The sequence below is a fragment of the Aquarana catesbeiana genome, linkage group LG04 (genome assembly GCF_042186555.1).
Source record: "Aquarana catesbeiana isolate 2022-GZ linkage group LG04, ASM4218655v1, whole genome shotgun sequence".
NCBI classification, from domain to species: domain Eukaryota; kingdom Metazoa; phylum Chordata; class Amphibia; order Anura; family Ranidae; genus Aquarana; species Aquarana catesbeiana.
In genome coordinates this window covers 40,261,251-40,402,970 of record NC_133327.1, presented here as the reverse complement: position 1 = coordinate 40,402,970, position 141,720 = coordinate 40,261,251, and the positions used below count along the sequence as shown (strand labels likewise).

Below are 141,720 nucleotides of genomic sequence, written 5' to 3'. Positions count from 1 at the left end.
TCCTGAAATCTGTATCTTACAGCCCATTCATTAAATGCAGGCCGAAGTTTGGAGCCAGTGGTGCACCAAAGATTTCTCTCTGCTTAACACAGCAGAGAGAGCTTTATGATTGAAGAAATGCCAGTCTTTGACAGTTTTTATCCATTCTGTCATTCTTTTTATTGCATTCCATAGGCTTTGCTCTTTCACTCTGCTTAATAAATGCAACTCACATGGAGTTAATGCAGCTCCCAAATATGGAGGATATTGTTTGCACATACTCTAATAACTTAACATTGCCAGCTGGACAGCAGCGTACAAGCTTCCGATATATGGCATTGTTAGCACATACTGTAGCTTGTTAAAGGTGTGTTTGGCAGCCACAGTGCAGCATTGTTACTCTCCATATATCCGAAGCCTCCAGACATAACGCCATACACCTCTTTATGATAAATATTAAAATAGTGTGGCGCTAAAGAAACGTGATGTCCGTTATTGGGCAAGACCCACCAGAATGTTCGTCTGGAAGTCAGGAGTGCACAATAAAGTTTTTATTAGAATAAAACTCTACTGAATGTGTGAATCAAACACAATAAGCACATATTAAAAAACATATATGTGTCTGTGAGTTACTCTAACCCGCCAAACTTTCAGTTAAGCGTAACAAAAACCTAATCATGCAAAAACTATAAGTAAATGTGTATAACCAAAATTATTGTACAAAAAATAATACCAAGAAAGAATATGTCCATATGTATGAATATGTGTGAATCAAACACAATAAGTACATATCAAACAACACCTGTGTGTCTGAGTTATTCCGACGTGCCAAACTTACAGTTAAGCGTAATAAAAACCTAACCGTACAAGGACTATAGATAAAAGTGTATAACACAAATTATTGAGCCAAAAAGAATTGTTACCAAAAGAAATACGTCCATATGGTATACACTCATGTGAATGATATAATAACTAAAGTGAATCTAGAAATATACATCTACACAGTGTGCAAAAAAAATAAAAATAAAAAGTTCAATAAGAGTTCTTTAGAACATATATCAAATGTGAGTGAAAAATGGTTTTTGAAGCCTTCAGTAGAATATATTCAATCACCCATGGCTGGGACGAACTTCAATGTGGTATGGCACCCGGATTCTTAGTTTGGATATAGACAGATTAAAATACTCTTACCAGAATAGATGGACTCTCTAGCCAGCGGCTGGGAGTCAAACAAGCTTTAGGAAGTAGATGGAGCTGGTTATCCTGGAGAGGATGGACATGACACTGTGTCCAGGCTTGATGAGAAGATGGCAGTAGAACTCACCAATCACTCTAACCGGATCTCACTGCTTTACAATCTCCATAATACCGGACTGTGTGGTAATCCAATTACAGGCCATCATGGAAGGGACATATCCCTCAAAATGGAGAAAATACTTCCACATAGTGTGAATCAGCTTCCAAAAAAACTTATTAAAAGTTTGAAATAAAACACTCTGGCTCCTAAAACAAACAGGGACCAGGTGCAAACTGGTGATAAAAAAGCGCTTACATCAATCGTGGCTAGACAGGCATATCGAACCCAACGTGTTTCGTCCGCATGGACTTCATCTGGGGTATATGCCTGTCTGCCACTAATATGCCTATAAATATGCATATATATATATATATATATAAAAAATTATAAAATATGATAAAAACCATAAACACCTGTTTGCGCCATGTGAAGCGCTGCTTCCGGGTTTATAAAGATGGCGTCAATGGTATAATCAATGGATCATATTGGACAAGTGGGGAAAAGACAACCAAGCCTCAGTTTGATTAGCCTATGAGGCGCCGTCACAACGCTCATTGTCACGCCCCTCTCACGTTGGCGTCAGGACAGCGGCCTCCCGACCAACCAAAACTGCCGGCTAGAGATAGTCACCCTCCCATGTGACTGTCTCGACATCGAGGTCAAATCACCACCGAGCTGTCATCTGAGGCCGTCAACATACCTAACCCCACGTACATTGCGCGTGACGTCAGTTTTAGTCTGTCAAACCAGCTGCCGCAAATAGGAAGTAGACAGAGGACGCTCGGAACGCAAATGCGGTTCAAGCCTCAAAGATGGGCTTCAGTATTAAAAGAAATTATACTAGGAAGAATCGGAACATTTATTGGACAATCAGGATATACTCCTCCAAGGTGGTAACCTTATTTATTTGTAAATTTCCAATATTAGACTTCACATAATGCCAACATTGTTGTAGGTCCCCTAATACAATATAACAAAAAATAAAATACAATACAATATTCCCATTAATTTCAATAATAATTCAATAATAATACCAAAAATTGTGATACAGGGATTCCCATTGAATTCGGATTGTAATACCCAAATTCCCATTCATATATAACGCCTTTATGGAAGGAATTCATTACTTAACCAAAATGAGGTAATAACTTCACTTATAGATGTTATGTAAATAGATGTTAATCCAAAGTTCTCAGGAATTAATACACTAAAAAAAAACTGCTAGGTCTAAAAGGGTGCCTGAGTGATCAATAGGGGGCCAAAAAATTACCCCTAGGAATCGAGAAGGGGAGGGAGCAGAAAATATATTTTAAGATTGATTAATAAATGCGTTTATGTCCCAATCAATATTGAGGCCATGTGGCAAACAACATTTTAATTGCTGTATCCAGAAGGTCTCTAACTTAGACACACCTCTTTTAAGGGATTCTCCCCTCCAGTGTGGGACGAACTTGTCTATAGCTTGAAACTTTGTCCCTGCTTGATTTTGGTTATGACACTGGAGATGTTTAGGGACACTGTGGTTTGTAAGTCCCTTTTTTATGTTGGTTATATGCTCACTTACCCTCACGGAGAACGTACATATAGTACAATCCACGTACTGCTTCCCGCATGGGCACGTGATCAAATAAACCACATACCTTGTTTGGCATGTCAAAAATTGTTTCACTTGGTATTCCTTCCCTGTAGACGTGGAGACAAACGTTTCAGTTCTCCTCCGCCCACAGACATTATGTAAGCATACAGTACATCTGTGGCAGGGAAAATAACCTTTCATATTATGGAAAAAGGATCGAGTAGTCGGAGGGTCAATAATGTAGGAGCAATCTGATTTCTTATAGAGGGAGCCCCCCTATATATGACCCCTCCACATTCTGGCAGTAGGGGACCTAGTATGTGGTCATTTTTTAGAACCTTCCAGTGTCTATATATGAGGTCTTTGATCTGCTTATGTTGTACCGAGAAATTTGTTAAAAAAGACCATTTATATTTATTATCTTGTATACACTTGGGCTGTTCAGATAATAGCGAATTCCTATCAAAGAGACTCTCTTAATTTCCTCCTCAACGTCTATTCAATCATAGCCTTTATCAACAAATCTGGATCTCAGAATCTGAGCTTGATGGAAGTAATCAGAGAGGTTACTACAATTACGCCTAATGCGGGTAAGTTGGCTGCGAGGGACAGACTTTAGCCAGGTAGCAAGATGGCAGCTGTCGACCGAAATGTACCCATTCCGGTCGGTGGGTTTAAAGAACGTTTTAGTTTCCAAATGGCATCAACCACAGTTATTTCTAAGTCCAAAAAATGGATAGTAGAAGGACTGACCTCATATGTTAAATCAATGCCAATATTATTGTCGTTCAACACAGTGAGGAAAGAGTGCAAAGATTCAACGCTTCCCCTCCATAGGAGGAGGATGTCGCCTATATACCTAGCCCAATTCCGGGGGGTATAAGTGATGTAAAAAGGCTTAAAGTGTTGTAATGAACTTTAGTTACGTGCAAACTAATTTTAAAGCTCCAACTTTCTTTTCACTAGAACTGAATGAAATGATCAGTCATAGCATAGATCATACCTCTGTGCCATGTTGCTCAGTTGTCTGCAGATCCCCTGATAATCTGGGTTTTGTTGTGGCTTTGTACCATGTGAAACTCTGTATATCCTGCTGATAGACTATCCGTTCCACAACCACTTCCTGCAGCAGCTAGAGTCTCTAACACTCCTCTTTGTAGTCCTTCAGACCCCGCAAAGCAAATGATGTAACTTCCTTCACATCTCTGATAGTGGGTAGGATTGGATGCATCTGAATTAGTGTTTAATCCCGCACAGTCACACCTACAGGCAAGGCCATTTTTATGGCCAGATCTCCAGAATAATGTTTAGAATTATTTTTTAGAGTCATTTTTTTTAATATTATTTTTATTTCATCAAGATCTCCTTTTTTTGGGATTATTGCAAAATTAGTTTATAGTGATCTCCCTAATTTTTTTTTTTTTTTTATGTGTCAAGTTACCACAATAACATTACTATCTTGTACTTTTTAACCTCAAGGAGGCTGGTTGGTGTCCCTTGTTAATTTGACATTGTCTTTTTGAAATGTACCTGCCTACTCACAAACTGTCCTTTTTGAAGAAAAACACATAAGCAAGTATTTTCCGAAAATAAAATATCCATTTATTTTGGGTAACCAAATAAAGATGAAGGCAACACTGGAGAAACTTTTGGTATTTGCGAAGCCTTTTTGGCCCCCAGGGCACGCATGAAGTCTGTAGAAAAGAAAATTGGGATCTTAAGAAGTCCATATAATAGTGATCACAATCTGGTCCAGGACTCCCAGAGATCAGGACCAGCAGCAGATGACATATGTCCCCAGGCTGTGGTACTACACCAGCCTGCGTCTTCTGTCTGACCAGACTGAACCCAGGCCATCACTTTCTTCTCTTCACTGCAATTTTCCTCCACGCTGCCCTGCACCCTTCCCTGCAGCCTTCCTTGGAGGCTGGGGCTCTGGTGGTGGACTTGTGGCAGGAGGAGGAGGAGGAGGACGGGTGAGATCATATATGTGGCTGTTCTCTGTCAGCTGGCCCCTCAACCCCTTCTGAAGGGCCTCAGCAAAAATTCCCTCACAGAGGAGGTGTTGGCCCTCCTCTAATTTCAACAATCTTGTGGCTAGATAGCAGCCATAGGCCTCTTCAGCGTCGGGGGGGCTTCGGAGGACATTACTTGCCTCCCTAATGAGGCCCAGTGCTGCCTCCTCCATAATCGTCCCCTTCCTGGGCCTTTTCGTTTGAAGGCGGATGGGCACCTGGGATTGGGTGAGGCTCCTGCTGGGGCCAGCAACCTCCTGGCTGACACTGGGCCTGCCCACCTCCTGGCTGTCACTAGTCACGGCCACCTCCTGGCTGTCACTGGTCAAGGCCTCCTCCTGCCTGCCACTTTCCAGACCCTCGTCCTGGCTGAGCTCATCCTATGTATAAAAAAAAGGGACATAGTTTTAGTTTTGCTTCATCAATCACACACAATTTTTAGCTCATGACTTGCAAATTGAATGTTAATAAATAGAAAAGACTATCCTACTGTCTAATGATTTAAAACAAGGTGATTTACATATCAATAATTAGTTATCAATTATAACATCTAGTTAACATCATTAATATTAGGACAATAAATATGTATACAAATCAGGGCTTTTTTTCTCAGAGAATAGGTGCAGGAACTCCCCCTTTCTGAGTCACCCCTTGTCACTGCCCCTACCCACCTCCAAGCCCTATTCCTTGGTTTCACCCCCTACCCACCTCCCAGTACCGCCCCTTTTAAAGAATACAGAACCACATATAATTTTGTGGTGCTCAGTAATTTGTATGGAATTTGGTAAGGATAGCAAGAAAAGCAGTAAAATAGTTCCCCTGCAGCCAGTAACAATAGGGCCCCATGCCAGCAACAATAGATCCCCCTAACAATGGATCCTACGCAACAACATTTCCCCTCTACTAACAATAGACTATTGGCAACAACAGATCTCCCGCAGCCAGCATCAATAGACTCTCTGTCAGCCAACACTAGATCCCTAATTGGGTGAAATGTGCAGCGCTTATGTGATCATATAAACCATAACAAATATGAGTACAAAAAACATGAATAATAAATGATGTGCTCAAAAATACTTCAAGCATTCCTCTATTATGACATGTGATGTCTATAAACAGAGGAACTTGGACGTGTGATGTCCAAAAAAGAAAAATGTCAGTGACAAGCTTCAATCATGTGTGATGATAATCCTCAACCACATGTGGATATAATATAGTGACAGTCTTTAACGTCAAATATGTATGATGTAATAACAGTTAATAGTAGGTCCACCACCAAAGACACCAGAAGCTGCTTACCAGAGGGATTGAACTCAAATAGGTGTACACCTAGTGAGTCAATCAAGCTTTGTGGTATAATATACCAAGGGGATCAGATGCTCTATCCAGATATGATCTCCAGATGGCCCTTCGAACAGGTGTAAGGTATGGATGGACTCAGTAGATATAGGAAGTCAGCCCCAAATTTTAATACATAAAAAGCAAAGGAAATGCGCACACATGTTTAGCAGTAAAATCAAAATCAATAAAAGAAGAAAGTGGTCTCAGCATATCCTCCCGACGCGTTTCGACTTAGAAGTCATCATCTGGGGTCTTGATGATGACTTCTAAGTCAAAACACGTCGGGAGGATATGCTGAGACCACTGTCTTCTTTTATACAAGCACTTTATTCTACTGCTAAACACGTGAGTGTATTTCCTTTGCTTTTTATGTATTAAAATTTCCATACGGAGTTACACTATATGCCTTCCTCTTTCTTTTAATGATGGGGCTGACTGCCTATATCTACTGAGTCCATCCATACCTTACACCTGTTCGGAGGTCCATCTGGAGGTCATAATTGGATAGAGCATCTGACCCCCTTGGTATATTATACCACAAAGCTTGATTGGCTAACTAAGTGTACACCTATTTGAGTTCAATCCCTCTGGTAAGCAGCTTCTGGTGTCTTTGGTGGTGGACCTACTATTAACTGTTATTACATCATACATATTTGAAGTTAAAGACTGTCACTATATTATATCCACATGTGGTTGAGGATTATCATCACACATGATTGAAGCTTGTCACTTACTTTTTTCTTTTTTGGACATCACACGTCCAAGTTCCTCTGTTTATTGACATCACATGTCATAATAGAGGACTGCTTGGAGTATTTTTGAGCACATCATTTATTATTCACGTTTTTTTGTACTCATATTATTTGTTATGGTTTATATGATCACATAAGCGCTGCAAATTTCACCCAATTTGTCATTTTTGCAACTTTATCCACTGCTGTGCTGGCTGCTTTAGTTTTTTTTTTTTTTGAGACAGCGCGGTATATATTTGTTTATAATTAACACTAGATCCCTCCCTCAACAGTAGATCTCTCTCAGAAACATCTGACCCCCCAACAATAAAAGACCCACCCTCAGCAACAATTGTCCCCCACCAGCAACATTAGACCTCCTCAGCAACAATAGACCCCCCTGCAAAAATAGACCCCCTCCAACTAGAATAGATCCCCCGATCAATACCCCAGCTTTTCTTGCCATTACATACAGTCAGTGCTGGAGGTGTCAGAACTGCGTTCCCGCTGAAAAAAACAATATACCTGGCTCCAGCTGGGCACATCCGCTTCTTCCAGGATGAAAGGCCCAGGTTGTTCCTCATCAGCCTCTGCTGGGGTTGAGGGAAGGGTGGAGGTAAGGCTGCAGGGAAGGGTAGAAAGTGACTCCCTGGCTTTAGTCTGGTCGTCCAGAAACCACAGTTTGTTGAAGTACCACAGCCTGGGTACATACACTTGCGCTGCTGAAGCTCCTGATCTGAGTGATTTCTGGATCTTATTATGCTCCTTCTTATACATGTTCCTCAAGATCCCAATTTTCCTGTTCAAGAACTCGATGGTTGCATTGGGGACCCGAGTCTTCACAAATTCCAGAAGTTTCTCCAGCGTTGACCTCCTAGCTTGTTTATTATAATATAATCTGTGTTTCACCTCCCACAAATTCCTCATCTCCCTGTACTTGTCTATGAAACTGGACATAAATTCTGGGTCCTTAAAGTGATTCATTTTTGCTGTAAGACAATACACAAGACAAAAACATTAATGTCAGCCTAAACTCTCATAATCTTATCCCAATATAGGTCTTGATCTTGAAGCAGTATAGGCCACTGATGGGCCAAGTTCAAATGTTACCTTTGTTTAGGATGCTCGCCACTTCCGTTCTTCCTTCCTCCGCACACAGAAAGTACGTACGACACACGTATGCTAGCTTGAGATACACTCCAAAGATGCTGCTAGCAGGACTTTTTTAATGTCCTGTCAGCGCACCGCTCCAGTGTGAAAGCCCTCGGGGAGAGAGACAGCAGCAGCTCTTTCAGGGCGCTTTGCAGGCGCTATTTTTAGCGCTGTAGCGCCTGCAAAGTGCCCCAGTGTGAAAGGGGTCTTAAGGTAGACTCAGATAAAATGTTAGCTCCCTTACTATTTTCAGTGTATTAGAGTTTTATTTTTTACAAAATGATTGTACTGGGGTTTATACATGTCTGTGAGACTCTTATTTGTGGCACAGCAATCTAAGCATATTTTATAGGCACAAGAATGCTTTTTTGTTTTATTTAACCATGGCCCTTTAAGCCACTCCCACTGTTAATGCAATTTGGCCACACCCACTGTCCGCCACGGCACTGCCATATTATTACTCTCCTTTGGGTACCTGAGGTGGTCAGGTATTTAACAATCCTCTAGTGTACACTACAAAAAGAAATGCCATGCTCCACTAAAGTGTTTGAGTTTTATTTAGAACAAAAGGTGGCAACCCTGGGGGGGTCAGATCAGAGTTGCCAACCATCCATCATAGGAACAGTTTGTAAAAAACGGGGTGCACAGTTTCAATGTGAATGTTTATGAAGTCTGCAAGGTGCAGTTCTGCTGTTTCCTCCTCTCTATTCCCTACAGGATGCTTTAGATTACATCTCTCCACTGCACTCAGTGGTAGGGTTGCATCCTGTCCAGGACTGACCCAGAAAGTGCAGGTTTTGAATCATTATTCAAACAGGGCTGTGGTTCCCTAAGTAACCATGATAGTCACACACAAATCTGTTGACTGCTGGGGGCTGCAGGTGGCAGGTTCGGCATTACTGGGGGCAAGGCGATGATGTCAGCAAGAGCTATTTGGTCACACCCACTATGCACATCACTACTCTCCTTGGGGCACCCAAAGCCACTAAAGTGTTCGGGTTTGGCCTGAAAAAAAAGGTGGCAAGCCTACTCAGTGGGGGTTATTTACTAACACTGGAAAGTACAAAATCTGGTGGAAGTCTGCATAGAAACCAATAATCTTCCTGGTTTTATTGCCAAAGCTTGATTGAACAAGCTGCAATTAGAAGCTGATTGGCTATCCAGCAAAGCTGCACTGGAATCTGAGTGCTCCAGTTTTAGCATAGTTGCCACCATTTGAAAAAAGTGTAGGGACACTTTTTTTTTCTGTGTAGCACGAGAGCCTCTGTAGGCAGGGCATAACTTTAATTAGGGACATCCAGATATTATGGGCGTGCTTATACAAAAAGCAAGATAAGTAACAATGTGGCATGTGAAGCTAAATGCTTAAAGGGGGTGTGGATAACCACTTGCCGATCAGCCACCGTCATTATACGGCGGCAGGTTGGCTCGTTTCCACAAATCGGCGTACTGGTACGCCTGCTCCTTTAAGAGCCATAGCAGGCACGCAAGTGTGCACGCTGCACGGCGGGGGACCCAATGCGCCCGTGGCCAGCAGCCATGATGTCCACCGGCCACCCGCGATTGCGGGAATGAGAGCCAGAACGGGGATCTGTGTATGTAAATACACAAATCCCTATCTGACAGGGGAAGAGAGACACAGAGCTGCTGTTCCTAGTAATTAGGAACAGCAATCTGTCTCCTCCCCCAGTCAGTCCCATCCCCCCACAGTTAGAAACACACATGAGGGAACACATTTAACCCCTTGAGCGCCCCCTAGTGTTAACCCCTTCCCTGCCAGTGACATTTACACAGTAATCAATGCATTTTTATAGCACCGATTGCTGTATAAATGTCAATGGTCCCAAAAAGGTGTTAAACGTGTCCGATCTGTCCACTGCAATGTCGCAGTCCTTCTAAAAATCACTGATCGCCGACATTACGCCGCCATTACTAGTAAAAAAAATAAAATTATAAAAATGCCATAAATCTATCCCCTATTTTGTAGACGCTATAACTTTTGTGCAAACCAATCAATATTTGCTTATTGACCAAAAATATGTAGAAGAATACATATTGGCCTATAATGAAGACATTTTTATTTATTTTTTTAAATTGTGTGGTGGGACTGATTTATACAGGGGAAGGGGAAAAAAAATTTTGCCACCAAGACGTGGAGTGTGTGTGAGTGACAAACCAAACAAAGTGACTGCAAACTGATTACAAAGATTATCTGGTGCTGGGTGGAGATGGAAAATGCCCGCTGGGGAAGCAGCGCCACAAAGACGCCGCACATCCGGCTCACAGTGCGTGACATCGATGATGGAGGGAGGGACACCCCGCAGTGTGCATCGCAGCTCCTGGACAAGATGAAATCGGGGCAGCACGGAGGCCAGGACACACGCCACCAGCAGCGCTGTGTGATACTGAACCTTACAAATGCATAGATAGTGCCATAATCAATGAAGATCAATATTGCTAAAAAATGTAAACTAGTAACATAAAAAAATATATATATTTATGTGTAACAAGCAAGCTCACAGTGAAAGAAACTTATTATTATTCCTTAATATCAAGTGTCCAAAAAAAAGATTTTTTCTCCCAATTTTCATCAATCCAGAGACAAAAAGTGCAAATAGGGGTATTATACGTATTACTGTCCAAAAAGTGACTCTAGTGATGATAATCCTGATCAGAAGAGGGTGACTTCACACACCGGGGAGAAATAAATAAATACAATACATATAATATATTCCCCATTCAACAACTAGTAATAACAATAAGAGCCTGTTTATAATTCCTCCAGAAACAAATATAAATTAAATTCAATGCATCAATAACCCCCATATTATAATCCCTCTAAAAAATGCACGTGGTGTCATGGGTGAGACTTGACCCCATGACTGCAAGGCAGAAGTGCTAAGCACTTAGCCACTATAGTTTACTTGTTCCCAAGTCCCCTGATAACAAATATAAAATTAAATTAAACGTATCAATAACCCCCATGTAATAATCCCTCTAAAATAATGGAAGTAGTGTCATGGGTGGAACTTGAACCCATGCTCTACTGGCTGCAAGGCAGAAGAGCTAACCACTTAGCCACTATAGTTTACTCATTCCCAATAATTAATGTGCGTGTTTGTTCTATTTCATACATAACTGGATATATTATTATTACTTTTTTTATTATATGAATATAAAATTACAAAACTATTAAAAAGCCTCCAATAGGTAGATAAAATCAATCATCAGACTATTGACCAGTGACATTCGATAACTATTACCCATAGTATTTAGTGAAGTTCTCCATATTATTTGTAATTAGCTTTGTTACTGGCGTTTTTTATTTATATGGCCGCGGATGTGTTTTATCTTTTGGGTAGAACCACAATAAAATGGTGCCTATGGTGACAACTTGCGGCTTCATTAATATGGCGGTTGTGATCATTGGAATACACCTACAACAAAATGGTGCATATCGCGGCTACACGTCAATGGCCGCCGACATAGTATATTTTCTAGTAATCTCCACCATCCAATCAGATCCCCCCCTAGGAAGACATGTGATTAGTCCTGTGTTGTCACATGTAGGGGAGGGGCCAGGATAGTGGAGGAGCTCGGATACATGCTTGTTTGTACAAGCTGCTGACACATACAAGTTTGGAAGTTGTTTGGAGAGGAATCATATGCTTAATGCTTTTATAGTTGTGTGCTGGAAGCACCTAAAACGTGTGAGTACCCTGATGTTATGTTTTCTAAAATACATTTTTAAACTAGCAATAATGCACTATCCAGCCTCTTTCTTGTTTTAAAATTGAGGACAACTTCTCTGGATTTTCACTGGGTGGCCCCGCCCTCAGTTATATAAGAAATGTCAGAAGAAGCGAAGCGTCACACAGTGGAAGACTCCCACTGAGGTGGGTTGTGCGGACGGAGTGGAGAAGAAGCCTGGAGGAAGATGCGGAACGAGAAGAAGAGCGGAGGAAGAAGAAGATGAAGAAGAAGATGGAGGAGGAAGAAGAACACCAAAAGAACACCAGAAGAAAGAAGATGGAAGAAGAAGCCTAAAGAAGAAGAAATTAATTAAGGACTTGTCAAATTACCGTCTCTTGTGTTTAACCTTTTTGACACTTTTTTTGTGAAACGGTAGGGCATTACCAATTCACATGGGGGGGCGGGATCTAGGGGTCCCCTTGTTAAAGGGGAATTCCAGATTCCGATAAGCCCCCCCGCCCACAGACCTCCACAACCATCGGGCAAGGGTTGTGGGGATGAGGCCCTTCTCCCCATCAACATGGGGACAAGGTGTTTTGGGGGGCTACCTCAAAGCACCCTCCCAATTTTGAGGGCATGTGGCCTGGTACAGTTCAGGAGGGGGGGCGCTCTGTCGCCCCCCCCCCCCCTCTTTTCCTGTGGCCTGCCAGGTTGCGTGCTCGGATAAGGGTCTGGTATGGATTTTTGGGGGACTCCGCGCCATTTTTTTTTTTTATTTAATTTCGGCACAGGGTTCCCCTAATATCCATACCAGACCTGAAGGGCCTGGTATGGATATTAAGGGGAACCCCGCTGTCAGACTGTTCTAAACACGGGAAACATGTGTTCCTTTACAGGCATACTATAGACACCCCCCAGATACGAAATTTAAAGGAATATTACACTTTTATTGTTTCACTTTAAGCATTATTAAAATCACTGCTCCCGAAAAAACGGCCATTTTTAAAACTTCTTTTTGCATTGATACATGTCCCCTTGGGCTCCATTCACACTAATGCGTTTTTTGATGCATTTTGCAGAAATGCATGGGAATTTTTTAACATGTTCACATCAATGCATTTTTGTGCCTCTGCGTTTTTGGAAAGGGTTGGGGACTTTTTTTCATGCAAAATGCAGCGCTTTGCATGTAATAGAATTCAATGGACCAGCATCAAAAACGCAAGTACAGCGTTTTTACCGCGTTTTGCGTTTTTTTCCCCCTTTTTTTACACTGTATACAGTATAAAAAAAAACCTGTAAAAAAAATAAATAAAACACGGCAAAAACGCTGTAAAAACGCATGTTCAAAAACGTGGCAAACACCGCAAAAAACACTACAGAAACGCTCAAAAGCAACATGCATAGATGCGAATCGACCCTGAGGCAGGACTCGGGTCCCCAAACACTTTTTATGACAATAACTTGCATATAAGCCTTTAAAATTAGCACTTTTGATTATTCATGTTCCTGTCCCATAGACTTTAACGGTGTTCGCACAAATTTTTTGCCTGTTCGCATGTTCTGATGCGGACCGAACCGGAGGTTGTAACCTCAGTTTACTTTATACCTGACGCTGATTGCAGTCTCAGATTGCTCTAGAGTAGCTCGCAAGATTTATATATTTTTATATACGTTAATTATTGAAGCCAAAGCAATATATATATATTTTTCATACCATTGTATGTTTAGCCAACTCCATTGGAATACACCTATAGCTTTCTAGGCACAAACTCAACCAGGAAATCAGAATCACCTTTTACCTACCTGTTACCTGTGATATTGCATAGACTTTTACACAGTTCAAAAGCAGGTATTTCACATGAGCTATTTATTGCTTGGCGGAATAATAGCTAAACACTTAAAGTATTTATGGTCATTATCTACACGGAGTTTAAATATTCCCCAGACAATAAATGCAGGTGATTCATTGTCAGAAATACAGTGCCTTGAAAAAGTATTCATACCCCTTGAAATTTTCCACATTTTGTCATGTTACAACAAAAAATGTAAATGGGTTTTTTTTTTGTTTTTTTTGGATTTTATGTGATAGACCAACACAAAGTGGCACATAATTGTGAAGTGGAAGGAAAATGATAAATGGTTTTCCAAATTTTTTACAAATATCCGAAAAGTGTGGCGTGCATTTGTATTCAGCCCCCCCCCCCCCCCCCCCCCGAGTCAATACTTTGTAGAACCACCTTTCGCTACAATTACAGCTGCAAGTCTTTTTGGGTATATCTCCACCAGCTTTGCCCATCTAGAGTGAACATTTTTGTCCATTCTTCTTTGCAAAATAGCTCAAGCTATTGGATTTAGGTCTGAAATTTGACTGGGCCATTCTAACACGTGAATATGCTTTGCTCTAAACCATTCTATTGTAGCTCTGGCTGTATGTTTAGGGTCGTTGTCCTGCTGGAAGGTGAACCTCCACCCCAGTCTCAAGTCTTTTGCAGACTCCAACAGGTTTTCTTCTAAGATTGCCCTGTATTTGGCTCCATCCATCTTCCCATCAACTCTGACCAGCTTCCCTGTCCCTGCTGAAGAAAAGCATCCCCACAACATGATGCTGCCACCACCATGTTTAACGGTGGGGATGATGTGTTCAGGGTGATGTGCAGTGTTAGTTTTCCACCACACATAGCATTTTGCTTTTAGGCCAAAAAGTTCAATTTTGGTCTCATCTGACCAGAGCACCTTCTTCCACATGTTTGCTGTGTGCCCCACATGGCTTTTTGCAAACTGCAAACAGGACTTCTTATGATCTAAACAAATAACTTGGCGCCAAGGCAGTGAAATGTGACAAGAAATTGTGTCAAAATAAAATGAACCACTTCAGCCCCGGAAGGATTTACCCCCTTACTGACCAGAGCGCTTTTTACAATTTGACACTGCGCTGCTTTAACTGGTAATTGCATGGTCATGCAATGCTGTACCCAAACTAAATTTGCGTCTGCGGTTTTTATTTTTTGCAACATAAATGAAAAAACACTGAAAATTTTGAAAAAAATAATTATATATTCTACTTTTTGCTATAAAAAAAATACAATAAACTCAATTTTAGTCATACATTTAGGCCAAAAAGCATTCAGCCACATGTCTTACAAAAAAAAAAAAAAAAAAAATCAATAAGCGTATATTTATTGATTTGCGCAAAAGTTATAGCGCCTACAAACTAGGGTACATTTTCTGGAATTTACGCAGCTTTTAGTTTATTAGTTTATGACTGCCTGATCTAATTTCTTGAGGTGCTAAAATGGCAGGGAAGTACAAGCCCCCCAAATGACCCCATTTTGGAAAGTAGACACCCCAAGGAATTACTGAGAGGCTAAATTTTACACAAAGTTGTCATTGAAATGATATATTGCTCAAACATGCCACGGGCATATGTGAAATTACACCCCAAAATACATTCTGTTGCTTCTCCTGAGTATGGAGATATGACATGTGTGAAACTTTTTGGCAGTCTAGTCTAGTACAGGACCCCAAAAACCAATCACCGCCTTCAGGCTTTCTAAGGGCCTAAAAACGGAAAATTGTATACTCACCTTTCCGTAATTTTCCTCTCCTGGTGCATCTTCATGGCAGCATACATATGGGTTGTGACTCCACGCCCACAACCTGATAGGACTGGTTAACTATAAATCAAAGACAGACCCGGCTCACAGCATTCTCTAACTCACACCATTTGGGTGGGCATCTGTATGCTGCCATGAAGATGCACCAGGAAAGGAAAATTACGGAAAGGAGAGTATACAATTTTCCGTTTTCCTGGTGCATCATGGCAGCATACATATGGGGACTAACTTGCCAGACGGGAGTGTGCAAGAAAAATTTTGCAATCATCAGTAGCGCAAGTATGCACCATGAATTTTCCAAATTTTACTGTCACAAGCCAGGTTCACCTATTAAAGTGTAATGAAGGTGTCCTGGAGGACCATATTGGGCTGACTTGCAAATAAACTCAGGAGACACTCAGCGCTGAGCTGTCCACAGAGCTGGCACTGCCCTAGTTAAATATGCTCTTAAGACCTCCAAAACAGGACAGCCTTGAAGAGTAGGCTCTTTTAATTGTCTTAACAATCTAGGAGGTGACTGAATGTGTTGATGCTGACTGACCCTGCCTTAAGCCACGCTGGAACCAAGTACATATTTCAGCTTTCCTGAATTAAAAGGTAGCTGCCAAGCAGGTCACCAGCATTAGCTCAACATCCAGGGGGATGTGGTTCTCTCACTCAACCAAAAAAAAGGCAAATTGACTTCCTGGTTAAATTGGAAGGAGAAAGACACCCCATGGATAAAAGCAGTCTGGCGTTTCAGGACTATTCTGTCCAGGTAGAACGTTAAGTGAGGCTCCCTGAGTACAAAGCCTGCAGTTCTGACATCTTTTTTCACAGAGGTTGTAGCAACCAGAAATACGGTCTTTAGGGTTTGCAGAGTGTAGTCAGTTCTATAGGATAGATATGAGGCCTTGATTGAAATGAGAACCATAAGCAAGTTCCACATAGGGAACAATGGTTTCCTGGGAGGTCTATAACTTCATTCAAGCCTTTTAAGAATTGCATCACTAAAGGGTTAAGGACTACTTAAACCCTTGCAAGTGCAGACAAGGCTGAACTTTGAGCTTTAAACATATTTGAACCCAGGCCCCTGTTCAGCCCCAGTTGTAAGAACTGTGGAACCTTGGCTGGTTTAGGTGATAAAGGACTCCAGGCTTTTGCTGTGTGAGATCTGCATCATTTTCCCATATTCTTAGGTAAATCTTATTTTTTATGAAGACCTCTCTGGTTTGACACAAGGTAGGCACTACCTGCACTGAGCATACTTGACTTGGTAGCCACTGCCTCTCAACTTCCATGCCATCAAAAGTAATCTCTTGGAGATGGATGGCAAAACTGTCCATGAGAGAGCGAATCCATCATCACTGGAAGTGGCAGTGGTGATTCAATGCTTAAGAGTAGGAGAGAGACACACTAGAGCCTCCCAAGCTAAAAATGGTACACTTGCAATTATTGATACAGGAAGCTCCACTGACAGCCTAAGAATTCTACCCTTCCACTGCTGCCTAGGCACAGTACAAATCTTGCTCCTTTTGCTAAAGGAGTGAATGACAGAAGTGCTTTGAACACTACTCAGTTCAAAGAAAATTCAATACTATTGCTCATAAGCTTAACATCCCATGACCTTAAGCAGCCTGGTCTTTGAAATGAGTCCCTCAACCTTTCTAGCTGGGGTCTGATGTGATAATGGTCCATCTGAGAACAATTGGTCAGTTACGAAGAGCCAAGGATACTCCAGCACTGTTCTGCTGGAAGAGACTTCATTCCCAAAGCACCTTTGGCTTTCTCAGAGGATGGAAATTCCCTTGTGTAAGTTCTACTGAATTTTTCCTGTCGATATTGCAGACAGTAAGACCTTTGTGAATGCCCTGGGAGAGATGTACAGACCGAAGGGGAGGAACTCAACTGGTAGAGAAATTGAGGATGAATTGGGACAAGTACTGTAGGTGTCTAATAAACCTACAGGAGAATCCAGTCTCCCAGATTTATGAATATAATTGATTGGAGGTTTTCCATCTTACACGACTCTAACTTCCTGTGCTGCTTGTCAATTTTTTTTTTTTTTTTTTTAAACTTTAGCACTGGGCACAGATTACCTGGTTTTTATTTTTTATTTTTGCTAGGAACAGGGGTGAACCGAACACTCATCTCCTCTGGGTAACTAGAACCTTCACGATTGCTCAGTTTTTTCTCTATCCAGCTACAAACTGGAACAGAATTTTTTACTTTCCCATCAACTCTGGTAGCCTGGCTGACTGGAAGAGATTGAAAGGTGGACTTCCCACCTGTCAATGTTATATGATCGGTATGCTCATTGAATTAGGCCCCTGCATGGGTGAGTTTGTCATGTTATACTTTTTCAATAAAAATTGTACCAGAAAGGCGGACCTCCCTTAAACTTCCGCCAATGTCACGCCAATATAGCTGATATGGCCCACTGATCCTAAAGGTTTTCCCTCCAGGTGTGTGCATAAAGCTTTGCACAGGCACCCCCTGGATTAGTGCACCCTTAAAAAGGGACCTCCGCTGTTCTCCTAAGACAGGAGCCTTAGAGCTTTAAGGCTTCAATAATGAAGATTGGGTACTTCTCCAATTCGTTTACTAATCTTTTCCCGGTCCATAGGATTTTGGCTCCTGGTGTCTACTTGGGAGTCGCCATTTGTATGCTGGACCTTTGAATTTTTCTTTTTTTTGTCAGATGATATTCGCCCTGACCTGCTAATGGTCACCCTTGAGATGGTTGTATCCTGTCTACTCCCAAATAGATTGGATCTGTGTTCTGGTGTCTTGCACCATTTTTTTTTTTTGCGAGATCCACCAACCATGGCTTCAGCCATAATGCACTCCTTGCCGTGACCGCGGGGAATACCGCTCTTGAAAAACATCATTTGATGTCTGACACATCCACCACAGAGTATGCCGCCAATTTCAGCTCATACAAAGCTGTTACCACCTTGTCTCTTCACTTCTTCCAGATGGGCTTATTTAAAGGGTTACTCCACTTTTTCTTTTTTTTTTTCAGGTCTGCAGTTTTCTGTAAAAATGCAATGAAACATGACTATCTGGAGGTGCTCTGCACACAGAATGTGTACAGAATACCCTCCTAAACATAATTTCCCAGAAGTCTGCACCAAGATAAAAGTCCGATTTTTTGGCATCCACTGCAATAAAAATTTCATTTTTGATAAGATACTCCCAAAAGGGAATCAAGTCTAAAGGGATGCAGACCCTGCCACTTTCCTCAGAGTCCTGCAGGTACAGCGGCTGGTTGACAATTATGAAGCCACTCCCATTAAGACTCATTCAGCACATGGGCTGGTTATTGCTGGTGTGCCAGCACCTGCAGATGCTACAGTATGAAGGAGCACTTCAGATCTAGATCTAATTTTCAGACTAGAGCCTCCTTGAATGTGCCATGTCTTGCCAGCTACATTCATGATGCATCCATCATCGGAGAAGACTGCAGCAGGTTGACCTCTAGCTTTTTCAAGGTATACAGTTTTGACAGCCTGTTTATAAGGGCATTTTTCTCTGACCCATTCAATTCTTCCTGGATTAACTCTTCCAGTTGTTCAGTGAAGGAAATTAGTACTTTCTAGCCTTGTGGAGAGTTTCCTCCACTTCAACCCAGGAAATTGGGTCCTTAGCTGCCCTTGCAAAAAAAGTCTCTATTGGGCAATCTTCAAAGCTTGTGCAAGCTTTCCTATTTGGACACCACCTACTGGTTCTGGTTGGAAGTGCTAGGCAATTTATGCACTGTAGCTTGTCAAGCATTAAATTTCCACCACAAATGCAGCAACCATTAGGGCTGGTAATCTGTGGTGTTCGTAAATGGGAAACAAACAAAATGAGAGGTGAGAAGATGACATTGATCAATGTTGCCTGTATGTGCTTTGAACGGTGACTGTTCTGGCTTTTAGCAGGCTCTCTTCACCTTGAGGTCCTTGCAGGGCTGTATAGTGCTTGTTCCAGGCAAATTTGACATACTAGCTTGGCAGGCAATGACCTTCCACAACAAATGCAGCGATTATTAGGGCTGGTAACTTGTGATGTTTGTAAACAGGGAGCAATGATAATGAGTGGTGAGATGATGAGTTTAATCAACATTGCCTCGATGTCTGTTCTTAGATGGTGACTTTGTCTTGACCGTTAGAAGGCTCCCACCATATTGTAGTCCTTACAGGACTATAGATATTGTCTCTTTTTCTCAATCTTCACTACTTACCTAATCCCTATACCTTAAAAGCAATGGGTGGTCTGGCTGGACAGCGTTTCCCATAGAAACAGAGCAAAGCAGCAGACTGAAATGAAAAACAGCATAATACTAAGTCTCCACTATTGCAACCTGAAAGTCACAAGATTTTGCTGCAATTTGATGCAACTTGAAGCAATTCCTGTGTATTCTTAAGGTCTATAAACACAGATATGAACGGTACTCATTGGAAATCATGGGGTACGGCTTGACGTGTGACTTGCAGTGACAAGTCGCACTAGTGGAAACTGAGCCCAGAGCAAGCATAGAAAAGAGGATAGGAAGAGCCCAGGTGAATGCCATAAAGAGCACAATGATCCTAGAGCAACACTGAGAAAGAGATAGGAAAAACACAGGTGAATGCCATAAAAAGGGAAAACATACCTGCAAACAATGACCACATAAGCATCCAGCATGCATGAGTAGAGAGCTCCACCATTTGTTGCCCATTTAGAACCCACATTTGCCATTAGTGATGATATCAGTGCCTGAGCATGTTCAGATCATCATCCTGGAAAAGCTCTAGCCAGGAAACACAGAGGCCGCATCACTTCCTGCCTCTCATTCTCAGAGTGTACTTGCACTGCTGCAGCCATCTTGGAAATGGCAAATGCCCATAACAGAGAAAAGAAGGAAAAAGCATATGGAAAGCAAAAGGAAACTCTGTCACTTACGTCAAAGCTTGTTTAAAGCTTTCTTTGCAAAGCCTGCACCACCAGAATGGGGCTCCAACCATATAGCTCATTTAGAGACTGTACAGGAAGGACTTCTGCCCAGGAGAGGCTGAAATGTGCCCCCCCCAGACCACCAGAATGGGGCTCCAACAATATAGGCTTGTTTAGAGGCTGTACAGGAGGGACTTCCACCCAGGAGAGGCTGAACCTGGCTGGGGCAACAAGCGGTAAGGGATACCTCGAGACTCCAGTCTTGATCAGGTGAGGAAAAAAAGGAGAATGCTGTGAGCCGGGTCTGTCTTTGATTTGTTTTTAACAAGTCCTATCAGGTTGTGGGGGTGGAGTCACAACCCCATATGTATGCTGTCATGCTGATGCACCAGGAAATTATGTTTTCACTTCCTATCACAGTTTCGGAGGCCATGAAATGCCAAGATAGCACAACCCCCAAAAAAATGACCCCATTTTAGAAAGTAGACACCCCAAGCTATTTGCTGAGAGTCATGTTCAGTATTTTGCAGATCTCGCTTTTTGTCACAAAGTTTTGAAAATTGAAAAAAGCAAAAGGAAATTTTCCTTTTCTTTCTTCATTTTCCAAAACAAATGAGAGCTGCAAAATACTCACTTTGCCTCTTAGAAAATACCTTGGGGTGTCTACTTGCAAAATGGGTTCATTAGGGGGGGTTGTAATATCTTGACATTTTAGGGTCTCCGAAACTGTGATGGGTAATGAGGCGTGAAATCACCATTTTACGTCATTAGAAAGCCTGAAGGCGGTGATTGATTTTCGGGGTCCTGTACACGGCTAAGCTCCCAAAAAGTCCTACACGTGGCATCCCTGTACTCACCATATATATTTTAGTGACAACTTTGTGAAAAAAATAAAATTATTGTCATTTTCCCGAAACTTGTTGCAAAATATAAAATAGGCATGTTGAGTCCATGGAATATCAGCAACCCCGCGTTCAGTTTCAGGGGGCCCGCAACTCCGTGCTGTGTCTTGTCATTGTACATGCTGCATTTTGCAATCACAAAATCCTAGAAACAGAATCCAGGTCGGATCCACCTTGTGTCACACAGGGTACGTGCCGAGCTCTGTATTCCACTCCAGAGCTTCTAGTTTGCCTTCAACCGAGACCAAACCTGTCCGCTCTCATTGGCTGGAGAAGAGGATCCAGGACAAGGACATGTGATGCTTGTTGCTGCCAGCCTGGAAGTGTGCTGACAAGGACAGGGGAACAGTCAGTGAGCTGCCACACAGACACAGAGCGAGGAAAGGAGGAGAGAGGCACCTGTAAGCCAGGACAGGACTTCACTAACTCAGGTAGGACATGCACATTGCTGTGTGAGGAGTGTTCTCTCATGTGAGGCACCTGGTCTACCAACATTCACACAGTCAAAAGTTATGTGAAAGATCTCTTAACCTCACCTCCTGAAGGGCCCCAGATTTGTTTGTGTTAATTTGAGCAGCATCAGGGCCGGGGGAACATGTCATCTCCAGGATGGTGGGGGAAGGAGGGGTCCTTGTCATTGCCATGAAGGACTTCTCTGTCACTACACAGTGCTCACTGACCTCTCTGTCACTACATAGCTCTCACTGACCTCTCTGTCACTACATAGCTTTCACTGACCTCTCTGTCACTACATAGCTCTCACTGACCTCTCTGTCACTACATAGTGCTCACTGACCTCTCTGTCACTACATAGCGCTCACTGACCTCTCTGTCACTACATAGCGCTCACTGACCTCTCTGTCACTACATAGCGCTCACTGGCCTCTCTGTCACTACATAGCTCTCACTGACCTCTCTGTCACTACATAGCGCTCACTGACCTCTCTGTCACTACATAGCGCTCACTGACCTCTCTGTCACTACATAGCGCTCACTGACCTCTCTGTCACTACATAGTGCTCACTGACCTCTCTGTCACTACATAGCGCTCACTGACCTCTCTGTCACTACATAGCGCTCACTGACCTCTCTGTCACTACATAGCTCTCACTGGCCTCTCTGTCACTACATAGCGCTCACTGACCTCTCTGTCACTACATAGCGCTTACTGACCTCTCTGTCACTACATAGCGCTTACTGACCTCTCTGTCACTACATAGCTCTCACTGACCTCTCTGTCACTACATAGCGCTCACTGACCTCTCTGTCACTACATAGCGCTCACTGACCTCTCTGTCACTACATAGCGCTCACTGACCTCTCTGTCACTACATAGCGCTCACTGACCTCTCTGTCACTACATAGCGCTCACTGACCTCTCTGTCACTACATAGCGCTCACTGGCCTCTCTGTCACTACATAGAGCTCACTGGCCTCTCTGTCACTACATAGCGCTCACTGGCCTCTCTGTCACTACATAGCGCTCACTGGCCTCTCTGTCACTACATAGCGCTCACTGGCCTCTCTGTCACTACATAGCGCTCACTGGCCTCTCTGTCACTACATAGCGCTCACTGGCCTCTCTGTCACTACATAGCGCTCACTGGCCTCTCTGTCACTACATAGCGCTCACTGACCTCTTGCCTAACTCCAGTGATCTTTGATCTCTTCCACATTGTTCAGGTAGATCTGCACCTCTCTAAGGTTGCATACCCCTTTACAGGGCATTCAAAAGATTGAACTGTCCACATTTTGACATATGTCCCCAATTCATTTGAATTACTCTCTCAATACGTAAATAAAGGTCTGAAATAACTCTTTAGCCACTTGGAATATCTTGGCACGGTGGAAGTATCTTGGCGCACAATGAAAGTTGCGAGTGGTAGTGGGGGGGGGGGGCCCAGTTCAACTTTTGCATCAGGGCCCACAGGCTTTAAGCTATGCCTCTGCCTATCAGTAAATAGCTTGGGGTGTCTACTTTCCAAAAAGGGGTCATTTGGTGGCAGGGGTTGACCTGTCCTGGTATTTTATGCACAACATTTAGAAGCTTATGCCACACATCATTCACTCTTCTAACCACTTGAAGACAAAGTCCTTTCTGACATTTTTTTTTTTTTTTTTGCTTACATGGAAAACATTTTTTTTTTTGCTAGAAAATTACTCCGGACCCCCTAACATATTATATATTTTTTTAAAGCAAAGGCCTTTCAGATTAAAATGGTCTGTGTTGCAAAAAAATTTTCAGAGTGTATCTGTATTTGTGCAGCGATTTTTCAAACGCAATTTTTTTGGAAAAAAACACTTTTTTTGAATTTTAATTCACTAAAACACACTATTATGCCCAAATGTTTGATAAAGTAAAAAGGATAATCTTATGCCAAGTACATAGATACCAAACACCAAACACGACATGCTTTAAAATTGCGCACAACTGTGCAGCGGTGACAAACTACATACATTTTTATTAGCTTTTAAAAGCCTTTACAGGTTACCGCTTTAGATTTAGACTTATGCCGCGTACACACGGTCGGACTTTTCATCTACAAAAGTCCAACGGACGCCGACGGACTAAAGCTGGCTGGTAATCCGATCGTGTGTGGGCTTCTCCGGACTTTCAGCAGACTTTTTCAGCCTCAAATCCGACGGACTTTAGATTTGAAACATGCTTCAAATCTTTACGTCGTAACTACGACGGACCCCGAAATCCGCTCGTCTGTGTGCTAGTCCGACGGACAAAAACCCATGCTAGGGCAGCTATTGGCTACTGGCTATGAACTTCCTTATTTTAGTCCGGTGTACGTCATCACGTACGAATCCGTCGGACTTTTGTGTGGTCGTGTGTAGGCAAGTCCGTTCGTTAGAAAGTCTGCTGCAAGTCCGCCGGAAGTCCGCCGGAAGTCTGTCGGACAGGCTGTCGGACTTTTGTAGACGAAAAGTCCGACCGTGTGTATGCGGCATTAGACTTTAGATTTAGACTTTAGATGTTCGCGGTGACACCTCACATGCATGTGGAAAATTACTGTTTACATATGACACGAGACCAATGCTTGCCTTTGCGCATGAGTACGGGGGGGACAGATTATTTATTTTGCTTTTTTTTATTTAGTTTTTACACTGTTCCTTTCATTTTTATTGTTATCACACAGAAATGTAAATATCCCCTATGACAGCAATAGGTAGTGACAGATACTTTTTTTAAAAAATTTGGTCTATTAGACTCTAGATCTCTCCTGCCCTCAAAGCATCTGACCATACCAACATTAGTGTGATGAGATGCTTTCCCAATAGCGCTGTTTATATCCGGCGAAACCAAAGTCATGAAATGCTTGTAGCTTCCGGTTTCTTAGGCCATAAAGGTCTTCGATCAGCTCTATGGTCAGCTGGCGGAGCCACCGGGTGCATTATCAGCTTATCAGTGGGACAGGAGAGCCCGAGAACACCAAGGAAGATGACGGGAGGACAGGGGGGAGGGTACGTTCCCTCCCACTGCTTGTAAAAGCCAACTACTGGCTGAAAAGAATACCAAGATGATGCCTAAACCTGTAGGCATTATTGTAATGTTCTATTTTTTTTCACGCGGGCTGAACAAAAAAAGATATTGATCGGTGGGTATGCGCACCATTAGAATACCGCCCTGCATCCACCCACTTCTAATGATGGGCTTACATGCACAGTTTTTTTTTTAACTGTGGTGGTGAAATCGCTTACTAAAGCACTGGAGTCGCTGATTTACGTATCATGAGAGCAAACACTGTTGCTCTCAAGATAAAAAAAAATCAGTGCTGCAGCTGAATGGCGTACCTGAAAAGAAAATAATGGTTAACAATAAAACACAGTAAAGTATAAAAGAATTACATACCTGGAAAGAAAACATGATAAAACATAGTAAACATAGTAAAAAGAGCAGAACAATAGAGAGAGAGCAATAAAAAGCCAACTATTTTTGGCTTTTTTAATTTTATATATTATTTATTTATTCACACTTTTATTTGTAACTGTAACAGTTCCAGGTCTCTCAAAATGCGATGACATCTTTGGAGACCCTGTGAAAGTGTACCCTAGACTGTGCCGTGCTGTACCCTACACAAATACTCCACTAGTGTGTGGTAGCGTTCGAAACATTCACCAATGCAAAGACCAGGATGGTCAGGACAGGAGGGACAATAATAGCGGGTGTGTGATCGTTGGGTAGGGGTACCAGGGAGGACATACGGAAAATGCCTCTCATGCAGCCGCCTCACTGCATTTGTGTTGGGAAGGTGGGGCACTGCACCATCTGGAAACAGAAGGGCTGTGACGATCTCTTCCTGGAATTTAAGGAAGCATCCAGTTCGTCCTAATGCTTTCTATAGCACATAAGCACTCAGCAGAGCCAATTGGAAAAAGTATACAGACACTGGCCTTGTGGGCAATTAAGTACGGCACCATCAACTGGTCATTGAGGTCCACCCCTCCTAAATTAAGGTCGAATTCAGTCGCCGTAGAAGTTTGGACTGTCGTATCTGTATGAAGGGAGGACAGAACGAAAACATTTTGTGAATCCCTCCACATCACTGCAAACAAATTATTACATTTCAAGCAGGCTCTCTCCCCAGCCTTAGATGGGAATCTACAAGCCGCTGGAGTAAGCCCCGGCGATTAGATCGCACGGTGCTACATGCGCCAGTTCCATGATCAAACAAGTGACTAAAAAGTGGCGCGCTTGTGTAATAATTGTTCATGTACAAGTGGTACCCCTAAGGGTGACACCAAGTCCCACACAATCTTACCAGCGCTCCCTATGTAGTTTGGGCAGGTCTCCGGCTCCACTTGACTTTTCCCTCGTAAACCATAAAACTAGTTCAGTCACAGAGCTTATACATCTTGACCCCATATCTGGCACGCTTGCCGGGAAGATACTGTTTGAATGACAAGCGACCCGAAAACCTAATCAGGGACTCATCAACGCAGACAACTTGATCGGGAGTAAACAAGGCTGCAAACTGTTGGTTGAAGTGGTTTACGAGGGGCCGAATTTTGTTGAGGCAATCTTATTCAGGGTCATCCTGAGGACAACAGAGTTTATTGTTGTTGAAGTGCATAAATCGCATGATCAGCTTGTATCTAGCCCTGGTCATGGAGGCAGAGAACACAAGCATATGCTGAATTGGGTCAGTGGACCAATATGACCGCAACTCACTTTTTTTAGTTATGCCCATGAGGAGGGATAGGCCCAGAAAGGCCTTAAATTCGGAGACCGTGATAGGTCTCCAATCTTTGGCAAGGGTCAACTGGGGATTAGTGGCGATAAATTGACCAGCATACAAATTGCTTTGGTCCACAATAAACCGATAGAGATCTGTGATAAACAGTGAATAAAAATCAAGTGACGTAAAATCAACTGTTTCCACCTGAATTCCGGGTTGGGCAGTGAATGGGGGAAGTACGGGTGCTGCAGAGGTGGTGGACTCCCAATTAGGATTGGCAAATGCAGCAGGAAGGGCGCTATGGGCTCAATGGGCCTGTGTTTGTCTTCTTGGTGGCTGCGGGACACTACTTGTGCTAGCCACCGCACCAGCTTGAACTGCACTTATGGAACTCGCCACATCACCACGTGATACTGCATTGCTGGTTGTACGACCAGGGTGTACTAGGCTGCTAGTGCTTTCCAGTTCACCAGAAGGATGAGCGGCACTAGTACTGGCTCTCTGCTCCATATGAGAGCTCTGCGGTTCTTGCACTTCAACAACAGCAGAACGGGGTTGGGTAAGCCTGACCTTAGCAGGGACAACTACTCTGTCATCAGAGCTATCAGTCAGGGTGCCGCTGCTGTCTACTGGATCGTATTCTGAATCTGACAGATGGGTGACTTCCTCTTCACTCTCATCTATCATGCTCAGAAACGTGTAGGCATCTTCACTAGTGTACCTTCGATTGGACATTGTGGCCTCTAAATTTACTGGTACAACTAGTGAAACTCGCAGGAAAAAAGAGCACCTGACTGTCAGTGACTGCTTCAGGTCAGCCACCAATTGTGCAAGTTCTCCAACTTAAAAAGATGAGAGAGGCCTGTAATTGTCATCATAGGTATACCTAAACTGGAAACAAATCCAGACATTCACATTGTCTGATTTTTGAAAGAATTTATTTGCAAATTATGGTGGAAAGTAAGTATTTGGTCAATATCAAAAGTTCATCTCAATACTTTGTTATATATCTTTTGTTGGCAATGACAGGGGTCAAACGTTTTCTGTAAGTCTTCACAAGGTTGTCACACACTGTTGCTGGTATGTTGGCCCATTCCTCCATGCAGATCTCCTCTAGAGCAGCGATGTTTTGGGGCTGTCACTGGGCAACACGGACTTTCAACTCCCTCCAAAGGTTTTCTATGGGGTTGAGATCTGGAGACTGGCTAGGCCACTCCAGGACCTTGAAATGCTTCTTACGAAGCCACTCCTTCGTTGCCCAGGCAGTGTGTTTGGGATCATTATCATGCTGAAAGACCCAGCCACGTGTTTCTACCAAACAGTTCTACTTTGGTTTCATCTGACCATCTGACATTCTCCCAATCCTCTTCTGGATCATCCAAATGCTCTCTAGCAAACCTCAGATGGCCCCGGATATGTACTGGCTTAAGCAGGGGGACACCTCTGGCACTGCAGGATCTGAGTCCCTGGTGGCGTAGTGTGTTACTGATGGTAGCCTTTGTTATGTTGGTCCCAGCTCTCTGCAGGTCATTCACTAGGTCCCCCCGTGTGGTTCTGGGATTTTTGCTCACTGTTCTTGTGATCATTTTTCTCACGGGGTGAGATCTTGCGTGGAGTCCCAGATCGAGGGAGATTATCAGTGGCCTTGTATGTCTTCCATTTTCTAATTATTGCTCCCACAGTTGATTTCTTCACACCAAGCCTGGTGCAGGTCTACAATTTTGTTTCTGGTGTCCCTCGACAGCTCTTTGGTCTTCACCATAGTGGAGTTTGGAGTGTGACTGTTTGAGGTTGTGGACAGGTGTCTTTTATACTGATAACAAGTTCAAACAGGTGCCATTAATACAGGTAATAAGTGGAGGACAGAGGAGCCTCTTAAAGAAGAAGATACAGGTCTGTGAGAGCCGGAAATCTTGCTTGTTTGTAGGTGACGAAATACTTATTTTCCACCATAATTAGCAAATAAATTCTTTCAAAAATGTGATTGTCTCAATTTGTTTCCACATTTTGTCTCTCATAGTTGAGATATACCCATGATGACAATTACAGGCCTCTCTCATCTTTTTAAGTTTACTGTACAAAATAAGGTGCGTTGGCATGGACCATAGGGTGAGTACATGGATTGAAAACTGGCTACAAGGGCGTGTTCAGAGGGTGGTGATAAATGGGGAGTACTCAGAATGGTCAGGGGTGGGTAGTGGGGTCCCCCAGGGTTCTGTGCTGGGACCAATCCTATTTAATTTGTTCATAAATGACCTGGAGGATGGGATAAACAGTTCCATCTCTGTATTTGCAGATGATACTAAGCTAAGCAGGGCAATAACTTCTCAGCAGGATGTGGAAATCTTGCAAAAAGACCTGAACAAATTAATGGGGTGGGCGACTACATGGCAAATGAGGTTCAATGTAGAAAAATGTAAAATAATGCATTTGGGTGTCAAAAATATGAATGCAATCTATACACTGGGGGGAGAACCTCTGGGGGAATCTAGGATGGAAAAGGACTTGGGGGTCCTAGTGGATGATAGGCTCAGCAACGGCATGCAATGCCAAGCTGCTGCTAATAAAGCAAACAGAATATTGGCATGCATTAAAAGGGGGATCAACTGCAGAGATAAAACGATAATTCTCCCGCTCTACAAGACTCTGGTCCGCCCGCACCTGGAGTATGCTGTCCAGTTCTGGGCACCAGTCCTCAGGAGGGACGTACTGGAAATGGAGCGAGTACAAAGAAGGGCAACAAAGCTAATAAAGGGTCTGGAGGATCTTAGTTATGAGGAAAGGTTGCGAGCACTGAACTTATTCTCTCTGGAGAAGAGACGCTTGAGAGGGGATATGATTTCAATTTACAAATACTGTACTGGTGACCCCACAATAGGGATAAAACTTTTTCGCAGAAGAGAGTTTAATAAGACTCGTGGCCACTCATTGCAATTAGAGGAAAAGAGGTTTAACCTTAAACTACGTAGAGGGTTCTTTACTGTAAGAGCGGCAAGGATGTGGAATTCCCTTCCACAGGCGGTGGTCTCAGCGGGGAGCATTGATAGCTTCAAGAAACTATTAGATAATCACCTGAATGACCGCAATATACAGGGATATGTAATGTAATACTGACACATAATCACACACATAGGTTGGACTTGATGGACTTGTGTCTTTTTTCAACCTCACCTACTATGTAACTATATGTAACTATATGTAACTTGCACAATTGGTGGCTGACTAAATACTTTTTTGCTCCACTGTAAATCCTACAAAAGTGCAAAATTACATACCGCTGGGAATACCCCACCAAACTACTGGTTACTTATCAGCAGAAAATTGTCCCGATCTTGACACCCATAGATGGATACAAGAAACTAATCAACTCGGGTTGTTACCCATCCCTGCTCCTTCTCAGACATCACATAACCACACCATCTCTTCCTCTCCTCTGCGTCCGCCACTGAAGCAGGATAACGGCTTCCTCAAAAGCATATGTCCCAAGCGTAGTAACATCCTGCCTGGGCAAACTGTTCGATTTCCAGTTTACCCCCAGCTGAATGGTGTGCTAAGCACACTTAGATGAACGTTGCTCTATATCACCTTCTGTATCCGGTAATTCTTACCTCTCTTCCAACTGCCATATTTCCTGTGTGAAGGGTGTCTCTATTAAACATTAATTTATTGTACTACTTAAATCGTTTAAGAATAACAGCCGTATTTTCTAGCAAACAGTTCTACTTGTTTCACTCAACCTCAGTGGCTCAGTCACCAGAATCTCAAAATATGCCCCTCAACATTACTTCTATTAAGTGCTTAACTCTCTGTTTCTATGGAAAGAAGCGATCTCCCAAAACGCAGATATACTTTGCGCACAAGAGACCCACTTTTCTAACGTTAAAGTGATTGATTGTAGACCTTCCTGTTTTATTTTTTTAAATAACAACCATCATACTTACCTCCACTGTGCAGCTCGTTTTGCACAGAGTGGCCCTGATCATCCTCTTCTGGGGTCCCTCGCCGGCTCTCGTGGCTCCTCCTCACATCAAATAACCCCCTAGGAGAAGCGCTCTCCCGAGGGGTTACCATGCAGGCACGCTTCCAAGTCCAGCATTTGCGTCCATAGACACAAATGCCAGACTCGGCCGCGCCCCCCATCATTGGATTTGATTGACAGCAGTGGGAGCCAATGGCTGCGCTGCTATCAATCTATCCAATCAAGAGCCAGGACCCTGTTGCAGAGAGTGATAGTGTGTCTCCACCGAGGGAATTATGGGACCCGGGTAAGTAAAACAGAGGGGCTGGGGGGCCGGTCACTGCCAGAAGTTTCTTTACTTTAATGCATCCTATGCATTAAGGTGAAAAAACACAAAGGTTTACAACCCCTTTAAACCTCCCTCTTGCACACACAAAAGATACTCCCATGATTACTTTTTCGCCAACGCCATTAAAAAAAATATGTGGAGTAATGAAAGCTATAAGCTCCAAATTCTCCCTTTGTCTTACACCATGTTGAAACAGATGACGAAGGTAGATTTATTATCTTATCAGCTACTATTGATAACCACCTCCTGATCCTGGTAAATGTATATGTATCCAACACTGCCCAACGTAAATTTTATAAAAAGATTGGGAACAAACTGGGCCCCTACAAAGATACTCCATTAATCATCTGTGGTGACTTCAATTATATCATAGACCCCGCATTGGACTCATTCAATTCCGGCAGATGCAGATCATCAGCCCTCTCCTCATTTATTAACAATGAAGATCTATATGATCCCTGGAGGTGTACGCATGACGTTGAGTGAGATTATACCTTTTATTCCCACTCCAATGGTTCCTACTCTTGGATTGACCTTTTTAGACACGCACTTTTTTTTTTTTTTTTTTTTTTTTTAATTTTATAGCTTTATTAAAGAGCAGTGCAGTACATTGATGAACATAAGATACATAGGAATGTTGGAAGAATCCCTTGTAAGTATGGGATAGTAAATATGCAAGTATAACGCAAGCAAACATAGGTTCAAGATCGAATACAGTAGCAGTTGATACAGTAGGAAACATTAAAGTTGATATCCCCTGTTTGGGTTGACAATCCCAACACCCCTAACGGGAACATACTGTGTTTGGATTCCACCCACCACAGGGAGGGCATTGAGGCTAACCCAGAAAACCTACTGTCCCCACCCCCGGGGACCTGCCACCGCCCAAGAGGTGGGGATAAATGATCCCTAATGAGGCCAGAAGACCCTTCCATCAGATACCCTTCAACCAGCAGGATTCCATTCTGAGTCTAAAGCTAGGGCTCATTAAAGACATTCTGATGGTGACAAGAGAGATTCTGTCATTATGTAAACATAAAGTAAAACATAACTGTTACACTGCTAACTTGGAATCATTTCGTTGTACATAACAATAATATATGGAGAGACAGAGGAGAAGAAGAGAAGGAGAAGAGAAGAAGAATAAGAAGAAGAAGAAAGAGTTCGCTGTCATGGGGGATGCGATTGTGTCCAGTCCAAGGTTTTTTTTTTTTTTTTTTTTTTTTTTTTTTTTTTTTTTTTTTTATTATTATGCCCCTTTAAAATATGCGATTCAACTAGGCTGAGACATTTGAATACCTGGGATAAGGGAAATGCCTAGGTGTCTAGCCCAGGGCTCCTAAGTCGCCTCAAATGACTTAGAGGTGTCCGTCATAGAGCTGACTATTTTTTCAAGTGACATGATCCACGAAATCTTTCTTTTGGCAGCCTGGAAAGACACTGTGGGTTGCTTCCAGGCTTTGGCTAAAGTAGCCTTAGCTCCTAGTAGCATAAAGGCAATTAATTTTTGAGAGTGTTTTGTTGTTTTAGGGGATGGAGCATTGAGTAAGGCCACTTGGGCTGATTTAGTGATGGGAAGATCCGTTACTTTACGGATTAATGTGAATATTTTGTTCCAGAAACCTCTTATTTTCGGACACTCCCACCAGATATGGATCATAGAGCCCTGGGCTTGACACCCTCTAAAGCATAACGGGGAGACAGAAGAAAACATAGTTGCAAGTCTGGTGGGTACTAAGTACCATCGCATAAGAACTTTTATATTAGTTTCTATTAATGCTATATTTAGAATACCTTTAAAGGCTGTGGATCCTCTCCGATGCCATTCCTCCAGGCTCCAGGGCTCCTGCAGATCCTTTTCCCACGAGTCCATGTATGAGAATTTTGTGGAGGGTTCCACAAGGGACGCATAAAGGAGAGAAATTCCCCCCCTTGTGTCAAGTGCTTGACCGCACCAACGCTCATAAGATGTAAATTCCAGAGGGAGTTCCTGTCCCTTCATTAGGGAGGCAAGGAAATGGGATATCTGAGCAAATCTAAACCTCTCTGAATCTGGGAGTTTGAGTTTAGTTAGGCATTGCTTTAGCGTTAATGGGCCAGATGGGAAGAGAAAGTGGCCTATACGGTACATCCCCTTGTCTTAGACACGCACTTTTTTCACTTATCCAGAAGCGCAGTGGAGGTAACACGAGGTGTAGGGTGTTTTTAATTGTGAACCATGGGGAGTGCAGATCTAATTATATGGTCAGACCATACCCCTATATCTGTTAAATTGTTCCTCCAGTCCTGCCCATCCACCCACTCCATCTGGAGGATGGACTCATCCCTATTGCCTGACCATCGATATGAGAACCAAATCAAATCCGAGTTTAGGAACTTCTTTAGGGATAATCGTGAATTTGTCAATGACCAATATATAGTCTGGTTGGCCCACAAGGCTTTTCTACGGGGTCTGCTTATTAAATTTGGAGCTCAAGAATTCAAACGACAAGCAGCCTCATTACTACATCAGATCAAAAGCTTAGAACAAACTAACAAAATCTCCCCTACTCAAGCTACCTCTAACACACTCAGGGAACATCAATGCAAATTAGGGGAACTTCTACACCGAAGATTTGACTATTATTTTAAACAAATAAAGCTAACTTCCTATTCCCTAAGCAACAAACCTGGAGCATTTCTAGCTAGACAAATTAACAGCGACAAATCCGCAATAAAATCCCCTTCCTCCTAAATGCTCAAGGAGCGCACATGACTAATCCCCTGGACATAGCCAATACCTTCGCAATGATATATGCCAAGCTATATAATTTGCAGGAGTCAGAAGATACCACCCCTCCCTGTTCCGACATAATTGATTACTTTCTGTTATCCATACAGCTCCCTTTATCCCCCACACAACTAGCATCTTTAGGGACCCTTTTCACCTGGGATGAGGTCCATAAGACTACAAAATTCTTCCCACTGCACAAAGCTCCAGGACTGGATGGGTTCCCCAATGAATATTACCGGCATTTTAGTGACATCCTCTCCCCTCACGTATGTACAATCTATAACTAATATGCGAACACTGGAAAAATCCCTAAAGAATCTTTTAGAAGCTTTAATAGTGACCCTCCCTAAACCAGGCAAATCAACAGACTCTCCAGCAAATTATAGGCCTATATCCCTACTAAACACAGACATGAAATTCTATGCCAAACTCTTAGCCCTCCGCTTATCCACAGTTATGCCCAATCTCATACACCAACTTGGTTTCATACCAGGCAGGCAAACCTCAGATGGGACCCAACGTTTTGTGGATATCATTCAATGAGTAGAACATACCCGAACACCTTCTCTGCTCCTTTCTCTGGATGCAGAGAAGGCATTCGGTCCTGTGTAAGTTTGGCTTAACAGGTGTTTTCCTGAATGCCATCCTCAGTCTATACTCCGCACCGAGTGCGAAAGTGTGGACATTGGGTGTAGTGTCTAGTCCTTTCAACATTACAAATGGCACGAGACAGGGATGCCCTTGCCACCTTTAATTTATGCCATGGTTATGGAACCCCTGGCTCAAACAATCCGCTCTACACCTAAGATCAAAGGCATAAACATTGGCACTACAGAATACAAAATCGGACTATATGCGGATGATGTTATAATAGCTCTTACGGACCCTACACATTCTCTAATTGAGGTACAACGCATTGTAGACCAATTCAGCATTATATCCCTATACAAAGTAAACCACAGTAAATCATTCATGCTAGCATTAGGCTTAGACAAGGATACCACAAAAAATATCACAAAATACTCACCATTTTCATGGTCACAAGACTCGTCATTATCCTATTTAGGAATCTGTATGACCTCATCCAGCAAAATTCTTCTACGCTCAAATCTAGCAGACCTCTTGGAAAAGCTTCAATGAATAACCAAAGACCTACACCACCTCTTTAGTATCATGGGATGGCAGAATTGCTCAAGTCAAGATGCTCATGCTTCCACATATTTTATATCTTTCGTACTCTACCTGTACCATTTCTTTCTGCACAAATAAAGACTCTCCAGACGAAACTTAATTCCTTCATATGACATCAGAAACACCTCAGGATAAAAAGAGCCAATTTAATAACCCCAACTTGCATGGGAGGACTGGGAGCACCCAATATACATTTATATTACAGAGCAAACTTTGGTGAAATCCATCCACTCAATCAAACTGGAAACAAATTAAATCAGTGGTACTGACTGAAATCCGAAAAGGTTCCTTGGTGCATCACTTTTAGCCCCTACTACTAGGTACTGTACTTTCCACTGGATACAATAACAGCTTCCTTGAGATCTTGGACAGCTCTCCCTCCGATGTTGAAAGGTCTACATAATAGCATTTTGGCATACTTGCCAATTGAAACCATTGCAATTACACTATCAGAGTTACAAATACAGCCATGGACAGAAGCAGGCATATGTACCCTAGGAAACCTCTTTACCTCATCAAACCTAAGCTAATTTGCAAGTCTTCAAAACACATATGACCTATTTCCCAGATCATTCTACGTTTACCTTAGGATCAGATCCCTACTTTCTAAAATACACTGGATTGCGCAAGACAAAATCGTACCCCCTCTGTTAAAAATACTATGTATCGAATAACAACCAACTCAAAGGCATCTTGCACATCTATGGTCTATTTTAACAAACCTCAGGAGAATCCATCCAAAACCAAATACCAAAATGGTCCACACTTATACCCTCTGCCCCATCAACAGATCAATGGTGCAAAGCACTATCCCTACCCTCACAACTTTCCCATTGCAACACACATTGGGAATCTCTACAAAAACTCTTTCAGCAATGGTACTACACACCCCACCAGAACTGCGAAGTTCTACCCAAACACCTCCCACTTATAGAGAGAAATTGCGGACTTCCAGGAACTCACTTCCATATATGGTGAGAACGCCCAGTCCTTAAAGTCTTTTGGACTCAAATGCAAAACCTACTAAAATCAGTCATCCCCATGACAACCAAACTTTTATCTCTGGATCTCCTACTCGGATTAACAATTCCCATGTGGCCCAGATGATTCCAAACCATACCTACCCACATACTCATTGCAGCACTTCTGCCATTGGCTAAAAAATGGAAATGTCTACAACCACCAACCATCCAGGACGTGACCATAAACTAACCACTGAGGAATTCTACACAGCTTGGGAACTCTGGCTCAAAGACCCTAGAAGCGTAAAACTGCATTGACCCCCCTGGACGCTCATAACCTATAGCATTTTCCGTTCTCTCAGTTCAACCTTCAATACTTTGCGGGTAACACACAGTTCTCTGCAATAGGCACTTAGGAATTCCACCAATTGAGTTAGACCAACATGTGTGCATACCTGCTAGCTTTAATCTCCATCTGAACTTATAGCTAGTTCTAGACACAGATTTCTCTAGTCTGTCATTACTATCAACCATTGTATGTATACAATACAGCAGCTTACATACCTGTACTTTTTGTGTTAAATACAAAGGTTCAATAGATATATATTAATGCGCATGAACATTAGCCTTTTGAGATTGTATTATCTCATTTTCCTTGTTGTTTTCTGTACTGTAATTAGGCTTGCGGACGAGGGGGGTGGGGGGATATTAATCGTAAATACCGTATTTATCGGCGTATAACACGCACTTTTTTTCCCCCTGAAAATAGGAACAAATCACGGGTGCATGTTATACGCCGACAGCGTACCTCGGAGGGAAAGGAGGGGGACGAACGCCGCTGGAATTTATGACTCGTCATCTCCTGTTTGCTCGGCTCTCACTCAGCTGCCACGTAACACACACAGTCCCACCTCCACCACTGGCATTGGACGAGTGTTCTGTCTATCACAGGAGCTGGTCCAATGACGATGGTGGAGACGGGACTGTGTGTGACTGAGAGCCGAGTTAACAGGAGATGACGGCTCAGTGATTTTCTGTACTGTCCAGGCTGCATCGATGGTGAGGCTGTAGATGAGCATTGAGGCTAAAAAGGGGCATTGATCAGGCTGCATTGATGAGATGGGCTGCACATGGATGGGCATTGATCAGGCTGCATTGATGAGATGTGCTGCAGATGGATGGACATTGATCAGGCTGCATTGATGGGAGATGAGGAGGCTGCAGATGGGCACTGACCCTTATTTTAACTCAAAGTTGTTTATTTAAAGTTTTTTTCCTGAAACTCACCTCTTAAAATTAGGGTGCGTGTTATACGCCTGTGCATGTTATACGCCGATACATACAGTAAAAGTGATTAGGACGAGATGATGACGATTTTGAAAGAAGAAAGCATGTATACAAAATTACCTAAACACCCTACTAAGAAACGGAAGAAAAATGTTAAAAAATGGGTCAAGAAGGGAAGAAAAAGAATATAGTTAATAAAAAAAGAGGCTACGTATTTGTTCCCTGATGCTCCTAAAAAAGTCCATAGATCCAGAAGAATAAAGAAAACCCCCTGGGTAGACCCATTGTAAGTAAAGTGGAGCCACTTACAGCCGGTGTTGTCACCCATGCCTATACCTGTGCTATCCCTTCAGAGTTTCATCCCGCAGTCCGCGACGTCATCGCGGCGTGGCCAATCAGAGAGCTGGAGGATGCGAACCTGGAAGGGAGACCGGGTGAAGATGGAAGTGCCTGTCAGCTGTGACAATGCGGAGCTGGAGGGCTTACTAAGTATTTGATAATGTGCTAGTATGTGATGCATACTAGCACATTATGCCTTTACCTTGCAGGGCTTAAAAAAACAAAAATTATGCAGTTTACTACCGCTTTAACTATGTAGCAGAGCAGCTGCTTGGCACATGACCTGGAAGCAATCACTGTACTAGCAGTGTCCTCTACAATGATTTCCAGCTTCCACGGGGATTCCGCAACCATGGCACATACTGTACAGAAGTCCAAGCTGGACAGAATTTATATGTGATTTACTGTGCTGAAAAAGAATTTTACACTATGGCTTCTAACAGAGTTTAAAAGCATGTTTGTACTTTGTATACATGCCCCATGTGCAGAATACATTTGGATTTAAAGTCAAAACAAACTTTGCTATAATTTATTAGAAATAGATTATACAAAGAAACATGTAAGCAACGACTTGAATAGTCAGCAGTCAGGCTTGGATAATGTTTACTGCCTGTCTGTTATAGTGAAGATAAAGGTACCGTAGGACAGAGGTGAGGAATGTCCTGGAGCCAATATTGCATAACTACAGATTGGAATCAAGTCAACCACCACTTGTTTTGTTATTAGAGACAATGTTGAGTGACATCACAAAGGAGGAAATAGGGCATTGAGTAAAGCTGGCCATAGATGGATAGAATTTCAAACAAAAATTCTTAGAAAGAATTTTAGGAAATTTTGTATGAAAATTCTCAGAAGGTTCGTTTGTTGTTCATAAAAATTGTATTTGCTTCTAACATTTTGATTTTGAAATGAATGGACTTTACTAAATGAAAACAGCATACGCTGTTAGAAATGTGTTTGTTCCAGACATTTTTTCCAACCTGCTCCTTGCACCACGGTTGAAAGGGGTTTAGTAGCTAGGGGCTAAGTGGCGTTACTGGCTGCATAGGAGGGGGTCACTTTGGCTCTGTGAAGTGCTAATCTTTTAGAACTTGGGCTATGTGAAATATTGTCTTTCCATCTTGTTGCCGGTGGCTGCCACCATCTAGCATCTACTGCCTGCATCTGACACCTCTAAATGTTATTCTATTCTTCTTTGTCTCCAAGGATACAAGGTCCTGAAGAAGCAATATATGTGAAATGTGTCAACCTCTTGGATTGTTTCAGGCAAAGAAGCTTTTGAATAGCTTTTGTATATATCACTATCTTGATTAAATTGGGATTATACTTCCCAAACTATTTTAAGTCTGTGATTTATAACTATGCAATAAGCTTGTTTGAATTTTATGTGTATATCCTCTTTGACCCACTAATAAGAGAAAACCGAATGAACTTTCTTAGAACCTTCTTTTCCCAAGAACTTCTATTTGAAATTGTACCCATCTATGGCCAGCTTAAAGCGTTTGTTAACCCACCACTTCTTATTACTGATATGTGCTTTCTGTACCATGTAATTTAAAGATGGGCATCCCCACATTGTGGTACTGTGGAACAACAGGCACCACATCCTAATTGAAGACAAATTGGAAAAGTAGACTCTTTGTGGTGCCTAAAAAGTCCACCTAAAGTCTACTTCTGTACCATGTACTTGTATGAGAAAGTATCCAGTTTTATCTGTATGGCTTAGTTTATGTGAAATCCCTGCTCTTAATGCTAGTTCCCGTTCTTTCCTATTGAAAACTGATTACATTAAGCAGGAGAGCACACCGTGGTCAGTTCCCTAGCTATGCTGGGAACTCCGTGTACTCTCCTCCAATGACCAGACATGACCTAACACGCCCCCCCCTGCACAGCCATTCACTGGGAAGCTCGGTGTGCTGCTGCTTCTCCTCCCCCAGCTCTTATGCAGCTGAGAACAGAGGCTATGTGATCCCGTATAAAAAAGGGGAAAAAATATATTTATAATTTTTTTTTTTTTTTATATCTATACAAAAATGTTTTGCACTTAATCTCAATTTTAAACTGAATGGGTTGTTTTACAAGGGGATCGTTTACAGCCACTTTAAAGTGGTTGTAAACCCTCATATACCCGGTGAAGTAAACAGCCTCAGGTGATAGGTTAGTTCTTTGTGTGCCACTCAGGCTTCGTGCTTCAGCCTGGACTCCGAGTCCAGGTTGAGGTTGTCCCTCCATCCACCTCCGTAGGATTCTCTAGATGTGCGGCATTCAGGGGCCGCTCCTCTTCCTTCCGAGCCCCAGGTGATACACAGAGATAAAACAAATCCTCCTACACAGGTTTTATTTGTTTATCTGCAGTATTCTGCTCTGCAAACCATTTCAAAAGTGCGGATCATTTTAAAATTCTTTCTTCATCTGTCAGCAGCACAGAGGAGGGGGTGGAGAGACTGCAGTTACAGTGTGTGAGAGCTGATTGGAGGAAAGTAACACACGCCCCTCCACACAGCAGAGGAACTGTGTTATGGATAGATGAGCTCTGTGCTGATCTCTCCCTCCCCCCTCCCTACCGACACAAATTTATCTCATGTGTCAGGAAAACTTGTCAGAAGTGACTCATGCTGATAACAGATGAAGGAGGCACCAGAGAGAAACACTTAGAGCTTTGGAGCAAGTTAAGTAAACACTACAGATATATATGCTTTGCTCAAATTCCTTGACTTTCATTTGCAACCGAAGACAAAAAAAAGAAAAAACGTAAATACCGCATTAAAAAGGCATTCAGTTTAAATGTAAAAATAAATAAAAAAGAACTATACAATGGAATTTTTGGGGGGGATTTTTAATAATACATATTTTTTTAATAATATAATATAGCACAAGTTGGTTATATAAAGGACCCCAATACAATATTGCTGCATGACCCATGTAAGAGGGGATTCAGTAAATGACTATATTGGGTGGGTTTTTCAATTGTGATTTGGCTTTGTTTGATTGGGCTGTTTTGTTTTTGTTTTTTTTGTATATTTTACATGCTCTAGCCCAGTACCTATGCACATGAAATGGATGTATACACTCTTTATAATAATTTATTAATAATAATATAATTTAATGTATTATTTTTGCAATAACAAACTGAAGTGAGTTATGCAGTTTTATAAGAAGGATATTCCAATGGGCATTTTGCATATATTTATAGGGGTATGCATTGGTTATTAATAAATGCAGAGCCTTTTGCCCAATGAGAAACTTACAATTTCTCTTCTTTACTTCTTTATCTGATTTTTTTTTTTTTTAATTTTTTTTGTGCACACCAGATATTTCATCAATCATTGTCGCCCTCTTGTGTTCATTCCATTAGTTTTTTTTTTTTTTTTGCAAGTACATGTAGTTTTGTTAGGTTGAACACTGATAATATAGAGGGAAACACAGTTGGAATGATATTCATCTCTTTTTCCGTTGTTGGGTCTTTTGTGCCTTTCCTATGGTTCACAATCTGCCACCTTGAGTTTATCATTGTGGCGCACATACACTACTGTGCAAACATTTTAGGTAGGTGTGAAGAAATGCTGTAAAGTAGGAATGATTTCAAAAATATATATTTCAATGTTTATTTTTATCAATTTACAAAATGCAAAGTTAGCAAACAGAAGAAAAAACTAACTCAAATCAATATTTGCTGTGACTACCATTTTGGCTTTGGATTTTGTAGGATTAGAGTCATTTGTATGATTAACCAATTATACCAAGAAGGTGCTAAAGATCATCAAATTCATTCACTGAAACAGTCATTAACTGAAACAGGAACAGCTGCGTAGGAGGTTTAAAACTAGGTGAGGAACAGCCAAACTCAGCTACTAAAGTGAGGTTGTGGAAGACAGTTTCATGTCACAGGTCATACACCATGACAAGACTGAGCACAGCAACAAGACATAAGGTAGTTATACTGCATCAGCAAGGTTTCTCCCAGCCAGATTTCAAAGCAGATTGGGGTTTCAATATGTGCTTTTCATATTCCTTTGAACAGGGCTTTTTTCTCAAAGAATGGGTGCAGGAACTCCTCCCTTCTGAGTCACCCCTTGACTCTGCTCCCTACCCACCTCCGAGCACCATGCCTTTGTTCCACACCTTACCCACCTCCAAGTACCACCCCTTTTAGAGAATAGAGAACCAAGTATCGTTTTGTGGTGCTAAGTATTTTGTATGGAATTTGTTAATCATAACAAGAAAGGCAGTAAAATAGTAATCTAGCAACAATGGATACCCCAGTGACAATAGATCCACCCCAGCAGCAATGGACTCCCAACAGTCACCATCAATAGACCCTCCAACAGCCAGCAACATTAGATTCCTACCTCAACAGTAGATCCCTCCTAGCAATGATTGACTCACTGCAACATAATATCCACCCTGAGCGACAATAGACCCCTCCCCAGCAACAATAGACCCCTCACCAGCAACAATAGATCCCTGCAAAAATTGATTCCCTCCAGAAACTATAGATTCCACAGCAGCCAGCATCAATAGACCTTCCTTTAACAGTAGATCCCTCCAGCAACAGCATACCCCCAACAACATAAGATACACCCCAGCCACAATAGATCCCCTCCTTCCTCTGCAAAAACAGATCCTCTCAACATCAATAGACCCTCCAGCACACCCCAGCACCCCTTGCCATTACATACATTCAGTTCTGGAGGTGCCAGAACTGCGTTCCTCCGCATTCCTGCTGAAAAAAAGTCCTGCCTTTGAAGAAGCAAAAAAACAAAACTGACAACGTTAAGGACACTAGACACAGTGGTTGGTCAAGGAAACTTAATGCAGCAGATGAAAGACACATCTTGCTTATTTACCTTTGACATCAGAAGATGTCCAGCAATGCCAACAGAACAGAACTGGTGGAAATCAGTTCTTTCTTGATGGAATAGTGATCACATGGTCCCCCGGCCGGCCAGGGAAGGGGTTAAACACTAGGGGGCGATCAAGGGGTTAACTGTGTTCCCTCAGCATGTTCTAACTGTAGGGGGGATGGGCTCACTAGAACATGACAGAGATCACTGCTCCCGATCACTGGGAGCAGTAGATTCCTGTCATGTTGCTAGGCAGAACAGGGAAATGCCTTGTATACATGGGCATCTCCCTGTTCTGCCTCTCTGTGCCATGATCGCGGGCCGCCGGCAGACACTGAGTCCATGGGACCCACCTGCGCGCACCCGCTAGCCGCAGATGATGCAGCGACGTATGGGTATGTTGTTTTGCGCACCCGTACCACTTTGCCGACGTATATCGGCGTGAGCCGATCGGCAAGTGGTTAAAGAAATAAATACAAACCTATTTATTGTGCCAAGCAGAAAAGTCTCAAGAATAGTGAAAGAATATGGCAAACATGGACAGAGTGTTCATATGAGCGATTAGATCAAAAGAATTCAAATCTCTCCAAACTCAAACCCCTACTGTATCCAAAGCTAAAAATAAGTGTTTTTGGCTTGTTGATTCATTTCAACCATAATTAGATTTTAATAAATGCTTCCCCTAGCTTTTTTCTACTGACTGCATGTATATTTCTAAAATTAGAAATTGTTTATATAATGTCGAATTATGTTCAGGGGATGGGGGGTGCGCCTTGGCATCTTCACCGTAGGTGCCCAAGGACCTTTTCTCAGCATTGATTGCAGCCACTTATAATTTTGTTTTTGCCATCTGTAATTAAAATGTATTAAATGTTTTGATTCTGAGACGACCTTGTCAATTCTAATAACATTTTCTCAGTCATCTACTAACTCCTCAGAATAGAGGAAGAGAAACCTAACCCACCCAATGCAAACCTATTGTAGCACTACTCCTCTCAAAGTGGTGTGGAATGACTCCCGAAATTGTATAGCAGGCTCACATCTCTGAATGCCCCAGTATATACTCTAATGGGTGTATCCACATCGAAGGTTGGATCCTTGGCGTATGGTGAGGTTGAAGACAATATTAACAAAAAGAAACCTTGCCTGAAAAAAAGATATATGTATTACTTCAAAATTTTAAATAATTAAAACATTTTTGCCAAATCAATTGGCTAGTTTAGATTTATAAATTTATTATTGCATCATATAAATAATAATTATTATTATTTACCATTTAAAAATAACAGTTACAAAAAGATAAATAAAAGTTACTTTATACATGCTCTAAAAGAGCAGACAAATAAGAATAATGAACAAACAGACAAATTACAATAATGAACATGACAAGACGATTGTTAAAAACCCCAGAAATAGAGAAAAAATATTTTATATACAGTATATAAAAATAAAATATATTTGCAGAATATACCAGTAGATAAACATGCCCTCAATGTATTTATTGTGAAAGCAGTTGAATGTAAGAAAAGGTGTCCAAGGTGTCCAGAAAAGGTAGACAGGTTTCACACATACATCTTGTGCTTAATGATTAAGCACAAGATGTATGTGTGAAACGCGTGACCACAGTTTGGTGTCTTTGGTGTTATCTTTGTGAAACAAAATAAAAGGCAATCGGAAGTTCTGGATGTGCAGCCAATTCTTTCTTCTTTCCAAGTTTCCCATGGAGGCGGGCCGGGGCTAGCACTCTGCAAGATACTCCAATCAGCCTTATCTTTATACACCTGGAGCAGCAGTTCTTTTTTTTGTCTACATGGGATGTATGGCTTGTTAATATACACTATATGGTCAAAAGTTAAACAACCCATTTCAAAACCATGGGCATTATTATGGAGTTGCCCCCCTCTTTGTATCTGTAACTACCTCCATACTTCTGCCAAAAGCTTTCCAGAAGATTTTGTAGTTTGTCTGTTGGAATTTGTACCTGTTCAAAAGAGTCAAGATCCCCAAAGAGTATTTGTGAGATCAGGCCCTGCTATTGGACAGGAAGACAATATTTCAATTCATCCCAAGGATGTTCAATAGGATTTTGGTCAAGACGTTCAAGTTTTACCACACAAAACTCGTCCTATAATTTCTTTATAGAGATGGCTATGTGTACAGGGGCACATTCATGTTGGTAGAGAAAAGGCTCTTCCCCAAACAAATATCTAAAATGTCTTTATATCAGTGGGGGACAAAGGTATTTTAATTTTTTTTGCGGGGGGCAGCAAACAGTGCACAGCCAGCCCCCCCCCTCCCGGTCGGGTCACCTGCACCTCCCCTTACGCAACACTTACCCCGGGCTTCCCTCTGGGTGACCTGTGTCTCCTTGCGTCTCCTCCCCCCTCCTCTCGGCCGCCAGCGTAGCTTCTCACCTGGCTTCCCTTGGGCTTCCCTCCGGGCGACGGATGAGCGGCCGGCTAGCTTCCCCTGCATCTCCTCTCCTCATGTCTCCTCCATCCTCCTTCTGGCGGCCAGCGTAGCTTCTCCTTTCAGCCAATTGGGAAACAGGTCTCAGACCAGCTTCCTGATTGGCCGGGACAAGAATTAGGGCTCTGCTCCCGAGTTCACCCTATTTTCAAGCCTATCAGAGCTCCTGGCTCTAATCACATGCGTGATTCAACCCCCCCCCCCCCCCCCATTGGAATCTATGTATCTGGCACCCTGCATGTAGATTAGGGGCCGGACGCATGGATAGGGAAGGCAGCGCCTGTACGCCCCTAATGGATGGGCCGCCAGTGCTTTATGTGCTGTAGGATTAACAGCACCCTTCACTGCAAATACCTGAACTTAATCATTTAAAGGGATGTCTGTAACATTAGATATAAAAAATAGATATAAAATGTGGTATGATATCATGTTCTCCTATTTCAAGGCTATTATATTATATTTTGTTTCGGGGTCTTTTTTTTGGCCACATAGTGTGATAGTCTGGTACACACACATTATTAACCATATAGTATATGAACAGACATTATCAACCATATAGTATACTTGCAAATTTACAGAAATACACAGGAAATAGAATGCATGAGGAAATACATTTTGTATAAAAAAACTAAGAAAAATACTAGTATTAAAGGTAAACCTGTAAAAAAATATGAAAATAGTGTTCTCTAAATGTTATCCCATCCTCTGTACATGGGTTATAGTCTGCAGGTTTATCTTCCTGAGCAGAAGGATTATGTAACTGTAATAGGGAAAAGGTGAGACACTCAGTCAGTAGAGGAAAGGTAGAATAAAAGGTAACAAAATAAAGTGAGTCATTAACCATGCTTCTGGACTAAAGGTAAAGCATGCAGGTTATAGTTTACACAAAACCGTGGAATGTTTAGTCAGTATTCCTGTTACAGCATAGATATACAGAAATAGCATGTCTTAAAGGACCTGTAATTTTATTTTTAAAGAAACATGTTTAATTTTTTTTTTTTTTAAGGCAGTTTTTTTTTTTTAATAACAAACATGCCATACTTACCTGCTCTGTGCAATGGCTTTGCACAAATGAGCCCTCTCCTCCTCTTGGGTTCCCCACCAGTGCTCCTGGCCCCTCCCTTCTGCCGAGTGCCCCCATAGCACCCCCTATCCATGCGTCCGGCCCTATAATCTACATGCAGGGCGCCAGACGCATGGATTCCAATGGGGAGGGGTGTTTTCTTTTTTTTTTTAAGCAGATGATTAGAGCCGGAGGCTCTACACAGTTCAGACCAATATGTATTCGTCTACATATTTTAGGTAAAGAAAATCTCAATAAGCGTATATTGATTGGTTTGCGCAAAAGTTAATGCGTCTACAAAATAGGGGATAGATTTATGGCATTTTTAATAATATTTTTTTTATTAGTAATGGCGGCGATCTGCGATTTTTATCATGCGACTGCGACATTGCGGCGGACAGATCGGACACTTTTGACACTAATTTGGGACCATTGGCATTTATACAGCCATCAATGCTATAAAAATGCACTGATTACTGTGCAAATGTCACTGGCAGGGAAGGGGTTAAACACTAGGGGGAGATCAAGGGGTTAACTGTGTTCCCTCAGCATGTTCTAACTGTAGGGAGGATGGGCTCACTAGAACATGACAGAGATCACTGGGAGCAGTAGATCCCTGTCATGTTGCTAGGCAGAAGAGGGAAATGCCTTGTTTACATGGGCATCTCCCTGTTCTGCCTCTCTGTGCCACGATCACGGGCCGCTGGCAGACATCGAGTCCGTGGGACCCACCTGCGCACACCCGCTAGCCGCAGATGATGCAGCGACGTACTGGTATGTTGTTTTGCGCACCCGTGCCACTTTGCCGACGTATATCGGCATGAGCCGGTCGGCAAGTGGTTAAAGAAATAAATACAAACCTATTTATTGTGTCAAGCAGAAAAGTCTCAAGAATAGTGAAAGAATATGGCAAACATGGACAGAGTGTTCATATGAGCGATTTAGATCAAAAGAATTCAAATCTCTCCAAACTCAAACCCCTACTGTATCCAAAGCTAAAAATAAGTATTTTTGGCTTGTTGATTCATTTCAACCATAATTAGATTTTAATAAATGCTTCCCCTAGCTTTTTTCTACCGACTGCATGTAAATTCCTAAAATTAGCAATTGTTTATATAATGTCGAATTATGTTCAGGGGATGGGGGGGGTGCGCCTTGGCATCTTCACCGTAGGTGCCAAAGGACCTTTTCTCAGCATTGATTGCAGCCACTTATAATTTTGTTTTTGCCATCTGTAATTAAAATGTATTAAATGTTTTGATTCTGAGACAACCTTGTCAGTTCTGATAAAATTTTCTCAGTCATCTACTAACTCCTCAGAAGAGAGGAAGAGAAACCTAACCCACCCAATGCAAACCTATTGTAGCACTACTCCTCTCAAAGTGGTGTGGAATGACTCCCAAAATTGTATAGCAGGCTCACATCTCTGAATGCCCCAGTATATACTCCAATGGATGTATCCACATCGAAGGTTGGATCCTTGGCGTATGGTGAGGTTGAAGACAATATTAACAAAAAGAAACCTTGCCTGAAAAAAGGATATATGTATTACTTCAAAATTTTAAATAATGAAAACATTTTTGCCAAATCAATTGGCTAGTTTAGATTTATACATTTATTATTGCATCATATAAATAATTATTATTATTATTATTTACCATTTAAAAATAACAGTTACAAAAAGATAAATAAAAGTTACTTTATACATGCTCTAAAAGAGCAAACAAATAAGAATAATGAACAAACAGACAAATTACAATAATGAACATGACAAGACGATTGTTAAAAAACCCCAGAAATAGAGAAAAAATATTTTATATACAGTATATAAAAATAAAATATTTGCAGAATATACCAGTAGATAAACATGCCCTCAATGTATTTATTGTGAAAGCAGTTGAATGTAAGAAAAGGTGTCCAAGGTGTCCAGAAAAGGTAGACAGGTTTCACACATACTTCTTGTGCTTAATCATTAATGATTAAGCACAAGATGTATGTGTGAAACGCGTCTACGTGACCACAGTTTGGTGTCTTTGGTGTTATCTTTGTGAAACAAAATAAAAAGCAATCGGAAGTTCTGGATGTGCAGCCAATTCTTTCTTCTTTCCAAGTTTCCCACGGAGGCGGGCCGGGGCTAGCACTCTGCAAGATACTCCAATCAGCCTTATCTTTATACACCTGGAGCAGCAGTTCTTTTTCTTGTCTACATGGGATGTATGGCTTGTCAATATACACTATATGGTCAATAAGTTAAACAACCCATTTCAAAACCATGGGCATTATTATGGAGTTGCCCCCCTCTTTGTATCTGTAACTACCTCCATACTTCTGCCAAAAGCTTTCCAGAAGATTTTGTAGTTTGTCTGTTGGAATTTGTACCCATTCAAAAGAGTCAAGACCCCCAAAGAGTATTTGTGAGATCAGGCCCTGCTATTGGACAGGAAGACAATATTTCAATTCATCCCAAGGATGTTCAATAGGATTTTGGTCAAGACGTTCGAGTTTTACCACACAAAACGTCCTATAATTTCTTTATAGAGATGGCTATGTGTACAGGGGCACATTCATGTTGGTAGAGAAAAGGCTCTTCACCAAACAAATATCTAAAATGTCTTTATATCAGTGGTGGACAAAGGTATTTTTATTTTTTTTTGCGGGGGGCAGCAAACAGTGCACAGCCAGCCACCGCCCCCTCCCGGTCGGGTCACCTGCACCTCCCCTTACGTAACACTTACCCCGGGCTTCTCTCTGGGCGACCTGTGTCTCCTTGCATCTCCTCCCCCCCTACTCCCAGCGGCCAGCGTAGCTTCTCCTCTGACTTCCCTTGGGCTTCCCTCCGGGCGACGGACGAGCGGCCGGCTAGCTTCCCCTGCATCTCCTCTCCTCACGTCTCCTCCATCCTCCTCCTGGCGGCCAGCCAGCGTAGCTTCTCCTTTCAGCCAATTAGGAAACAGGTCTTAATCATTTAAAGGGATGTCTGTAACATTAGATATAAAAAATAGATATAAAATGTGGTATGATATCATGTTCTCCAATTTCAAGGATATTATAGATATTTTTTTCAGGGTCTTATTTTTGGCCACATAGTGTGATAGTCTGGTACACACACATTATTAACCATATAGTATATTAACAGACATTATCAACCATATAGTATACTTGCAAATTTACAGAAATACACAGAAAATAGAATGCATGAGGAAATACATTTTGTATTAAAAAAATAAGAAAAATACTAGTATTAAAGGTAAACCTGTAAAAAAATCTGAAAATAGTGTTCTCTAAATGTTATCCCATCCTCTGTACATGGGTTATAGTCTGCAGGTTTATCTTCCTGAGCAGAAGGATTATGTAACTGTAATAGGGAAAAGGTGAGACACTCAGTCAGTAGAGGAAAGATAGAATAAAAGGTAACAAAATAAAGTGAGTCATTAACCATGCTTATGGACTAAAGGTAAAACATGCAGGTTATAGTTTAAACAAAGCCGTGGAATGTTTAGTCAGTATTCCTGTTACAGCATAGATATACAGAAATAGCATGTCTTAAAGGACCTGTAATTTTATTTTTAAAGAAACACGTTTAATTTTTTTTTTTTTAAGGCAGTTTTTTTTTTTTTAATAACAAACATGCCATACTTACCTGCTCTGTGCAATGGTTTTGCACAAAGGAGCCCTCTCCTCCTCTTGGGTTCCCCACCAGTGCTCCTGGCCCCTCCCTTCTGTCAAGTGCCCCCATAGCACCCCCTATCCATACGTCCGGCTCTATAATCTGCATGGATTCCAATGGGGAGGGTTGTTTTGTATTTTTTAAGCAGATGATTAGAGCCAGATGCTTTCATCGGCTTCAAAAAAGGGTGGGCTCGGGGCGCAGAGCGCTGCGCTCCGAGCCCACCCAGTTGTGTGACAATAGTGAATGAAGATTCACTATTGCCACACCGATCCTCCTCCCAGCCAATCAGGATGCGGGTCCTGAGACCCGTTACCCGATTGGCAGAAAGGACAGGCGATCCTATTGGATGCCTAGGAGGAGGAGGGAGGAGACGCACGGCGGAAGCTGCCGTGATACAGAGGAGGAGGAGATACGATAGAAGCCTGCCGCCCATTGCCAATAGGAGCGCTGCCTGCCCGCAAACCAAGCTGGGGTTAGTGTGGTGCTGGATAAACGATTGACCACGAGACCCCCGAGGGAGTGCTGGTGACCCCCGGGGGGGTGGCTGTTTGCCACCCCCCCAAAAAGAAAAAAATGCCAGCGGCCACTGTATTTAACCCTTGCAGTGTGGTGGGGGGAAGGCACTGCAAGGATCCTTTTTAAATATCTGGGAATGGGGCTTTAAGCAAAGCTGCTTGCTTGCTTAAAGATTTGCAAATGTTTTCTAAAAGCTTGCTTTACGCACATCTCTTATACAAGTTGAAGCCTGCATGTACAAAGTGTACTGTAACTCAGAGACCACCTGCAGGTTAAGGTATTGTAGCACCCTCCTAGGTAGGTTACTGGATAGGCTAGGTAAATTTAGTTTTTTGGCTCCGCTGTAAACAGTGGATTGTTTTGGGCTGTTCTGGGCTTTACAGACTGCAGGTGTGATTGCTTCTCCCTGTCTTCTAGATGATTCCAGAATGCAGTGGGTTGGCAGGAGGCAAATCAGCAGCTTGAATATTTATGTTACAAAGAAATTAATGTATACAGTGCTACTTCTTACATTTACTCTGTAAATATCAACAAAATACAGTATCTCAGTGGTCATCAACCCTGTCCTCAGGGCCCACTAACAGGCCAGGTTTGCAAGATAACTGAAATACATCACAGGTGATATAATTTGCTGCTCAGTGATTGCAGTATTTTAGTCTGCATCTCCCCAGGGTAATACATAAAACTGGGCCTGTTAGTGGACCCTGAGGACAGGGTTGATGGCCACTGCAGTATCTCACAAAAGTGAGTACACCCCTCACATTTTTGTGAATATTTTATTATATCTTTTCATGTGACAACACTGAAGAAATTACACTTTGCTACAATGTAAAGTAGTGAGTGTACAGCTTGTATAACAGTGTAAATTTGCTGTCCCCTGAAAATAACTCCACACACAGCCATTAATGTCTAAATCGCTGGCAACAAAAGTGAGTACAGTCCTAAGTGAAAATGTCCAAATTGGGCCCAATTAGCCATTTTCCCTCCCCGGTGTCATGTGACTCATTAGAGTTACAAGGTCTCAGATGTGAATGGGGAGCAGGTGTGTTAAATGTGGTGGTATCACTCTCACTCTCTCATATTAGTGTCTGGAAGTTCAACATGGCACCTCATGTCAAAGAACTCTCTGAGGATCTGAGAAAAAGAATTGTTGCTCTACATAAGGATGACCTAGGCTATAAGAAGATTGCCAAGACCCTGAAACTGAGCTGCAGCACAGTGGCCAAGACCATACAGAGGTTTAGCAGGACAGGTTCCACTCAGAACAGGCCTCACCATGGTCGACCAAAGAAGTTGAGTGCACGTGTATCCAGAGGTTGTCTTTGGGAAACAGACGTATGAGCGCTGCCAGCATTGCTGCAAAGGTTGAAGGGGTGGGGGGTCAGCCTGTCAGTGCTCAGACCATACGCCGCACAGTGCATCAAATTGGTTTACATGGCTGTCATCCCAAAAGGAAGCCTCTTCAAAATATAATGCACAAGAAAACCAGCAAATATTTTTTGCTGAAGACAAGCAGACTAAGGACATGGATTACTGGAACCATTTCCTGTGGTCTGATGAGACCAAGATAAACTTATTTGGTTCAGATAGTGTCAAGCATGTGTGGCGGCTACCAGGTGAGGAGTACAAAGACAAGTGTGTCTTGCCTACAGCATGGTGGTGAGAGTGTCATGGTCTGGGGCTGCATGAGTGCTGCCAGCACTGGGGAGCTACAGTTCATTGAGGGAACCATGAATGCCAACATGTACTGTGACATACTGAAGCAGAGCATGATCCCCTCCCTTCGGAGACTGGGCCACAGGGCAGTATTCCAACATAACGACTCCAAATACACCTCCAAGACGACCATTGCCTTGCTAAAGAAGCTGAGGGGAAAGGTGATGGACTGGCCAAGCATGTCTCCAGACCTAAACCCTATTGAGCATCTGTGGGGCATCCTCAAATGGAAGGTGGAGGAGCGCAAGGTCTCTAACATCCACCAGCTCCGTGTTGTCGTCATTGAGGAGTAGAAGAGGACTCCAGTGGCAACCTGTGATGCTCTGTTGAACTTCATGTCCAAGAGGGTTACATAGTTACATAGTAGGTGAGGTTGAAAAAAGACACAAGTCCATCAAGTCCAACCTATGTGTGTGATTATGTGTCAGTATTTCATTACATATCCCTGTATGTTGCGGTCATTCAGGTGATTATCTAATAGTTTCTTGAAGATATCAATTCTCCCCGCTGAGACCACCGCCTGTGGAAGGGAATTCCACATCCTTGCCGCTCTTACAGTAAAGAACGCTCTACGTAGTTTAAGGTTAAACCTCTTTTCTTCTAATTGTAATGAGTGGCCACGAGTCTTATTAAACTCTCTTCTGCGAAAAAGTTTTATCCCTATTGTGGGGTCACCAGTACAGTATTTGTAAATTGAAATCATATCCCCTCTCAAGCGTCTCTTCTCCAGAGAGAATAAGTTCAGAGCTCGCAACCTTTCCTCATAACTAAGATCCTCCAGACCCTTTATTAGCTTTGTTGCCCTTCTTTGTACTCGCTCCATTTCCAGTACATCCCTCCTGAGGACTGGTGCCCAGAACTGGGCAGCATACTCCAGGTGCGGCCGGACCAGAGTCTTGTAGAGCGGGAGAATTATCGTTTTATCTCTGGAGTTGATCCCCCTTTTAATGCATGCCAATATTCTGTTTGCTTTGTTAGCAGCAGCTTGGCATTGCATGCCATTGCTGAGCCTATCATCTACTAGGACCCCCAGGTCCTTTTCCATCCTAGATTCCCCCAGAGGTTCTCCCCCCAGTGTATAGATTGCATTCATATTTTTGCCACCCAAATGCATTATTTTACATTTTTCTACATTGAACCTCATTTGCCATGTAGTCGCCCACCCCATTAATTTGTTCAGGTCTTTTTGCAAGATTTCCACATCCTGCGGAGAAGTTATTGCCCTGCTTAGCTTAGTATCGTCTGCAAATACAGAGATTGAACTGTTTATCCCATCCTCCAGGTCAATTATAAACAAATTAAATAGGATTGGTCCCAGCACAGAACCCTGGGGAACCCCACTACCCACCCCTGACCATTCTGAGTACTCCCCATTTATCACCACCCTCTGAACACGCCCTTGTAGCCAGTTTTCAATCCATGTACTCACCCTATGGTCCATGCCAACGCACCTTATTTTGTACAGTAAACGTTTATGGGGAACTGTGTCAAATGCTTTTGCAAAATCCAGATACACCACGTCTACGGGCCTTCCTTTATCTAGATGGCAAATCACCTCCTCATAGAAGGTTAATAGATTGGTTTGGCAAGAACGATTCTTCATGAATCCATGCTGATTACTGCTAATGATATAATTCTTATTACTAAAATCTTGTATATAATCCCTTATCATCCCCTCCAAGAGTTTACATACTATTGATGTTAGGCTAACTGGTCTGTAATTCCCAGGGATGTTTTTTGGGCCCTTTTTAAATATTGGTGCTACACTGGCTTTTCTCCAATCAGCTGGTACCATTCCAGTCAATAGACTGTCTGTAAAAATTAGGAACAACGGTCTGGCAATCACCTGACTGAGTTCCCTAAGTACCCTCGGATGCAAGCCATCCGGTCCCGGTAATTAATGTTAAAGCGGGGGGGTCCACCTATCTATCCTTTTTTGAGTTCATTCACAAACTTTTCTTCTCAGCATTACATACTCACATATTGTGTGTAATATGTCCGCCTGTGTCAGATTTCGTCGGAAAGAATAACTTATATTATTCACTGCAGGCGGTTTCCATCTTCATTGTGGGCATTTGAAGCCCACAAGCATTTATTTCCTGGATGTGGTGAATGCTGTGCTCCTAGCATTCACCGCTCATTCCCGCACATGCTCAGTGGCATCCTGGGAAGCCTGAGACTAGCTCCCAAGAGTCTGGGAGAGGCTAGAAACATGCCTACTCCCACGGGAGGAGAACCAGGAAGTGCAAAGAAGAATAGAAAAATAAAAGGTAATTACGGCGATTTTTTTAAACGGCATGTCAGCATCTAGGCAAGAAAGAGAATACATACAGATATTGTTCAAAATTTGGGTGGAACCCCGCTTTAAGTTTCTCAAGTCTAATTTTAATTCTGTCCTCTGTTAACCATGTAGGTGCTTCCTGTGTTGTGTCATGAGGATAAACACTGCAGTTTTGGTTACTGAAGCCCCCCGATTCACTCGTGAATACTGAGGAGAAGAATAAATTCAATACCTTTGCCATCTCCCCATCCTTTGTAACCAGATGTCCTTCCTCATTCTTTATGGGGCCAATATGGCCTGTCCTCCCTTTTTTACTGTTTACATACTTAAAGAATTTCTTGGGATTTTTTTTGCTCTCCTCCGCTATGTGTCTTTCATGTTCTATCTTAGCCGTCCTAATTGCACCCTTACATTTCTTATTGCATTCTTTATAAAGTCTGAATGCTGAGGATGATCCCTCAACCTTGTATTTTTTGAAGGCCTTCTCCTTTGCTTTTATATGTATTTTTACATTGGAGTTAAGCCATCCAGGATTTTTGTTCGCTCTTTTAAATTTATTACCCAATGGGATACATTGGCTAATGCCCTTATTTAATATGCTCTTAAAGCAAACCCATCTCTCCTCCGTATTCTTTGTTCCTAATATTTTATCCCAATTTATGCCTTTTAGCAAGGTTTGTAGTTTAGGGAAGTTGGCTCTTTTGAAATTCAGTGTCTTTGTGTTCCCTTCATGTTTCCTATTTGTGTGATTTATACTGAAACTAATTGACCTGTGATCGCTGTTACCTAAATTGCCCCGTATTTCCACATCTGTGATCAGGTCTGTATTGTTGGTGATCAGTAGATCCAGTAATGTTTTATTTCTAGTTGGTGCGTCTACCATCTGACCCATAAAATTGTCCTGCAAGACATTAAGGAACTGGCGAGCCTTAAATGAATGCGCGGTTCCCTCTGCCCAGTCTATGTCTGGATAATTAAAATCCCCCATTATGATAACACTTCCCATCCTTGCTGCTAATCCAATTTGTGATAGGAGATTGGTCTCCACTTCCTCCCTCAGGTTAGGGGGCCTATAGCATACTCCCAGTATTATTTTCCCCTTAGCTTCATCCCATTGGAGCTCTACCCATAAAGATTCCACCTCCTCCCTAGCCCCCTCAGTGATGTCATCTCTCACATTCACTTGTACATTATTCTTGATATATAGGCATACCCCTCCCCTTTTTTTACCCTCTCTATCCTTGCGGTATAGGGTATACCCTTGAATGTTTGCCAGCCAATCATGAGAGCTGTTGAACCAGGTCTCTGAAATTCCCACAAAATCCAAATCCTCCTTGTACAACAGTATCTCTAGTTCACTCATCTTGTCCGCCATGCTCCTGGCATTGGTGAACATGCCACATAGTTTAGACCGGTCGCATATTGTCCTCGTATTGGGTGTTTCAAGATTGCAACTAGGACTTGCTACTATACTCACCTTGTGTTTTTGTGCTTTGGTTAACCTACCACTAATGCTCCCAATACTACCCTCTGGAATATCTTCCGCGCTGGCTATCACTGTCTCTGGACCCTCCCCCCCATCGCCTAGTTTAAAAACCCCTCTAACTTTTTGGCCATCTTCATTCCCAGCAGATCTGCACCCTCCTCATTTAGGTGCAGTCCGTCCCTTCTATAGTACCGGTTACCGACTGAGAAGTCGGCCCAGTCCTCCAGGAACCCAAAACCCTCCTTACTACACCAGCTCTTCAGCCACTTGTTTACTTCCCTAATCTCCCTCTGCCTTTCTGGTGTGGCTCGATGTACCGGTAGTATTCCTGAGAACACTACCTTGGAGGTCCTTTTCCTCAATTTAGCACCTAAGTCCCTAAAATCGTTCTTTAGGACACTCCATCTGTCTCTGACTTTGTCATTGGTGCCAACGTGCACCATGACAGCCGGGTCTTCCCCAGCCCCTCCCAGTAATCTGTCCACAAGATCTGTGATGTGCCGAACCCAAGCGCCCGGTAGACAACATACTGTTCGGCGCTTCAGGTCTTGGTTACAGATTGCCCTCGCTGTCCTTCTAAGAATTGAGTCCCCTACCACCAGAATCTGTCTTTCCTTTCCCTTTGCTGCCCCCCCCACTCTCACTGGAGGAGTTCTTCCCCTGGCAGCTAGGAGAGTCCCTCATCTCCAGCAGTGCTGGTCCCTGACTGGTTTCACCAATGTCACTCAATGGAGCATACTTATTGGGATGCTCCAGTCCTGGATCGGCCTCTCTGGCACTTCCCCCTCTACCCCTCCTGACTGTCACCCATCTACTCTTTGCTAGTGCCTGCACCACTTTGTCTCCACCCGCCTCTGTGCTGGCCCCTGCCGGCACCTGCCGTGTACGTTCCTGGCTCACCTTTAGTATGGAGGGACTTCTCAGTGCTGACAGTTGCTTCCCCAGATTCAGAACCTGGGCTTCCAGGGAAACAATGTGCTTACATTTTGCACAGCAGTATTCGCCCTCGATCGGATGATCAAGGAACGCATACATGCGGCAAGATGTACAAAGAGTCGCCTCTCCACACCCGCCGGGCATCGTACCTATTAAATATAGTGAGGATTTGGGGATTTTACCCTGTCCAAATTACCTAACAGCTAGCTTCCTGGCACTAATACTCAAGACAATACACAGGTACACAACAAGACAATACACAGGTACTCACAGACCTACGTGCACTCGCAATACACAAGTATACAGTACACAATACACAAGTACTAACGATCCACACACACACTACTCAGACAACACTCAGATACTCACACTACACAGGTACTATGACCCCTGTTATAACCTCCTGTTTTAAACTCTGGTTTTTAACTCCCACTAATACCAGCTCCACTTACACAAAGTTCCACAGCCTCAGTCCTACAACCAGTTAAATAGGCACCTGTGAGCAATTAACCACCCCCCTTAATTGATAGACTGATGGAACCAGAGAAAAAAAAAAAAAGCTATTTAAAAAGTGACAGCAAAAGGCAAATTAAAAACTAAAAGGAAAAGCCCCAAAAATGCAACCCAGCAAACAAACAGCAAACAAACAGCAAGACGTGTACACTCTAACTCTGGTTTTTAACTCCCACTTATACCAGCTCCACTTACACAAAGTTCCACAGCCTCAGACTGAGCACGCTCAGACTGAGTCCTACAACCAGTTAAATAGGCACCTGTGAGCAATTAACCACCCCCCTTAATTGATAGACTGATGGAACCAGAGAAAAAAAAAAAGCTATTTAAGAAAGTGACAGCAAAAGGCAAATTAAAAACTAAAAGGAAAAGCCCCAAAAATGCAACCCAGCAAACAAAGCAAACAAACAGCAAACAAACAGCAAACAAACAGCAAGACTTGTACACTCTAACTCTGGTTTTTAACTCCCACTTATACCAGCTCCACTTACACCAAGTTCCACAGCCTCAGACTGAGTCCTACAACCAGTTAAATAGACACCTGTGAGCAATTAACCACCCCCTTAATTGATAGACTGATGGAACCAGAGAAAAAAAAAGCTATTTAAAAAGTGACAGCAAAAGGCAAATTAAAAACTAAAAGGAAAAGCCCCAAAAATGCAACCCAGCAAACAAACAGCAAACAAACAGCATACAAACAAACAGCAAACAAACAGCAAACAAACAGCAGGACTTGTACACTCTAACTCTGGTTTTTAACTCCCACTTATACCAGCTCCACTTACATCAAGTTCCACAGCCTCAGACTGGGTTAAGGCAGTGCTGGAAAATAATGGTGGCCACACAAAATATTGCCCCCTTTAGCCCAATTTGGACATTTTCACTTAGGGATGTACTCACTTTTGTTGCCAGCGGTTTAGATATTAATGGCTGTGTGTTGAGTTTTTTTGAGGGGACAGCAAATTTACACTGTTATACAAGCTGTACAAAATGTCATTTCTTCAGTGTTGTCACATGAAAGGTATAATAAAATATTTACAAAAATGTGAGGGGTGTACTCACTTTTGTGAGATACTGTATATGTATACTGTATAAAGCATTCTCTATTTTCATATATAAAGTCCAAATGCATGTGTCACACTTTATATAAAGTGCTCTGTGTTTCTGTGATGGCAAATGTAGTATCATCCATGGTTGTAAATGGAATCTTCTTCTTTAATCCTCCTCTACCCTTATCCTTGTTAGGATGTTGATATCCTTTTAATTGTACCACTCTTGCTCTCTCTCAAGCAAGTTACGGCTCCAAATAATGCAAAGAAGTAAAGAAGGAGGGGATCCCATCATAAAGCAGTATTTTAATTTTTTAAATCGCCAATATAAAAACAGCATGCATGAAAGAGATTCTACCCAAGACCCGGAAGCACTGCTGCAGCATGCACTCTGTTGTCCAGATGTGATGTCACTGGAACCGGAACTCTTGACTCCTCCCATCGCATTTCACTCTGCCTTATGTAACCACAAACTGACATAAGCACCACTTTAATTCCATTGTTACAATGTTCAGATCATGTTTAGCTAATTCACCTATAGCATTTTAACCACAAACTCAAGCTAGAAATCAGTATCACCTTTTACCTACCCGTTACCTATGATATAGCATAGACCAGTGCTGGGACAAGGTCATTCGGTGCCCAGGGCAAAGAGGGCAAACTGCGCCCCCCCCTCCACCCCCGGTGTAAAGAAAACCAGTGTCAGTGGGAATCAACTGTGTCCTGTGTGTGCTGCTTTTTACTGCAGATCAATTTTGTTCTTTTTCCTGAGAAAAAAAGAAAAGACAAAAAGTGATCATTCCCTCTGTAAAGAGCTCTGTATTGATCATCAGAACAGGGCTCAGGGCAACATGTCACCGTCACCTGCTGCCAGATGCCACGTGTCATTCGCCATCATCACCTGCTGCCAGACGCCACATGTTGCTGCCACCATCACCTGCTGCCAGACATCACGTGTCACTTGCCACCGTCACCTGCTGGCAGATGCCACGTGTCACTTGCCATGGTCACCTGCTGCCAGATGCCACATGTCACTTGCCACCGCCACATGTCACTTGCCACCATCACCTGCTGCCAGATGCCACATGTCACTTGCCACCGTCACCTGCTGCCAGATGCCACGTGTCACTTGCCTCGTCACCTGCTGCCAGATGCCACATGTCATGGTCACCTGCTGCCAGGTGCCACATGTCACTTGCCTCGTCACCTGCTGCCAGATGCCACGGTCACCTGCTGCCAGGTGCCACATGTCACTTGCCTCATCACCTGCTGCCAGATGCCACCGTCACCTGCTGCCAGATGCCACATGTCACTTGCCACCATCACCTGCTGCCAGATGACACGTGTCACAGTCACCTGCTGCCAGATGCCACATGCCTCGTCACCTGCTGCCAGATGCCATGTGTCACTTGCCATGGTCACCTGCTGCCAGATGCCACATGCCTCGTCACCTGCTGCCAGATGCCATGTGTCACTTGTCATGGTCACCTGCTGCCAGATGCCACTTGCCTCGTCACCTGCTGCCAGATGCCATGTGTCACTCACCACCACCTGCTGCCAGATGCCACGTGTCACTTGCCACTGTCACCTGCTGCCAGATGCCACTTGCCACCATCACCTGATGCCACATGTCACTTGCCACCATCACCTGCTGCCACATGTCACTTGCCACCGTCACCTGCTGCCAGATGCCACGTGTCACTTGCCACCGTCATCTGCTGCCATTTGCCACATGTCACTTGCCACCGTCACCTGCTGCCAGATGCCACATGTCACTTGCCACCGTCACCTGCTGCCAGATGCCACATGTCACTTGCCACCGTCACCTGCTGCCAGATGCCACGTCACTTGCCACCGTCACCTTCTGCCAGATGCCACTTGCCATCCATAGCCTGGCTCTCTCTCCCTCCCCTTTAGTTGGGCATACTGGGGGCTGCAGTTTCCCTCTTAGGATTGAAATGGGCCAGTCCTTGGAACTACATTTCCCATGATCCTCCTTTTTGTGTTCCTTTTTTGTTTTTTATTCTGCCCAATAGGAAGGAGAGGGCACCGCTGCCCGCTCCCGAGTACAGCAGCATGATAGGGGGAGAGAGAAGATCCGGCAGCTGCTCTCTCCACACAGAGACACAGCCGCTCTCCCCGCTGCTGACCGAGGGAAGGAGTTGGAATGGGAAGAAAACAGAGCCCTCTCCTGTACAGCGGTGGCTCGAGGGGGGGGGGGGGCAGTGCAGTTTCTCCTCCTCGGGACTCGCAAGGGTCCGCGGCAACATGCTTCGAATCTGCACCCCCCTGCCTCTGCTCGTGGCACCCGCCTAGGATGATGGATCGGCCCTGGTTACAGCTATTAGCGGTGCCAGCGGCTAGTGTGTACAGTTGCAGTTGTGAAGCACACTGCCGCACTTCATCTGCGCCCCCCTCCCTCCAGAAAATGGTCCTGCCCAGGGCATCCGCCCCTTCCGCCCCTTCCGCCCCTGCCTTGTACCGGCCCTGACTGTGGCCCCTGGTATAAAGGGGAACTCTGATGTAAGGGGTGTTCTGAGAATCCGGATTTACCTTAGTGTACTCAGAGGCAGGAGAGAGAAGGGGGGGGAGACTTCAGGCACAGACAGGGATGGATGGTGAGCAGTCAACCAGATGTATCTGAGGCTGCTGGACTTCAAATTTCTGGCCCCCACTTTCCTTTTCTGAGGCACAGTGCTGGTGATTGGACTGTGGGCAGACCGAGCCCTCTCTCCTCTCCAGTCTGAGTGTGCGTGGGGAGAATTGTTAGTGTTGGCTTTGAGCACAATGGGCAGTGTGGAATATAGTGAAACAGACACTGTTGGCTTAGACAACTGCAGCCAGCAACCCTGATGGTAAGCCATAATCCGGTCTGAATAATGTGTCCGGGTTTCAGGTGGTCAGAAACCCAGACGCGTGATTCCAAACCCAAACTGTCCGGGTGAATCCCCGACAGGTGGTAACCCTACTTTAAGGTCACAGTAGTGGAAACCTAGGCTAAAGAATGCTTCCCACTGACCAGAAGCCCTTTACCTTTGCCAACCCCATTTAATCTCTGTCATGCTGGCCCTTAGTCCATGCTTTCTTCTTTTAACTCTGGGGATCTATTTTTAGGTAGCTTAGACTAAGGCAGTGGCGGCCCATGCATTGTGGGTGCACGGGCGCCGCCCCCCCATCCCTGCTGCCGCCTCCCTATCCATGTGCCCGGCCCCTTTCAGGACGCCGGACGCATGGATTCCTATTGCGGCGGCAGGAGGGGTGTATTTTTTGGAAGAACGTGATTAGAGCCAGGCTCTAATAGGCTTCAAAAAAAGGGTGGACTCGGGGCACAGAGTCCAGTTGATGGCACAGTGGCTGCAATTGATGGCACAGTGGCAGCATTTGAGGGCACAGTGGCTGCAGTTGATGGCATAGTGGCAGCATTTGAGGGCACAGTGGCTGCAGTTGATGGCACAGTGGTAGCATTTGAGGGCACAGTGGCAGCGTTTGATGGGCACAGTGGAAGAATATGATGGGCAGACTGGCAGCATATGATGGGCACAGTGGCAGCATTTGTTGGGCACAGTGGCAGCATTTGATGGGCACACTGGCAGCATATGATGGGCAGACCGGCAGCATTTGGGCACAGTGGCAGCGTTTGATGGGCACAGTGGCAGCGTTTGAGGGCACAGTGGCTGCAACTGATGGCACAGTGGCTGCAATTGAGGGTACAGTGGCAGTGTTTGATGGGCACAGTGCCAGTGTTTGATGGCACAGTGGCTGCAATTAATGATTTTTTTTCAAAAAATGTTTGCGCCCCCCCAAAATTTTGAGCACCAGCTGCCACTGGACTAAGGCAATAGTTTAGGCTGTACAATGGTGAAGCAGTACAAAGATGAAGCTGTACAATGATCGGTGTACCTTTTGGCTCAAGCACTTTTTACCCATGGGACATTATCCATACATTTCTTGACTCTGGTGGGTGGACTCCCTCCTCCACCAATGATTACATTGCAAGATGTGTGGCCTCCTTTACTTTCCCTTAGGACAATAGACACTCTACCCTGGGGGGGACACTACCCTATATACCCTCACAATGGGAAGTGACCTCACTATTGCACACAATTAACCCCACAGTTACTGGGCATTAGTTGACACATAAATACAGTACCTACATTAACGCTGGCCAAAAAACGTCTGCATCAAATCAGATGCAGGAGCTGTTTGGGTATTCTGAATGCATGCTAAATGAAAGAAATGTAACAGTGTATGGCCAGCTTAATACATTTTGATAAAATATCCCTTTTCAAGCTTTTTCCTAAAGTGATATTAAAGACAATTTAAAAACAATTATACTTACCTGCACTGTGCAATGGTTTGCACACAGCAGACCCGATCCTCCTCTTCTTGGGTCCCCTGCCAGGTCTCTAGGCTCCTACCTCCTGCTTAGTACCCCCATAGCAAGCCGTTTGCTATGGGGGCACTTGGGCGTACTTGCTCCTGAGCCCAACTCTGTGTGTCCATAAAACACACAGAACTGGGTTCTGCCCTGCCCCCTCCTCACTGGCTGTGAATAACAGCAGCGGGAGCCAATGGCTCCCACTGCTGTCTCTAAGCCAATGAGGAGGCAAAGAGCCGGTAGAGCAGCTGATCTTGTGCAAATCACTGGATCAAAATCGAACTTAGGTAAGTATTAGGGTGGCTGGAAGGGGGAGCTAAATACTGAACGTTCTTTACCTTCATGCATAGAATGCATGAAGGTAAAAAAACCTTCAGCCTTTAGAACAACTTTAAGGTTAATTTCCTCTGTTTGCTCTACAGTCTCGGACAGGGTTAAGCTTGTCTGTTGTAGCCACACCCTCATGTGTTATCTAATAATGTATGAAGCAATGGCTATATAGGAAGGTGAAGAGACGCAACCTTTTACAAACCCTGGCAAAGCAGCATGGCTCTCACCAAGGACACCCGGCTTCCCCTTAATGATGGCAACACCATACCGATCCTAGGACTGGGCACCTATGCCTCTCCTGATGTAAGTAGTAAAATATTTTGTTATCTTTTATTATTATATTTGTGACTAAATATGACTATTTGTGCAAGTGAAAACTACGGCTGTAAGTGTTCTTCATGGTGCAGAAGGATAATACGGCAGCAACAAAAGAACAAGTTCTAAAGCCATTGTTAGCTACAGCCCAGGTGAAACTGACAAGGGGTTCAAGGCTTCCCCTACTCTCAGTGCTGGGACAAGGTCATTCGGTGCCCAGGGCAAAGAGGGCAAACTGCGCCCCCCCCTCCACCCCCGGTGTAAAGAAAGCCAGTGTCAGTGGGAATCAACTGTGTCCTGTGTGTGCTGCTTTTTACTGCAGATCAATTTTGTTCTTTTTCCTGAGAAAAAAAGAAAAGACAAAAAGTGATCATTCCCTTTGTAAAGAGCTCTGTATAGATCATCAGAACAGGGCTCAGGGCAACATGTCACCGTCACCTGCTTCCAGATGCCACGTGTCATTCGCCATCATCACCTGCTGCCAGACGCCACATGTTGCTGCCACCATCACCTGCTGCCAGACGCCACGTGTCACTTGCCACCGTCACCTGCTGACAGATGCCACGTGTCACTTGCCATGGTCACCTGCTGCCAGATGCCACATGTCACTTGCCACCACCACTTGCCACCGTCACCTGCTGCCAGATGCCACATGTCACTTGCTACCGTCACCTGCTGCCAGATGCCACATGTCACTTGCCTTGTCACCTGCTGCCAGATGCCACATGTCACGGTCACCTGCTGCCAGGTGCCACATGTCACTTGCCTCGTCACCTGCTGCCAGATGCCACCGTCACCTGCTGCCAGATGCCACATGTCACTTGCCACCATCACCTGCTGCCAGATGACACGTGTCACAGTCACCTGCTGCCAGATGCCACTTGCCTCGTCACCTGCTGCCAGATGCCATGTGTCACTTTCCATGGTCACCTGCTGCCAGATGCCACATGCCTCGTCACCTGCTGCCAGATGCCATGTGTCACTTGCCATGGTCACCTGCTGCCAGATGCCACTTGCCTCGTCACCTGCTGCCAAATGCCATGTGTCACTCACCACCACCTGCTGCCAGATGCCACGTGTCACTTGCCAAAATTTTTTTTTTTTAAAAAAGGCATTATTTTTTACTTTTTGCTATAATAAATATCCCCCAAAAATATATAAATTTTTTTTTCTCATTTTAGGCCAATACGTATTCTTCTACATATTTTTGGTAAAAATTGCAATAAGCGTTTGGTTTGCGCAAAAGTTATAGCATTTACAAAATAGGGGATAGTTTTATGTCGTTTTTATTAATATTTATTTATTTTTTTTATTAGTAATGGCGTCGATCAGTGATTTTTAATTTTTTTTTTCTTCATCGTTACTGTGACATTATGGCGGAGAGATTGGATACTTTTGGCGCAATTTTGGGACCATTCAAATTTATACAGCGATCAGTGCAATTAAAAATGCATTGATTACTGTGTAAATGTGACTGGCAGTGAAGGAGTTAACCACTAGGTGGTGCTGTAGGGGTTAAGTGTGTGCTAGGGAGTGATTCTAACTGTGGGGGGAGGGGCTATGTGTGACATGACACTGATCACCGCTCCCGATTACAGGGAGCGGTGATCAGTGTCCTATCATTAGGCAGAACGGGGAAATGCTTGTTTACGTCAGCATCTCCCCGTTCTTCCTCTCCATGAGACAATCGCAGGTATCCCCACGGACATCGAGTCCACGGGACCCGCAATCACACTCACGGAGGTCACGGCGCGCCCTCAAAGCGATTCTTAAAAGGCAACATACAGGTACGATAATCTGCCTGTACGTGCCCTTCTGCCGACGTATATCGTCGTGAGCCGGTCGGCAAGTGGTTAAGGGAGATAGAATATTATAATTCTATAATACTATAATAAAATAAAAAAGGTATTCTTGTAAATTTCTTTGTGCTATGCTGAAGGGGGGATCAGTTCTAGCATCTGCACCCTCATCCCCCTGCTGTCCGGGCCCCTCTGTGTGCCCCTTTCCCCCCCAGCACTGCTGGCTTCCCTCCTCTCCCACCAACAGCTGCTGTGGGCAGACAGGGGGATGTTTTAGGATTGAGGTGGAAGGGGCTTGTAAATATGTCATTTACCTGACCCTTCCTTTTCTGAATGAACACAGTGAGCAATTGGTACTGATTGCTCCTCTGTCCATTCATCACTGATGCATAGTAAACTGTGTTTACTATGTTTCAGTTTGTGATTGAATAGTATGCCTGTAAGCATTTTTATTCATGTATCTGTGCAGCTGCAGGGAAAGGTACTAATTTAAAGTTAAAATGTAAATAATAAAAAGTAAAAAAAAAAAAAATTTAAATTCTGAAAAATAATGAAAGAAAAATTAAGGAATTGTTCACATGTTTGCTCACTATAATGTCTGCCATGGCTGCGAAGCATAGCATCATGGCCGTGGCATGTGTACACTCCTAGCCATTGCCTCTGTTACTCTGTCTTTGAGCTTTGGGGTGCACACCCTAATGCACTAGGCTGATCACACCTGTCAAGTGCATTGTGACTAATGACTACTATGTTGCCCACTGATGTTGGTCATCATTAGAGGCAGATTTCATTTTATGGTACATGACTTATTCTTCCAAGTCAAACATTCAAAAACATGAACAGACACAGGTAGTTTTTCACTTGCCATAACCATAAATGTCATATTTTTACTGTGGTTCGCCACTACATGGAATCAGTAAAAGGCTCTTGGACTTGCAGCTCTTCAATAACTAAATTACAATATATACTGTGTACTACACATGTACAATTACATCTATATCATCATAACAGATTACATCATACCCATGAATGGCTTTTACAACTTGTCATTCCAAAAAGCGCTTACTATTTGTTTGCTTTGTAATTCACTTATATTGCCTTTGTTCCTCCTCTGTAGATACAGAACAATGTTTCCAACTGACCCTGTGACGATTCTTCTGTCAGTTGCTGTGATCCTCTTCTTGGCCCTTGTATACAGCAGTACAAAGGAAGACAAGTACAAGAATTTCCCCCCTGGACCCAGACCACTGCCAATCATCGGAAATGCACTCAGTATTGACATGCATAAACCTCATAAGACATTTATAGAGGTAAGTCATTACTTGTCCCATGAGCCCTACCTGGAACTCCAGCCACAGCTTTATCTACATTTATGGACATAGTGGGAAAGGGTGGAATATCTGTCAGGTATTTATTATGTGTCCTCATGCTCCATCTTCTCTCTTTCAATTATTTTTTATTGAAAAGTTGCAAGTTACATTGGTTCGTTCAATAAAACATCATGCACATTATATAGTGATATTATAAATCAACAAGTATTGTTAAGTAACTTAGGCATTTAAGATACAGACAGTAGGGATGGGCCGAACACCCCCCCCCGTTTCGGTTCGCATCCAGAACATGTGAACAGACCGAAAGTTCGCGCAAACGTTTGAACACCGTTAAAGTCTATGGGGCTCGAACGCGAGAAAGCAAAAGTATTTTAAAGGCTAATAGGCAAGTTATTGTCCTAAAAAGGGTTTGGAAAAAAAAGTTTTAAAAATGGACATTTTTTCGGGAGCAGTGATTTTAATGATGCTTAAAGTGAAAAAATAAAAGTGAAATATCCCTTTAAATATTGTACCTGGGGGGTGTCTATAGTATGCCTGTAAAGTGGTGCATGTTTCCCGTGCTTAGAACAGTCCCTGCACAAAATGACATTTCAAAAGGAATAAAAGTCATTTAAAACTGCTTGAGGATTTAATGTAATGTCGGGTCCCGGCAATATAGATGAAAATCAGTGAGGCAAATGGCATGGGTACCCCCCCCAGTCCATTACCAGGCCCTTTGGGTCTTGTATGGATATTAAGGAGAACCCCGAACCCAAATTAAAAAAAGAAAAAGTGTTATACTCTGAACAGCAGTATACAGGCGGTGCAAACAAGATAGGGACTGTCGAATCTGTTTGTAATTTGGAACAGGTACATTTTGTAAGTGTAGCTCCAGCCAATAAATCTGTTTTAAAGCTTTTTGGAAAACATAGGGAAGGGTTATCACCCCTATAACATTTGTTTTGCTGTCTGTGCCCCTCTTCAGAAGATTTCACCTCACTTTCTGTCCCAATGATAATTGGATTTTGAAAATGTGGGGTTTTTAAGGGAAACAAGGATTGGTAATAAATCGGTGGAGGAGACACCTTTTTCCCATATTAACTCTTACAGGAGAGAATTTCCCTTCCTAGGGGTAGATTTCCTCTCACTTCCTGTTGTCTCCCTCCGTTTGTAAGTAGGAGTCCTTTGTAAGTTGGATTTTTGAAAATAGGGGACCAGCTGTATATACTATACGGCCTGCCCTATACACTCTGTGGAAAATTGGGCCGTAGGTGTTTGTGGTACCAGAACACTGTAAGCCCTCACAGTTACTCTTGGGTGCTGGAACGGGCACTGCTGTGAAATTTTATATCAAGAATTGTAATTACAGGGGCAGAAAAATTGGACATTAGGCAGTGATGGTAGCACAACACTGTAAAGCCTCACAGATACTTTTGTTGAGCGCAGGAACAGGCCCTGCTGTGAAATGTTAGATCAAAATTTGTATTTACACGCCCCTGTTGAACAAGGACATAAAAACTGGGCCTTAGGCAGGGGTGGTGGTGCCACAACACTGCAACCCCTCACAGATACTCTTGTTGAGCGCAGGAATGAGCCCTGCTGCAAAATATTACAGCAAAAATTGAAATTACACGTCCCTGTTAAACAGGGGCAGAAAAATTGGGCCTTAGCCACTGGTGGTGGTGCCCAGAACCAAAAAATGTTCTTAGAAACTATCAGCATGAAAATTGAGGAGGAATAGGATAGTCACTCAGCATAACAGGATAGTCACTCAGCATCAGCATAGGCAGTCTTGAAGGGATCTCACATTCATAAAAAAATTAATCGGTTACATCAGCATCAGGTGCTTGGTAGCTGGTGATCCAAGACTGATTCATTTTTATGAAGTTGAACCGATCAACTGAGTCGGTGGACAAGCACACTCTGTGATCGGTTACAAAGCCTCCAGCAGCACTGAATGTGTGTTCTGAAAGAAAGGAATACTGTCTGGATAAAGGGGGCCTTGAGAGGTAAGGAAGTCCTCCTTTTCCTCTCTCTGGTCTGCCTCAAGTGCCCTGTCCATTTTTTCCATGCAGCGTGTGCTCCAACAGGTAGACAAGAGGGACAGTATCACTGATGCATGCACTGTCACTGCTCACCATCCTCGCGGCCTCCTCAAATTGTGACAGTGCACGCATCCTTGATCATGAGCCACTGGCGTGAAGAAAAAAAGCCAAGCTCCCCTGACCCTGTCCTGGTGCAATACTCACACAGGTAGTCATTGATGGCCCTCTGCTGCATGTGCAGCCGCTGCAGCATTGCCAACGTTGAGTTCCACCTGGTGGGCATGTCACAGAGGAGAGAAGGACCTCCAAGGTGATATTCTCTGAAATATTGCCTGTGTCATGCGCAACACAGGAAAGGCAGGGGGTGATTAGAGAGCTGAATGCATGTCTAAAGACCTGGTGTAGGGAGAAGGGATTTGGGTTTCTAGAGCACTGGGCTGACTTTTCATTGGGGTGCAACCTATATGCTAAAGATGGTTTGCACTTGAATGGAAGGGGGTCTGCTGTGCTGGGGGAGAGGCTTATGGGAAGGCTGGAGGAGTATTTAAACTAGGATTGGGGGGGTGAACTAGAATTACATCGGGCAGACAGGTCAGTTAGGGGTCAGACATTAATGGAGGGTGGAATGGGGATAGATGGGGGGAGGGTTATGGCAGGTGACAATAAATTGCCCATGTTGCAAACAGCCATTGGAAACTATAGTGCCATTTGTACTACTAAAAATGATATAAAAAAACACCAGAGCAAAATGTAATAATGCATTAAGGTGTTTGTACACCAATGCCAGAAGTCTGCCAAGCAAAATAGGTGAGTTGGAAGCTCTGGTGCATGAGGAGAGCTATGATGTAATTGGTATTGCTGAAACTTGGCTTCAATCCTCACATGACTGGGCTATTAATATTCCTGGCTATACACTCTTTCGGAGAGACAGGGTAAAAAGGAAAGGTGGTGGGGTCTGTCTCTATGTGAGAAGTGATCCCAAAGCAAGTGTGAATGAGGACCTGGTTGATGGAGAGTGTGATGAGTCTAAAGCATTATGGGTGGAACTGCATATAGATGGGCGTAGTTCAAAGTTAATCATTGGAGTTTGTTCTAGACCACCCAATGTTAACGAAGAGGTGGAGACTCAGCTCCGATGGAAAGGGCTGCAAGGGCTGGGACAGTGATAATAATGGGGGATTTTAACTACCCAGAAATTTACTGGAGTAATTGCACTGCTGGGACAGTTAAAGGGCAAACATTTATAAACCTATTACAAGACAATTTTATGGTCCAATTTATTGAGGCCCCAACTAGGAATGAAGCTCTGTTGAACCTGGTAATCTCAAACCATGCAGAGCTTATTACTAATGTCCAGATAAAGGAACACCTGGGTAGCAGTGATCAATAACATGATTTCATTTGATGTTAGCTGTAAACAAGAAATACATACGGGAAAGATGAAAACACTTAACTTCAAGAGAGCAAATTTTCCAAGGATGAGGGCTGCTCTCCAGGATTTAGACTGGGAGGGAATATTTGCATTGATAAACACAGAACTGAAATGGAAATTCTTCAAAAAGACTGTTTGGGACCTCACTTCAAAGTATATTCCCATAGGCAAGAAGTTTAAAAGGCTAAAAACGAAACCTATGTGGCTCACGGCCAAAGTTAAAAAAGCTATAAACAATATTAAAAGAGCTTTTAAAAAATATAAAAATGAAGGAACACTAGTGTCGTTTAAATGTTACAAAGAATTTAACAGAATATGTAAAAAGGAAATCAAGGATGCAAAAATTAAAAACGAACGACAGATTGCAAAAGATAGTAGGACAAACCCCAAAAGATTCTTCAAATATATTAATAGTAAAAAGGTCAGGTCTGAGCATGTAGGCCCTTTACAAAATAATCTAGAGTGGGTGACTGGGGACAAAGAGAAGGCAAATTTATTAAATACTTTCTTCAGCTCTGTGTATACAAAAGAGCATGGCGGAGCTCATGTCCATAATGGGGGTTGTATTGACACAGCCCCAAATGATTCACAATGACTCAAAAGTGATCTGGTCCAGAAATATTTAGACAGAATAAAGGTGGATAAAGCACCTGGACCTGATGGCATCCACCCACGGATCCTAAAAGAATTGAGCTCTGTAATTTCAAAGCCATCGTATCTAATTTTTAGGGACATTAATGACTGGAATAGTACCACTGGATTAGCGCAGGGTGAACGTGGTACCTATATTTAAAGAGGGATCAAAGTCTTTACCAAGTAACTATAGACCTGTTAGTTTAACTTCTATAGTTGGGAAGATACTGGAGCGTTTAACAAAAGACCACATAGATGAGTTCTTAATGGAAAAAAACATTTTAAGCAATGGACAGCATGGATTCATGAAAGACAGAAGTAGTTAGACAAACCTGATTTCTTTTTATGAAGAGGTAAGTAAAGCCTTGGACAGAGGGGTGGCTGTGGATGTGGTATACTTGGATTTTGCAAAAGCGTTCGACACAGTTCCCCACACGCGGCTCATGTGTAAGGTAAAGTCTACAGGCCTTGAAATATCAATTTGTAAATGGATAGAAAACTGGCTAAAAGACAGAATTCAGAGAGTAGTGGTTAATGATTCTTACTCTGAATGGTCTAAAGTTATCAGTGGTGTACCCAAAGGTTCAGTGCTGGGACCCTTACTTTTTAATAGCTTTATAAATGATATTGGGTCTGGGATCAAAAGTAACATTTCTGTCTTTGCAGATGACACCAAGCTATGCAGTGGAATAACGTCCTTACAGGATGTCTCCAATTTACAAGCCGACCTCAATGCACTGTCTAATTGGGCGACTATTTGGCAGATGAGATTTAATGTTGAGAAATGTAAAGTTATGTACTTGGGGGCTAAGAATATGCATGCATCATACATGCTAGGGGGAGTACAACTGGGGGAATCCGTGCTGGAGAAGTATCTGGGGGTTTTGGTAGATCATAAGCTCAATAATAGCATGGAATGCTAAGCTGCAGTTTCCAAAGCGAGCAAAGTCCTTTCTTGTATTAAGAGAGGTATGGACTCGAGAGAGGGAGAGATATAATTTTGCCCCTGTTCAAATCATTAGTAAGACCTCATCTGGAATATGCAGTTCAGTTTTGGGCACCAGTTCTCAAAAAGGATATCGGGGAACTGGAGAAAGTGCAGAGAAGGGCAACCAAACTGATAAGAGGCAAGGAGGAGCTCAGCTATGAGGAAAGATTAGAGGAACTGAATTTATTCACTCGTGGGAAGAGGAGAATAAGGGGGATATGATCAACATGTTAAAATATATAAGGGGTCCATATAATGAACTTAGTATTGAGTTATTCTCTTTACGGTCAACCCAGAGGACACGAGGGCACTCTACGTCTAGAGGAAAAAAGATTTCATCTCTGAATACGGAAAGGTTTCTTCACAGTAAGAGCTGTGAAAATGTGGAATAGACTCCCGCCAGAGGTGGTTCTGGTCAGCTCAGTAGATTGCTTTAAGAAAGGCCTGGATACTTTCCTAAATGTACATAACATAACTGGGTACTAACATTTTATAGATAAAGTTGATCCAGGGAAAATCTGATTGCCTCTTGGGGGATCAGGAAGGAATTTTTTTCCCCTGCTGTAGCAAATTGGAGCATGCTCTGCTGGGTTTTTTTGCCTTTCTCTGCCTCAACTGTGGGTATAAAATTGAGTATATTGGATTGTACGATATTTTTTATTTTATTTGTTTATTGTTTTTTAAGTTGAACTGGATGGACTTGTGTCTTTTTTCAACCAGACTAACTATGTTCTTGGGCAGGTTGCATTCCTTTTGGAGGTCAGCCATCCGAGCACTGGCATTATATGACCGGCGGGCCTGCCTCAGGTTACGTAACGGGTTACCCTGCCCCTCTGACGTCACGGGGAATGCCACAGGGAAGTCCCCGTGCGTCAGAGGGGGGCGGGGTCACCGGGTGGCCTCGCCCTCCATTATTTAAGAACCGTCAGAAGACGAGAAGCGTCACACAGCTGGAGCCTCCCATCATGGTGGATGCGGAGCGGCCCGAGAAGAAGAAGGGAAGGAGACGCCGAGGAGGAAGATGCCGGACAAGAACACCGGAGGAAGAACCAGAAGAAGAAGAAGATGGAGGAAGAAATCGAAGAAAGATAGAAGATAGAAGAAAGAAGATAGAAAATAGAAGAAAGAAGAAGCATTTAAATAAAGGAATTGTTAAAAACTGTCTCTTGTCATTTTTAACATTTTTGACACTTTTTTTGTGAAATGGTAGGGGTACAAGTACCCCCTTACCATTTCACACAGGGGGGAAGGCCGGGATCTGGGGGTCCCCGTGTTAAAGGGGGCTTCCAGATTCCGATAAGCCCCCAGCCCGCAGACCCCCACAACCACCGGGCTACCACATGGGGACAAGGTGTTTTGGGGGGCTACCCCATAGCACCCTCCCAATGTTGAGGGCATGTGGCCTGGTACGGTTCAGGAGGGGGGCACTCTCTCATCACCCCTCTTTTTCTGCGGCCTGCCAGGTTGCGTGCTCGGATAAGGGTCTGGTATGGAGTTTTGGGGGGACCCCACACCATTTTTTTTTTAAATTTTGGGGCAGGGTTCCCCTGAAAATCCATACCAGACCCTTCAGGTCTGGTATAGATTTTGAGGGGGACCCCACGCCATTTTTTTTTTTTTTTTGGCCGGGGTTCCCCTTAATATCCGTACCAGACCTGAAGAGCCTGGTATGGAATTTAGGGGGACCCCCACATCATTTTTTTTTTAAATTTTGGTTCGGGGTTCCCCTGTGGGGAATTCCCATGCCGTTTTTATCAATGAACTTTTATGTGTATTGTCGGACCGGCAATTCATTAATAGCCGCGAGTAGTTTTAAATGACTTTTTTTCCTTTGAAATGTAATTTTGCTGTCAAACTGTTCTAAACACGGGAAACATGCGCCTCTTTACAGGCATACTATAGACACCCCCCAGGTACAAAATGTAAAGGAATATTACACTTTTATTGTTTCATTTTAGGCATTATTAAAATCACTTATCCCGAAAAAATGGCCATTTAAAAAAATTTTTTTGCATTGATCCATGTCCCCTAGGGCAGGACCTAGGTCCCCAAACACTTTTTATGACAATACCATGCATATAAACCTTTAAAATTAGCACTTTTGATTTCTCCCATAGACTTTTAAAGGGTGCTCCACAGCTTTCAAATTTTCCGCGAACACCCCAAAATTGTTCGCTGTTCGACTCGAACTCGAAGCTCATCCCTACTAAGCACACAGCTAAAATAACGAAGGAGTGGCTTCACAACAACTCCGTGACTGTTCTTGAATGGCGCAGCCAGAGCCCTGACTTAAACCCAATTGAGCATCTCTGGAGAGACCTAAAAATGGCTGTCCACCAATGTTTACCATCCAACCTGACAGAACTGGAGAGGATCTGCAAGGAAGAATGGCAGAGGATCCCCAAATCCAGGTGTGAAAAACTTGTTGCATCTTTCCCAAAAAGACTCATGGCTGTATTAGATCAAAAGGGTGCTTCTACTAAATACTGAGCAAAGGGTCTGAATACTTAGGACCATGTGATATTTCAGTTTTTCTTTTTTAATAAATCTGCAAAAATGTCAACAATTCTGTGTTTTTCTGTCAATATGGGGTGCTGTGTGTACATTAATGAGGAAAAAAAAATGAACTTAAATGATTTTAGCAAATGGCTGCAATATAACAAAGAGTGAAAAATTTAAGGGGGTCTGAACACTTTCTGTCCCCACTATAATATATATTTAATTAAATGAACTGCAGTCTATCCAAGCCTATACCTGACTGTAGGCCATTCCTGGAGTCAAAAACACTTTCAGGCAGGTGACTCAATGAGCTGCAGTTCATTTAATTAAATATATATTATAGTAGGGACAGAAAGTGTTCAGACCCCCTTAAATTTTTCATATATATATATATATATATATATATATATATATATATATATATATATAAGCCTGTGTGTATGTGTGTGTATGTATGTATGTGTATATATATATATATATATATATATATATATATATATATATATATATATATATATATATATATATATATATAAGCCTGTGTGTATGTGTGTGTATGTATGTATGTGTATATATATATATATATATATATATATATATATATATATATATATATATATACGTATATACACACACACAGGCTTATATATATATATATATATATATATATATATATATATATTTATGAAAAAAAAAAAAAATATATATATATATATATATATATATATATATTAAATGCACTGTAGCTAGCTAAATCAACTGCTTGCCTGAAGTATATAAGTAATATATATACACCAGGAACGGTCTGCAGATGAAGCTAAACTGTATACAGTGTGTGTGTGTGTGTGTGTGTATATATATATATATATATATATATATATTACACTGCAGCTAACTGAATTACCTGTCTGCTCAAACTCCATGTAATGACACGCTCTCTGTCTCTCGCTTAACAACACCACCAACACACTACACACGGCTGATGTGCAGGTGGCCTTATATAGTGGACTTAACTCCCTGAGCCATAATTGGCCAAAGGCACCCTGCCTTTGGCAAATTATGGCTCTCCTCGCTGACAGCACTGTGATTGGCCAAAGCATGCGGTCATAGTGCATGCTTGGCCAATCATCAGCCAGCAATGCACTGCAAAGACTCAGTGCATTATGGGCCATGACACGCCACTCGAATTTGGCGCAAACGGCCCATAAGGTTCGATCTTCGTTGAACGATCGAACAGCCGATGTTCGAGTCGAACTCATGTTCGACTCGAACAGACGGCCCATTCCTAACAGACAGAAGGGTTGTCAACTATAACACTTTTCCCCAGTCGGGGAGTTATACTTTTGTTAAACTAAAATGTTACCAAAAGAAAAATGATTAACCAAAACAAATAAAACAGAACTAAACATGACATAGACACCAAATTATACCAAGATTTAAAAATTCCAAGGAACTATATCCTATTGTGTTCTTCAGATTATGTATCTCTTATTGGGAAACTGCTGAGCCAATAATTCCAATTATTATGAAATTTTGGGGGGGCAGGAGGCGGAGCCTAGCGGAGCAGACATGCATTGTTAGAGCTCCACACCGCTGAGGAGAGAAGAGAAGGACAAAGCGGAGCCTGCAGACTCAAAAGGTATCCATTTGAACCTTTTTGCCCCAGGGAACAAACTGTGAAAGTTTGGGCTCGAAATATGGTACTGGGAGGAAACCGTGGCAGAAATAAAAATCACCTCACAAAGAGCTCACAGGCACTCACTGCAGCTGAAGCAGCTCCAGTCACCTCACAAGATACAGCATCAGGGTGCTCTCACAGACAGAAAATGTCACAGCAAGACTCTCCATTTGAGTCAGATACAGAACAAATCCTCTCACAAACTTCTCCACAAGCCTCCTCAGTATCCCCAGTAATATTATTACAATTTGAAAAGATGCTTCATAAGGCTTTAAAACAAACCTCAGACCAAATAACAAAAAACCTAACCAAAGAAATAAGAGAGCTGGGAAACCGCACCGCAGCCTTAGAAATAAAAATAGATGAAATTGAAATTACAACCCAAGAAAATATAACAGAATTGGAACAATTAAAAAAAGAGAATTTAATACTTCAAACTAAGCTCGAAGATTACGAAAATAGAACCAGACGTTCAAACTTGCGCATAAGGGGAATACCTGAAACTGTGACAGACCTGCAATCTACTATTACTGCTCTATTACAAGAACTAAAGCCAGATATCCCTATTGAACGTTTAGAACTGGACAGAGTACACAGAGCCCTCACAGCCAAAAAGAAAGATGGACCCCCACGTGATATAATCACAAAATGTCATTATTACAGAACGAAAGAACAAATACTAATTGCTGCAAGAGAAAAAAAGGAACTTAATTTTCATGGACACAATTATCAAATTTTTGCTGACCTATCCCAACTTACTATTACTAAAAGACGATCCATGAAACCCCAACTAATGGAACTGCAACGCCACAACATTATGTATCAATGGGGCTTCCCCTTTTCAGTCAGATTTAACTACCAAGGTACAATTTACAGAAGCAGATCAGCAGATGAACTACAACAAACCCTTTTAAAATTAAATCTGACAGAACCCACAAGCAGCAACACTTCCACACGCAGAAGAATGGCATCATCTTCACCTTCAGGCAGCACCCAGAAAATTTCAGAACAAAATGGGAATCATTCTCACAAAAGAGGCCGTTATGCCACATCATCCATGGACCAAGAAGATTCAATGGACTGACATCCTAATTCCTGATATCTCTTCATTTATTATACTAAGAGATGGTTCTCTATAAAAAACCTGTATTTATAACTGAATGTAACTGCATTCTGATAGTCACACACTGTGTGGGATCATGTTACATTCCAGTTATATTTCTTATTACTTCTGATTCATATAGCCTTAGAATATATAAGTGAAATAAGGAAATTCTTGTTCAGTTATATATTATCAGGTAATAATAATAGATTTATTACTTTTTAGGACAAATATGTTCAATAATCCAGAAGTAATGGAAGCTTTTTCTTTCTTTTCTTAAAACAAATATATTATTACCTAACTAGTTCCTAGAATTATGTTTTTGTTTATTCTAATCTGAAGCAATACAACCTCAATTTTATGAGTTAACATATCTAAACAGTTACATATGAATAAAATATGTAATTGTTTACTCCAAAAGGGTTAAAATCCCAAAATAATTCAAACTATCTTCATCAATACCAAAGTTATTAACAGTACCTTTCTAACTGAATTATTTAGCCTAGGGCAAGACTAACCATATACAACCACCCTGGAATAAATAATTTCAACAAAAACTATATTCTGCACTCCAATTAATGAAACATCATTTTGATGTCTTTTGACATAGCACTTCTCTCCTGTAAGCGGAAGATCTGTGTACCCCCATTAGCCCTCCTCATTCTCCCAACCATATTATGTGGGAGTGTGACGAAGGCACTTATTCCCCTGAGAGAGATATTTATTCCCTTTCACGGGTAAATTGTGATTACTTGCAAAAAATAATTTATACAATGTATCATCTAATCTCATATGTTTTTTGTTTACTCTTTACTCCAGAATTCACTGGTTTCTTTTCTATCTATTCATCTCTTCAGTCCACACAGGTTGATCTGCGCAGTCAGCTTTGCATAACAAAAAGTAAGTCAAAACTATTTGATCTATTGCCATGGCACCACTGAATATACTTTCCCTGAATGTTCAGGGAATAAATGTCCCTCAAAAAAGGACCAAAGCCTTCCGTACTTTCCATAACAAGAAGGCTCACATAGTATGCCTCCAAGAAACACACTTCACCAAAGATTCTACTCCAAAATATATTTCTCCTTTTTATCAACAAATTTACACGGCTTCTGCCTGTACCAAGCAAAGGGGAACTCTAATTGCATTTCACCGATCCACACCATTCACCTTATCATCAGAAATTAAAGACCCAGAAGGTAGATACCTGATACTCATGGGTTATATAATGGATACAGCAATCACGGTGATTTCCTACTACGCTCCTAACAAACAACCTACACCATTCCTCTCACATATATTACAAGTGATTAATACACACAAAATAGGAACAGTGATAATGTGTGGGGATTCGAACCAGGTCCTCCTCCCATTTCTAGATAAATCACCTTTTACACCATCCAAAATAACCTCTAGATTACCTTTTTCTCAACTTCTTTCCAAATACAATCTGGTAGATTCATGGAGAGAAAGTAACCCAATGAAAAAGAAATTCACTTATTTCTCGCACCCTCATCAAACCTTCACCAGAATAGATCATATTTTTCTAACAATAGGAATGATACCAGAAATTATTGCATCAGATATAATTCCGATTCCGTGGTCTGACCATAATGCAGTATACACTACTATAGCCTCAGCCATACCAAAAGCGCATGACCCAACGTGGTACTTACCGGACATAATGCTCAAACACCCACTACATCAGATGGCCATTGAACAAGCTTTAAAGGAATTCATATCAATTAATAATACAACAGACATCTCCCCAATAACACTGTGGGAAGCTCATAAGCCTGTCTTGCGTGGTACAATACAAAGACAAATGGCACTATTTAAACGGGAACGCAAAAATCTAGCAAAAAAACTAGAACTCAATTTTAATGCAGCCTACATATCATTTCAAGATAATCCATCTCAGAGTACAAAATCTCATCTGGAAAAATCTAGATTGGAATACGATCTATTTCTCACTGAGTCAGTTGATAAATCCCTCAAACGCTCCAAACACAATTTCTACATGAATACAAACAAACCAGGTACATATTTGGCTCGGGCATTAAATTTAACTAACAAATCTTTCAAACCAATACGTTTGAAATTATCAAAAAATGTTTACACTTGTAATCCAGTTAAAATAGTCCATAAATTTCACTCACATCTCGCAACTTTATACAAGACAAACAATGAATTTAATCCTACAGAGGCTGAATCCTTCTTCTCAAAAATAACCTTACCTGAGTTATCTCAGAATCAAAAAAGCAGTTTGGATGAGCCTATAACTATAGATGAAGTTGCTAACGCCATAAAAGACCTAAAACTTAACAAAAGACCAGGCCCAGACGGCTACTCGGCTTTATACTATAAAACATTCTCAGAAATACTCTCTCCCATTCTCACTAAAACTTTTAACAAACTTCTAGATGGACATTCTTTTCGGCAAGAAACACTAATGGCAATTGTTTGTATGATCCCAAAACCCCTTTCTGATGATACTTCCTGTGTGAATTATCGGCCTATCTCTCTGTTAAACCTCGATATTAAATTATTAGCAAAAATAATAGCAAAACGCCTCAATAGCATTATAGGAAAATTAATACATAGAGATCAAGTAGGCTTCATGCCAAATAGACAGGCAGGCGATAATATACGCAGGGCAGTGTTATTGGCACATATTGCTAAAAAACGGAAAATCCCTTTATGTTTTCTATCTCTCGATATTAAGAGGGCATTTGACGCAGTATCCTGGCAATATATGCAATATTCATTACAAAAATGGGGTTTTGGACCCCACTTTTTAACATGGATCAAAGCATTATATAATAAACCCAAAGCCTATATAAAATATGCTGGATACAAATCTGAAGCCTTTAATATCGAAAGAGGTACCCGACAGGGTTGCCCATTATCTCCCTTATTATTTGCCCTTATACTCGAACCCATGGCCCAATACATCAGAACAAACCAAACTATAACTGGCATTGAAGTAGGAGGTATTACACACAAATTATGTATATTTGCAGACGATATATTACTTTTTCTATCATCACCACAGGTCTCTGGTCCTAACTTAATACCAGCTCTTGATGGATTTGCAGCCCTATCCGGCCTTATGATTAATCCTAAGAAATGCCTAGTGCTTAATATTTCACTCACAAACATGGAATTGATCCCGGCTAGGGCTGCACTCCCATTCACATGGGCAGAAAAATCAATCCCATATCTTGGAATTCATTTAACAGCATCTCATTCTGACTTATTCTTAACCAATTATCCTCCTCACAAATCTAATAAAACAATGGTCGCAACTTCCTTTATCCTGGATGGGGAAGATTAATGCAATCAAAATGACTATTCTACCCAAATTGCTTTATCTATTCAGAGTCCTCCCTATTCCAATTCCTTCCTATTTTTTGAGAATAGTACAAAAAAGAGCAACTTCGTTTATATGGGGCTCTTCTAAACCACGTATACCTATACACACACTACATCTTCCCAAAAATAAAGGAGGCCTGGGATACCCTAATTTTACCAACTACTACAGAGCAGCACATTTGGCCAGTCTGTCCAAATACCATGCAAAACAGGAAATCCCATTATGGGTATTTATAGAGGCTTCAGAAAATGACCCTCTATTAATATCAAATTTATTATGGCTTGATCCTAAAGACCGCTTTAAAATTCATAATCCCATAACTAAACACTTCTTATCTCTCTGGGATAAACTAAAAACCAAATATCAGTTACAATCTCCACACAATCCTCTCCTTTCTTTTATCAGAAATCCGGCCTTTTATCCGGCATGGATCTACCCAAATTCTTTTAAAGCTTGGACAACATCAGGCATTCAGACACTAAATGACTTCATAGCATCTAAATCATTCCTTTCATTCCCATCGCTTAGAGAAAAATATGATCTACCAAACTCTGAGATATTTAGATATCTCCAAATCAAAAATTTCTATACACCATTCCTAAAGGGGGATACACCATTATCCCAATTATCCATTTTTGAATCAATCTGTACAAAAGATCCATTTGCTAAAGGTACAATTTCATCACTTTATAATCAATTATATGGAGTAGCAAATCTTAATAGACCCTCTTACGTTCAGAGGTGGGAGGAGGACCTGGGACGAACTTTAGAAGACACGGACTGGTCTAACATATGGCTCACATCTAAGTCATCTTCACCCAACATCTTAGCACTGGAGACAAATTATAAAGTCCTAACTCGCTGGTACCTTGTACCCGCTAGAGTGGCAAAATATTCACCTAATACCTCAGCTCTTTGTTTTCGAGGATGCCCAGAAATAGGCCAACATTTACACATATGGTGGACGTGCCCAGTAATCCAAACCTTCTGGAAGGAAGTCTTCTTGATTGCATCTAAAATATTTAAAAAAATAATACAACCAGATCCATATTTAACTTTACTTAATCTAAAACCGGAATGGTTAACACTCTCTCAATTCAAACTAATGATCCAACTAATAACGGCTGCAAAACAAACAGTGGCCAAGGCATGGAAATCTCCTAAATTGGTACTAGCAGAAACAATTCACAGAATGAATAATACAATGTCCCATGCTAAGATGGTAGCCATCGATCAAAATCAAATTCCAAAATTTGAAAAACTTTGGCATCCTTGGATAAAACAACAGTTCCTGTCAAACTTCAATGACTCTGTCCTGTTGCCATGGTAACAGATTAAATGACTTACAGAGACACCCATTCTAAGGCTTCAAAGAGAACTAAAAAGAATAATAAACTGACGAGCGGGACAACCTTGTGGACCATACCTCTACCTTTCAACCCTTTTTCTTCTTTCTCTTTCCTTTTCTCCACCTTACGATTAAAGCTCATTATCAGAATTTATTTGACCTATATACACTCTACTTGTAAACACTATGTATAGTAGGTATAAATCATTTAAATACCTACAAAAGTAACTAAGGAAATTATATATATCTTTAATTTAGGTTTACGTGAACCCAATGTTTAATATTTGAAATTTCATGATATTTACCTATATAAACCCTACTGTAAAACAATGAGCTTACTTTATAGATCCTTGCAAACTTACTTTATGTATCTTTATAACATTGTATACTCAATAAACTTCTTTTGACAAGGAAATTTTGGTATAGAGTCTGTACCGTATGATAGTGTCCTTTCATATTGGACAGAATTTTGCACTCATATGGGCTGCAGTAAAAATTTGGACAATTAGAAAGCAAAATTGTAGGAGAAATGAAGACGTCTGTGACCTTGGAAATCAGAGAATATCCCATTCCAGAGGGTACGGAGGCATCTGCACTTCCAAAATACATGGAACAGAGTCCCAGTGTCTCCACATCCTCTCCAACATTCAGTAGTAGAATTGGGGAAGATTTTTGATAGTTTAAGGGGGGTAAGATAGCTTCAGTTTAGTATTTTTAGGAAGTTATCCCAGTGATTGACACACCTTGATGCTTTAAAAGTAATTCCTCTGGCATGATTCCATTCCCAAGAACTAAAAATGAGGCCTAAATCTTTTTCCCACACCAACAATGGGGCTGTTTTGACACAACTGTCATCAGATTGTAGATGAGCATAAAATCTCGAAATGCCTCCCTTTTTAAATGGTCTGTCTAGAAGTTCCTGTCAAATCTTTTTATTTACCTCTATGGACCTTATATCTCATTTTGTAAGTAAATGTTTTACCTGTAAAGATTCATAATGGTTGTATTTCGGTTTCAGTACGCTAATGTCTTTAATATAATTTACCCTATGTGAGATCCAAGGTCGTATATTTATAGAAGGTATTATATATTCCAGTTCTTGGGTAGGAGCTGTAATTTGGATACCTATAATTTTTTTCTTATGGTTTTGGTGACTTGCGTTCCAGGCATACATAGATGACTGGATAGCAGGGAGATTTGGGCATAGTTACTGGTAGGCCAGTCCTGGATGCTATTAATAAAGAGATGAGAGCTGAAGAGTCCGTGGAGGCTCTTTCCAAGGAAACCCAGTGTCTATCAGAGGAAGAGCCAAACCAGCCGTGCATTTGTTCTAATAACACTGCTTTGTGGTAAGTTTCCCGTGCCGGGAGGCCTATTCCACCATTTTGTTTTAGCTTTAATAGTGTAGAAAATGCAATTTTCGGAATCTTCCCTTGCCATATAAAACTTTTTTAAGAAGGGCATTAATCTTTTGGAAAAAGCTAGCTGGTAATAGGATGGGGATTGTTCTAAAGAGATAGAGAATCTTAGGAAGCACCATCATTTTAAATGCTGTTATGCGTCCTAGCCAATTTAATTCATATTTCACAATATGTAGGGTATCCTGAGAAATTGTTTGTATAAGTGACAGGAAATTGGCCTTATATGTATTGGTTGAAGTGGATGTAAGACAATAGGTAGTCTAATTTACCATGTGCCCAGGTATATGAAAATTGTTATTTTAAGGATTCCAATAGTAGTTTGGGGATATTAATTGGTAAGACAGTAGACTTAGTAGTATTCAATTTATAATATGAAATTTTGCTAAAATCGTTAATAATATTTTGTACAGCTGCCAAGGAAGAGTTTGGGTTGGTAAGAGTGAGGACTATGTCGTCGGCAAAAAGTCAGATTTTTATGGTGTTGGCCTGCAAAATTAATTCCTTTTACTTCTGCGTTGGTTCTGATTGATTAGGCAAGGGGTTCCATTATTAAAGTGTACATCATTAGTAATTTGGAACGCATCAGGATGTAACTATATTTGCGGAATACTTAGAATATAATGCAGAGATACTGTAGCTGACAGGGAGAATCCTTGAAGTCCAAATTTGTCCAAGGTAGCCCGTAAGTAACCCCAGTGCACCCTATCGAATGCCTTTTCGGCATCAAGGGCTAAGAATGGAGTTTTCCGCAATTCAGGTATACGTGTGAGACTCAGCATTCGATGGGTGCCTTAACTAGTTTTGGGGTAATGATCACCAGTCTAATAGCTAATATTTTCGCATAGATTTTAAGATCCGAGTTCATTTCTGAAGGAAAAGAAGAAGCTTCATTGAACAACGTTTTCAAATGTGTTGTTAATGTTTCTTATCTGGTGGTGGTTTTAATGTGGTGTTAAAAGCTTTATAATATTCATCAGCACCTGGTGATTTGTTATTCGGTAATGATTTTATGACAGCTAGAATCTCATCATCTCTAATAGGGGAATTCAAATCTATGAGTTCCTCTTTAGATACCTTCAGAAGAGATACAGTCTTTAAGAAGTCAGCTATTAGTGACTCAGATGGTTGAGGGGTCAATGGATCATTAGCTAAATTGTAAAGGTCTTTATAATATTTATGGAAAGCATTTGCAATATGTTCAGGGTGGAATACTTTTGTTTGGGTTTCAGGATCGATAATTTAAGCTAATTTGGATTTAATTTGTCTTTGTCTAAGGTAATTAGCTAGACATTTTCCTGCTCTATTTCCCTGGAAGTAGTGTAAGGCTTTAAGTCTTCTCAGGGCTTTTTTGTGATTTGCTTCTAATAGGGTTTTAAATTGGTTCCTATACTGGGTCAACTCATTTAGTTTGTCCTCTGCCAAGGTAGATTTATGTTGAGATTCAAGCTGTTTCATTTTAAACATCAAGTCAGACATAAGATGCATTCTATGCCTTTCTTTTACTTGGCCGCCATCTGTGTCAGTAGGCCTCTAATAAAGGTCTTGTTGGCACACCAGACTGAGAAAGAGGATACCTCAGGTGTGATATTGTTAATAAAAAATTCCTCTATTTTTTTCTTTAATTCTTCCTTAAATGGCAGTCTGGAAAAAAGGCTTACATTATTACGCCACATGTAAATAGGCCTTGAAGCATTTTGTTCTATAATTGAAATTGAAATGGAAGCATGGTCCGACCAAAGAATAGAATGGATGTTTGCTGCAGATATTCTTGATAGCATTTGTAGGTCAGATACAAAAAGATCAATTTGTGTGTAAATTTTATGGGGGGGGCTGAATAATAAGTGTAGTCCTTCGCCGTAGGATTAAGGCAACGCCATATGTCATACAAATCTTCATTATGTAGAAGGGGTTGTAAGGAGGGACGACTTTGTGTTCTTGCAGTGGAATCCAGCTTGTGGTCCACAATAGCATTAAAGTCTCCACAGATGAGAAGAGATCCCTTACGTATTTGACACATTTTTTTAGGACTTTGTGCAGGAAAGCAATTTGATGTGTGTTGGGAGCATATATATTCGCTATGGTATAGGTGATGTTATTGATATTGCAAAATAGGATAATGTATCTTCCATTTTGGTCCAATATGGAGGACTGAAGTGTGAAAGAGACAGAGTTTTTAATTGCAATTTAAGTACCTCTCTTTTTTACGTTAGAGTTTTCAGTGACAATATATGAAAATTGTCTATGTGTGCATTTGGGAGGTTTGGTGGCTGAGAAGTGGGTCTCTTGCACACAGATAACGTCTCCTTTAAGATTGTTAGCTTCCTGCCACATAGCTTTACGTTTGAAGGGGCTGTTAAGCCCGTGGGCATTTAGTGAGATAAGTTTAAGAGCCATTGTTCACAAGGCTAAAGCAAAAAGATGAGATGTTCTTTGCCTTGTCCAGTAACGTAGACATAGTAGGCCGGTCGGTTGTGGATTTGTAGTTCTCTTGAAGATATGCTTGGCATCGATGGTGTCAAAAAAAAATAGAACAGATAAACAAAAACAAAAGAGGTAAAATATAAAAAACAACAAGTCATCTGAAGCAGTAACTACTGCTGTTTAGAATGGGGGTATTAGCTCTTTGGAGCCACAGGGTTCCTTATATTATATTTAAGAGCCTTCCAGCCATTAGGCAGTATAACTGGATTATTTGGCCGGGAGCTTTGTTCCACAGAGGATCGACTTTTGCTGGTGAGGCACCTTCTGATTAGTTTTGGTGCTCTGTGGGCAACAGGCCCCACTGCTCCACCAAGTGCATCTCTGCTTCCACTGTAAATACTGTATAATTATTACGTTCCCGCGTTACTAGCAGTTTGGTGGGGAACCCACAGCGATAAACTATATTGTGGTTGCGGTACAGTTTAGCAAGTGGGACCAATTTGCTTCGGGCTTGCATTATGTGCTTGGATATATCGGCATACACTGTTATTTCAGAGTAAGGTTCTAGCAGTTTAGGTACCTTCCTGGCCCATTGCATAAGTGCCTCTTTCACGTGGTGAAAGTGAATGAGGGCAATTACGTCTCGTGGTACTTTTTCAGGTAAAAAGGGAGTCTGTGCGCCCTATCTACAGCATTTTTCCTCTTGGGCACTTCAGGCAGAAGGGTTGTGATTAGCTGTTGGATATGGTTGCGCAAGTCAGCTGAGAGTATTGCCTCAGCAACTCCCCGGAACTTTATATTGTTCCTCCTGGAACGATCTTCCAGGTCTACTAGTTTTAATTTAATGGCTGTTAGAGCATCCTCTGCCTCATTATGAGCATCAACAAGTTTGTTGTGTGCCACTGCAAAGTCTCACATCTTATTTTCCATGTGATGTATTCTCTCTCCCATACCATCCACCTCCCATCTAATTTGCGAGACCATTGTCATCATATCCCTGTAGAGAGATCCCCCTCAGTGACACCAGCATGTCTTTCAGTGTTTTGTCCGAGAGAGGTTGCCCCACAGCAGGGTAATCATCCATGCACTCAGTAAACTCACGTGTTGAGTCCTCAGATATGTCTCCTGTCCCTTCTCACCTGCATACTGCTTTGCTGGGGACTTCTTGGAGTTTGATTTAACAGGCCTGCTGCCCGGAGAGTCTCTTGGTGAGGAGCGATTGCCGGCGCTGGTTTGGGATCTGCACGGAGTGCTGTGATGAGAGGGAGAATGTGGCAGGTCTCGGCTGGGCCCAAAGTAAGTTGTCAGTTTGCGAGGGCCTGGAACTGGTTTTCTTTTCCCAATGGTTACCGGCAGTGTTGCGCCGGCGATTGGGTGCTGGATCGGCGTATTTGTGCTTTCTCTCATCATTGTGAGAGGTCAGGAACCGCTGTGTGGACCGGGAGCTCTCTCCTTATGCGGCCATCTTCCTTGGCTGCTGGCTTCGCCCCTGTTCTATCTTCTCTATAAAAAAGATGAAAAAAAAGTTTTGCCTTGAGTCAGGCTTTAGTGTTGTGTGGCTTTTATTATCAGCTGCAGAGTGTGAAAATATAAGAAATACCACATACTTATTATAACCGTCCTCTTTAACAGCTCAATAGACAGAACTGAGATAGAAGGTCTGAGTCAATGGGCTTTGGACTTTGATGTCATCAGCTTGAGAGACTATATGGGCAAATAAAAATGTTGGGTAGAGCAACAGCTGGAACCATTTATTGTTGGCTGTCAGTGATACATTCTGATATACAATATGATGAGTAGGACGCAGGATGGTCCTAGCAACCAGCTTGTTAATATGAAAATGTAACCTCAGCAGTTCCCGCTCTCCATCCAGTACTGCTGTGCCTCCTGCCTCCAGTTCATTTCTATCTTACCTCCTACTCTCTACTCTGTGAAAGGTAGGAGAGTTAAGAGGGGCAAAAAAGCATGCTTGTGAAAGATGGGAGGAGACAGGGGGTGACATTAAGGGGGCAGTGCTGTGTGTGTGTGTGTGTGTGTGTGTGTGGGGGGGTGATTTAAAGGAGGCAGAGCACATTTTTGTGTGGGGGGTTGATGTAAATGGGGGCAGTACTGTGTGGGAGGGTGATGTAAAGGGAGGAAGTGCTGTGGGTGTGATGTAAATGAGGGGGCAGTGATGTGGGGGTGATGTAAAGGGGACATGTAATGTGGGGGAGGGGAGATGTAAAGGGGCAAGTGCTGTGTGAGGGGAGATGTAAAGGGGGTCAGAGCTGTGATGAAAAGCATGGATAATGATATGAAGAGAGCAGTTCTGTGGGGGGAGTATGAAGAGGCAGTGCTGTGGGGGGGGGTGTAAAGGGGGCAGTGCTGTGGGGAGGGATGAAAAGGGGGGACAGTGTTGTGGGGGTGGAAATGTGAAGGGAGCAGTACTGTGGGGGGTGGGGGGATGTGCAGGGACAGTGGACATTAATGTGAAGGGAAAACTGATGTGAAGTGGGAGACTGTGATGGGCGGGGGACTGAGGACATTGATGTACAAACGGAATTGTGATATAAGGGGGGAGCTGTGATGGGAAGCAATTCTCACCTCTGAGAAGGGGTGTACTCACTTTTGTTGCCAGCGGTTTAGACATTAACCACTTCAGCCCTGGAAGATTTGGCTGATGACCAGGCCATTTTTTGCGATATGGCACTGCCTTGCATTAACTGACAATTGTGCGGTCATGCAACGTTGTAACCAAACAAAATTGACGTCCTTTTTTTTCCACAAATAGAGCTTTCTTTTGGTGGTATTTGATCGCCTCTGCGGTTTTTATTTTTTGCGCTATAAACAAAAGAAGCGCGACAATTTTGAAAAAACATCTTTTACTTTTTGCTATAATAAATATCCCACATTTTATATAAAAAAACAAATTTTTTCCTCAGTTTAGCCGATATGTATTCTTCTACATATTTCTGGTAAGAAAAAAATCGCAATAAGCGTATATTGATTGGTTTGCACAAAAGTTATAGCATCTATAAAATGGGGGATATATTTATGGCATTTTTATGGCATTATTTTTTTTTTTTTTTACTAGTAATAGCGGCGATCTGCAATTTTTTTTTTTTTTTATCAGGACTGTGATATTGCGGTGGACAAATTTGACACATTTTTGGGACCATTGACAATTATACAGCGATCAGTGCTATAAAAATGCTCTGATTACTGTATAAATGTCACTGGCAGGGAAGAGGTTAACATTAAGGTGCGATCAAGGGGTTAACTGTGTTCCCTAGATGTGTTCTAACTGTAGGGGGGATAAGACTGAAAAAAAACAGGATCTGTGTGTTCACACACACAGATCCTGGTTCTCACTCTGCCATGAGGGATCGCAGGTGCCCTGCAGTCATCGCGCCCGCCGGGCACTCACATCGCCTCTGCGTGCCCCTAGTGGCCAAAAGGCGCATCAACGTAAGGTAACATTGTTTCACCCAGCCATGCCATTCTGCCGCAGTAAAATCGCGGCCGCTGGTCAGCAAGCGGTTAATGGCTGTGTGTTGCGTTATTTTGAGGGGGCAACACATTTACACTGTTATACAAGCTGTACACTCACTACTTTACATTATAGCAAAGTGTAATTTCTTCAGTGTTGTCACATTAAAAGATATATTAAAATATTTACAAAAATGTGAGAGATACTGTAGAAGACTAATGATTTTGTTTACTTTTAATCGATTTTTAAAATTAAAATACTGTCATATTTTACAGTTCGGTTTAAAAGTTCAAATGTTCCTTTTTCCTTTTATCTCCCATTCAATTCACAGCTGTCCAAGACATATGGTCCAGTACTAGGTGTCCAAATAGGGCTGGAGAAGATGGTTGTCCTCTGCGGTTATGACGCTGTGAAAGATGCTCTTATCAACCATGCAGATGAATTTTCGGACAGGCCATTAATGTCAATGTTTACTAAAACTGCAAGGGAAAATGGTACTTTTTAATCTTTTCAGTTAAGTAGAATCAAAACATATTGTCTAAATGTCCAAAGCAGCCTTTCATATTATTTTTTTTTACCTAAGAGGAACCTTTGGAAAAACATTCAGCTCTCAGGGAAAAATTATTATATTTAGAGGTCATAATACATTAGTTTGATTATTAGGAAAAGTGCCCCTGTAAATTGGTGGTCATTGGAAGAATGATCTTTTACATTAGTGGCCAGTGGGCGAAGGGCTCCTTTACACTGGTGGTCAGTGGAAAAGACATCTGCTTAAATTAGTGGTCAGCCGCAAAGGTGCCCTTTCCATTGGTAGTTAATGGGAGAGGGGACTCCATGTTTTGATGTATTGGTAGTCAGGGGAAGAAGGACCCCTTACATTGATCCTTAAACAGGCAAGAAGACAAGCTAAACTGGTTTCATGCCACTTCTCTGCAAAGTGATATCAGTGTTGGGAATATGTAGGCATCATCAGGCAAAAGTCAATCCCCCACTGCTCACTGCTCAAGCTCTAAAGCAGGGGTAGGCAACCTGGGGCCCTCCAGCTGTTGCAGAACTACAAGTCCTATTCATTACCTCATGGGAAATGTAGTTCCACAAAAGCTGGAGGGCTACTGGTTGCCTACCCCTGCTCTAAAGGATTCCTAGAGGTCCACAGGAAGATTGAGATAGGATATTCTAAAAAATATTAGCATTTAAAAAATATCAGTATAAAGTAGCAGCTTGCAGTCCTGTAAATGAGAAATTTTGCATTTTGTGCAAAGGGAACACAAATATCATCTGTGCATAAATTCCTGTGTTCTGTATTTAGGTGTTGTCTTTTCCAATGGAGAGAACTGGAAGGTGATGAGAAGATTCACACTTTCCACACTACGGGATTATGGGATGGGGAAGAGAACTATAGAAGACAAAATTAGTGAGGAAGCTGAATGCTTGGTACAGGTTTTCCAATCACATGGAGGTAAGTATTTACAATGTCAGCTCAGCCCTAACATAATGGTGGCAAGATGTCTATAAATTGTCTAACCCTCCCCAGCAGAAAATGCCTTCCTTTCACTCCCCTGCCACTCCCCTCAGCTACTGGGAGCGAAGATAATCCCTGAGTAAACAATGAGTTATCTATGTCAGCTTATACTGGGCTATTGAGTGACATCATGGATTGGCCCAGCATTGTCACATGGAGTGAGTCACATGCTCCTTTATACTCCGGAGCACTAGGTATTTCTTTCATTTCATGTAACAAAATAATGGGGAGATATGATAGTAAGTATATTCTGGGGAGGAGGATTAAACTAGTACTAAAGGCAAAACTTTTCTTCATTTTGGATGGAGTAAAGTAGGGCTATAACCCCTGTCAGTTTTTCTTGCCATCTGTGTCCCATAGGGGAGACGTCCATTCACTTCCTGTCCCATAGCCTAAACAAGAAGTGAGAGGAAATCCTCTTGAAGTGAGGGAATCCCGGGGTGTCACCAGATTCATCAGAACTAGTGTCAACCCAAAATTTTGAATTTTCTTTAACGTTTGATGATAACAAGTCAAATAGTGAGGGTGAATCTCCCTAACAGGGACACAGACAGCAATAACAAAATAATAGGTGTTCTCATTCCTCTCCACTCTATCCAAAACTTTAAAAAAAGTTTTTGTCTATAGTTATACTTTAAAGCAAACCTGCTGAATTGCCCCAACATTGCAGTTAATCTTTTAACTAGTTGCTGCCCGCCCCGCCATCAAATGACGGCGGGGGGGTGTGACTCTTGTTCTGGGATGCTGTCATATGACGGCGTCACAGAACGGCTGCTCGCGGTGCGTGCAGCACAGCAATCGTAGGCACGTTGTGTCCTAGCATCTCTGTAAAGATCCGAGTCCACGTTTTTTAACCATGTGATCGGCTGTGTACAATCACAGCCGGTCACATGTAAACACGGAAATGCCGGTAATCGGTGCTCCTTGTCTCACACTGACAGAGTGTGTGGCGAGGAGAGCCGATCAGTGGCATATCCTCACAGGGGGACATCTACACATGTAATCAGGGCACTGATCATCGGTGCCCTGATTACAATATAGCACCAACAGTGTCATCAGTGCCCACCAGTTCCAGCAATCAGTGCCCACCAGTGCCAGCAATCAGTGCCCACAAGTGTAACCAATCAGTGCCCATTAGTGATGCCAGTCAATGCTGACTATCAGTGCTGCCTATCAGTGCTGCCCATCAATGCCCATCACTGCTGTCCATCAATGCCCATCAGTGCCACCAATCAATGCCTACCAGAGCCGCCTATCAGTGCCACCTATTGGTGCCCATAAGTGCGGCATATCAGTGCCACCTAATCAGTGCCCATAAGTGCCACCTCATCAGTCCCCACCAGTTCAGCCTATCAGTGCCCATGAGTGTCGCCTCATCAGCGCTCATCAGTGAAGAAGAAAAAATACTTGGTTACAAAATTTACTGACAAACTGAGTAAAAACAACATGTTTTTTTCCAAAAATTTTATTTATTTATTTATTTATTTTTAGTAAAAAATAAACAAAAAACAGCAGTGATTAAATTACCATCAAAATAAAGCTCCTATTTGTGTGCAGAAAACGGTAAAAATGTTATCTGGGTACAGTGTAGCATGACTGCGCACTTGTCATTCAATGCGCGACAGCGCTGAAAGCTAAAAAATGGCTTGGGCAGGAAGGGGGTATAAGTGCCCTGTAGGCAAGTGGTTAAACAAAATTTGAAGATAATGGCAAAATTGTTCAGACAATGTTCGCTTCTAATTGATAGACCTAGTTTCCTTTAATACAGATGGACAAAAAACAAATTGAATGTTAATTTTGTTTTTGTGTTCAAATTCCAGGGAAGCCCTTCAACAATCAAACCATTATTAATGCAGCTGTGGCCAACATTATTGTATCCATACTCCTGAGCCGTAGATTTGAGTATGAGGACCCCACTATAAAGAAGCTCATGGGTTTAGTTAATGAGAATATAAGACTTCTGGGCTCACCTATAGTCAGGGTAAGTTATTTTATTATTAGGTCCTACCTTGGTGTGTGATAAAGTATGAGGGCTGTACCAAAAGTAATGCAAGAATAGGCATAACTTTTTATTCTTTTTATAAGTGATTAGAATTTCATATCTTGGTAGAGTAGCTCCTCCTTTTTAGTAACTCTTCTTCTTCTTCCTTTTCATTGCAGGTAAATAATGTATTCCAAGCAGAAGTAACATGCCATCATTAAGTTCTTGGCAAAGGAGGGGGTACAGGCTGCCCAACACCACAGAAGGCTACAGAATGTTTACAGAGATAGCACCAATGACAAGAGTCACTAATGACAAGACATTGCTCTTATCAATGGTGTCATCATCATTCTGTAGCCTTCTATGGAGGTGGGACAGTCTGTACCCCTTTTTTGTCAAGAGTTCAATGATGGCACGTTGCTTCTGCTTGGAATGCATTATTTACTTCCAAAAAAAATAAAAAGAAGTGTTGTTATAGACTAGAGAAAGAGTTGCCCTACCAACATGTGAAATTTGAATGACCTATGTAAGTTCATTTAAAAAGTTTATATTACTTTTGGTACAGCCCTCATAATTAATAATATTTAATATTTAATAATATTTTCCTCAAAAGCAGAAATTCACCAAAGAGGTGAAATATGAAAGCCTGTTAGCATTGACATCTTCTCAACATTTATCAGTAATAGTTGTAAAGATGTAGATGTGATGTATATCCTATCAAAGGAAATGTACAGTGTTTACAGATATATTTTCTTTACTACGGTTAGAAAGAAAAAAATAAACATTTCCACTTTTTCTTTAAATTTAGTCAAGTAAATATAAAATATGTCATATAAATATTTATTTTGCTTACATTTACAGCAGGTGTAGCTTTAGGTTTTTCCCATGTTTACCAATAGTGGCCTTACTGTAGCTGCCTTGCTGGAAAATAAAAAGCTTTTTGTTGAGTTCATAAGCTCAAGCTTAACTGTACACACACAGCTTAATAAATCATAGCAGTGACTCATATTTTTCCTTCTGGCTGCCCTTTTCATAAATGGTAGCAAGAAAGGTAAAGAAAGTCTGAAAGAAAACAGTTACTGCTTTGCTCTCATTTTTGAAAACCCACAATGCTTCTCAATACGGTGTCATGGATTCTTTCTGTAATATACCTTTATTTGCAAACTAAACATTTTATATGAATAGTAAAGTAAAATATAGTAAAATTTTACTTTTTATTCTATTTTACAAATTATTTTTAGCTTTTCTAATTTTAGAGAGTTGATTCTAAATTTAGTATAGCATTAGTTTAGGACCAAATTTCATGAATTCAGATGCCCTGAGGCATTTATAGGATATAAATTTCAGTTACGGTGTTTTTGGTACTTTGTATGGATGAGCCCACGGTTCGAGTCAAAAGTAAGTTAGACTCGAACATCGGGTGTTCGCTTGTTCTAAAATAAACCGAACATATGGGGAAGTGTGAGCACCGCAGAACGCCGCATAATGCACTGCGGGTTTGCAGTGCATTGCTGTATGATGATTTGCCAAAATATGCACCTGACCTGCATGCTTTGGCCAATCACAGTGTGCTTTGCTGAGAGAGCCATAATTGGCCAAAGGCAGGGTGCCTTCGGCCAATCATGGCTCAGGGGGTTAAGTCCACGCCCCACACTATATAAGGCTGCTGCTTACACGGCAGCCGTATAGTGTAATGAATGAAGAGAGATTGGGCAGCTTAGTTAGTGGCGTGCAGGCAGTGTAGTTAATAAAAAAAAAAATATATATATATATATATATATATATATATATATATATATATATATATGTATGTATGCATGCATGTGTATTGTGTTTTTTATTAAATGGGTAGGGGTACAATGTACCCTATACCCATTCACATAGAGGGGCGGGATCTGGGGGCCCCGATTCCAGATTCCGATAAGCCCCCTGCTGCAGACCCCCACAACCACCGGCCAAGGGTTGTGGGAATGAGGCCCTTATCCCCATCAACATGGGGACAAGGTGCTTTTTGGGGGGACCCCAAAGCACCCTCCCCATGTTGAGGTCATATGGCCTGGTACGGTTCAGGAGGGGGGTGTGGCCTGCCAGTTTGCATGCTCAGATAAGGGTCTGGTATGGATTTTGGGGGGGCCCCCACGCATTTTTTTTTAATTTTGGCGCGGAGTTCCCCATAATACATCCTTAGAAAGCCTGAAGGCGTTGAATGGTTTCGGGGTCCTGTACACAGATAGGCTTCCAAAGGGTCTCACACATGTGGTATCCCTGTACTCAGGAGAAGCAGCAGAATGTATTTTGGTGTGTAATTTCATATATGCCCATGGCATGTTTGAGCAGTATAGCATTTAGTGACGACTTTGTGCAAAAAAAAAAAAAAAGGTCATTTGCAATTTGTGGCAAAATATAAAATATTCCTTGGACTCAACATGCCTATAAGCAAATAGCTTGGGGTGTCTACTTTCTAAAAAGGGGTAAAGGGGTAATTTGGGGAGGGGGTTTGAACTGTCCTGGCATTTTATGAACAACATTTAGAAGCTTATGTCACAGATCACCCACTCTTCTAACCACTTGAAGACAAAGCCCTATCTGACACCTATTGTTTACATGAAAAACATTTTTTTTGCAAGAAAATTACTTTGAACCCCCAAACATTATATATTTTTAAAACAAAGGCCCTACAGATTATAATTGTGGGTGTTGCAATTTTTTTTTCACACAGTATTTGCGCAGCGATTTTTCAAACGCAATTTTTTTGGGAAAAAACACATTTTTTTGCATTTTGTAATGCACTAATAGACAATATATTGCCCTAATGTTTGATGAGATAAAAAAGATGATCTTATGCCGAGTACATGGATACCAAACACGACATGCTTTAAAATTGCGCCCAAACGTGCATCGGCGACAAACTACATACATTTTTAAAAGGCTTTAAAAGCCTTTAGAGGTTACCACTTTAGATTTACAGAGGAGGTCAACTGCTAAAGATACTGCCTCGATCTAACCTTCGTGGTGATACCTCACATGCATAGTGTAACTGCTGTTTACATATGACACCAGACTGACGCTTGCATTCGTCTTTGTGCGTAAGCACGGGGGGGGGGACAGGGGTGCTTTTTTTTTTTTAATTATTTATATTTTATTTATTTATAATTATTTATTTTGCTTTTTTTTATTTTATTTTGAAACTGTTCTTTTTCATTTTTTTAAATCATTTTTATTGTTATCTCAGGGAATGTAAAAATCCCCTATGATAGCAATAGTTAGTGACATGCACTCTTTTTTGAAAAAAATGGAGTCTATTAGACCCTAGATCTCTCCTCTGCCCCCAAAGCATCTAACCACACCAAAATCGGTGTGATAAAATGCTTTCCCAATTTCCCAATGGCGCTGTTTATATCTGGCACTTCCAGTTTCTTAGGCCATAGAGATGATTGGAGCCATTCTGGTCTCTGATCAGCTCTATGGTCAGCTGGTGGAACCACCGGCTACATTCTCAGGTTCCCTGTTGGGACAGGAGAGCCCGAGAAAACCATGGAAGACGGTGGGAGGGGGGATGTTCCCTCCCACTGCTTGTAAAAGCAGTCTAGAGGCTAATTAGCCACTAGGATTGCTTTTACATGAAAGCCGACCGCTAGCTGAAAAGAATGATATCAAGAGGATACCTAAACATGCAGGCATCCTTCTGGTATAACCACTCAAAGTCCAGCAACATACCAGTATGTTGCTGGTCCTTGTTGGGCATACATTGTAATGTTCTTTTTTTTTCATGCAGCCTGTGGACTGAATGAAAAAAAAGGATTGATTGGTGGGTATGCCCACCATTAGAATACCGCTCTTCATCCACCCACTTCAAATTATGGGCATACATGCACCATTTTTTTTTTTTTAACTGTGGTGGTGAAATCACCTCCTACAGCGCTGGAGTCACTGATTTACGTATAATGGGAGCAAATAAAAAATATATGCCGAAGCATGGGGGCAATCCACTCCTAATGTTAGGAGCAAATCGCTCCTCCACCCCTGCCCCCATGCTTTGGCATATGCTCTTTTTTTTAAACTGTGGTGGTGAAATCACCTCCGGCGCTGGAGTCACTGCTTTACGTATCGTGGGACCAAATGCTGTTGCTGTGAAGATAAATAAATCAGTGCTGCAGCTGAATGGCTTACCTGCTAAGCAAATGATGGTTAACAATAAAACAAAGTAACATTACAGTATAACAATAAGACTTACCATACCTGCAAAGCAAATACAATAAAACATAGTAAAAATAAAACATTTTTTAAAGCAATCTGTGCCTAAAAAATATATGCCGAAGCATGGGGGCAATGCGCCCCTAATGTTAGGAGCAAATCGCTCCTCCACCCCTGCCCCCATGCTTCGGCATATATGCTCCTTTTTTTAACTGTGCTGGTGAAATCACCTCCGACAGCGCTGGAGTCACAGCTTTACGTATCATGGGAGCAAAAACTGTTGCTGTCAGAATAAATAAACCCGTGCTGCAGCTGAATGGCGTACCTGCTAAGCAAATGATGGTTAACAATAAAACAAAGTAACATTACAGTATAATAGTAAGACATACCATACCTGCAAAGCAAATACAATAAAACATAGTAAAAATAAAACAGAGAGAGAATAATAGATATAGAACAATAGTGAGCGAACAATAGAGCGGACAGTAGAGAGCGAACATAAGAGAGAGAACAATAGAGAGAGAGAGAGAAAAAATAAAACCACAACTATTTTTGTTTTTTTTTATTTTGTATTTGTGTGTTTTTTTTTTTTACTTTTTTCACTTTTATAAAAACTGTAAAATGTTGCAGATTAGGGTCTCTCAAAATGTGATGGTCATCTCATCTTTCGAGACCCTGTGTTAGTGTACCCTAGGACTGTGTAGTGCTGTACCCTAAGCTAATACTCCACTAGTGTGTGGTAGCGTTTGAAACAGTCACCGATGCAGTGACCAGGTTGGTCAGGACAGGAGGGACAATAAAAGCAGGTGTCACGCCTAAATCCGCGTTTTCTACAGACACAACATCTTCTTTGGGGTGTTCTTTGGGTAAGGGTACCAGGGAGGACATACGGAAAATGCCTCTCATGCAGCCGGCTCACTGCATTTGCGTTGGGAAGGTGGGCCATAGCTCCGTCTGGAAACGGAAGGGCTGTGACGATCTCTTCCTGGAATTTTAGTTAGGATCCAGTTCATCCTGAAGGTTTGTAAAGCACAAAAGCGTTCAACAGAGCCAATTCAAATATGTATACAGACACTTTTTTGTACCAGCATATGGCCTTATGGGCAGTTAGGTACGGCGCCATTAACTGGTTGTTGAGGTCCAATCCTCCCATGTTAAGGTTGTATTCATGGACACAGAGGGGTTTCTCCACAACACCGGTCACTGTAGGAATTTGGACTATCGAATCTGTGTGAAGGGAGGACAGAACGAAAACATTCTGTGAATCCCTCCACTTCACTGCTAACACATTTTTACACTTCAAGCAGGCTCTCTCCTCCGTCTAAGTCGGGATTCTACAAGCCGTTGGGGGAAGCCCCGGCGATTAGATCGCATAGTGCCACATGTGCCAATTCCATAATCAAAAAGGTGACTAGAAAGTGTCACGTTCGTGTAATAATTGTCCACGTAGGGTGACACCAGGTCCCACACAATCTTACCAGCGCTCCCTATGTAGTCTGGGCAGTTCTCCGGCTCTACGAGACTATCTTTTCCCTCATAAACCATAAAACTATATGTATAGCCTGTTGTCCTTTCACAGAGCTTATACATCTTGACCCCATATCTGGCACACTTGCTGGGAAGATACTGTTTGATAGACAAGCAGCCAGAAAACGTAATCAGGGACTCATCAATGCAGACAACTTGATCGGGAGTAAACAGTGCTGCAAACTGTTTATGTACCACGTAAAGCAAAAATACTAGGTAAATAACACATAAAACGGGAGTGAAAGTCAGTTCACAAAAGGGAAAAAAAATTCATGCAGTAAATAAGTATTGAGCCTGTAATGCAATATTTGAGGAACTGGCAGCCGCCGGCACCCTAGGCAACCAGTAAACAACATGGTTGTAGAAGAAGAAGTCCAGCCTAACACTAAAAGCCCTGCATCTACAGACATCCATGATCTAAAAGGTATGTATACTGATTTCTTCTTTACAGGGATAGATAGGTTAGTGTTAGATTGTTGACGTCTGAAGAGATTTTAGTGTTAGGGTCGACTTCTACTTTAAGGAGCGGGTGGCCACTGCGTCCTTAACAACCAATGAGTCATCAGCTGTCAGCGGGGTTCCCCGCTGATGGTTGAATGTAAAAAGAACAAACGGCAATGAAAAATGAAGAACAATTTTTTTGTGGGCACCCCCCCATCCATACCAGGCCCTTCGCATCTAGTATGGATTTTGAGGGGAACCCCTACACCAATTTTTTTTTTTTAAATGGCATGGGGTCCCTCCCAAAATCTATACCAGACCTTTATCCCTGCATACAACCCCGCAGGTCAGGAAAGGGGAAGGGACAAGCAAACGCCCTCCCCTCCTGAACCATACCAGGCCACATGCCCTCAACATGGAGGGGTTCTTTGGGGCAGGGGGGCTCTTTTCCCCCCAAAGCGCCTTGTCCCCACATGGGGACAAGGGCCTCTTCCCCACAACCCTGGCCGGTGCTTGTGGGGCTCTGCAGGTGGGGGGCTTATCAGAATCTGGAAGCCCCGAGATCCTGCTCCCCCTTGTGAATGACTAGGGGATACCCCTACTCATTAACCAAAAAAGACAGTAGGCAGTTTTTTATTTAAAAACAAAAATTTAAAAAAATGTCCCCCCGGTGTAGATCCATGTCAATTATTGATTGGCTGGCTGGATCTCTAAGAGGTCACATGGCTGGGAACTACACTGACTGGTTTATGCCCATAATTGGGGTCTCGGCTGTACAATGACAACATGATACCAAACCTTGGGAACACATATCCCCTCCCCACCAACAAAAAAATCCTATACAGTGCCTACGGTATTAATAGAAGCCCCATGGGTCTCCGTTACTTAGTGGCAATGTGTGCTGCTGAAGATACTTTAATTTAGTTGATACAGCCTATATAAAAATCCACAATTATTCAATATTGTGTACATTCTTTTTTTTTTTTTTTTTTTAAGCTCTACAGCAGCTTTCCGTTTCTAATGGGCTTAATACCAGGAGGCCAGAAGAAGCTCACGGAAAACCTTCTACAATTGCAGAGCTTTATAAGAGCCATCTTTACTAAGCAAAGAAAAGAACTAGATGTAAATGACCAGAGAAACCTCATTGATACTTTCCTGGCCAAGCAACAAGAGGTAAGGAAAAGTCTTTATGATTAAGGGACTAATCTCCAAGCAAAGTATTCAGAAAAATCAATTAAAGTGAAAATGTATTTGCTTTGTTTTTATGTTTCAGGACAAGAGAAAAAATAATAGTACAATAGGTGTGCACGTGTATATATACTGATGGCCAAAAAGTTAGAGGGGTTTTTAAACTAGGCGATGGGGGGGAGGGTCCAGAGACAATGATAGCCAGCGCGGAAGATATTCCAGAGGGTAGTATTGGGGGCATTAGTGGTAGGTTAACCAAAGCGCAAAAACACAAGGTGAGTATAGTAGCAAGTCCAAGTTGCAATCTTGAAACACCCAATACGAGGACAATATGCGACCGGTCTAAACTATGTGGCATGTTCACCAATGCCAGGAGCCTGGCGGACAAGATGGGTGAACTAGAGATACTGTTGTACAAGGAGGATTTGGATTTTGTGGGAATTTCAGAGACCTGGTTCAACAGCTCTCATGATTGGCTGGCAAACATTCAAGGGTATACCCTATACCGCAAGGATAGAGAGGGTAAAAAAGGGGGAGGGGTATGCCTATATATCAAGAATAATGTACAAGTGAATGTGAGAGATGACATCACTGAGGGGGCTAGGGAGGAGGTGGAATCTTTATGGGTAGAGCTCCAAAGGGATGAAGCTAAGGGGAAAATAATACTGGGAGTATGCTATAGGCCCCCTAACCTGAGGGAGGAAGTGGAGACGGATCTCCTATCACAAATTGGATTAGCAGCAAGGATGGGAAGTGTTATCATAATGGGGGATTTTAATTATCCAGACATAGACTGGGCGGAGGGAACCGCGCATTCATTTAAGGCTCGCCAGTTCCTTAATGTCTTGCAGGACAATTTTATGGGTCAGATGGTAGACGCACCAACTAGAAATAAAACATTACTAGATCTACTGATTACCAACAATACAGACCTGATAACAGATGTGGAAATACGGGGCAATTTAGGTAACAGCGATCACAGGTCAATTAGTTTCAGTATAAATCACACAAATAGGAGACATGAAGGGAACACAAAGACACTGAATTTCAAAAGAGCCAACTTCCCTAAACTACAAACCTTGCTAAAAGGCATAAATTGGGATAAAATATTAGGAACAAAGAATACAGAGGAGAGATGGGTTTGCTTTAAGAGCATATTAAATAAGGGCATTAGCCAATGTATCCCATTGGGTAATAAATTTAAAAGAGCGAACAAACATCCTGGATGGCTTAACTCCAATGTAAAAATGCATATAAAAGCAAAGGAGAAGGCCTTCAAAAAATACAAGGTTGAGGGTTCATCCACAGCATTCAGAATTTATAAAGAATGCAATAAGAAATGTAAGGGTGCAATTAGGATGGCTAAGATAGAACATGAAAGACACATAGCGGAGGAGAGCAAAAAAAATCCCAAGAAATTCTTTAAGTATGTTAACAGTAAAAAAGGGAGGACAGACCATATTGGCCCCATAAAGAATGAGGAAGGACATCTGGTTACAAAGGATGGGGAGATGGCAGAGGTATTGAATTTATTCTTCTCCTCAGTCTTCACGAGTGAATCGGGGGGCTTCAGTAACCAAAACTGCAGTGTTTATCCTCATGACACAACACAGGAAGCACCTACATGGTTAACAGAGGACGGAATTAAAATTAGACTTGAGAAACTTAACATTAATAAATCACCGGGACCAGATGGCTTGCATCCGAGGGTACTTAGGGAACTCAGTCAGGTGATTGCCAGACCGTTGTTCCTAATTTTTACAGACAGTCTATTGACTGGAATGGTACCAGCTGATTGGAGAAAAGCCAATGTAGCACCAATATTTAAAAAGGGCCCAAAAAACATCCCTGGGAATTACAGACCAGTTAGCCTAACATCAATAGTATGTAAACTCTTGGAGGGGATGATAAGGGACTATATACAAGATTTTAGTAATAAGAATGATATCATTAGCAGTAATCAGCATGGATTCATGAAGAATCGTTCTTGCCAAACCAATCTATTAACCTTCTATGAGGAGGTGAGTTGCCATCTAGATAAAGGAAGGCCCGTAGACGTGGTGTATCTGGATTTTGCAAAAGCATTTGACACAGTTCCCCATAAACGTTTACTGTACAAAATAAGGTGCGTTGGCATGGACCATAGGGTGAGTACATGGATTGAAAACTGGCTACAAGGGCGTGTTCAGAGGGTGGTGATAAATGGGGAGTACTCAGAATGGTCAGGGGTGGGTAGTGGGGTCCCCCAGGGTTCTGTGCTGGGACCAATCCTATTTAATTTGTTCATAAACGACCTGGAGGATGGGATAAACAGTTCCATCTCTGTATTTGCAGACGATACTAAGCTAAGCAGGGCAATAACTTCTCCGCAGGATGTGGAAATCTTGCAAAAAGACCTGAACAAATTAATGGGGTGGGCGACTACATGGCAAATGAGGTTCATTGTAGAAAAATGTAAAATAATGCATTTGGGTGGCAAAAATATGAATGCAATCTATACACTGGGGGGAGAACCTCTGGGGGAATCTAGGATGGAAAAGGACTTGGGGGTCCTAGTGGATGATAGGCTCAGCAATGGCATGCAATGCCAACTGCTGCTAATAAAGCAAACAGAATACTGGCATGCATTAAAAGGGGGATCAACTGCAGAGATAAAACAATAATTCTCCCGCTCTACAAGACTCTGGTCCGGCCGCACCTGGAGTATGCTGTCCAGTTCTGGGCACCAGTCCTCAGGAGGGACGTACTGGAAATGGAGCGAGTACAAAGAAGGGCAACAAAGCTAATAAAGGGTCTGGAGGATCTTAGTTATGAGGAAAGGTTGCGAGCACTGAACTTATTCTCTCTGGAGAAGAGACGCTAGAGAGGGGATATGATTTCAATTTACAAATACTGTACTGGTGACCCCACAATAGGGATAAAACTTTTTCGCAGAAGAGAGTTTAATAAGACTCGTGGCCACTCATAACAATTAGAAGAAAAGAGGTTTAACCTTAAACTACGTAGAGGGTTCTTTACTGTAAGAGCGGCAAGGATGTGGAATTCCCTTCCACAGGCGGTGGTCTCAGCGGGGAGCATTGATAGCTTCAAGAAACTATTAGATAATCACCTGAATGACCGCAATATACAGGGATATGTAATGTAATACTGACACATAATCACACACATAGGTTGGACTTGATGGACTTGTGTCTTTTTTCAACCTCACCTACTATGTAACTATGTGTCAGTAGAGCAGAGATTGGTGTCTGTAGTTTTTATCTTAATTTTTTATTATTTTTTTACAATTGTAATTTTTTTTTTTTTTTTTACAAATGTTTTTAGGAGCCCCGTTAGTGATCTTTGGTGAAATATCATGGGTCTAAACAGGAGAAATCTTCACCACACGGGGTGATTAGGGTGTGCCCAGGCACACCTGGCACACCCTGTGTGCATGCCTATGAATAGTACATAACGTTTTCAGCCTGTACAAGGGTTTGAACGGTCTTGTGTGGTACTTCAATGTGTACAAAGCATCATCGACACAACAGTCAACATTTATGTTTGTTTTTTAGTTTTAGATGGAGTGGAGAAGGGTAGAAACCTCTATCAGATCACTTTTGTGTCTGTGAGTACTTTGAGGAGATTTCCCCTCACTTTTTGGTCCAGTTAAACCCAGGTCACTGTGAGCTCTCTGGAGCTCATTTATATATGTATTTGAAGAATCCATTAGGGAGTTGGTGACAGTGTTATTGGCTTAAAGTCCACCTTGGTCCATGTTAGGGATGAGCCCTCTCGTCCCCCCTCTTTTCCTGCGGCCTGCCAGGTTGCGTGCTCGGATAAGGGTCTGGTATGGATTTTGGGGGGACCCTCACTCCATTTTTTTTTTTTTTTACATTTTGGCACAGGTTTTCCCTTAAAATCCATTCCAGAACTGAAGGGCCTGGTATGGATTTTGGGGGGAACCCCCACGCCATTTAAAAAAAAATTTTCCACAGGGTTCCGCTTAACCACTTAAGCCCCGGACCATTTAGCTGGCCAAAGACCAGAGCACTTTTTGCGATTCGGTACTGCGTCGCTTTAACTGACAATTGCACGGTCCTGCGATGTTGCACCCAAACAAAATTGACGTCCTTTTTTTCTCACAAATAGAGCTTTCTTTTGGTGTTATTTGATTGCCTCTGCAGTTTTTATTTTTTGCGCTATAAACAAAAAAGTGCGTCAATTTTGAAAAAAACCCAATTTTTTAAACTTCTTGCTATAATAAATATCCCCAAAAAATATATAAAAAAAACTTTTTTTTCCTCAGTTTAGGCCGATACGTATTCTTCTACATATTTTTAGTAAAAAAAATCACAATAAGCGAATATTGATTGGTTTGTGCAAAAGTTATAGCGTCTACAAAATGGGCGTTGGTTTTATGGCTTTTTTGTTATTAATTTTTCTTAGTTACTAGTAATGGCGGTGAACTGTGATTTTTATCGGGACTGTGACATTTATGGCGGACACGTCGGATAATTTTGACACATTTTTGGGACCATTGGCATTTTTACAACGATCAAAGCTATAAAATTGCATTGGTTACTGTTAAAATGTCACCTGCAGTGAAGGGGTTAACCACTAGGGGGAAGTGAAGGGGTTAAGTGTATCCTAGTACGTGTTCTAACTGTAGGGGGGAGGGGACTGTGCAGGGGAGATGACAGATCGTCTGTTCATACTCTGTATGACTATCTGTCTGTTCTCCCCTCGGAGAACCGGAAACTTTGTGTTTACACACACAGATTCCAGTTCTCGCTGTGCCCCGAGCGATCTCTGGAGCCCCGAGCGATCACCGCCGGGCACTTGCATTGGCTCCATGGGCGAGCAGGGGGTGAGTACCTCCGGCGGCGCACACGTGTCCCCTAGTGGCCATCTATGGTTCCGACTTACCACGACAGCAATTCGCACAGCCGAGCCATGTTGCCGAGTACAAATGTGGCGGCTGGTCAGCATGCAGTTAATATCCATCCCAGACCTGAAGGGCCTGGTATGGATTTTGGGGGGACCCCCACGCAATTTTTTTTTTTTTGGTGCAGGGTTCCCCTTAATATTCATACCAGACCCAAAGGGCCTGGTAATGGACGTGGGGGGGAGAACCCATGCCGTTTTTTTCATTGATTTTTTTATCTATATTGCTGAGTTCTGATAAGTCATTACAGCCTGTTAGAATATCAAAATTTATGAATGGATGAGATCTTAAACGCTTCAGCCCCGGACAATTTGGCTGGCCAAAGACCAGAGCACTTTTTGCGATTCGGCACTGCGTCACTTTAACTGACAATTGCACAGTCATGCAACGTAGCTCCCAAACAAAATCGACGTCCTTTTTTCCCCATTAATAGAGCTTTCTTTTGGTGATATTTGATCACCTCTGCAGTTTTTATTTTTTGTGCTATAAATAAAAAAGTGTGACAATTTTGAAAAAACGCATTATTTTTTAATTTTTGCTATAATTAATATCCCCCCCCCCCCAAAAAAAAAACTTTTTTTTCCTCAGTTTAGGCCGATACGTTTTCTTCTACATATTTTTGGCAATGAGCGTATATTGCTTTGTTTGCGCAAAAGTTATAGCGTCTACAAAATAGGAGATAGTTTATGGCATTTTTATTAATAATGTTTTTTTACTAGTAATGGCGGCGATCAGCCATTGAATTAATGAATATCGTTACATACATATTACAGTAATATTACATATTCGGACAAAATGAAGGTGGCAAAGCCTCGCCAAATGTAATAAATCGAGTTATTACTGTAATAATAACGATATTCAATAATTCATATTGATGAGAAAAGTTCCTAGAAAATCAGTTCAGTTCTCCTGTAAAAACTCATAAATTGATTTAATAATGAAAAACGCAAAATATTACAAAAACAATGTCAAAATATCATTAATAATGTATTATATTCTTAAGATGAAGATTAAATCAGATACTGTATGTGTGTGTAGATGTAACAGCAGCTTTCATGCTGTATGTGTGTCTCGTGTCTGCAGCAGAATCTGCCGGAGTGAGTGTCTGCACTTTTTACTAGCCTTCTAATCCTAAAATCAACCCCACCTTTTCTCATAAGAAAGTAGCGTGTTTTTATAATTTCAAAAAATATTCATTATAAAAATATATAGAAAAAGTATATAAAAGAGCATGGAATGTTTTAACACATCTAAAACATATACACCGTCATATACAATGTGATGCAATACAGTCTATACTTCCTGCACCCGACGCGTTTCAGAGTACTAAGTTGTTTCCTTCTTCAGGGGTATTTAGCAAAAAGAAACTATGTTTCTAGAATAAAACAATAAATGAATGAGTACATAGTATTGACATTGGTGTTTGGTGACATACAATATTATTAAAATGCAGTATTAAAAGGAACACTTACAAATGTTGTGACGGTATAATTAACATTTCAGTAGTTGTCCCTTTAAAAACATACAAGAGTGCAAATGCTTTCAAGTTCTCATTCGAGAGATCCCCAGTGACATATATGTACAAATGTCAGACCCAAGAAGGAGCCCGCCGTTGACCCAACACCCCCTCCTCTGCAAGGAGAGGGATAACCAAAGGGCAGGGGGAGCCTGAAGACCCACTGAGGTTGGAAAAAGAAAAGCCTTGTGAAATGTAGACAGACAGTCTGTAAGAATAGTGATATCCATAGTTTCTTAATATAAATGTAATCATGACTGAAAAATGCTTGGTACCTGTTGATGGTAAGATTGTTCCCACACAGTGAGAGTGGGTAGGAAAATATTGGACCAAAAGTGCAGAGAAGATCACTGTAAGTATAAAGGGACTTACATGTGTGGGTCATGCCACTATTGTAAGTTCATGCTTACCAAAAAAAAACAGCTTCTATCAAATGGTCAGATCTTTCGATCTAAGCATTTCGCTAATTGTAAAATGTTCGGAGTCGTATACGTGTTGCTAAGCAACTGTACATGTTTTTACATTGGTAAGACCAAGCTGGATTTCTGGAGAAGAGCCTACAAGCATGTTAGGAGCATGCAGGTATGCGATCCAGATCTCCTGCTTGGCCGACATTCCAGGATTGTACATAACGGTAGATTTGCAAGAATTAGGTTTCTCATCTTGGACCATAAACAACCCCAACCCCAGGGGAGGGGATTGGAATAAGGTCCTTCTCCAGCTCAAATTACGCTGTATCCACAGATTAAAGGCAACACAGCACCAGGCTTGAATGAAGCTATCTGCTTTAAGCCATTTCTCGAGGGCTTCTCCTCTGGAGGAATGGAAAAATAACTATAATTTCATGAAAGTACAAGTTTGCGGATACTGACCTATCTGGATGGATCTGACATTAGATATGCCCCCTCCTCCAAATATCTCCGTAAAAAATCTTTTTAGGCAACTAAAAATATTCTAATAAACATATATAAAGGTAATATAATAACAACAATTTTTATTAATAATTAAACATGGTAAAAATGTAATGAAACATTGATTGGTCACAATACAGTTCATTACTATGACCATGAATAAGGATATTTTTTATGAGGAGACCTCCTCACACCCAAAGCATTTCGGGGTACAATATAATCCTTTTTCAGGGGTGCAGAGGAAGGAGGAATTCATATAAAGTTAATAGTGAGATAGTTTTCAATGTTCCATTGTAGCAACATTAAAAAGTGCAGACAAAACAGCACAAAATAATTTTGCCGGTGGGGAGTGCTCTCTCAAGGCAAAAGGGCATCAGAGTGGTCTGGGAAACAGACTTGATGTTGCTATCTTCCAGGGGGTGAAAATCTCCCTACATTCCCAGGCAGTGGACGGCCAGAAGAATATACTGAGGCCATATGTGGAATTCCCTACTAATGTTGGAAAATTGCTGGTAGAGCTAGCAGCCAGGGAAAGTGGAGAGCCAAAATCAGCAGCTTAATTGTAAGGAGGATAAAAAAATCCAGCCGCACGTTCCAGCATCCAGCAGAAAAGTGCTGCCCATGCGGGTTACAGTATGTAGGCAGGACCACTAGGGCACTTAATATCAGAGTAGGTGAACACATAGGTAATATCAGGAGAGGATTTATAGGCCACAGTGTGTCTAAACATTTCGGTTTGTCATAACCGAGAGAGTTCCCTTCTTAAAGTCATAGCTATAGAAAAGTATGTCCCATAACCTTAACAGACACATTTCCCACCGTGAGACAAAATGGATATATGACCTCCAGTGTTACAGCCCCTGGGGCCTTAATATTGAGTGGGATACAAATTGTTTCATTGATAATAGCTAAACCTCTTGTATGAGATTAATTTTTTATTCTACTTTTTGTAATATACTTTCTCTGCAACACTCATAATTTTTCTTTTTAATATATTTTTTTAGAAATACTTTTTATATCAACTGTCATAAGTTGATTTTTATACATGTATTTGTAACTGGAAAGATACATGTACTTTATATGTGTGTGTTTTATATAAGAATTTTACTTATGTATTTGTTTATATACTTTTATGAAGTTTCTTTTGTTATGAATTATTGGTTTTAGTAATATGTACTAATATATTTATGGATTTTTTATAAATTCAATTATAATTTTGAAACAAAATTTAGTAATTTTAACATGACTGAAAAGGTGACACGTAGGGATGAGCCGAACACCCCCCGGTTCGGTTCGCACCAGAACCCGCGAACGGACCGAAAGTTCGCACGAACGTTAGAACCCCATTGACGTCTATGGGACTCGAACGTTCGAAATCAAAAGTGCTCATTTTAAAGGCTAATTTGCATGGTATTGTCCTAAAAAGGGTTTGGGGACCCGGGTCCTACCCCAGGGGACATGTATCAATGCAAAAAAAACTTTTAAAAACGGCCGTTTTTTCGGGAGCAGTGATTTTAATGATGCTTAAAGTAAAAAAAAAAAAGTGAAATATTCCTTTAAATATCGTACCTGGGGGGTGTCTATAGTATGCCTGTAAAGTGACGCGTGTTTCCCATGTTTAGAACAGTCCCTGCACCAAATGTCATTTTTAAAGGAAAAAATCTCATTTAAAACTGCTTGCGGGTTTAATGTCATGTCGGGTCATGGCAATATGGATGAAAATCAGTGAGACAAACGGCATGGGTACCCCCCAGTCCATTACCAGGCCCTTTGGGTCTTGTATGGATATTAAGGGGAACCCCGCACCCAAATTAAAATAAGGAAAGGTGTGGGGCCACCAGGCCCTATATACTCTGAACAGCAGTATACAGGCGGTGCAAACAAGACAGGGACTGTAGGTTTGTTGTTAAGTAGAATCTGTTTGTAATTTTGAACATTTTTAACGTGTTTAGCTCCAGCCAAAAAATCTTTTCTAAGCTTTTTGGAAAACATAGGGAAGGGTTATCACCCCTGTGACATTTGTTTTGCTGTCTTTCCTCCTCTTCAGAAGATTTCACCTCACTTTTTTGTCCCAATGAAAAATGTTTTTTGAAAATTTGGGTTTTTTTGTGGAACAAGGATTGGAAAGCATCAGTGGAAAGGAGAAATTGTTTTCCCATATTAACTCTTACAGGAGAGAATTTCCCTTCCTAGGGGTAGATTTCATCTCACTTCCTGTTGTCTCCTTCCGTTTGCAAGTAGGAGTCGTTTGTAAGTTAGATGTTTGAAAGTAGGGTCCTGCCCTATATACTCAGCAGAAATTTGGGCCTTAGGTGTTGCTGTGGCCACAACACTGTAAGCCCTCACAGGGCCCTGCTGTGAAATATTAGATCAAGAATTGTAATTACATGCCCCTGTTGAACAGGAGCTGAAAAATTAGGCCTTAGGCACTGGTGCTGGTGCCACAACACTGCAACCCCTCACAGACACTCTAGTTGGAACGCAGGAACGAGCCCTGCTGCAAATTATTGCTTCAAAAATTGTAATTACACGCCCCTGTTAGACAGGGGCAGAAAAATTGGGCCTTAGGCACAGGTGCTGGTGCCACAACACTGCAACCCCTCACAGACACTCTAGTTGGAACGCAGGAACGAGCCCTGCTGCAAAGTATTGCATCAAAAATTGTAATTACACGCCCCTGTTAGACAGGGGCAGAAAAATTGGGCCCTAGGCACTGGTGCTGGTGCCACAACACTGCAACCCCTCACAGACACTCTAGTTGGAATGCAGGAACGAGCCCTGCTGCAAAGTATTACATCAAAAATTGTAATTACACGCCCCTGTTAAACAGGGGCTGAAAAATTGTGCCTTAGGCACTGGTGGTGGCGCCCAGAACCAAAAATGTTCTTACAAGCTATCAGCGTGATGATTGAGGAGGAAGAGGATAATTACTCAGGGATAGTCACTCAGCATCAGCATAGGCAGTCTTTGAAGGGATCTGAGATTTCAAAAAAAATTATTCGGTTACATCAGCATCAGGTGCTTGGTAGCTGGTGGTGATCCAAGACTCATTCATTTTTATGAAGGTCAGCCGATCGACCGAGTCGGTGGACAGACGCACCCTGTGATCGGTTACCACGCCTCCAGCAGCACTGAATGTGCGTTCCGAAAGAACGCTGGATGCAGGACAGGCCAGTAGCTCAATTGCATACTGTGCAAGCTCTGGCCAGTGATCCATCCTCAAGACCCAGTAACCCAGAGGATTTTCGGTGGGAAAGGTGTCCAAGTCTGATCTTGCCCCTAGGTATTCCTGCACCATGTAAAACAGACGCTGGCGATGGTTGCTGGAACCGATCATACCTTGGGGCTGCGGACCAAAAAATTGTCTGAACGCATCGGTCAGACGGCCACCTTCTCCACCGCTCCTTCTTTGACTGACCGAAGCCTCAGCAACACGTTGTCCAGAAACAGGAGTTTGTAACCTCCCAGTCTCTGGGAACGCGTTGCACAGACCTTTCTGCAAGGCCTCCCGAAGATGTTTCATCCTCTGCTCCCTCTGCGATGGCAAGATAAGGTCCGCAACCTTACCCTTGTAACGTGGATCAAGGAGGGTTGCCAGCCAGTATTGGTCCTTCTCCTTGATACCACGAATACGAGGATCCTTACGCAGGCTTTGCAGGATCAGGGAGGCCATGCAGCGTAGGTTTGCTGAGGCATTCGGTCCGGAGTCCTCTGGGTCACTAAGAACGACATGGTCCGCAGCCACCTCCTCCCAGCCACGTACAAGTCCATGTGTTTCTTGGGACTGATCCCTTAAAGACTGCTGCTGATGCTGAGTGCCAGGCTCCACCTCCATACTGACACAATCTTCCTCCTCCTCCTCTTCCTCCTCGTCCTCTTCCTGTGTGATCGGCGGGCACGCAGGAACACTGTCTGGATAAAGGGGGCCTTGAGAGCTAAGGAAGTCCTCCTCTTCCTGCCTCTGTTCTGCCTCAAGTGCCCTGTCCATTATTCCACGCAGCGTGTGCTCCAACAGGTGGACAAGGGGGACAGTGTCACTGATGCATGCACTGTCACTGCTCACCATCCTCGTGGCCTCCTCGAATGGTGACAGGACAGTGCATGCATCCCTGATCATGGCCCACTGGCGTGGGGAAAAAAAACCAAGCTCCCCTGACCCTGTCCTGGTGCCATAGTCGCACAGGTACTCATTGATGGCCCTCTGCTGCGTGTGCAGCCGCTGCAGCATGGCCAACGTTGAGTTCCACCTGGTGGGCATGTCACAGATTAGGCGGTTCTTGGGCAGGTTAAACTCCTTTTGGAGGTCCGTCAGCCGAGCACTGGCATTATATGACCGGCGGAAATGCACACAGACTTTCCTGGCCTGCCTCAGGACATCCTGTAAGCCCGGGTACCTGCCCAAGAACCGCTGCACCACCAAGTTAAGGACGTGAGCCAAACAGGGCACATGGGTCATTTGTCCCTGTCGGAGGGCAGAGAGGAGGTTGGTGCCATTGTCGCAAACCACCATTCCTGCCTTAAGTTGGCGTGGCGTCAACCACCTCTGAACCTGCCCCTGCAGAGCTGACAGAACCTCTGCCCCAGTGTGGCTCCTGTCCCCCAAGCACACCAGCTCAAGCACCGCATGGCATCTTTTGGCCTGCGTACTTGCATAGCCCCTTGAACGCCTACGGAGCACCGCTGGTTCCGAGGAAGAGGCCATGGAGGAAGAAGAAGAGGAGGGGGTGGAGGAGAGAGGTGTGTCACAATCAGCATTTTGGAGGCGTGGTGGCGGAACAACCTCCAACACTACTGCACCTTGTCCTGCATCCTTCCCAGCTGCCAGCAGAGTCACCCAATGCGCCGTGAAACTTAGGTAACGTCCCTGTCCATGCCTGCTGGACCATGAGTCAGCGGTAATATGCACCTTACCGCTGACCGCCCTGTCCAGCGAGGCATGGACATTGCCTTCCACATGCCGGTAGAGAGCCGGAATCGCCTTCCGTGAGAAAAAGTGGCGTTTGGGTACCTGCCACTGAGGAACCGCACATTCCACAAACTCACGGAAGGGGGCAGAGTCTACCAACTGAAAAGGCAGCAGTTGAAGTGCTAGCAATTTTGCCAAGCTAGCATTCAACCGCTGGGCATGTGGATGGCTGGGAGCAAACTTCTTTCGGCGGTGCAGCAGCTGGGGCAGGGAAATTTGCCTGGTACAATCTGACGTCGGTGTACCAAAAGCAGATTGCCCACAAGTACTTGGCTGTGACACACCTAATTCTACACCTTCATTCCTCTCACTGCAGGTCTCAGAGAGGACTGAAGGTCTAGTGGGGTTGGAAATCTCAGCTGATGAGGAGCAAGGAGAGATCCTCTTTGTTCTTTGGTGTGGGTCTTTTAGATACGCTTGCCAACGAACTGCATGGCAGGTCAACATATGTCTGGTCAAGCATGTGGTACCCAAGCGGGAGATATTTTGGCCACGCGAGATACGCTTGAGACATATGTTGCAAATAGCAGCGGTGCGATCTGATGCACTCGTCTCAAAAAAGGCCCACACCAAAGAACTTTTTGAATAACGCGCAGAGACTGCAGCGCCCTGCACATGTGGAGCTTTGGGGTGTGATGCAGTCAATGTGCTGCCCTTAGGCTGGCCCCTGGAGGGCATCCTGCCTCGTTGGTGATGTGCTGCCGCCTCCTCCTCCTCCTCCTCCTCCTCCTCCTCCTCTCTCCTATCAGGCACCCACGTTGAGTCAGTGACCTCATCATCCCCTCCCTCCTCATCACTGGAGCAAACCTGGCAGTATGCTGCAGCAGGGGGAGCATGACTGCCAGATTGCTGTCCTTCTTGGGCACCCCCTCTGTCCGCGCTCATGTTACTGCCTTCATCGAGCTCAGTATCGTCATCAGAGCCTTCCAAACGCTGGGCATCCTCCTGGAGCATGTACCCAACACTGTGGTCAAACAGTTCGAGGGAATCCTCATGAGGACATGGTGGAGCTAGGGAAGGAGTCACTGATGACATTGAGCTGAGGGAAGAGGCCGCTGCTTTGCCAGACAAAGCACCCTGGGCATGGGTGAGAGAGGATGAGGAGGATGAGGACGGCTTGGTCATCCACTCGACCAAGTCTTCCGCATGTTGCGGCTCAACATGGCCAGCTGCCGAAAAAAAGGCCAAGCGTGTCCCATGGCCACGTGCTGATGAGGATGCACCGTCTCCAGGACCAGCACTAGACACAGAGCCTGCTTGCCCTCTCTTATTGGCTTGTGACTGTCTGCCTCTCCTTCTTGGCCTTCCAGACATACTAATGGCCTGTAGCTGCACTAAGCTGGGATAGAACACCTGTAATTTTCTTCAAGTAGCTTTATATACTGTAACCAGACAAGCCTGCCTGTCAGTAGGAAGATAACAGGAACGGATCTAGCTGAACACTGTGAGCAGGACGCACTGTACTAAATGTAAATAGTCTAGCTGCCTGACCGTGGTACTAATAGGATCAAATAGAACACCTGTAATTTTCTTCAGGTAGCTTTATATACTGTAACCAGACAAGCCTGCCTGTCAGTAGGAAGATAACAGGAACGGATCTAGCTGTACACTGTGAGCAGGACGCACTGTACTAAATGTAAATAGTCTAGCTGCCTGACCGTGGTACTAATAGGATCAAATAGAACACCTGTAATTTTCTTCAGGTAGCTTTATATACTGTAACCAGACAAGCCTGCCTGTCAGTAGGAAGATAACAGGAACGGATCTAGCTGAACACTGTGAGCAGGACGCACTGTACTAAATGTAAATAGTCTAGCTGCCTGACCGTGGTACTAATAGGATCAAATAGAACACCTGTAATTTTCTTCAGGTAGCTTTATATACTGTAACCAGACAAGCCTGCCGGTCAGTAGGAATTTAACAGGAACGGATCTAGCTGAACACTGTGAGCAGGACGCACTGCACTAAATGTAAATAGCAGGAACGGATCTAGCTGAACACTGTGAGCAGGACGCACTGCACTAAATGTAAATAGCAGGAACGGATCTAGCTGAACACTGTGAGCAGGACGCACTGCACTAAATGTAAATAGCAGGAACGGATCTAGCTGAACACTGTGAGCAGGACGCACTGCACTAAATGTAAATTGCAGGAACGGATCTAGCTGAACACTGTGAGCAGGACGCACTGCACTAAATGTAAATAGCAGGAACGGATCTAGCTGAACACTGTGAGCAGGACGCACTGCACTAAATGTAAATTGCAGGAACGGATCTAGCTGAACACTGTGAGCAGGACGCACTGCACTAAATGTAAATAGTCTAGAAGATAACAGGAACGGATCTAGCTGAACACTGTGAGCAGGACGCACTGCACTAAATGTAAATAGCAGGAACGGATCTAGCTGAACACTGTGAGCAGGACGCACTGCACTAAATGTAAATAGTCTAGAAGATAACAGGAACGGATCTAGCTGAACACTGTGAGCAGGACGCACTGCACTAAATGTAAATAGCAGGAACGGATCTAGCTGAACACTGTGAGCAGGACGCACTGCACTAAATGTAAATAGCAGGAACGGATCTAGCTGAACACTGTGAGCAGGACGCACTGCACTAAATGTAAATTGCAGGAACGGATCTAGCTGAACACTGTGAGCAGGACGCACTGCACTAAATGTAAATAGTCTAGAAGATAACAGGAACGGATCTAGCTGAACACTGTGAGCAGGACGCACTGCACTAAATGTAAATAGCAGGAACGGATCTAGCTGAACACTGTGAGCAGGACGCACTGCATTAAATGTAAATAGTCTAGATAGAAGATAACAGGAACGGATCTAGCTAAACTGAATACAGTGTATATATATATATGCAACACCTGGGATGCATATATATACACAATACACTGTAAGTGCAGCTAACTGACTGACTGTTCTGCCTAATCTATCTAACTCAAATCAAATGACACTGTCTCTCTCTCTCTCTATCTCTCAGCACACCGGAACACACACTACACAGGGCCGCCGTGCAGGCGGCCTTATATAGTGTGGGGTGTGTACTAAATCCCCTGAGCCATAATTGGCCAAAGCCACCCTGGCTTTGGCCAATTACAGCTCTCTCTACTGACGGCGCTGTGATTGGCCAAGCATGCGGGTCATAGTGCATGCTTGGCCAATCATCAGCCAGCAATGCACTGCGATGCCGCAGTGAATTATGGGCCGTGACGCGCCACACGAATTTAGCGCGAACGGCCCATAACGTTCGCAATTCGGCGAACGATCGAACAGCCGATGTTCGAGTCGAACATGGGTTCGACTCGAACACGAAGCTCATCCCTAGTGACACGCATTCCAATGGGCTAAACGCTGACTTCCGGTGTCTTCCCTGCCTGAAAGGTATTTTAGCATGTTGTGCTGACGTCCAGGTATGATCTCCGTTCCCAGTTGATGCCTTCTATGGGGAAACGTGTCGGGTGGAGCATAGTTCTGTGATGTCATCACGCTGAACAGCTGGCTGGTTTGCACCGCTGTTGTTTTGAATCTTTTCTTACTTGTCATCCGTTCGGAAATAAAGATTTTGTTGGAACATACTACACCATGAAGCCCTCTTCTGTTCCTCATCCTATGAGACTTTTCAGATCCTTGCTAATGTAAAGAGTGATCCCGGGAGTGAGGTTTCCCTTTGTTGCTGCCTTTGCAGCCGGTGGACATCTCCCCGTTGTGAGAATATCACAAGCAGATTGTTGATTTGCTTTCAGGCTAATGCACAGGCGTTTTTGATCTCTATCACTTGAGATCCAACATATCTGGTAAGCAGTTTGTATTATCACATCTTACATCTCACCTCAGACTGTTGGATTGAAAAGTAAATGCCCTGTCTCCTAGAGAACTACCTAAGGACTTCTCTTTTGCTTGCTTGGTTTTTTCAGATGTTATATGGACTATTTCATGGTTTAATACATTTTTTTACCACTGAATCACGTGTTTGATATATGATAATTATTTAATTTTTTTAAGTATTTTACACATGCAATTCTGATTTTGTAATATTTCGCTCGCACATTTTTTGTATGTCTACATAGAGTCGTTTTTGATTGGACTTGCGCACTTTTTCTCCTTTCCATACCTTTTACTTTATACACATCTACACTCTATATATATACATATATATACATTGACATTAAGTTCTCTTTTTAATAAAGACCCTACTTACCTACCTACCCGCTCTCACTGTGTGGGAACAATCTTACCATCAACAGGTACCAAGCATTTTTCAGTCATGACTAAATTTATATTAAGAAACTATGGATATCACTATTTTTACAGACTGTCTACATTTCACAGGGCTTTTCTTTTCCCAACCTCAGTGGGTCATCAGGCTCCCCCTGCCCTTTGGTCATCCTTCCCCTTGCGGAGGAGGGGGTGTTGGGTCAACGGCGGGCTCCTTCTTGGGTCTGACATTTGTACATATATGCCACTGGGGATCTCTCAAATGAGAACTTAAAAGCATTTGCACTCTTGTATGTTTTTAAAGGGACAACTACTGGAATGTTAATTATACCATCACAACATTTGTAAGTGTTCCTTTTAACTCTGCACTTTAATAATATTGTATGTCACCAAACACCAATGTCAGTACTATGTACTCATTGATTTATTTTTTTATTCTAGAAACATAGTTTCTTCTTACTAAATACCTCTGAAGAAGAAGATGACTTAGTACTCTGAAACGCGTCGGGTGCAAGAAGTATAGACTTATTGTATCACATTGTATATGACAGTGTATAAATTTTTGATGTGTTAAAACATTCCATGCTCTTTTATATACTTTTTCTATATATTTTTCTAATAAATATTTTTTGAAATGATAAAAACACTCTACTAAAATCTTTTGAAAAATTATTGTGCCTTAACCTCCCTGGCAGTATGATTATTTCATATTTTTGATGCTAAAAGCGGTACAATTATTTTGCATGGAAATCTGGCATTTTATATTGTAGGCCTGTAATTCTTAGGAATAACTCACTTAAATCTGTCTAAGCCAGAGTCTAGTAGACATCTCGGGTATGATAAGTTTGAAACACGAAATCAAAAATTATAATATAATAAATAACTATAAATAATTATACCAAATAATAATATAATAATAATAAAAATTATTCAATAATGTAATCAAATCAAAAACACTAAAATTTGCTCAGTTGCAGAATTGTCACTGTAATTACTTTTCAGTGTTTGATGACGGATCTCCCCACACATCACTGTCGCTCAATTCTGCAAGTGATTCTAATTTATTATCGCTGTTTTCTAGCTGGTCTAAAACCCCTTTTGATGTAAAGGGACGGTTTTGGTTGCTATGGACAATCTCCAGTTTCCAGGCAGAAAGAACAGTTTTTATAATATAAAACTGCATGCAGGGCACTGGAGAAACCACTAGGGACAAAAGGGAGGTGAAATAATTTCATACAGTAATGTAATCTAAGATTCTAAGGTTACAGTGTACTGTATGTATTGTGTGTCACTTTTTGAATTTGGCGCCGTTCTCCGTCCCCGTGTGTCGCAACGCTAGCAGGGAACAGAGCTCGGCTCCATGATAAATCGAGCGGGGGCCGAGCCGCTTACACTGTGGGGAGACAATGCAGGATCCAGGGGACAAGGTAAGTAAGCTCTTCCTGGTTCCTGCGATGCGATCCCGAGTCTGGCTCGGGGTTACCGCTTTTGGTTCTGAAATTTCACCCCGAGCCAGACTCGGGAATACCGCCAGGGAGGTTAAAAGTCTACCACATAGGGGATTTTTACTTTTCTTCTTCAATATTGGATGTGGCGCTACCCCCTTGCTCAATATTACTGACCCAACAATTTTTTCACCTTTTCTCTTAAAGGCTGGCTTAAAAGTTTGTTTTTGTCTTATAGTTCCACAGAAATTTGCGGGCTTTCAATGAACAGTTTCCCTCCCACCTCACTAGCAAAGGTGGGAGTCACTCAGTCTTACACAGCCGCGAGCAGTTTTAAATTACATTTTTTCCTTTAGAAATGTCATTTTGCTGCGGTAATGTTCTAAACACAGGAACGATGCACTACTTTACAGGCATACTAGGGACACCCCCCAGGCATGATATTTAAAGGAATATTTCATTTTTGTTTCACTTTAAGCATTATTTAAGCATTATTAAAATCACTGCTCCGTTTTTATAATTTTTTTTGCATTGATACATGTCCCCTGGGGCAGGACCTGCATCCCCAAACACTTTTTATGGCAATAACATGCATATAAGCCTTTAAAATGAGCACTTTAATTTTTCTCCTTCACTGATATGCGCTGATAAGGCTGCACTGATGGGCACTGATTGGCTGCACTAATGGGCACTGATAGGCACAGATGAGGTGGCACTGATGAGGCAGCACTGATGAGGTGGCATTTATGGGCACTGAAAGGTGACACTGATGGGCTCTAGTAGGCAGCACTGAAGGGCACTAAGAGGTGGCACTGATAGGCAGCACTAATAGGCGGCACTGATAGGTTGAACTGATAGGCATTGGTAGGAGGCACCGATAGGCAGCACTGATAGGTGACATTGATGATGAGGCACCGATTGACAGCACTGATGGGCACTGATTGACAGAACTGGTGGGCACTGATAAGTGGCACTGGTTGGCACTGTGTGGAACCAATGTCCATTTAACAGTAGCTGGTTATTGGCTTGCTTCTTTTCTCCTCACGCTGTCAGCATGAGGTGAAAAGAGATAACTGGCTTGTGTTTACTTCCGTATCATTAGTTATTGGCTGACAACTGATCACGTGGTAAAGGGACACTGTGATTGGCCCTTTACCCTGTCCTGTGATCAGCTGAGTCCGCAGAGGGCGAGCGAGCAGCGTGATCATGGGAGGACATCTATGGACACCTTCCCATCACTGGAAGCCCAGGCTGTAGCCGTCTTGCGGCTTTAGTGTGGGCAGAAAGTGGTTAAAGCACACTTACTGATTGTTAAGAGTAAGTAAATACACATAGTCTAGGAAGAAGTGCACTTAAATGACGTATGTCAATTGAATAGATGCTATAAAGGAGACAATCTGCAAAATGCCTAAATGTTCATACATCTTATATTTCTGTTATGCAGGGGAAACCAGAATCCACCCTGTATTACCATGATGACAATTTGACAGCCCTGGTCAACAACTTGTTTGCTGCTGGAATGGAGACAACATCCACTGCTCTGAGATGGGGCCTCCTGCTAATGATGAAATATCCTAATATACAAAGTAAGACAAGCAGTGATATGGCCTTTGACCACAGACTGACCAAATACCAATAATTTTCATTGTAAATTATGGTTTACCATAGTCACCACCTATTTGACTCTGAGAATTGTGCTGCTACAGTGCCTTGAAAAAGTATTAAAACCTCTTGAAATTTTCCACATTTTGTCATGTTACAACCAAAAAACATAAATTTATTTTTATATATATATGTGTATGTTTATATATATATATATATATATATATATATATATATATATATATATATAAAAATAAATGAATATGATAAAGTGACAATATGCATTAACGTGATAAGAATCTGTAAAAATAAAATCCAAAAAGAATGTCCATAAAAGTCATGTTGGTTTAGAGTGGCGCACTGACGCGCCATGCTATTGTGAGTACCCTGTGTAGGATTTTATTGTGTTTTAGAAATAAATTGTTTTACATACTACACTATGAAGTCCTCTTCTCTCTATTAATATACGGAGGCACAATTGCATTTTATTGATACACCGAGGCATAAGTGAGGACCAATCCAGGATTCCGGATATACTACTAAACCCTTAAGTGGTTCTAAAGCGTGCATTGACCAAGCTTAACAGCAAGGTCACACGCTCTAAGGTGAGTGTCCAATACCTAGGGGAGCACCTGAGTGTGAATACAGAACATATTTTTTTTTTATTATTTTCACAGCATTCACCGAATCGCATGGAATTTTTTGGAGCACTTATAAATTGACTTTTGTGAATTTTGCACTGCACATTGAAGCACTTTCATATTACCTTGTGGATTTTGATTAATTGCTTTTTATTTATATTTTATGGACATTTTTTTTGGATTTTATTTTTACAGATTCTTATCACGTTAATGCACTTTGTCACTTTATCATATTCATTTGTAATATTGCATGGTTTGTTCATGCACTGCACAATTATCAGTGCATAGCTATATAGTATAATAATTTTTAGCGATTATTTATATATATATATATATATATATATATATATATATATATATATATATATTTACCCCTGCATGCTATATGAGACATATCTAATGCTAGCAGCTGATTCAAATAGAGGATTATTGGTTCCACAGAGGCCTGATTGGTCTTATAGTCAGTGGAGGCTCACAGGGCGTTGCAGTAAATAAATGTATTTTATTGGGATTTTATGTGATAGACCAACACAAAGTGACACATAATTGTGAAGTGAAAGGAAAATAAGAAATAGTTTTTAAAAATGTTTACAAATAAATATGTGAAAAGTGTGGCCTGCATTTATATTCGGCCCCCTGAGTCAATACTTTGTAGAACCACCTTTCACTGCAATTCTTTTTGGGGATGTCTCTACCAGCTTTGCACATCTAGAGAGTGACGTTTTGGCCCATTCTTCTTTACAAAATAGCTCAAGCTCTGTCAGATTGGATGGAGAGCATCTGTGAGCAGCAATTTTCAAGTCTTGCCACAGATTCTCAAATGGATTTACATCTGGACTTTGGGCCATTCTAACACATGAATATGCTTTGATCCAAACCATTCCATTGTAGCTCTGGCTGTATGTTTAGAGTCGTTGTCCTGCTGAAAGGTGAACCTCCGCTAAAGTCTCAAGCCTTTTGCAGACTCTAACAGGTTTTCTTCTAAGATTGCCCTGTATTTGGCTCCATCCATATTTCCATTACATCTGACCAGCTTCCCTGTCCCTGCTGAAGAAAAGCATCCCCACAACATGATGCTGCCATTGCCAAGTTTCATGGTGTGTTCAAGGTGATGCGCAGTGTTAGTTTTCCGCCACACATAGCGTTTTGCTTTTAGGCCAAAAAGTTCAGTTTTGGTCTATTTCTGACCAGAGCACCTTCTTCCACATGTTTTCTTTGTCCTCCACATGGCTTCTCACAAACTGAAAACGGGACCTCTTATGGCTTTCTTTCAAAATGGCTTTCTTCTTGCCACTCTTCCATAACGGCCAGATTTGTGGCATGCATGACTAATAGTTGTCCTGTGGATAGATACTCCCACCTGAGCTGTGGATCTCTGCAGCTCCTTTAGAGTTACCCAGGCCTCTTGGTTGCTTATCTGATTAATGCTCTCCTTGCCTGGCCTGTCAATTTAGGTGGACAGCCATGTCTTGGTAGGTTTGCAGTCGTGCCACACTCTTTCAATTTTCAGATGATGGATTGAAAAATGCTTTGTGAGATGTTTTGTTTGTTTGAGCTTGGGATATTTTTTTATAACCTAAGCCTGCTTTAAACTTCTCCACAACTTTATCCCTGACCCGTTTGGTGTGTTCCTTGGCCCTGGTGATGCTGTTTGTTCACAAGGGTTCTCTAAAAAACCTCTGAGGGCTTCACAGAACAGCTGTATTTATATTGAAACTAAATTGCACACAGGTGGACTCTATTTACTAATTAGGTGACTTCTTAAGGAAGTTGGTTCCACTAAATTTTAGTTAGGGGTATCAGAGTAAAGGGGGCTGAATACAAATGCATGCCACACTTTTCAGATATTTATTCGTAAAAAATGTTGAAAGCCATTTATCACTTTCCTTCCACTTCACAATTATGTGCCATTTTGTGTTGGTCACATAAAATCCAAATAAAATACATTTAAGTTTTTGGTTGTAACATAACAAAATGTGGAAAATTTCAAGGGGTATGAATACTTTTTCAAGGCACTGTATGTGTTAGCGAAACACAGTACAGCATTTGTTAGCTATGTTCTTTAAGCTTATAGTTCCAACTGAAGTAAACATTTCCTAAGAGATATTAAGAGACTGCCACAGATAGCTACACCGTATGTATATTAACTATTGATTTGATTTATATCTGCTTCTGAACAGAAAAAGTACAAGATGAAATTGAAAGAGTCATTGGCACAGCCCAGCCTCAATTAGAGCACCGGAAACAAATGCCATACACTGATGCTGTCACTCATGAGATCTTACGCTATGGTGATATCGCACCGGGAAGTCTTCCACATGCAACTTCACAAGATGTCACATTCAGAGGATATTTCATTCCAAAGGTGAGTGGTAATGGTAATGTAGACCTAAACTAAAATACAATTTAAAAATGTTGCTAGCAGGTAGAGGTTTTTGTAGAAGAAGCTACACTATATTACCAAAAGTATTGTGACGCCTGCCTTTACATGTACATGAACTTTAATGGCATCCCAGTCTTATAGGGCGTACACACGGTCGGACTTTGTTCGGACATTCCGACAACAAAATCCATGGATTTTTTCCGACGGATGTTGGCTCAAACTTGTCTTGCATACACACGGTCACACAAAGTTGTCGGAAAATCCGATCGTTCTGAACGCGGTGACGTAAAACACGTACATTGGGACTATAAACGGGGCAGTGGCCAATAGCTTTCATCTCTTTATTTATTCTGAGCATGCGTGGCACTTTGTCCGTCGGATTTGTGTACACACGATCGGAATTTCCGACAACGGATTTTGTTGTCGGAAAATTTTATCTCCTGCTCTCCAACTTTGTGTGTCGGAAAATCCGATGGAAAATGTCCGATGGAGCCTACACACGGTCGGAATTTCCGACAACACGCTCCGATCGGACATTTTCCATCGGAAAATCCGACCGTGTGTACGGGGCATTAGTCCGTAGGGTTCAATATTGACTTGGCCCATCCTTTGCAGTTCTGACAGCTTCAACTTTTCACACTCCTAAACCTTGTGGACAGCCTTCTCAGTAAAGTTGAAGCTTTTATAGCTACAAAGGGTGGGCCAACTCAATATTAAACCCTACGGACTAAGACTGGGATGCCATTAAAGTTTATGTGTGTGTAAAGGCAGGCGTCACAATACTTTTAGTAATATAGTGTATATATGGCTCTTATAAGTTATATAAATACAGTGCTCAGTCAAACTACAAAAAATCCCAGCAAAGTGAAGAAAAAAAATTATATATAAATAAGTAAAAAGTTATATATAAAGTGCTAATTATGGGCTCAATACTAGAAGTAAAAATAGCCTTAGTTTATACATAAAACCACATGATTATATATGAAATATCAAACCAGTATAGAAAAGTCCAAAAATGTGCCTTATGCAAGAAAATGCCTTGGTGTCCCATGTGCTTTACAACCACCGTTATTTTTCACTTTAAGCCTTAATTCACCATGTGCAACCTCAACCTTCACAAACCACTCACTAGATATATAGACCCAGTGCTGTTTAGGGTCAAAACACACTTAGAATCACGGGAGGGTTCCCCCACTACTTTACCTTGCATATTCAATTCTCTTGCTCTCCAGGGTCTGCACCACTTATCTCTCCTAAGGAGTTCCACCACTATTGTTCTTCTTTACACATCAACCAGACCAGTCTGCCAATCACCATAATTCTTCTTTTATTCTCACATGGATGCTGACATGGGGATAAAATTAGGGCTTGAGTCCTGCAGGAAAGCATGGGAACAACGTTGTTGTACTTTTTACACAGCAGGAACGCCGTTCCCATAGCAACCGTGTCCTGCAGGACTGGCCTCAAGTATGTGAGCTGTCTGTGGCACAGTGTGGGTGTGCGGGAAGTAGAGGGCGTCCGTCCCAACGGGGGGCAGTCCGCCCTGAGTGCCACACATTGGGGGGGGTCTTCCTGGCCCACCCATTCTCCCCTCCCTCAGTCCTTCTCCTCCAGTGGCAGCTATACTATACCGCATAGATAGGAAGAGCATGGTGGGATTTTTAGGATGCCAAGAATAGATCAGGAACAAACAATATAAAAAAAATATCAAATGTATTTATACATAAAAACTTTAGGGTATCACCATACAGTAACCATATTGTAAATGAAAAGCAGTATTTTCTTGCTGTACATGCTTTGCCATACAATGACTTCCTCAGGAGATAAGTACTGCATTTATGGTCACTATGAAATGAAAACAATATATTAGAGACATTCAAAATTGATGTAAATTATATAACATCTCAATGCAAACAATAAACACATAAAAAAACTCTCAAAGAGCATGGAACCAGAAAGCCAAATTCAGCATGAGCCTACCTGATATAACAAATATCCTATCAATAAAGTTTAATGGCTCAATTGTCTAGAGGACAATGATAATTTGGAGATATCTGGTGCACCACAGAGGGGGACATAGGAACTCCAATGGCAATGGGTCTGTGAATATGGGAAGATATTATTTGAAAGGCTATCACACACTATGTAGATATTAGGAACAGATTGGCAAACATATATACAGTATATATGCACATACACATAATGCAACCAATAAGTTGAACCTACCAGAAGATCCAGAGTCTATAACTCAACATATTCATCCCAAAAAGGAGGACTTTGAGTTGTATCATGTTAAAAAAATGAAACTTCTAGAATGAAATTCAAAAACTGGTAATAATCCTATATTAACAATAAATGAGAGAAGGAACAGTTTAGCAGTATACAATCCACTGCACCCTCAATCAGAAAGAGAGAGGATTAAAACAATACCAAACCTTTTCTTTTCCTTCACAGGATGATGCCACACAAATCTTTTCCTTCCAGTGTCAGGCTGCTGCAAAAATAGCAGGCTAAGGGGCCCTTGTATGCCCCCTCCACTTCCTCCAGTGTCCAATGGCGCAGAGGGAAGCGCAGGCCCATAGAATAGCCACAGAGCATGCGCGAGCCACGCCGAAAGTGACATCACATCTAGGCATGACAAAAACAGTAGCATCATGTTGGAAAATCTGCCCAGAACAGGGAGAGGCTTCAGGCTGCACAGCCCTTAGCCACTCAACTCCACCCAAGCCCCAATGGAAATAGGGCAAAAGGGCAGAATCCTGCTATGGGGGCATGCTGAGCATGTGGCCAATGGCGCCAAATCGCCCACAAAGGAGAACCTTCAAAGGGTAATGACGGTGATGCCCTGGGTGTCCATATGGTTACCTATTTCCAAACAATGAACCTCTTAAAAAAAACACAAAACACCATCTAGTGGCCAAGCATGGAAAATACAACTCCAGCATGTAAGACACATTTGTTATTGACATATGAGTAGGGATGGGCGAACGGTTCGGCCCAAGCATTAGTTCGGGCCGAACTTTGTTTGTTCGGGTGTTCTGCAGAACACCCAACAATATGCAGTGTTCGGGGCAAATTCGAAAGCCGCCAGAACACCGTTAAAGTCTATGGGACATTAACATGAAAAATTAAAAGTGTTAATTTTAAAGGCTTATATGCAAGTTATTGTCATAAAAAGTGTTTGGGGACCCAGGTCCTGCCCCAGGGGACATGTATCAATGCAAAAAAAGTTTTAAAAACTGATGTTTTTTTCAGGAGCAGTGATTTTAATAATGCCTAAAGTGAAACAATAAAAGTGAAATATTCCTTTAAATTTCGTACTTGGGGGGTGTCTATAGTATGCCTGTAAAGTGACGCATTTTTCCTGTGTTTAGAACAGTCCCTGTACAAAATGACATTTCTAAAGGAAAAAAAGTCATTTAAAAGTACTCGCGGCTATAATGAATTGTCGGTCCCGACAATACAGATAAAAGTCATTGAAAAAAATGGCATGGGATTCCGCCAGTCCATTACCAGGCCTTTTGGGTCTGGTATGAATATTAAGGGGAACCCCAAACCAAAATTTAAAAATAAAAAAAGCGTGGGGTCCCCCCAAATTCCATACCAGGCCCTTCAGGTCTGGTATGGATTTTAAGGGGAACCCCGCGCCAAAATTTTTTTAAAAAATGGCATGAGCGCCCCCCCCTCCTGAACCATACCAGGCCACATGCCCTCAACATGGGGAGGGTGCTTTGGGGTAGCCCCCCAAAGCACCTTATTCCTATGTTGATGGGGACAAGGGCCTCATCCCCACAACCCTTGCCCCTTGGTTGTGGGGTCTGCAGATGGGGGGCTTATCGGAATCTGGAAGCCCTCTTTAACAAGAGGACCCCCAGATCCCATCTCCCCTGTGTTAAATATTAACAGGGTACAAATGTACCCCTACCATTTCACAAAAAAAATGTCAAAATGGTACAAAAGACAAGACACATCTTGGGACAAGTCCTTTATTAAAAAATAAAAAAATAAAAATGTCCCACGAAGTCCATTCATCTTCTTCTCTCGCTCCACCGATGGACCAAAAAAGAAAAAACAAACAAAGCCGCGACTGACCCATCTCCATGGGAGGCACCCGTTGTATGACGTATCCTCCCAGGTGACAGTTCTTTTATAACTGAGGGCAGGGCCACACGGTGACATTCCCGGGTTACCCCGCCCCCCTCTGACGCATGGGGACTTTCCCATGGCTGTCCCGGGCATCAGAGGGGGGTGGGGCCACCCGTTTACATAACCGGGTGGCCCCGCCCCCTCTGATGCCCCAAGAAAGCCATGGAGAAGTCTCTGTGCATTGGAGGGGGTGGGGTCACCCGGGAATGTCACCGTGTGGCCCTACCCTCAGTTATAAAAGAACTGTCACCTGCGAGGACGCATCATATGGCGGGTGCCTCCTATGGAGGCTGATCCATCGCGGATTTGTTTTCTTTTTGTCTTTTTCGGTCTGTTGGCGGAGCGAGAGAAGATGAATGGACTTCATGGGACATTTTTATTTTTTTATTTTTTAATAAAGGACTTGTCCCAAGATGTGTCTTGTCTTTTGTACCATTTTGACACTTTTTTTGTGAAATGGAAGGGGTACATTTATACCCCGTTACCATTTCACATGGGGGAGGCCGGGATCTGGGGGCCCCCTTGCTAAAAGGGGCTTCCAGATTCTGATAAGCCCCCCACCCGCAGACCCCCACAACCACCGGGCAAGGGTTGTGGGGATGAGGCCCTTGTCCCCATCAACATGGGGACAAGGTGCTTTGGGGGGCTACCCCAAAGCACCCTCCCCATGTTGAGGGCATGTGGCCTGGTACGGTTCAGGAGGGGGGCGCTCTCTCGTCCCCCCATCTTTTCCTGCGGCCTGCCAGGTTGCATGCTCGGAAAAGGGACTGGTATGGATTTTTGGGGGGCCCCCACACCATTTTTTTTTAATTTTGGCACGGGGTTCGCCTTAAAATTCATACCAGACCCTTTAGGTCTGGTATGGATTTTAAGGGGAACCCCTACACCATTTAAAAGAAAAAAAATTGGCGCAGGGTTCTCCTTAATATCCATATCAGACCTAAAGGGCCTGGTATGGAATTTGTGGGGACCCCCACGCAATTTTTTTTTTTTTTTTTAATTTTGGTTCGGGGTTCCCCTTAATATTCATACCAGACCCAAAGCGCCTGGTAATGGACTGGGGGAATCCCATGCCATTTTTTTCAATGACTTTTACCTGTATTGCCGGGACCAACAATTCATTATAGCTTCGAGTACTTTTAAATGACTTTTTTTCCTTTAGAAATGTCATTTTGTGCAGGGACTGTTCTAAACACGAGAAAATGCGCCACTTTACAGGCATACTATAGACACCCCCCAGGTACGAAATTTAAAGAAATATTTCACTTTTATTGTTTCACTTTAAGCGTTATTAAAATCATTGCTCCCGAAAGAACGCCCGTTTTTAAAACTTATATTTTGCATTGATACATGTCCCCTGGGGCAGGACCCAGGTCCCCAAACACTTTTTATGACAATAAGTTGCATATAAGCCTTTAAAATGAGCACTTTTGATTATTCATGTTAGTGTCCCATAGACTTTAATGGTGTTCGTGTGTTCTGCCAAATTTTTTGCCTTTTCGGTATGTTCTGGTGCGAACTGAACCGGGGGGTGTTCGGCCCCCTACATATGAGCCAGATATCTAAGTTAAAATTCCCTAGACAGAGAAAGGATATATATTACAGGCAGGGATATCTGAAAGGCTTTACAAATCCACGCATAAATGAGTTTCAAAAAACTATTATACAAAAATATACAAACATTATATCATCTTTTAATATCAAATTAGGAAAAATTATCCTAAGTATGCAAAGTCTTAAAATTCTCCTTCACAGGCCAAAGAGAAATTAAATGACTTAAAGGAAGGGTTTTTAGCTGATGGACTCATTCAGTTTTATTCTGACCAACAACATATTTTTGTTTAATCGCTTCCATTACCTCCAGGTGCAGGGGGTTGCGATGGGGACACGTTGTGCCCCATCGTATGCCAACCTGTACCTAGGGGGATGGGAAAATATTTTTTTTCATGTGAGGAACTACAGGAGAGCCTAAGCAAGGTATTTATTTGGCGTAGATTCATCTATGATATTTTTGTGATGTGGACAGGGTCCAGGGAGGAATTACTTTCCTTCCAGGAAATACTAAAACTAAATTATTTCAATTTAAAATTCATGATGAACTATGACCAAAGGAGCATAAGCTTTCTTGATATTCAGATTTTCATCAATGATGATGGAAGTATAGGCTCTTCTTTATTCTGTATGCCCTCAGCAGGCAACACAATACTCCATTCTACCAGTTCCCACCCCAGACCCTTAGTTTTGAGAATACCATACACCAGTACCTTAGGTTAAAAAGAAATTGTAGTCGACAGGAAGACTACGAGACTGAGGCCAAGGCCTTACAAAATCGTCTCTTAGCAAGAGGCTATAGTCGATCATGTCTTAAAAAGGCCTATCATCAGGCCAATTTGAGGAATAGAGATACTAATCTTTGCCAAAAAACAAAACAAAATAGTAGATCAAAAAGTTTGTTTAATAACTCGTTTCTCAGAGCAACTTCGGCAAGTTAGGGATAGTATTCACAAATATTGGCATTTACTAGTAGCAGACGACATGGTTTTCAAATATGTCAGTCCCTATCCTCAAAATACATATCGAAGGTCTCGGTCTCTTAGGGATCAACTTGTCCATAGTCATTTAACCACTAAATTCCCACAGCATGCTCACAAACGTACGAGTACTGGGTCATGTGGAAAATTGAATTTTTGCAGGTACATGATGAACGTTGGTTAGATAAAGCTCCCCAATAGAAAAATATATAAGCCCAAGTTCTATGCCGATTGTCAATCTATCAGTATAGTCTGTTTACATGGAATGCGAGTGCAAGGCCTTCTATGTTGGAAAAACTAAAAGACCGTTTTTTCATAGGGTCAGAGACCATGTGTCTTTGATCTCAAAAAAGAAAATGGAAACTACAATCAGCTGACATATGGGGCTTTATCATAGTTTTAAATCATCTAGAATGAAATTTTTTGCCCTTGAACATATACCTGTATATGAGAGAGGGGGTGATGTGGATAAACTTCTCCAGCAGCGTGAGACCAAATGGATCCACACCTTATCGGCTATGAAACATCCTGGACTGAACAAGTCCATTAGCTACAAACCCTTCCTTTAAGCCATTTATTTCTCTTTTGCCTGTGAAGGAGTATTGTAAGGCTGTGCATACTTAGGATAATTTTTCCTAATTTGGTATTAAAAGATGATATAATCTTTGTATATTTTTGTATAATAGTTTTTTGTAACTCATTTATGCGTGGAATTGTAAAGACTTTCAGATATCCCTGCCTTTAATATATATCCTTTTTCTGTCTAGGGAATTGTTCCTTAGATATCTGGCTCATATGTCAATAACAAATGTGTCTTACATGCTGGGGTTGTAGTTCCCATGATTGGCCACTAGATGACTTTTTTTTTTCTTACAACCACAATAACATCATTTTATTTTTATCTTTTTGAAGTACTTTTATAATGCTAAAAAGTTGTGTAACGCTTTGGCATATTTATGTAAATATTATGCATTCATATCAATCGCTGCCCTCAAGGAGCTTACAATCTAAGGTCCCTAAACTCACATTCATATATAAAAGTTAACGCCAATTTAGACAGGAGCCAACTAACCTACCAGTATGTCTTTGGTGTACTTGAAAGAAACTCACGCAGGCACAGGGAGTATATGCAAACTTTAGGCAGGTAGTGTTGTGGTTGGGATTCAAACTACCTAGAGTTGTCAACCACTTAGCCATTGTGCTGCAAGCACACAGTGAGTGGGGTGCATTAATCAGAAAGCAGTTGGAGATGACTTTTTTTTAAGAGGTTCATTGTTTGGAGATAGGTGACCATATGGACGCCCAGGGCGTCATCGTCATTCCCCTTTGAAGGTTCTCCTTTGTGGGTGATTTGGCGCTGGCGCCATTGGCCACTTGCTCAGCGTGATCCCATATCAGGATTCTGCCCTTTTGCCCTAATTTCAATTAGGGCTTGGGTGGAGTTGAGTGGCTAAGCCACTCCCTGCTCTGGGCAGATTTTCCAACATGGTGCCGCTGTTTTTAGTGTGCCTAGACATGACGTCACTTCCGGAACAGCTCGCGCATGCACAGTGGCTATTATAAGTCGCGCTTCCCTCAGCGCCATTGGGAGCTGGAGGAGGTGGAAGGGGTATAAAAGAGCCCCTTAGCCTGCTATTTTTGTAGCGGCCTGACACTGGAAGGAAGAGATATGTGTGGCATCATCCTGTGAAGGTAAAGAAAAGGTTTGGTATTGTTTCAATCCTCTCTCTTTCTGATTGAGGGTGGAGTGGATTGTATACTGCTGAACTGTTCCTTTTCTCATTTATTGTTAATATAGGATTATTACCAGTTTTTAAATTTCATTCTGAAAGTTTTATTTTTTCAACATGAGACAACTGCGAGTCCTCCTTTTGGGGATGAATATGTTAGGACATTGAGTTATAGACTCTGAATCTTCTGGTAGGTTCAACTTATTGGTTGCATTATGTGTATGTGCATATATGCATATGTATATACAGTATATTTGCCAATCTGTTCCTAATATCTACAAAGTGTGTGATAGCCTTTCAAATAATATCTTACCATATTCACAGGCCCATTGCCATTGGAGTTCCTATGTCCCCCTCTGTGGTGCACCAGATATCTCCAAATTATCATTGTCCTCTAGACAACTGAGCCGGTAACCGTTATTGATAGGATATTTGTTATATCAGGTAGGTTCATGCTGAATTTGACTTTCTGGTTTCATGCTCTTTGAGAGTTTTCTGATGTGTCTATTGTTTGCATTGACCGCCGAGAGTTATTGCTACATGTGGGGGCGTCGTCCGGGATTTGTTGACCATCAAATCTCGCAACCCAGAGAAGTGTTTTATCAGGAGTTTACAGAGAGAGCTGGACTTTGGAAAAAATCCTTCAGGAAGAGAAAAGGTTAAACTGCAGGACTTTATTTCTGAGTGTGTAGACGGCGGGCGCCAGTGAAGGCCCGGGAGCTATGTGACCAGAAGAACAAGTGGGTGGAGTTTACCCTGCTTGTTACCGCGTGGGACGCGTGTATATGTTTGGCGCCAGAGGAAAAGAGAGGCCTCGTGATCGTGCTGAGAAGATCAGAGTGTGGCCATGTCTTTTCCGGCGATGCAGCCAATCATGGGACCGAGAATGTTCCCTGCAAGCACCATGATGAATGCTACACTGATGAGCACTGGTAAGGCTGCATTGATGGGCACTGGTGAGGCTGCATTGATGGGCATGGTGAGGCTGCATTTGATGGGCACTGGCAAGGCTGCATTTGATGGGCACTGGCAAGGCTGCATTTGATGGGCACTGATCGGGCTGCATTTGATGAGCACTGGCAAGGCTGCATTTGATGAGCACTGGTAAGGCTGCATTTGATGGGCACTGGTAAGGCTGCATTTGATGGGCACTGGTAAGGCTGCCTTTGATGGGCACTGGTAAGGCTGCCTTTGATGGGCACTGATCAGGCTGCATTGATGGGCACTGATCAGGCTGCATTGATGGGCACTGATCAGGCTGCATTGATGGGCACTGATCAGGCTGCATTGATTGGCACTGATCAGGCTGCATTGATTGGCACTGATCAGGCTGCATTTGATGGGCACAGAGGAGTGAGTGGCCCAGGGCCTGGGCCCCACTTTGCACAATCAATACAGGCAGCCTGAGGAGAGGGGCCCCATGCCGGCACACTCAGCACTCCCGACCTCACTCCTCTGCACAGACCAACACATGTGTGCGGACACTTTGGGGCAGGAGGGGCCCCACATATTGAAGCCTTCATAGAAACATGGTGCAGAAGGGGCACCCAGTCATTGCAACTGCTCTCTCCATCTGTCTCCTCACGCATTACCAACTTACTAGCAGACATATCAGCCTGGATGTCACATCACTTCCTCAAACTCAACCTATCCAAAACCGAGCTCATGATATTTCCTCCCTCAGGTGCCACTTCCCCTGATTTCCCTGTCAATATTAACGGCTCAACTATCAACCCATCTTCCCACGCCAAGGTCCTAGGTGTACTCTGAACTAACCTTTCGACCCCACATTCTATCACTATCCAAAGCTTGCCGCCTCAATCTCCGCAACATCTCCAAGATACGCCCCTTCCTAACCAATATCACCACAAAGCTTCTAATCCACTCCCTGGTCATCTCCCGCCTCGACTACTGCAACTCCCTCCTCATTGGTTTACCTCTAAATAGGCTATCCCAACTTCAGTCCATCATGAACGCTGCTGCCAGGCTCATCCACCTCACAAACCGCTCAGCGTCTGCTACACCCCTTTGCCAATCCCTCCATTGGCTGCCACTCAGTCACCAAATTAAATTCAAGATACTAACTATAACTTACAAAGCCATCCACAACCTGGCCCCCAGCTACATCTCTAACCTAGTCACAAAATACCAACCTAATCGTTCTCTTCGCTCCTCCCAAGACCTTCTGCTGTCACCTCATCCCATGCTCTCCTTCAGGACTTCTCCAGAGCCTCTCCCATCCTCTGGAATGCTCTACCCCAATCCGTCCGATTTTCTCCTACCTTATCCACTTTCAGACGATCCCTGAAAACTCATCTCTTCAGAGAAGCCTATCTGGCCCCCACCTAACAACTGTACATTTATCTTCTCAATCGGCACATCACCAACAGTTATTACCTCTTGTATCTCTTGACCTTCCCTCTTAGATTGTAAGCTCTAAGGAGCAGGGCCCTCTGATTCCTACTGTAACAAAGTGTATTGTATTTGTACTGTCTACCATCAAGTGGTAAAGCGCTACGTAAACTGTTGGCGCTATATAAATACTGTATAATAATAATAATAACCTGACAGAACTGGAGAGGATCTGCAAGGAGGAATGGCAGAGGATCCCCAAATCCAGGTGTGAAAAACTTGTTGCATCTTTCCCAAAAAGACTCATGGTTGTATTAGATCAAAAGGGTGCTTCTACTAAATACTGAGCAAAGGGTCTGAATACTTAGGACCATGTGATATTTCAGTTTTTCTTTTTTAATAAATCTGCAAAAATGTCAATAATTCTTTGTTTTTCTGTCAATATGGGGTGCTGTGTGTACATTAATGAGGAAACATATGAACTTAAATAATTTTAGCAAATGGCTGCAATCTGTAATATAACAAAGAGTGAACCAGAGCTTCACAGGTTGCCACTGGAGTCCTCTTGCACTCCTCCATGACAACATCACGGAGCTGGTGGATGTTAGAGACCTTGCACTCCTCCACCTTCTATTTGAGTATGCCCCACAGATTCTCAATAGTGTTTAGGTCTGGAGACATGCTTGGCCAGTCCATCACCTTTACCCTCAGCTCCTTTAGCAAGGCAGTGGTCATCTTGGAGGTGTGTTTGGGAGTTATCATGTTGAAATACTGCCCTGCGGCCCAGTCTCTGAGGGGAAGGGATCATGCTCTGCTTCGGTATGTCACAGTACATGTTGGTATTCATGGTTCAATCAATGAACTGCAGCTCCCCAGTGCCGGAATCACTCGTGCAGCCCCAGACCATGACACTCCCACCAACATGCTTGACTGTAGGCAAGACACACTTTTTTTTGTACTCCTCACCTGATTGCCGCCACACATGCTTGGTACCATCTGAACCAAATAAGTTTATCTTGGTCTCAGACCACAGGACATGGTTCCAGTAATCAATGTCCATAGTCTGCTTGTCTTCAGCAAACTGCAGGCTTTCTTGTGCATCATCTTTAGAAGAGGCTTTCTTCTGGGACGACAGCCATGCAGACCACTTTGATGCAGTATGCGGCGTATGGTCTGAGCCCTGAAAGGCTGACCGCCCACCCCTTCAACCTCTGCAGCAATGCTGGCGGCACTCATACGTCTATTTCCCAAAGACAACCTCTGGATATGATGCTGAGCACGTGCACTCAACTTCTTTGGTCGACCATGGCGAGGCCTGTTCTGAGTGGAACCTGTCCCGTTAAACCACTGTATGGCCTTGGCCACTGTGCTGCAGCTCAGTTTCAGGGTCTTGGCAATCTTCTTATACCCTAGGCCATCTTTAAGTAGAGCAATTCTTTTTTTCAGATCCTCAGAGAGTTCTTTGCCATGAGGTGCCATGTTGAAATTGCAGTGAACAGTATGAGAGAGTGAGAGCGATAACACCAAATTTAACACACCTGCTCTCCATTCACACCTGAGACCTTGTAACACTAACGAGTCACATGACACCAGGGAGGGAAAATGGCTAATTTGGACATTTTAACTTAGGAGTGTACTCACTTTTGTTGCCAGTGGTTTAAACATTAATGGCTATGTGTTGAGTTATTTTGAGGGGGCAGCAAATTGACCTATTGATCTATCTAGATAGATAGATAGATAGATAGATAGATAGATAGATAGATAGATAGATAGATAGATAGATAGATAGATAGATAGATAGATAGATTTAAAAAAAAAAAGTTTTATAGCATTTGTAAATAACTTTGCAATGTTTACACCAGAGTACATGAATTTAGCATTGTTTTGAAAATAATATATACTTTTTATCTACAGCCACACAATTTTTTATAATTGTTTTAACTGCCACTGATCAAACTATTGCTTTTGTTTGCTGTTTTTTAGTTTTGTTACAATTTAAAAAAAAAATAAAAAAAGTATTTTTTTGCAAAACAATATTATCGAAAATAAGCTTTGTTTGTCTTAAAAATGTATGCATTATTTTGTTAAATTAAGCACTTATGTTTTTGCTGAATAACCACGCCCATAAGAGACATGTGCACACTGGAAAGTTTTAGTTTTGTTTTCGGATCTATTCATTAATTAAAGAATTTGTTTTGGGATGCAAGCATTAATGGATATATTCATTTTTGTAATTCATTTGCATTAACGGCATTTATTTTGTTTCCTTAGGAATAGTGCTGGTTGTTGGAGAGTGGGCGTCCACTGCATCCTTAACAACCATAACTCATCTGATGTCAGCAGGATTCTCTGCTGTCGGCACATTGTTAACAATACAAGTGGCATTAAAAAAATGGCGTCCCCCCCCCCCGAATCCACACTAGACACTTATCCAAGCAGCCCAGGAATAGGGACAAACAAGTGTTCCCCCTTTTTCTGAACCAAAGCTGGTCACATGCCCTCAACATGGGAGGGGGTGATTTGAGGAGAGGGGGCCCGCATGTTTACCTGTCATTTGGCCAGTGACAGGACATTGGAGCAGTAATGTTCGGCAGGATTTTTTTTCAATGTGGGTCGGCGGCCGGCTTTCATACCAATTGAACTTGGATCTACTTGTGGGGACATTTTTTAATTTTTTTTATGAGCACCCCACATGTTGAGGGTAGGTGACCTGTTATGGTTTAGAAGGGGGAGGGGAGTTGGCTGTCCCTCCCCCGTATCTGGCCTGCCAGGCTGCAAGCTTGCATAAGGATCTGGTATGGATTTTGGGGGAGATCCCACAGTTTTTTTTTTATTTTGGTGTGGCGTTCCCCTTAAAATCCATATCAGACCCAAGGATCTGGAGACCCCACACAGTTTTATTTTAATCTTGGCATGGAGTTCCCTTCAAAATTCATACCGGACCCCAAGGGCCTGGTATGGATTGAGGGGCCCCCCATGATTTAAAAAAAAATACATTTAACCTGAACTTATTTTGTTTACATTCTGCTGACAACAGGAAATTCCGCTGACAGCAGATGAGTTATGATTGTTAAGGACGCGGTGGCCATCTGCTCTTTAACAACCATCTTCTCAATGCATCCAAATACATCTAAAATACATCTAAAAATGTTGTTTGAACTTTTTCAAATTTGTTCATATTCGTTACTACTGTGTGTATGTGTATACGTGTGTGTGTGTGTGTGTGTGTGTATATATATATATATATAAAATCTCTCCCTCTCTCTCTCTCTCTCTCTCTCTCTCTCTCTCTCTATATCATATATATACTAACCAGTTGGTATTTTTCCTGCAGGGAACCACAGTCATCCCAGTGCTCTCCTCTTCTCTAAGAGACAAAGGCTACTTTGAAAAACCTTATGAGTTTTACCCAGAGCATTTTCTGGATACAGAAGGCCATTTTAAGAAGAATGACGCATCCATTCCATTCTCTATTGGTAACAGATAATACAACATGTTTTCATTTACTGAATAGAATATAATATTAACACTTTTAATGGCTTTCAAATTCATTGTTAGCGTTTGCATACATTTTAAGATTCAGGGTCATATCTTTGTCTTTATTCAGATTATCAATACATGGATTAGTCAGCCAAAGTACATCATAATCTGTTGATTATCAGCTCTGTGGCTTTCAATCACTTTATTAAAGGGGCAGAAAGGCACATTTTCCTTAAGCGCACCTGGACAGGAGGCCCACCAAGAAAATTTTCAGTAATGGAATCTGGCTGCATTACTGTATGCCTAACTAGCATCTGTATAGTCTTTACCAACCACCACCTTTAGTGTTCCTTGAGCCTGTGAGTAGTGCTCCAACAGTGGTGCATTAATATGTTGCTGAAGCAGTGTGGAAACTGGGCCCTGCTCCCCATGAGACCAGTTAAAGTGGCTGCCACATACAGCACTCATGGAAGCACTGTGGGGGTGGCACTGAGGCTGAGGTGTCTAAGGGACACTCTGTCCTCAGTGCAGCTATGTAGCATTGAGCCCAGTAAAACCACAGACTCAGCATTACTGAGCTCCCTGCCCAGCCGCTTTGCCTGTCACACAGGCAGGCACAGTGGTCAAGGCTACTCAGTGACGCTGAGCCTGATGAGAGTGCAGGATCAGCCTCACTGAGCAGAGTTCCTGGCTGTTGTGCCTGCTTTTTTGACAGGTGCAGCAGTCTGGAGCTCTACGTCAGCCCAACGGGATGCTTTTCCAACACTCAGGTTACTGAATCCACTTCTGACACAGGAAGCAGTCAGAGGCCCGACAGTCACAGTTCCATTAATGCAATAAATGTGTCTTCAACATCATAGCAAACAGTCTCAATGCAATTAACATGCCTTTTATTCTGATAAGGCAGTTCTTTATTAGTGTGGAGTTGTGCCTTATGTGCCCATCTCCAGGGGATCCCCCTTCGGGGGAAGGAAAGATTGGAGTCTCTGTTCCTTAAATGATGTTCTCCCTCATGGCTTCTCTTTTGATGGCCAGAAGCTAACTCCCTCAACTATGCTCCACCCCAACTATTTAAGAGCTCCCACTAGGAAGGAAATTAAATCATCCTCTTTCCTGGACCCAACTTCAGCCTGCCTACATATGCTCCTGTGTGGAAAGCACCCAGATAGGACATGTACCTTTTTCAGATGCTTTTAGGACAAAACAGTCATATATACATCTGAACCAAGCACAGTCAAAAGTAGATGGACTTGGATGCTACTTAAAACCCATGTACAGTATACCTGTCTTAATCTTATCTCACCTATCTTAATATGGATTTCATTTAGAAATCATGCTATGTGTCTGATTTAAATAATTCAGATTTTTTTTTTTTAGGAAAAAGAAGCTGTGCTGGGGAAACATTGGCTAAGATGGAGCTGTTCCTCTTCTTTACAACACTGCTACAACGCTTCACCTTCCAGGCCCCTCCCGAAGCTGTGCTGGACCTCACCCCTGCCCTGGGGGGTGCAAACTCCCCATTACCATATGAAATCTGTGCAATCCCCCGCATCTAGATTAAGTGTGCACTGAAACGCAAAGTAATTTATTAACAGTGTTCCTCTTTCTAATCAAATTAAAAAATAGATTCAGCTTACATTACTGTTAGCAATATCTCACAAAGAAAATTAAGCAAAAGTAAACTGTTAGCATATGTGGACTTTGAGTAGGCCCTAAACAGCCACTTTGGGCATAAACCATACACTCTGATCTTCCACATCACTATTGCTTGGTAATCACAGCTTTCAAAAGGACAGCCAGGACTTACTTTGTGCCACAACAGCAGATGCAGCTGCTGCTATGTAAATTGTAGCGTTCGAAGAGTGTTCAGATGCTTCACTGAGAATTATGACATATCATTATTTGTTGTTACTCTGTTGTATTCATGTAAAGATTAAAGCGGAGGTCCGCCAAATTTTTTTTTTTTTTTAAAGTCACCAGTTTTGCCTGTGGTCTCTCTGCAACTGATATTTCCCTATTACTGACTTACCATGTCTTGTTCTGCGCTGTGTCTTTATGTGGAGGAGGCCATCTTGGTAGTCGCAGGGCTTTACTTCCTCATGTTAGAGCCTCCAGCAAGGAGAACAGTGAGCAGCACAGTAGTGACATCACCAAATATCATTCCAAATCTCATGAGAATAGCAGGCAGAGGCAGAAGTGCCTTCGATCCTACATTGCAGATATACACGGGAGTGCCCAGGCACCCTTGCATATATAAATCAAAATCATATAAGGCAATAAAATAGTGACATGTGTCAAACAATCCAAGTGAAATATAAGTCCGTTTGGTGTACAGACCTCAGCACCATTAAATAATATGAGGAGAAACATGTCCTTTGTAATATTATCCACATATCAATGCACACTCACCAGACCCAAATGACTCCCCCTTATAGAGGGTCAATCTGCGCTTTTAGTTATCCAGGACAGGTCCTCTTTATGGTTTCCCCTAACCTTTTGAGTCCTTAGGATGTCCTTAAGCTCATATAGTAATGTAATAAAGAATGGCAGAAAAAAATATCTCATAGTGTAGTATTTAATTAATCATGAACATTAAAATGTTTAAAATCCAACTCACATGTTATAGTGCCTCAAGACTAGCACCATTGTATACAGCTTAGAAGGCATAATCAATTTCCCGCATGCCTCGCTTGGATTGGCGTGTGTTCCAAGCTTCAATTTCGATCTGAAAGTGACGTCATATAAACCTCGGATGTGATGGTTCAAGCGCTTTGACATACGTTTCACCAAATAAGGTTTCTTCAGGAAGATGGATGACTTCCTGAAGACGCCTTATTTGGTTACACAAAGCATTTTAACCATTACTTCCGGGGTTTATATGATGTCACTTCCGTATCAAAATTGAGGCTTGAAAAGCATGCCAATCTGAGTGAGGCACGCAGATAGTGGATTAAGCTTTCTAAACTGTATACACCCTATTCCAAATTATTATGCCAATGATATTTTTCTCATTTACTTAAAAAATTGATGTAAACAGCAGTCAGCGTAATTCTCATGTTATCAACTATTAAGAGTACAATTCAAATTTTATTGAACAAACCTCCTAATAAGTTTTTTTTTTCTAAATAAAAAAACTTACAATGCACTGTTCCAAATTATTCCGCACAGTAAGTTTCAAAACACTTTATAGGTTGTAAATAAGGATGAGCCGAACACCCCTGGTTCGGTTTGCACCAGAACCTTTGAACGGACCGAAAATTCGCACAAACGTTAGAACCCCATTGACGTCTATGGGACTCGAACGTTCGAAATCAAAAGTGCTCATTTTAAAGGATAATTTTCATGGTATTTTCCTAAAAAGGGTTTGGGGACCCCGGTCCTGCCCCAGGGGACATGTATCAATGCAAAAAAAACTTTTAAAAACTGACGTTTTTTCGGGAGCAGTGATTTTAATGATGCTTAAAGTAAAAAAAAAAAAAGTGAAATATTCCTTTAAATGTCGTACCTAGGGGGTGTCTATAGTATGCCTGTAAAGTGGCACGTGTTTCTCGTGCTTAGAACAGTCCCTGCACAAAATGACATTTTTAAAGGAAAAAAAGTAATTTAAAACTGCTTGCGGCTTTAATGTAATGTCGGGTCCTGGCAATATGGATGAAAATCAGTGAGACAAACGGCATGGGTACCCCCCAGTCCATTACCAGGCCCTTTGGGTCCTGTATGGATATTAAGGGGAACCCTGCACCCAAATTAAAAAAAGGAAAGGCGTGGGGCCCCAGGCCCTATATACAGTAGTGTACAGGCGGTGCAAACAAGACAGGGACTGTAGGTTTGTTGTTAAGTAGAATCTGTTTGTAATTTTGATACATTTTAAAGTGTAGCTCCAGCCAAAAAATCTGTTTTTAAGCTTTTTGGAAAACATAGGGAAGGGTTATCACCCCTGTGACATTTGTTTTGCTGTCTGTGCTCCTCTTTAGAAGATTTCACCTCACTTTTTGTCCCAATGACAAATGTTTTTTGAAAATTTGGGGGTTTTAGTGAAACAAGGATTGGTGATAAAGCATCAGTGGAAAGGAGAAGAGTTTTTCCCATATTAACTCTTACAGGAGAGAATTTCCCTTCCTATGGGGTAGATTTCATCTCACTTCCTGTTGTCTCCTTCCGATTGCAAGTAGGAGTCGTTTGTAAGTTGGATGTTTGAAAGTAGGGGCTGCCCTATATACTCAGCAGGAATTTGGGCCTTAGGTGTTGTTGTGGCCTCAACACTGTAAGCCCTCACAGGGCCCTGCTGTGAAATATTAGATCAAGAATTGTAATTACATGCCCCTGTTGAACAGGGCCAGAAAAATTGGGCCTTTGGTGATGGTGGTGGTGGTGCCACAACACTGTAAGTCCTCACAGTTACTCTTGGTGGGCGCTGGAATGGGCCCTGCTGTGAAATATTAGATCAAGAATTTTAATTATATGCCCCTGTTGAACAGAGCCAGAAAAATTGGGCCTTTGGTGGTGGGGCTGGTGGCACAATACTGTAAGTTCTCACAGTTAATCTTGGTGGGTGCAGAAACGGGCCCTGCTGTGAAATATTCGATCAAGAATTGTAATTACATGCCCCTGTTGAACAGGGGCTGAAAAATTGGGCCTTAGGCACTGGTGCTGGTGCCACAACACTGCAACCCCTCACAGATACTCTAGTTGGAGCGCAGGAACTAGCCCTGCTGCAAAGAATTGCAGCAAAAATTGTAATTACATGCCCTTGTTAAAGAGGGGCTTAAAAATTGGGCCTTAGGCACTGGTGGCGGCGCCCAGAACCAAAAATGTTCTTACAAGCTATCAGCGTGATCATTGAGAAGTAAGAGGATAATTACTCAGCATAACAGGATAGTCACTCGGCATCAGCATAGGCAGTCTTTGAAGGGATCTGACATTTAAAAAAAAATTATTCGGTTATATCAGCATCAGGTACTTGGTAGCTGGTGGTGATCCAAGACTGATTCATTTTTATGAAGGTCAGTTGATCGACTGAGTCGGTGGACAGATGCACCCTGTGATCAGTTACAAAGCCTCCAGCAGCACTGAATGTGCGTTCCGAAAGAACGCTGGATGCAGGACAGGCCAGTAGCTCAATTGCATACTGTGCAAGCTCTGGCCAGTGATCCATTCTCAAGACCCAGTAACCCAGAGGATTTTCAGTGGGAAAGGTGTCCAAGTCAGATCTTGCCCCTAGGTATTCCTGCACCATGTAAAACAGACGCTGGCGATGGTTGCTGGAACCGATCATACCTTGGGGATGCGGACTAAAAATTGTCTGAACGCATCAGTCAGACGGCCACCTTCTCCAACGCTCCTTCTTTGACTGATCGAAGCCTCAGCAACACGTTCTTCAGCAACAGGAGTTTGTAACCTCCCAGTCTCCGGGAACGCGTTGCACAGACCTTTCTGCAAGACCTCCGGAAGATGTTTCATCCTCTGCTCCCTCTGCGATGGCAAGATAAGGTCCTCAACCTTACACTTGTAATGTGGATCAAGGAGGGTTGCCAGCCAGTAACGATCCCCCTGCTTGATATCACGAATACGAGGATCCTTCTGCAGGCTTTGCAGGATCAGGGAGGCTATGCAGCGTTGGTTTGCTGAGGCATTCGGTCCGGAGTCCTCTGGGTCACTAAGGACGACATGGTCCG

General features: G+C 42.4%; 1 protein-coding gene across 4 annotated transcripts; it reads left to right on the top strand.

The window, feature by feature from the left end:
- Positions 1 to 21,474: 21,474 nt before the first annotated feature.
- LOC141139188 (cytochrome P450 2K4-like) lies at positions 21,475 to 138,021 on the top strand. 4 transcript variants are annotated; one of them, XM_073625098.1, is made up of 11 exons: positions 21,477 to 21,630; positions 62,588 to 62,798; positions 65,727 to 65,919; positions 88,663 to 88,825; positions 89,641 to 89,790; positions 91,674 to 91,834; positions 98,993 to 99,169; positions 118,625 to 118,766; positions 121,604 to 121,788; positions 135,900 to 136,041; positions 137,423 to 138,021. In XM_073625098.1, the coding sequence occupies exons 2-11, from the start codon at positions 62,785 to 62,787 to the stop codon at positions 137,599 to 137,601; spliced, it is 1,506 nt and encodes a 501-aa protein (XP_073481199.1). In that variant the 5' UTR covers positions 21,477 to 21,630; positions 62,588 to 62,784; the 3' UTR covers positions 137,602 to 138,021. The 4 variants fall into 4 exon arrangements, with proteins under 4 accessions (XP_073481201.1, XP_073481199.1, XP_073481200.1 ...); XM_073625100.1 differs by lacking the exon at positions 62,588 to 62,798 and having other exon boundaries at positions 21,475 to 21,630; positions 65,733 to 65,919; XM_073625099.1 differs by lacking the exon at positions 62,588 to 62,798.
- The last annotated feature ends 3,699 nt before the right edge of the window (positions 138,022 to 141,720 follow it).

Bases quoted from the DNA above. Each gene is read 5' to 3' on its own strand.
- LOC141139188 (XM_073625098.1), top strand. The intron at 99,170-118,624 runs GTAAGGAAAAGT...TCTGTTATGCAG, and splicing joins TCCTGGCCAAGCAACAAGAG to GGGAAACCAGAATCCACCCT. The intron at 118,767-121,603 runs GTAAGACAAGCA...GCTTCTGAACAG, and splicing joins GAAATATCCTAATATACAAA to AAAAAGTACAAGATGAAATT.